This window comes from Sorex fumeus, unplaced genomic scaffold (genome assembly GCF_029834395.1).
Source record: "Sorex fumeus unplaced genomic scaffold, SorFum_2.1 ptg000064l, whole genome shotgun sequence".
Taxonomy (NCBI): Eukaryota; Metazoa; Chordata; class Mammalia; order Eulipotyphla; family Soricidae; genus Sorex; species Sorex fumeus.
Genome location: NW_026606121.1, coordinates 2,427,062 through 2,548,888, shown reverse-complemented (window position 1 = coordinate 2,548,888; position 121,827 = coordinate 2,427,062). Strand labels below are relative to the sequence as shown.

General features: G+C 52.0%; 6 protein-coding genes across 6 annotated transcripts; 3 read left to right on the top strand and 3 right to left on the bottom strand.

Moving 5' to 3' along the window:
• Positions 1-11,071: 11,071 nt before the first annotated feature.
• On the top strand, positions 11,072-39,880 carry EIF2AK1 (eukaryotic translation initiation factor 2 alpha kinase 1). Its single transcript, XM_056128504.1, has 15 exons — positions 11,072-11,267; positions 15,539-15,697; positions 17,951-18,084; positions 20,524-20,558; positions 22,461-22,560; positions 23,342-23,422; positions 25,318-25,417; positions 26,596-26,662; positions 27,681-27,990; positions 29,276-29,387; positions 30,989-31,089; positions 36,519-36,633; positions 36,793-36,875; positions 37,372-37,605; positions 39,521-39,880. Exons 1-15 carry the CDS (start codon positions 11,138-11,140, stop codon positions 39,656-39,658), a joined length of 1,899 nt encoding a protein of 632 aa, XP_055984479.1. The 5' UTR covers positions 11,072-11,137; the 3' UTR covers positions 39,659-39,880.
• Positions 39,881-40,553: 673 nt separating this feature from the next.
• AIMP2 (aminoacyl tRNA synthetase complex interacting multifunctional protein 2) lies at positions 40,554-47,330 on the bottom strand. The gene is made up of 4 exons (XM_056128529.1): positions 46,938-47,330; positions 43,947-44,153; positions 41,634-41,865; positions 40,554-41,058 (listed from the first exon to the last, which is right to left on the bottom strand). The coding sequence occupies exons 1-4, from the start codon at positions 47,235-47,237 to the stop codon at positions 40,670-40,672; spliced, it is 1,128 nt and encodes a 375-aa protein (XP_055984504.1). The 5' UTR covers positions 47,238-47,330; the 3' UTR covers positions 40,554-40,669.
• Positions 47,331-47,385: 55 nt separating this feature from the next.
• PMS2 (PMS1 homolog 2, mismatch repair system component) lies at positions 47,386-70,459 on the top strand. The gene is made up of 15 exons (XM_056128497.1): positions 47,386-47,441; positions 49,376-49,515; positions 50,180-50,266; positions 50,429-50,531; positions 51,449-51,632; positions 53,340-53,507; positions 54,697-54,794; positions 55,605-55,704; positions 56,911-56,995; positions 61,664-61,819; positions 63,369-64,209; positions 66,367-66,534; positions 66,963-67,063; positions 67,244-67,413; positions 69,885-70,459. Exons 1-15 carry the CDS (start codon positions 47,419-47,421, stop codon positions 70,026-70,028), a joined length of 2,568 nt encoding a protein of 855 aa, XP_055984472.1. The 5' UTR covers positions 47,386-47,418; the 3' UTR covers positions 70,029-70,459.
• A 3,484-nt stretch (positions 70,460-73,943) lies between these two features.
• Positions 73,944-101,403, top strand: LOC130036613 (radial spoke head 10 homolog B-like). The gene is made up of 19 exons (XM_056128500.1): positions 73,944-74,185; positions 75,055-75,130; positions 77,913-77,981; positions 79,669-79,842; positions 81,115-81,200; positions 82,000-82,120; positions 84,942-85,118; positions 86,097-86,256; positions 87,049-87,170; positions 89,114-89,303; positions 90,518-90,638; positions 92,821-92,900; positions 92,973-93,121; positions 93,553-93,660; positions 95,368-95,508; positions 97,278-97,376; positions 98,048-98,138; positions 99,671-99,890; positions 101,232-101,403. The coding sequence occupies exons 1-19, from the start codon at positions 73,944-73,946 to the stop codon at positions 101,401-101,403; spliced, it is 2,598 nt and encodes an 865-aa protein (XP_055984475.1).
• A 1,495-nt stretch (positions 101,404-102,898) lies between these two features.
• On the bottom strand, positions 102,899-112,392 carry CCZ1 (CCZ1 homolog, vacuolar protein trafficking and biogenesis associated). Its single transcript, XM_056128513.1, has 15 exons — positions 112,200-112,392; positions 111,506-111,603; positions 111,321-111,414; positions 110,817-110,894; positions 110,191-110,238; positions 109,592-109,675; positions 108,566-108,741; positions 108,185-108,266; positions 106,756-106,817; positions 106,463-106,574; positions 106,117-106,150; positions 105,574-105,691; positions 104,456-104,614; positions 104,115-104,242; positions 102,899-103,180 (listed from the first exon to the last, which is right to left on the bottom strand). Exons 1-15 carry the CDS (start codon positions 112,311-112,313, stop codon positions 103,125-103,127), a joined length of 1,443 nt encoding a protein of 480 aa, XP_055984488.1. The 5' UTR covers positions 112,314-112,392; the 3' UTR covers positions 102,899-103,124.
• A 3,448-nt stretch (positions 112,393-115,840) lies between these two features.
• Positions 115,841-119,592, bottom strand: OCM2 (oncomodulin 2). The gene is made up of 4 exons (XM_056128552.1): positions 119,532-119,592; positions 118,245-118,377; positions 117,633-117,742; positions 115,841-115,972 (listed from the first exon to the last, which is right to left on the bottom strand). Exons 1-4 carry the CDS (start codon positions 119,590-119,592, stop codon positions 115,947-115,949), a joined length of 330 nt encoding a protein of 109 aa, XP_055984527.1. The 3' UTR covers positions 115,841-115,946.
• Positions 119,593-121,827: the final 2,235 nt, after the last annotated feature.

Genomic DNA, 121,827 nt, shown 5'->3' with positions numbered 1-121,827 from the left:
GAGTGCAGAGCCAGGAGTAACCCCTGTGCATTGCCGAGTGTGACCCAAAAAGCAAAAAAAAAAATTTAATTATTAGACATTGCCCCAGCTCCCCCCAGAATAGTGGGGCTGGAGAAAGTGATGCCCTGCACACAGCCAACCTGGTTGGATCCCTGATCACTGCTGCATGTGGCCCCAAAATTTAAAAAAAGTAACATCATTATTATTATTATTATTTATTTTTTAGTGAAACACCATGAGGTACAGTTGTAGACTTACAATTTTTTGTGCTTGGGTTTCAGCTGTACAATGATCAAGTACCCATCCCTCCACCAGTGCCCATTCTCCACCTCCAGTGCTCCCAGTATCCCTCCCACCCCCTATTATTATTATTTGGGTTGGGCTGGAGCGATAGCACAGTGGGTAGGGTGTTTGTCTTGCACGTGGCCAACCTGAGTTCAATTCCTCCATCCCTCTTGGAGAGCCCAGCAAGCTACCGAGAGTATCCCGCCCACACGGGAGAGCCTGACAAGGTCCTTGTGGCATATTTGATATGCCAAAAACAGTAACAACGAGTCTCAGAATGGAGACGTTACTGGTGCCCGCTTGAGCAAATCGATGAACAATGGGAGAACAGTGCTACAGTGCTATTATTTGGGTTTGGGGTCATACCAGTGATGCTCAGGGGTTATTCCTGGCTCTGCACTCAGGAATCACTCCTGGTCATGTTCGGAGGACCACGTGGGATGCTGGGGATCTAACCTGAGTTGGCCACGTGCAAGGCAAATGTCCTCCCCACTGTACTATTGCTGTGGTATGTGACATTATTAGGGATTTCAAAAGAGAAGTAATTTAAAGAACAGAACACTAAATGTCAAGGAGTTTTAAAAATGAATTAACCTTTAAAAATATTACCTTGGGCAGAATCTGAGGAGTGTATTTGATACTTCAAATATGTGTCCTGCTATCTTTGGAATATTTTATAGCATAGTCTTATAAAATGTCTTATATAAATTATGTTAGTATCTCGCCCGCAGGGCAGAGCTTGGCAAGCTCCCTGTGACGTATTCGATATGCCAGACACAGTAACAACAAAGTCTCCAATGGAGACATTACTGGGCCCGCTCGAGCAAATCGACGAACAACGGGAGGGCCTTTACCTTTACCTTTACTTTACATACTCCAACTTTTACTACAAGGTTGATTTTTGATGGAGGGAAGTGAATGCTGGTGATGGAATTGGTGTTTGTACATTGTATGCCTGAAACTCAGCTGTGAATAGCTTTGTAAATCACAATGCGTTAATTTAAAATTTATTTATTGTTTGTTTGTTTGGGGCCACACCCAGTGATGCTCAGGAGGTTACTCCTGGCTCTGCACTCAGGAATTACAACTGACTCTGAGGACCATATGGGATGCTGGGAATCAAACTTGTGGCTGCAGTAGGAAACTGGGTGTGCACACAGTCTGCCTGGGTTTAATCCCTGGCATCCCATATGGTCCCCGGAACCCCTCCAGGAGTAAGTCCTGAGCACCACTGGGTGTCACCTCACAGAAAGCTCCATGGGCTGAGGACTTGCTTTATGTGCAGGAGCTCCCTGTTCAATCCCAGCACGACATGATGCCCCACAAACACTGAAACAGGAGTAACCCTTGAGCACTGGCAGTGACCACAAAACAAATTAAGTTTACAAAACATAAGATAACAGCATTGAGGCCCCAACAGAAAGAAGTCCAGGGACTGGAAGGAAGCAATGCACTCTGATTGGCACCTGAAATGACCATTAAAGCCTGTCTGCGGGCCTAAGGAGTCCCAGAAACTGCCTGGGGCAAGGCTTCCTTCTGTACTGCACCTCACCAGGGAAAGTAAAGGGGTGCAGAGGCACTTATGCTTACCCGTATGGCCTTTGTTGCTCTGGGCTTCCCCAGCCTGGAGTCAGCAACGTCCATTAAGTCCAGGTCCTAATCCTGCTGACCCTGCTGACCCTGAAGCATTGCCTGGAACCCAGCCAGAGAGCAGAGTTTCGGCAAGAAGCTGCTGAGGCCTTCCCTACCCTGCGGAGAGTCGTGGAATAGTATTTGCTGACTGCTGGGTAAAATATTTCCCCCAAGACAGGGGTATGGTGCTGCCAGCAGATCAACCTGTACCTGCGGGGCGAGTGTATCAGCAGCCAGATGGTGCCTTCAGACTTCCAGATACCCCCAAATTGCTGCTGTGCCTTTGGCCAGACCCCAACAACTTGGGGCCAAGTTTACCAAGAAATCAAACGGCCAAAAGTTAGGTATGTGGGAGACACACCCACAAACCACCTCCGGCTCAGCTATATAAGCTCATTCATTGGCCTTGTTTCAGAGACCAATAAATCTCGAAAGAGATCAAAAGACACAGTTAGGGCCTGTAGCACAGAGGTAGGCGGGGAACCTGTGACTGAGAGCTCTAGGTTTGCTTGGATCGGGACTGGGCCTCCTCCCCCCAGGTCCTCAGTTTTTCAGTAGCTTGGCAGTCACACCCACAAACTGTCCCCTCACCCCCCATGCCATGTAATCTCATCAACAGCCAAGACCCAGAGACTATAAATTAAAAAGTGCCGCAGAATGTCCTGGACATTATATTCTATCCATAACAAGCAATACAAAACAAATCGTTTAACATTGCCTTTTTGGCAGATTTGAGTGGTGGTGAGACTGGTGTTGAAATATCGAATGTAATCAAAGTAGAGAGAGAATATGGGGGAAATTGTCTGCCACACAGGCAGGGGAAGGGTTGGAATGGGGGTAAGGGTGGGGGAAATACTGGTGATTTTGGTGGTGGAAAATATGCACTGGTGAAGGGATGGGTGTTTGATGACTATACGGCTGAAGCTCAAACATGAAAGCTTTGTAACTGTATCTCACGGTGAATCAAAAGAAAGGGGGAAAATAATAATAAAATAAAATTAACATTCTTAATAAAAAAAATAATGTGAAGTTCATGCCCAATTCAATCAGCTTAATAAATGACTGAATAAATAGCAGTACTCCAACATTCTGTATCACTGTATCACTGTCATCCCATTGTTCATCGATTTACTGGAGTGGGCGCCAGTGACGTCTCTATTCGTCCCAGCCCTGAGGTTTTTTTTTTTTTTTTTTTTTTGAAGTAAAACAGATTTTATTTGGAGGTGTTTTGAAGGTGTGGAGGGGAAGAGAGAGAAGGAGAGAGAGAGAGAGTAATGCACTCAAGAGAACATGGGCTTCTCCAAGGGCGGAGAGAGTCCCTGCACACATCCCAGCATTAGACACGAAAGCATGAAAGTGCACATCTCAAGAGGGGAGATGTGGGCGACACATGTGCTCGGGTACCACATGTGCTTGGCCACGTGGGCTCAAGCAGCACATGGGCTCAGGCAGTATATGCGCCCAGCCCTGAGTTTTTGCAGCCTCTCCTTACTCGTCTTTCCCAACAATTGGAGACTCTTTCAGGGTCAGGGGAATGAGACCTGTTATTGTTACTGTTTTTGTCATATTGAATATGCCACGGGTAGCTTGCCAGGTTCTGCCGTGCAGGCGGGATACTCCTACATTATATATATATATATATATATATATATATATATATATAAAGATTTCCCCCAAGATTAGTATACAGTTTATTAATTTTTTCCTTAAGTCCTCCAGTGACTTTGGGGGGCAACTTTCCTTTCACACAGAGCCCCTAACTCTCTTCTGTGCTGTCGGCAGGCCTGAATTCTTTACAAGCAGGCTCGACGTGGATCCCCTAGAAAGAGGAGCAAAGGATGGCGAGCACGTAGGAAGTCAGTGCCCTGTCATTTCTCCTGGAAGGCTCAGAGTCTCACAGTCACCTACTGATGGTCCTACTCAACACCCAAGTACAGGGTGAGGGGAATAGAGAGCCTGAAGGCCATGACATGGGGAGGACGTTGGAGTCAGCTCAGTGACCAGCTGCTGCCTGAGTGGCCATTTCCCAAATAGAGACTAGAGGGCCAGAGTACAGGAGGGAGGTGGAGCACTCACCTGGCATGAGTCCACCCCCGATTCTGTCCCAAGCACCACTGCCCTAAGCATTGCCAAGACTGATTCCTGATCCATCTCTCTGGCACTGTGACCCATATTCCATCTCCTCCCTTCTTTCCAAGTGGTAATCCCTCGGGCCTCCACACATGGCAGTGCTCAGGGGACCAGGTGGTGCTAGGGATGGAATCCAGGCCTCCCACATTGCAAAGCGTGCACTCAATCCTTTGGATTTTATCTCCAGCCCCTATTTTATTTGTCATTGTTTCCCTTCCCTTCTTGCCTTTTTTGTGTGATAATTGAACATTGCACACACCCTCACAGCACAGCGGGTAGGGCGTTCGCCTTACAAGCGGCCAACATGGCTGACCCGAGTTCGATTCCTCCGTCCCTCTCGGAGAGCCCGGCAAGCTACCGAGAGTATTCGATATGCCAGATACAGTAACAACAAAGTCTCCAATGGAGACGTTACTGGGCCCGCTCGAGCAAATCGACGATCAACGGGAGGGCCTTTACCTTTACCTTTACACACCCTCACTAATTCTGGCTGTGTGTGCAATCATTGGTTGTAGTGCCACCAGTACTGGCCATATGAGCCAGTATTGGGGACCAAATGTGTGGCCTCATGCTTCTAAAGCAGGTTCTGGACTGCCAAGCTATGCCTGGGCCTCCAAGATATCTTTTTGAAGTGATGGAAATATTCTAAAATCAGAGAATACAGGGGTCAGAGGGATAGTCCAGCAGGCAAGGTGCTTGCCTGGCACACGGGTGATCAAGGTTCTATTTCCTGCACCCCAGATGGTCCTCTAAGCTCCACTAGGAGTGCTCCCCTGAGTACAGAGCCAGGAGTAAGTCCTGAGCACCGCTGGGTGTGACCCCCCAAACAAAAGCAAAGCAAAACATCCAAGGATGATGATGTGGTCATGTTGCACAATTATTTGCGTTTGCCTTGCATGCGGCCAACCCGGGTTCGATTCCCAGCATCCTATATGGTCCCCCAGCACTTCCAGGAGTGATTCCTGAGTGCAGAGCCAGGAATAACTCCTGTGCATCATCGGGTGCGACCCAAAAAGCAAAAAATTAAAAATTAAAAAAAATAAAAACTATGCAATTGTGTACTTTATAAGTGTTGGGTTTTCGTCATATATTGAGATCAATGTTGATAAAGTTGTTATAAAAATATGGACAACAATGAAAGGTGTATAAGAAATCCTGGCAGGGGTCAGATAGGACAGTGATTTGAGCACTTGCCTTGCACGTGGCCCACCCTGATTCAATCCCTGCTACTATATGGAGTCCCCAAAACACCACCAGGGATCATGCTTGAGCAGAGAACCAAGAATAGCACATGAAGACTGCTAGATGAAAAAAAGAAAAAAAGACTGCTAGGTTTGTCCCCAAACACACACATACATACACACACATACCCTAGCTGCTCAGAGACTGGACAGATAGTACAGTGGGTTGCACATAGTTGAACCCGGGATCCCCTATGGTTTCTCACTCTGCCAGTAATGAGGAATTCCTGATCAGCATCAGAAATGATCCTGTGGGGACTGGAGAGATAGCACAGCGGGTAGGGCATTTGCCTTGTACGCGGCTGACCCGGGTTCGATTCCCAGCATCCCATATGGTCCCCTGAGCACCACCAGGAGTAATTCCTGAGTGCAGAGCCAGGAGTAACCCCTGTGCATCGTGGGGTGTGACCCAAAAAGCAAAAAAAAAAAAAAGATCCTTGAGTGTATTAGCCAGGAATAAAACCTGAGCACTACTGGATGTGGCCCCCAAACAAAACAAAACAAAGCGAAACAGTCCAAGCTGTATCTGATACAGGTTGTGGGGATTTGAGTGGACTCTTTCCTCCTCTTCTCTCTGTCTGTCTCTGTCTGTCTGTCTGTCTGTCTGTCTCCCCATGTCTGTGCTCAGAGACTACTTCTGACTTGGGTGCTTAGGGGCCAATCCTGGTGGTGCTCAATTGCTTCTGGTGGTATTCAGGGGACCATATTCAGTCCCAGGAATCAAACCACACTGAGTTGCCCGAACCTCTTTATTATCTCTCTGGCCCTGCCTTCTTATTCTTAGCTATAAAAAGGGATAACTGCAGCATGTAGCTTGTAGGTTTGTTATGAGGATTGAAGGAGAGCACTCAGCAGTCTAAGAGAGTGGGCATTATGTTATGTCATAAACACTGGCCGTGCTTGTACTGCCTTCTGGAAGGCAAGATTTTTATTGTGTTGTTTTCAATGTCCATGATAAAATGTGGCTGCTTCTAATTGGTCTCTTCTATTATTTCACAAATACAATACAGTAGAGGCTAGAGTGACAGTACTGCATCTAGGATGCCTTGTTTTACATGTAGTTGACCCGAATTTGATCCCCAACATCCCATATGGTCCCCTGCACCCACCCTGAGTGATTCCTGAGTTCAAAGCCAGGAGTAATCCCTGAGCATCGCCGGGTATGGCCCCCAAACAAAACAAAAATATAACACATTACTCTTTGCATATTAATTGATAGTAGGTCATTTCCAATTTTGCTACTGCAGTATTGCAATAAATATCCATATATGAATGTCCTGGGGCAAGGGGTAAGAGAATCTGAGTGGGGGTTTAGCTGAATCTTGGGTATGTGCCATTCAACTTTATTCATGATGGACAAATCGTTGTCCAACAATGTAGGATAGTTTCTGTTTCTCATTCTCTGGCATGAAAACCCTGAATTTTGGGGCTGGAGCGATAGTACAGTGGGTAAGGCATTTACCTTGCACGTCACCAGTGCAGGTTCGATACCTAGCACCATCTCTGGTACCCCAAACCCGCCAGGAGGGATCCCTGAGCATACAGTCAGGAGTAAAGCCCTGAGCACTGCTGGGTGCTTCTCAAAAACCAAGAAAAAAGAGGCGGGGGGGGGGGGGGGGAAATCCCTGAAATTAGCAAATGTGGTAAGTTTGATATTGCCTTTTATTTCCTAATTTGCATTAAACTAGAAGAATTTCTGCACCTTTCCCTATGTTTACTGGCCATTTGGGTCTTCCTCTTGTTTATGTCACTGTATGCTATATCATGTTTTACTTATTATTTATTTTTTGGTGGGAGGGCACACCAGTGGTTCTCAGGGGTTACTCCTGGCTCTGTACTCAGGAAGTACTCACTGTACTAACTCCTGGCAGGCTGGGGAGACCATATGGGATGCTTAGATCAAACTGGGGTGAACACTGTGTAAGGCAAGTAAGTAAGTGCCTGCCCCACTGTACTATTGCTCCGGCCCCGGTTTTTATTTATTTTATGAACTTGTGTCCCAGCCTGTAGATTGTGGCCACGCAAAGAAAGGTTGATGGACTTGGATTTGGTAATAGAGGCACATTGTGCCACAAACCTGGGTAAAGATGGGAGGAAAAATGAGTTTCAGGAGGAATCGCAAGCATTCACTTTTTGACAAACTTGAGCGTCATTTGAGTCACCCAAGTCTGTGCTGAGAGATACGTCTGGGAGTTGTCAGCTTAGAGAGGGCATGTGAAGAGATAGTAAGGCATATGGTTATCTCCTGGGAGAATATAGAGTCACGTGGACTTACACGTTTAGAGAAAGAGGTTCCATCAAGACCACAGATGGGGGAACCTGTAGAGATAAACTAGATGTTAAACAGAAACGTAGACCGGTGGGAGAGCATAAGCCTTGTTTGTGTGAGGATCCGGGTTTGATCCCCAGCACCCAAAAAGCCCACATATTTTTTTCTTGGATTTAAATAATAGTTATATTTTGGATATTAAATAAATAATATTATGGAAGTTAAGAGAGGAAAGTGATTCTTTGTTCTTTCTCTCCCAATTTCCATATTGATGACTTAGGGTTTCATTGCCCAGATGTATCCTAACTGCTTGGCTAGTTGGAATTTGAATTTATTTCAGAGTGTCTCTATTGTAAACTGCACTCTGATGAATATTCTCGGGGGTTTATCTTATTATCAACATTCTGGTTATTTCCTTTGACTACATAGGGTTAAGAATATGCCTATTGAAGTGTATTTCCTCTGAGTTGTTCTTTGTCTAGAAAGGTTATATTTCCATCAGCATGGGTTCCGCATTTTCTCCCTTCTGGGGGAAAAGGTCTCAGAACCAGATACTGAACACAAACAGTTTTGGGTTTCTTGTTTTCATCTGGTTTTTTTTTTTGTTTGTTTTTTAGGCCACACCTGGCGGTGCTCAGGGCTTATTCCTGGCTTTGCACTCAGGGATCACTCCTGGTGGGGCTCCAGGGACCATATGGGGTGCTGGGAACTGAACCTGGGTAGGCTGCATACAAGGCAAATGCCCTCTCTGCTGTATTTTCACTCTGACTCCTGATCACAAACAGTTTTTTTTTTCTTTTTGGGTTACACCCGGCAATGCACAGGGGTTACTCCTGGCTCTGCACTCAAAAATTACTCCTGGCGGTGCTCAGGGGACCATATGGGATTCTGGGAGTCGAACCCAGGTCAGCCACGTGCAAGGCAAATGCCCTATCCGCTGTCCTATCACTCCAGCCCCCTCACAAACATTTTTTAATGGTTTCAAAGTGAATCAAGATACAGCTATCAATGTTATTTAGCAAATTGTTGTTTTCTTAAAATTTTTGGTTCCATAATGTGTTATCATATGTAGTTCCCTACAACAAAAATTTTTTATTACGAAAATTTGGGGCTTGTGTTTTGCGGTCACACCTGGAGGTGCCCAGGGATCCAGAGCTCAAGTCTTCTGCATTCTCCTGAGACCTTTGAGCAATCTCCTCAACCCTTTAGCATCAAGGTTTTTGCTATTCTTAGTCTGTGTCTTGGAATAAATTCCTGAAGGGCCAAAGAAATAATACAGTTTGCAAGGCACTTACCTTGCCTATGGCCAACTCGGCTTCATTCCTTGACACCGTTTATACTCTAAGCACCACCAGTGCCAGGAATAAGCACTGAATAACTCTGGGAGTGCACCAAAAACAAAATAAAAGGGTTTTATTTTCCCCTTTGGAAAAGTCTGTTTTCTCTCTTGAACATGAATCTCTCTTTCTCTCTCCTCACATTTCTCTCAGTAAATTTCTTTTGGGGAGGGACCGTGGGGGTGGGCACACTCAAAGATGCCCAGACTTACTTCTGGCTCTATACTTAGGAATTACTCACAGGGACCATATGAGATGCTGGGGATCAAATCCTCGTTGGTCGCATGCAAGGCAAGTCCCTCAGTAAATTTTTTTATATAAAACTATTTTGCTTCATGGGGCTAGAGAGATAGTATGGTGGATCAGGTGTTTGCTTGTAAGCATCTGACCCAAGTTCAATCCCTGACACCCCATATGGTTCCTCAGTCCCCTCCAGAAGTGATCCCTGAGTGCAGAGCCAAGAGTGAGCCCTGAACACAGGTAGGTGTGGCCCAAAAGCAAAAACAAAAAGGGGAAAAAAAAAACACCCTAAAACAACCATTTTGCTTTTAAAAAAGAAAAGATTCCTGAAAATACATTTGATGAGACTAACTGTTGGCCGTTTCCAAGCTGAGGACACACAGTGATAAATCACAGTTACATCTGTGCTTTTCATATCAGCAGGCATGGGAGAGCATGACTAATATTTGGATTAGAAGAACTCTGACCTCTTTAATGACTTCTAACAGGCCGAAAGTATTCAGCATGACTCTATAGGCAATAAGTTCAGAGCAATACTTAGCTGAGGATGTGGTTCAGTGGCAAGAACCCTTGTTCCTGAGCATCACAGGGTGTGCCCCCAAATCAAAACGAACAAAACAATATAGCTTCTCATAATTCACTGGGCAGAGGTCCACGATGGTGTGTGTATGTGTGTATGGGGGACCATAATGCTCAGGAGGCAAAGGGACCAGGCCCACCAGGGATCTGTTGGTGGCCACCAGCACCACTCCTGGCGGTGCCCTGGGATCCATACAGTGCAGGGGCTGGAGCGCACATCTCATCAGCAAGGCATTAGCACTAACCCTTTGAGCTCTCCTCCTTTCTTTAAGGCCTAAGATCTGAAAGGGTTCTATTTCAGCCCTAGTATAGCACTGTAGCACTGTTGTCCCACTGTTCATCGATTTGCTCGAGCAGGTACCATTAATGTCTCCATTGTGAGACTTGTTACTGTTTTTGGCATATGGAATACTTCACGGGGAGCCTGCCAGGCTCTGCCGAGCGGGCGGGATACTTTAGGTAGATTGCTGGGCTCTCCCAGAGGGGACAGAGGAATTGAACCCGGGTCAGCTGCGTGCAAGGCAAACGTCCTACCCACTGTGCTATCGCTCCAGCCCATATATCCAGCTGTAGTATCTGATCTGTAATTTCAGAGAATTGGGGTTCAATAGCATTGTGTTGGCCAACTGATATCAGGGACTCCTCCAGAGAACACAGAGGTAGCATTTTGGTTTGATGCATTTGGAGGGAGGACCAGGTGGTCGGGGAGGCATTATATCTGACTAAAAATAGATTCGCTTCTGAAAATCGGTTATATACAGGCTTTAAAATTAATTAATTTTTGCTTATTGGTCACTCCCATCCAGAGACACTTAGGGGCTATTGCTACCTCGGTGCTCAGGGGTCACTCCTGGCGGTGCTGGGGGAGGATCATGTGCTGTGCCCAGGATCAGCCCGGGGTCAGCTGCACGCAAGGCTATCAATCACCTTACCTCCTTGTACTATCTCTCCGGTCCCTAGGAAAGCCAAAAGGAGTGGAAAGGCAGTCACTTTTATCCACAGAAAGTAAACAACACCTGGATTAGAATCTCTGGATTGGAGACCTAATTCTTGGCACCCAAGTCTATCTAGGCGTGAAGTCTGAGGGACAGCCAGAAACGAATTTAGAGGGTGAGGGGTTCTTCCGGCTTGGCAGGTTCCCAGCCCCGCCCCGTCGCCTAGGCCCGCCCCCATAGAAAAACCACGCCCCAAATCCAAAACCCCGCCTACACCTCCCACCACGCGGGCCACCGCCCCCAAGCCCACCAATCCCCTCCTTCCAAAAGGGAGAAGAGGCGGGGCGTGAGGCAGTTCCCGCCCCCTGACTGCGCCGCGCCAGCGGCCCTGAGGGCTTTTCTTCCGCCTCTTAGGAACGACTTCCGGATCCGGTGGCTGTCGGTGCTGGGTCCGGTTCGCGGCGCTGAGGGGCCCGAGGGCGGCCGCGGATGCCGCCCGCGATGCTCGGGGGCGACTCTGGGCGCTCGGAGCGCGAGGCGGAGGGCGGCGGGGCGGCGGGGCTGCCGGCGCCTCCTGCCATCGACTTCCCGGCCGAGGGCTCGGACCCGCAGTACGACGGTGAGAGACCCCTCGCGCCCCCCTGGGTGCGGGGTGGGGAGGGGCGGGCGGGCGCTGGCCTCGGGTCGGGGGTGCGGCTCCTCTTCTGCTCCTGCCGGGCATCGCGCCCTGCAGACTAGCCTCGCGGGTGACACGCAGACGCCCGAGGTTGGCGGCTGCTGCTGCTGCTGCTGCTGCTGCTGCTGCTGTTGCTGCGGCTGCGGCTGCTGCTGCGGCGACGGTGCGTCCGCCGAGCTCTTCAGCCTAGGACTGGAGCCGCGTCCAGCTGGGGGGGTGTCGGTCCGGTCGGCCGGACCGCCCGGCTTTGACCCTCTGTAGCCCATCTGGTCTCCCGAGCACCTCCAGGCGCGATGCCTGAGGGCCGAACCCCGAAACCCCTGAGAATCGCCAGGTGTGGCCCCCAGACCAACCGAACAGACCACAAACCACATGTGCAAGAAATGGCCTTGAGCACCAAGTAAGGGGCGCTGGAAACCTGGGCTCCAAACAGAAGTCGTTAGCATCTAAATGGGACTGCCATAGGTTTTTGTGTTTTGTTTTGCTTTGTTGTTTGATTTTGCTTTTCTGTTTTTTTTTTTTTGGGGGGGGGGCGTCAAACCGGGCAGTGCACAGGGTTTACTCCTGGCTCTGCACTCAGGAATTACTCCTGGCTGGGAATCGAACTCGGGTTGACTGTGGAAGGCAAACGCCCTACCTGCTATTGCTCCAGCCCCTTGCTTTGTTGTTTGTTTTGGGGCCACACTCAGCTCTGCTCAGGGATAACTCCTGGTGGGCTGCAGGTTTTTAGTAGTTGAAATAGGATAATTGCACAGAGAACACATTAAGGTGCAACAGGAAACAGATTTTAACATGCAGCTGTGGGTTTAAAGGTGCAGACAGAACAGAAAAGACTTGAACTTTGTGTTTCTGGATTTGCATCCCTAACACTACCTCTCACCTGGGCCCGTTGCATAGGAGGCCTACACTCAGCGTTGTTCTTTCTCTCGGCCCCCTAGAGTTCTTCAACTGTGGAAAGAGATGAGGGGCAAGGAAGATGGTATAGTTGCTAAGGTACTTGCCTTGCTTGCAGCTGACTCAGGTCCAATCCCTAGCACCCCATGTGGTCCCCCCAACCCTCTCCATGAGTGATCCCTGAACACAGAGTCAGGAGTAAACCTTGGGCCCAGCCAGGTGTGGGCCAAAAAACAGGAAAGAAGCGAGAAGCAGATGGGGTGTCAGGTGGGCCAGTTGTAATGATTTCTCAGTGGACAGATGGGTCCTTCCCTTTAGGTGTGTATTACAGACCCAGTGTCATGTGTTATGCTGTCAGGGAAGCCGCGGTTGTAAACACAAGCCAGTCTTTCCTGTGGCTGCGTGATAAGGTTCTCTGCAAGCTGGAGATTATTTTCTAAGGAAGTGATTATAGATAAGTTTTTATTATGATTTTTTTTTCTCCTCTGGGAAGGGCATCAACCCAGGGCTGTGCACACGCACCTGCTCTACAGTTGGGCTCTGCCCCAGCCTGTTTCAAAACTTTTCCTGTAGCTGCAGAGAGCACTGTTGTGTGTCCACTCTTCCTCCTGAGTTCGGAGTGTCCACTCTTTTCCTCCAGATCCCTGAGGTTCCAGACTCGATTTATCTTTTTACGGGGATTGTAAGGGCTGTGAAGAAGCTTCTTTTTTCAGTAGATGTGAAGATTTTTTTTTGGCGGGGGAGGGGGTTCACACCTGGCAGTGTTCAAGGGTTACTCTTGGTCTGAACTCAGGAATTACTCCTGGAGGTGCTCAGGGGACCATACAGGATGCTGGTGACCAAACCCTGGTTGGCCGCATGCAAGGCAAGTACCCTCCCCACAGTACTATCACTCTCGCCTCTGTAAAGACAGTTTTGTTTATTTCTGCTACATTAAATATTTTTTTATTTGTAAAGACAATTCTGTTTCCCATTCTTTTTCTGATTGTAGCAGTATTAGATTGTGATCATAATAGAATAAACAGTGTAAAAGCAGATTTCTTTCTTTTTTTTTTTGAGAGGGGTGTATGATTCAGTGCTCATTTGCCTGGCATGCTGGTGGCCCTTCTGTCCCCTGGTACTGTGTGGCCGTCTCGATATTGCCAGGTACAGCCTGGGGAGCCCTGAGCATTAATGACACCGACCTCTCCCCTCACACAAATAAACGGTTCAGTGATTTCCTTTTTCTGGGGGGGGGGGTTGGGCTACACCTGGCTGTGCTCTGGGGCTACCCCTTACCCACCCACTGTACTCTCTCTGCAGCTCAGTAATCTAGGTTTTATCTGTACCATTGCTTCGGCCCCCTACAGCACTGCAATTTCAAAGAAATTGTGCACTTGCCGTGCACACAGCCACCCTGTGTTCAGTCCGCGGAATCCCATCTGGTTCTCCGAGCACTGTCAGTCAGGAGTGCAGAACCTCTGAACATTGCTGGGTGTGGTCCATAAAACTAAAAAAAAAAAAAAATCTAGTATTGTAGTTATTTAAAATACCTCTCATTAGTTATGTGATGTTAACCCTATTTGAATTATAATTGGGCTTAATTTTCTTATTAGCTTATTAAATGCTGTATATAACTTTTATTACCTTTACCTTTTCTTGTTGTGTGGGGTGCACACACGTGTATTTGAGTCTAGTTCAGTCTTGTCACTTCAGGGCATCTTATTCTCTAAGCAGTGTCTACATGGCCACGTTTCCTAGTCTCTCTTTCCTGCACTCAGAATTTGCTTTGACTTCCAGCCACCTGTAGGCCAGTGAGCAAATTGCAGTGGCCTGGGTTTGAAACCTCCGCTCTCCTGGACCTGCTGCACTGCATAGAGGACGTGGAATGCTGGGGGTGACTTGATCTGTTGCCGCTGTTCCCGTGAGAGCATTTCTGGAGGAGTGGACAGACAGCCAAGAAGAGCTGGAAACAGCTTGTCATGCTCCATTTTTTTTGGGGGGGGGTGTGGTGGGCACATTTGGCAGTGTGCAGGGCTTGCTCCTAGCTCTGCACTCAGGGATCATCCTGGCAGGCTTGGGGGGCCATGTGGGTTGTCTGGGTTGAACCTGGTTGGCGACATGTAGTGCCAACACCCTCCCCACTGGAGTCACAGCACAGAATGTGGGCATCTCCCTCCGCCCACCCTTCTACCTCAGCCGCCCTTTGCTCATGGGCTTGACCCCTGGTATTTTGTCCTTTCTCGATCCCTTTGCCTCCATCCTTCCAGTCTCAGTGTTCTACACCCCGGCATCTCTGCTAGTTCACCCGCATCCAGGTTGCTCCTCGATTCACTCTACAAAGGCTCTCGTGATGGACCCCATTCTGTGGCTGTTCTGTTTCATTTTATTGCGCCTTCCCAGTGGTGTGTAGGTGCCCTGGGCGCCCCGGGATTCTCAGCAGTTTCATGAAAGGGCCCAAGGAGGTGATGCTGCTTAGACCCTGTGGGACCGGGGGCGGGGCAGGGGGAAGGTGCCCCAGGTCTCCAGGGCCACATTTGGCCATGCTGGGACCTGCTCGGGAACCATGTCCTGCGGGAATTGAACCTGGTCAGGTGCTTGCTGGACTTGTATGCTTACTGCCGTGGTTTCTCCTGCCTTCTGTTTTGCTTTTCCCCTAAATGTAAATGGTGTTTTGTTGTTGTTGTTGTTGATGTTATTGTTTTTGCTTTTTAGGCCACACCCAGGGATGCTCAGGGGTTACTCCTGGCGCTGCACTCAAGAATTACTCCTGGTGGTGCTTGGGGGACCATATGGGATGCTGGGAATCGATCCCAGATTGGCTGTGTACAAGGCAAATGCCCTCCCTGCTGTACTATCGCTCCGGCCCCTGTAAATGGTGATTTATAAATTAAATTCCCACTGTTTCCCAACTGTGGATGGCACTGCCCACCCACATGGGAGCCTGCTGGATGGTGGGGAGGGCAGCAGGAGCCCCGGGTACAGTGGGGAGCACGTTCTTTTTCTTCGTTTAAGGGAGGTCGATTTCTGGGCTGGAGCGATAGCACAGTGGGTAGGGCATTTGCCTTGCACGAGGCCAACCCCGGGTTTGATTCCCAGCATCCCATATGGTCCCCTGAGCACTGCTAGGAATAATTCCTGAGTGCAGAGCCAGGAGTAACCCCTGTGTGTTGCTGGGTATGACCCAAAAAGCCAAAAAAAACAAAAGGAAGGTCAATTTCCAGGGCAATCCCGAGTGGTTTCTCCCAGAAAGAGGCAGCAGGCCCAGAAGCCTGTGTCCCTCAGGCCTGGAAGATGCCTTTCCTTCACTGTCATTAACTTGTCCTTTTTGTCCCTTGCAGAGTCTGATGTTCCTGCGGAACTGCAGGTCCTGAAGGGGCCCCTCCAGCAGCCGACGTTCCCCTTTGCTGTCGCAAACCAGCTCTTGCTGGTGTCTTTGCTGGAGCACCTGAGCCATGTGCATGAGCCCAGCCCACTGCGCTCCAAACAGGTGTTTAAATGTTAGTATGACAGCACAGAACTGCCAGGCTGGGCGGACCTGGGGGGCGGGGCTGGTTCGATGGACGGTGGGTAAGGCATTTGCCTTGCGTGCAGCTGACCCGGGTTTAATCCCTGGCATCCCAAATGGTCCCCTGAGCTCAACAGGAGGGATCCCTGAGCACAGAGCCAGGAGTCAGCTCTGAGCACTGCCAGGTGTGGCTCCAAAACAAACAAACAAAAAAAAAATGAACTGGGGTTGTGCCCTTTCACTCACTCACCTGAGGGTGGGAGAAGCAGTGTTAGGTAGACAGAGAAGCATATATCCGTAGTTTATGCCTTATAGTAATGTCAGTAATATAGAAAGTGTATCTTAAAATTTCCCCTGGGTCATGATTCAGGAAAATGTTCCACCCTGGGACCTCAAAGACTCATGACCGTGAAGTTCTGTGTTGTGGTGGTTCTGTCCAGGCTCTCAGTCAGACATGCTGTGGTGCATGTGGGTCCGGGTTCCGGAAATGTCGCAACTGCTTGTCCTGGGCCTGAGCTGGTCTTTGGTGGGGTGGAGTCGGAAGCGTGTGGTAAGACTTGCTCCCGAGTCTTATCATGTGGCTCATTTTTGACACGTCTCCTGGCCGAGGGCTCCGTCCCCTGCGACTCCCTTGTTTCAGAGCTGGCTGCCAGGCCCCCTAGGGTCCCCCCACTTCTGCCTGATGTGGCTGTGAATCGTTTCTGCCCAGGCTGGAAAGTTTGCTCAGCCAGGCCACGGGCCTAGGGCCAGACTCGCGCTGGTTGGCGTGTGGGAGAGGCAAGGCTGGAGACGTAAATAGCCAAATGAGGGGACCCTGGGGATATCTAGAAGGGGAGTGCAGGGGCTTCGGGCCCAAGCCGTGGGGGCACCCACCCTGAGTCCTGTGTGGTAGGGATTTGGGGGGCCACAGCGGTGCTCGGGGGCTGCTCCTGGTGGTGCTTATAGGTACCATGCAGTGCTGGGGATTGGACTGGGGTCCCCACATGCGAAGCCTGGGCCTCTGACCCCGTGCTAGCTCCTCAGTCCCTAAATAAAAGTTTCTGATGTGATTCTGTTGGTTGATAATCAAATCAGGAAGTTTCCAGCAGAGAGACTCTACTCTTCTGTGTCCTTTGAATGAGTGAAAGCAAGTACCTTCTTGAAACTTCTTTTTTCCCAGGGTCCTGGGTGGTGGTGGCAGGTGGCCTTACCTGGGGGTGTCTGTGCTGGCGTCTCCCACCAGCTCCTGTTGTACTGAAATGCCACGTACAACACACGGATTCCCTCAGGGTTCAGTTCTGGGACTGCTTTATTCTCATTGCCGTCAGCCAAGCGTGATGGACGTTTGGACATAGGGAATCAGGAGACAACTGTGGGCACAATTAATTAATTAATTATTGCCACACCCAGCGGTGCCCAGGGCTTACACGTGGCTCTGCATTCAAGAATCGCTCCTGGCGTGCTTGGGGCCCATATGGCACCGTATGGGACGTCGGGGATTGAACCCGGTCGGCCGCATGCAAGGCAAGCAAGCGCCCTATCCGCTGTACCATCACTCTGGAATTTTTCTTTCTTTTTTATTTTTAATTCATTAATTTTATGAATTAAATTATCACTGGAGCGATAGCATAGCAGTAGGGCGTTTGCCTTGCGCACGGCCAACTTGGCCGACCTGAGTTCGATTCCTCCGCCCCCTCGGAGAACCCAACAAGCTACCAAGAGTGTCTCGCCCGCACGGCAAAGCCTGGCAAGCTCCTCATGACGTATTCAGTATGCCAAACACAGTAACAACAAGTCTCACAACAGAGACGTTACTGGGTCCGCTCGAGCAAATCGATGAACAATGGAAGGACAGTGCAGTGCAGTGCAATTTTATTTATTTGTGTTTAGGACACCCCAACAATGCTCAGGGATTATTCCTGGCTTTTTGCTCAGGGATCACTCTTGGCAGTGCTTGGGACCCCTGTGGGATGCCAGCGATCGAACATGCAAGGCAAGTTCTCTCCCCACTGCACTCTCTGGCCCTCGCCTTTTTCAAAACAGAGCTTAGTGTTTTTCTCAGCATGCTGGGAGACTCGGACCTGCCGTGCCTGCTCTGGGTCAAGAGCTGAGCTCAAAGAGCACTGGGCACTTGTCCTCTGTGTTGACTCTGTCCTGCCCCGGAACGTGTGCTTGGGCGTGGCTTTTGCTGGAGACACCCTGCCCAGAGCTAGCATTCCCCTCTGAGCTCAGGCTGGGCTAACGGATGTGTTTCCCTTCTCCCTAGTGCTGTGTCAGACCTTCATCAAGATGGGGCTGCTGTCACCTTTCACCTGCAGTGACGAGTTCAGTTCCCTGAGGCTGCACCATAACCAGGCCATCACACACTTGATGCACTCGGCGAGGGAGCGTGTGCGCCAGGTCAGCGCGGGGAAACTGACGGGGACGGCACCTGTTTCACCCTGGTACCACTGAGGGTCCCCTGATCATTGTCGGGAGTGATCCCTGAGTACCACTGGGGTGTGGTCCCTCACCCCAAACGTGATTTTGTGTGTGACCGAAACAATTTTTTTTTTATTTTTGGGTCACACCCGGCAATGCACAGGGGTTACTCCTGGCCCTGCACTCAGGAATTACCCCTGGAGGTTCTCAGGGGACCATATGGGACACTGGGAATCAAACCTGGGTTGGCCGCGTTCAAGGCAGGTGCCCTACCTGCTGTGCTATTGCTCCAGCCCCCGAAGTAATTTTAATCTCAAGAGGATTGTACTTTAAGGCATGGAATTCTCTGTTTTGTGAGCTCTTATTTATTCATCAAATATTGTGGACTCACGAGTTAGGGATCTCATGGAGGTTCTGGGGCTCAGCTTCTGGTGACAGCCAGGAGTTCTACAGAGAGCCCAGGGGACCCAGAGAGGGTGTGAGTTTTTGGGGCGATGGAGGGTGTTGCTGAAGAGTGCCCCCAGCAGGGGCTGCAGCGGTGGAGGCATTGTGGGGGTGCCCAGGGAATGGTCCATCTGTGGACATGGCGGCAGCCCCTGGTGTGGGAGAGTAGAGATGTGCAGTGTAGGCACAAAGTAGGATCTCGAGACCCTCTTTTTTTTTCTTTCATTTAGGAGTACTGTTATTTATTTAGCCACTGATTAGGCTGATTGAATTGGGCATGAACTCCATCTTACTTTTTTTTTTTCATTTTTTAATAATTTTATTTATTGAATCACCGTGAGAGCAGTTACAAAGCTTTCGGGTTTAAGTCTCGGTCATACAATGAAACACCCGTACCTTCACCAGTGAAGGTCCAGTGGCCTCCGGAGGATGGTGGCCACTGGGCCGCCAGGGGGAACAGGCCAAGGCATGAACTCTATTTCCACCTGGGATTGCCCAGAGCTGGTAACCCAGAGCCGCGGGGTACGGACGCATTTCTGCCAAAAGCCGCTGGGTTCCGAGATTTGTTTCTGAGTCTCTGGGATCATGGCTATTAAGTGGCTTGATCAGGAGCCAGAGAGGCCATTCATGGGCAGTGACTCGAGGTCTTGTTGGGATGGGGAGGAAAGTGCCGATTCCACCCCCTGTGTGTCTCGTCACTGGGGGCCCAAACCTGACTGTCCAATGGCCTCTGGAGGAAGAGACCCTCTTTTTTTTTCGTTCTGTTTTGTTTTGCTTTTTGGGCCACACTGACGATGCTGGGGTTACTCCTGTCTCTGTGCTCGGGAATTACTCCTGCTGGTGCTAGGGGTACCACACGGGATGCCAAGGCTCCAGCTTGGGTCAGCTGCGTGCAGGGCAAGTGCCGTCCCTGCTATACTGTGGCTCTGGCCCCAAGTTTTAAGGTTCTTTTCCTAGGAGTAATGTGGGCAGCATCACAGGCTTTTGAGCAGAGGAACCCCAGAATCTGAGTGACGTTTTCACCCTAGATGCTTCACTGATAGTAGGCTGAGGGGGCCACGGACAGGGACGGGGGGTCAGCTATAGGCACAAGAGCTCAGAGCGGGGAGCAGAAGCAACAAGAAAAGGTGAATTTCTATAGATATTTGATGGTGAAGGCAAAGTATATTCTTGGCTTATTAAGTTTTGTCAGTGAATAGCAAGAAGGCAGCTTTGTTTATTTTGGAGGACCACATTCAGGTTATTCCTGGCTCTGTGCTCAGAAACTTCTGGTGGGACTCCAGGCACCATATGGTACGCTGGGATTCGAATCTGGTCAGCTGAGTGCAAGGCAAGAGCCCTCCCTACCTGCTGTACCATTGCTCTGACCCCTGAGGCAGCCGTTTTCGCTAGTGAGCTCTTGATTAAGGGAGAAATACTGTCACTGTCACTGTCACTGTCCTCCTGTTGTTCATCGATTTGCTCGAGTGGGCCCAGTGACGTCTCCATTGTGAGACTTGTTGTTACTGTGTTTGGCATATTGAATACGTCACGGGGAGCTTGCCAGGCTTTGCCGTGCGGGTGAGATATTCTTGGTAGCTTGCCAGGCTCTCCGAGAGGGGCGAAGGAATCGAACTTGGGTTTGCCATGTTGGCCACTTGCAAGACAGACGCCCTACCCACTGGGCTATCGCTCCAGCCCAAGGGAGAAATAATTTATTTGAATTCTTTATAATTTCTTTTTTTTATTTTTGGCTTTTGGGGTGCAACCAGTGATGCTCAGGGGTTATTCCTAGTAGGACTTGGGGGAACCATATAGAGTGCCGGGGGTCAAACCTGGGGTTTGATCACAAGCAGGGCAAATTCCCTACTATCTTCCAGCTCATTTTCTTATTTTTTTTTTAAATTTAGGACTATTAATGTGATACTAAATTTTTATAAGATTGCTAATTGCATAGAAATTTTTAAATGCTTTTTAAAATGTTTCTCATTCTAGGATCCTTGTGAGGATAATTATATCCAGAAAACCAGGTATGTATGTATTTAATACATACTCTTGTTTGGTTTTGTTTTGGGGCTACCCCTGGTGGTGTTCAGGGCTTAACTCTGGCTCTGTGCTCAGGGCTCACTCCTGGTGGGCGTGGGTGGGGGGATCAGCTGGGGTACCAGGGATTGAACCTGGGTCAGTTGTGTGCAAGGCAAACACCCTCCCTGCTGTAGCTGTACTATTGCTCTGGCCTCTTAAATACTTTTCTGATTTTATAAAGAGTAAAATTCTCCAAAAGATTAAAGGTTGGGCTGTGACTCAAAGGTCTGGGCTCTTGCTTTGCGAGTAGAAGGTTTGATCTCTGGCGTTGCATGGTCCTCTGAGCACTGCTGGGAGCACCTCTGGAGCACGGAGGCAGGAGAGGCCCCTGAGCACCTTCAGGTGTTGTCCAGTTACCCCACCCTCCCTTCCAAAAACAATAGCAGGATTAAAAAGTTAGTTATTAATCAGTTAAAAACAAACAACAATAACTAAGTAAATGTAGCCTGGGCCTGGGGAGGAAGTTCCAAGTGCGGGATGCTGCTCCATGTGCCGGAAGCCGGGGTTTGCTTTTCTGTACTACATGGGCTGCTGAACATTGCCAGGGATGGCTCAAAACCTAGACAAACAAAAACACCAAAAAACCATGTAGTGTGAATTTTTTCTTCTTGGTTTTGGGGCATGCCCAGTGGTGCTTAGAGTACAATGTGGATCCTGGGCTTGAACCAGGGCTCCCGTATTTATTTTTTTATTTATTTTTTTGCTTTTTGGGTCACACCTGGCGATGCACAGGGGTTACTCCTGGCTCTTCACTCAGGAATTACTCCTAGCGGTGCTCGGGGGGACCATATGGGATGCTGGGAATCGAACCCGGGTCGGCCACGTGCAAGGCAAATGCCTTACCTGCTGTGCTATCACTCCAGCCCGTGGGGCTCCCGCATTTAAAGCCTGTGCTCCAGCCCTCTCCAGGCTAAGTTTTCAACGTTGAAAGCGTCGGGTTGGGATGTGCTCAGTGGCAGAGAGTGAAGGGTTGTGTGTTAAGCCCCCCCCCCAAACAAAGGTAACTGAAAATGAAAAATTAGGTTCTCAGACGTTAATCATTACCTAAAGGCTTGCTTTACTTTCATTTCCGTTCTCCTTAATCCCTCGCCCTCCTCCTTCATTCTTGGTGGCTTCTGTAAACTGTGCCCTTAATTCTGAGTACTGATGCTCAGTCACTCAGGAGCATGCGGCTGAAGTTTGACTGTGTTTAGAACTTGCTAGTTTAAAATCTCATCTGCATCATGATGGAGTCTTAGTAAAGTTAACGCTGGGCTCAGCTTCTGTTAGTTCCCTTGAAGATTTTGAGGCTTGCTGCTTTAAAACTCTGGTCATTGCTTCTAAGTGAAACACCAAGTGCTGGTAAATTAGTTAAGATTAGCTCTTGACCCCTGCCTTCATCTTCATTCCATCCCGAGTGTACTCACAGTGAAGATTTCCACTAGCAAACTAGGGAGTTCATTTCCGGTCATTCTTCTTTTAATTAACACAGTCAGCGTGCAAGGCCAGGCTGCTAGTGACGCGGTCATCCCCGCCCCGTGTAATTTGTGTGTGTGTCCCAAGTCCCTCCCTAGGGTGCTTGAGGTGTGGATACTGTGCACTCAGGTCCGGTTGGAGTCGAGTGTGTTAGTGGCACGTGGGAAGGGATTGACAGTATCAGCAGTGGAGGAGAGGAACATTAACCCTGGACGGATATTCAGATGATTGTGGTTTCCAGCTCCAGACTGTTGCACTGGGGAAACTCTTTTTCCCACCTTGAGTAGCATGTGACCTGAGGAAGCTGACACGAGGGAGAGGGTTGTCCCCTCCTCGTGGCAGCGAGCTTGAACCATCTTAGGGCATTTTGATCGCTTGTGTCTCGTTTTCAGATCCAGGGAAGTTGCGCTGGAAGCCCAGACCTCACGGTACTTGAATGAGTTTGAAGAAGTTGCCATCCTAGGGAAAGGCGGCTATGGACGTGTGTACAAGGTGGGTGCCCTTGTGCACCTTTTGGTGTGCTGCTGCTCTTCAGACAGACCTTTGGAGGAGTTTTGTTGCTAGGCTCATGGGAAATTTGTTGGAAGTCCTGTCGCCTGACTTTTATCCCAGTTTGTCGCTTCCAGGAAGGTGGCAGATCAAGAGGGTTTGGTTTGGGGACCTCAGCCGAGAGTGTCTCAGTGCCCTTCTGCGTGCATATCGAGATTGCTCTCCCTGGCTCCTTAAGTTTTTCTTACCCACTTTAGGCTTAGGTGGTACTGGCAGCTTTACAGTCTTGTTCTATAGTTCACTTGTATTTAAAAACGTGTTGTTAGGAGCCAGAGCAACAGTACAAAGGGTAAGGAATTTGCCCTAGGTTTCATCCTCAGCACCTCATAGGGTCCCCCAGCCCCGCCAGGAATAAACCCTGAGCACAGAGCCAAGAGTTAAGTCCTGAACACCGTGTGGGACCCCCAACCCCCTAAAAAATATGTGTTGCTGCTCAAGTTGAAGTATTGTCTTCATTTATTTTTTTGGTAGTATTTTCTTTGGACAAACTCTTAGCCCTTTTAGAATGTTCCCGATTTTCAGCCCTCTTAACAGCTTCTCGATGTCGAACTCCTCCTAGATTTTGCCCCAGGCTGGTCCTCATGGCCGACTTCCCTCGACAGGGCAGGCAGGATTCGTGTCTTCATCTTGGTTTAACCTCTTTGGCTGGTTTCACTAGCTCAGAGGAAAACATTATCTTCATTCTGTTGAAATTTAATAACACAGGTTTTCTTGTACATTTTAGGTCCGGAATAAATTAGATGGTCAGTACTATGCAATCAAGAAAATCCTGATTAAGGGTGCAACGAAAACAGATTGTATGAAGGTACGATGTTTAAATTATAGTCTCTGTTGTGAATAATTGAGTTTTTGATACCTTTATCAAAGAGTAATATGTGTATGTGAGAATATTGGTAAATTGGTGATGTGGATTGCCAGCTTGCTAGGACTGGGTCACAGTATCATAAGTGTGGATGGTCACATTGTATTTGACTTAGTTTTTTTGGTCTGTTTTTGGGTCACACACAGTGGTGCTCAGGACTTACTACTGGCAGTGCTCAGGGGACGATACGGAGTGCTAGGAATCAAACCTTACTGTTGTACCTGTTTTTTTATTTTTCCCTCTTTGTTGTTACACCTAGTAGTGCTCAGGGCTTACTTCTGGCTGGATGCTTAGGGATCACTTCTGCCAGGTCTCTAGAGACCATATGTGGGATAGAATCCAGATTGGCCGCATGCAAGGCTGGCACCTTACACTGTATTATTGCTCCAGCCCTGACTTTTTTTTTTTTGTTTTATTTTGTTGTTTTTGGGCCATCCCCAGTGGTGCTTAGGGCTTACTTGTAGGCTCTGTGCTCATGGAGCTTCTTGCATTCAGGGGCTCAGAAGGGATGCAAGGCAAGTGCCCTACTTGCTCCAGGCCTGACACTTATTTTTTACTTTAAAGAATATGTATATTTTTTATTTTGGGGGCCACACCCAGTGATGCTCAGGGCTTACTTCTGACTCTGTACTAAGGAATAACTCCTGACAGTGCTTGGGTGTCCTCCCTCCCATACTGTTGCTCCGGCCACCATGGAAATGGAATTTTTTTTGGGGGGGGTCACACCCAGCGATGCACAGGGGTTACTCCTGGTTCTGCACTTAGGAATTACTCCTGGTGGTGCTCAGGGGACCATATGGGATGCTGGGAATTGAACCCAGGTCGGCCATGTGCAAGGCAAACGCCCTACCCGCTATGCTCCAGCCCCGGAAATGGAATTTTTAAGCACATGATAAATGCCTACCAGAGCGTGTTCTAAAGGACAGAATTCCTGCTTTGGGTCATAGCTGCCTCTTCCTGTCCTGCTGTGTGATCCTAGGCAAATGACTTCATCCTCAAAGCCATTTCTGGCTTCTGTTTTTAAAATGTGGTGACAGCAGTGCTTTATAATGATCCAGGAGGATAGGGCTTACCTGGGAATATTGGACCCAAACAATTAAAATTACATGTTCTGGGGCTGGAGTGATAGTACAGTGGGGAGGCCGCATGCCTTGAAAGCAGCCAACCTGGGCTCTGTCCCGGCATCCCATAGGGTCCCCAAAGCACTTCCAAGAGAGCACAAAGCCAGGAGTAAGCTTAGAACACCACGAGGCTTGTGGGTACCCCTCCCCCCCAAAATATGTATATATAAAAGTATTATATGTCATTTTTTATATAAATTAAGAATTTTTTTTTTACTGACTCACTATGAAAAACACAGTTACAAAGTTGTTCGTGGTTGGGTTTCAGTCATACAATGTCCCAATACCCATCCCTTCACCAATGTGCGTTTCCCACCGCCAGTCTCCCATTTCCCTCCCACCAGCCCCTCCCCAGCTATTTATTTAATTTAATTTAATTTTATTTTATTACTTTTTGGGTCACACCCGGCGATGTACAGGGGCTCCTCCTGGCTCTCCAATTAGGAATTACTCCTGGTGGTGCTTGGGGGAGCCTGTGGGATGCTGGGAATCAAACCCAGGTCGGCCGTGTGCAAAGCAAACGCCCCACCCGCTGTGCTATCGCTCCAGCCCCTCCCCAGCTATTTCTGAAGTTGCTGTAATATTGGCATTTTCTCACAAAAATATTCACATCGATTAGATTCCTACGCTTTCTCAGTGGCCCCTTTGCTCTGGCAGCTGTCTGGTCCGAGGGTGAGTGGGTATCTGGGAAGGCAGAATTGGGTCGTTTCCTCGTAGGTGCTGCGGGAAGTGAAGGTGCTGGCGGGGCTGCAGCACTCCAATGTCGTGGGCTACCACACGGCCTGGATTGAGCACGTGCACGTGGCCCAGAGGCATGGTAAGTGTCGTCTGCAGGAGGGGACCACCGGGGACATGGGGTGTTCAGTGCTGGGATCGGAACCTAGAGCCTAGCTCAGGCGAGACAAATGCTCTAGCCTCGAGCCACATCTCAGCTCCAATTTTATATTTTTGCTTTTTTTAATTTTTAATTTTTTTTTTCCACTCAGCAGTGCTCAGGTTTTACTCATGAGTCTGAGCTCAGGGATCTCTTGGCAGTGCCCTGATTACACGTTTTATTTTATTTTATTTTTGCTTTTTGGCTCACACCCGGCAATGCTCAGAGGTTACTCCTGGCTCTGCACTCAGGAATCACTCCTGGCAGTGCTTGGGGGACCATATGGGTTGCTGCGAATCGAACCCGGGTTGGCTGTGTGCAAGGCAAACACCCTACCCGCTTTGCTATCGCTCCAGCCCTCCTGATTACACATTTTTAAATGTTTCAAAGAAAGATAGTTTGCTTTGGGGTGGAGGGCCCCCAACCTGGCGGTACTCAGGGCTTACTCCTGGCTCTGCGCTCAGGGATCACTCCTGGTGATAAGAGGACCTTATCAGGTGCCAGGGACTGAACCCAGGTGGTCCTTGTGCAAGGAAGGTGCCCTCTTTGTACTATTGCTCTGGCCCAGGAAGACAATTCTACGAAAATTGTGTTTGAGTTTGATCCCTGGCATTGTAAAAACCAAAAGGTCAAGAGAAATGACAGGAAATCCTATTTCCGTGTTAGTGAGTGAAGCCAAGAGCCAGAGGCCCCGTCCCTCCTGTCTCCGGAGCGACCTCAGCACAGCCAGTGGTGGCAACTGAGTTTAGGGTCACTTGCCCAGCCTCGGACAGTGACTCCGGGCTTCTCCCCAGAAAGTGGGGGATGCCCCCCTGATAGAGATGTGCTCTCCATGGTTCTCAGCAGGTCTTGATTTAGTAACAGTATTTTGGGTACGGTCTGTGAATTTTTGGTGGTGGAGGGGCCACACCTGGCTGTTGCTCAGGGCTGACTCCTGGCTCAGTGCTCCGGAAACCATGTGGTATACTGGGGACTGATTAAACCCCAGCCGGCTTCATGCAAGGCAAGCGCCCTCCTTGCTGTACCTGCCCCAGCCTCTGGTGTGCGTGTTTCTGCGGCCTGTGATGAGCAGAGGGAAGGTGCTGCTTGCACCAGACTTTTGATGCTCCTTTGTCCTGCAGACAAAACCTCCTTTCAGTTGCCATCCCTGGAAGTGATCTCGGAGCCGGACAACGGGCCTGTGCCACGGTGCGTACTTCCTCCTGCTTCCTTCTTTTCTTCCCGCTTCCTCCTATCTCCTCCCACCTCCTCCTGCTTCTTCCCACCTCTTCCTGCTTCCTCTTACTTCCTCCTGCTTCCTTGTGCTTCCTCAACGCCACTTTCTTTCCTGCGCCATCTGCCGGGGAACCCAGCCTGCTCTTGGCGCTCCTGATGACTGTGGATTTCCTCCTGCTTCTCACTGCGATTTCAAGAGTGTTCCATTCTTGTCTTCTTCCACTCTTCTCCTCAGCACTTTTTTTTCCCCATAGGGGCCACTGCCAGCGGTGCCAGGGGGGTCCAAGGCCACCCCTGGTGATAAATGGCCTGGCTGGGTGCTTCTGACTTGGTGCTCAGCCCCTACAGTGAGTTTCCCAGACCTGGCAGTGCTCAGGGAGCACCACGCCGCCCATGTGGTTTTTGGAGTGCTCAAGGGCCCGTGAGGTACTAGGATTGAAGCCAGGGGTCCTGTGCCCTCCCACTCGACTTATCTCCCTAGCCCTGACATGAGCCCTGACATGAGACCAGCTGAGCCATCACTTTGTGATGCTTATGGGTGTGTGAGGGACTGACTAGTCACGCTCATGGTTCTGAAGTCTTTTCTGTGATGAGAACATGGTCAAGATTCACCCCCAGTGGCTGCTCTTAGGGTTCTTGCCTCCCGGCAGGGGCTTCATTTTTAGGGGGCTTATGGTGCGTGTGTGTGTATGTGTGTGTGTGTGTGTGTGTGTGCGCGCACGCGCGCGTATGTGTGTGCGTGTGTGTCTTTGGGGACTTTACCAGCGATACTCAGGAACTGTTCCTGGCTCCATCAGGACTGAGCCTCGATGTTGTTTGGGGGGTTGGGGGCACACACCCGGGTTGCTCCTGGCTCTGCACTCAGGAACCACTCCTGGCGGTGTTGGGGGACCATATGGGGGTGCTGGGAATCGAACCTGGGTCGGCTATGTGTGAGGCAAGTGCCCTCCCCGCTGTGCTAAGGCTCCGCCCTGTTTAATTTTTCCTTTAGGGAGGACGGAAGTAGCAGCGGCTCTTCCATTATCTTTGCGGAAGCCCCTTCGGAGCAGGAGCAGCCCGTCGCTGACTCGTCGCTGGCGAGTGTGAGTCACAGGCTAGTGAACTACGTCCCCCGTGTGGTCCCGCGAGAGCACCGTGGGCTCGAGTCCTCTCCGGAGCTTCCCGACAGTGACCTGTCCTCCGGCTCCATGGTGGAGCAGCGACTGCCAGTCCCACTTGGTTCCGACCTGGAGGACAATCTCACGTCCACCTCCACAGAGGAGTCCTCGGAGGAGAACTTGGGTCTGCTGGGGCAGACAGAGGTGAGTCTGAGCTGCGTTAGAGGGAGTGAGCCGGGGGAGGGAGGGAGGGAGTCGGGGTGGCCCCAGAACCCCCTCCTCCAGTCCCGTATTGTGTTTGCTCTTCAGCTGGGAGCTCTATTTTTACTGTATGATAACCCTGAGCTGTAATAATATATTTCCGCATTAAGATGTTCCTTCTGTATTTGGGAGGTGACATTGGGTCGCTGGGTCAGTTCTCAGGATAGACTTGTTGCTGGCGCTGATTTGCGAGGAACCTCCATGGACGGGTATCACTGGCATTTATAAAAGCACTTGAGCAGGACCGGCGCTATAGAACAGCGGGTAGGGCTTTTGCCTTGCACGTGGCCGACCCGGGTTCAATCCCCAGTATCCCGTATGGTCCCCCAAGCACCATCAGGAGTAATTTCTGAGTAATTGCAGAGCCAGGAGTCACCCCTGAGTATTGCTGGGTGTGACCCAAAAAGAAAAAAGAAAAAGCACTTGAGCGGGTCAGGCACTTACCTTGTGTGTGTCCAACCCGGGTTCGATTCCCAGCATCCCTTATGGTCCCCCCAAGCTTGTCAGGAGAGATTCCTGAGTGCACAGCCAGGAGTCAGCCCTGAGCACCCGCTGGGTGTTGGACAAAACCCAAACCCAAACCCAAACCCAGACCAAACAAAAACCAAAAAAGCAGCACTTGATCTTTAAGGGCTGGGGAGATGGTTCAGAGGGGGTGGGCCCTGGGTTGCTCCCTGGCTCCATAGGCGCCCGAGTAACCCTAAGCTTTGCAGGTATGGTCCTTCCCAGAGCAGAGCAGGGACGTTTCCCGGCTCCCCACAGTCTCGTGTTCTCTGTTTATACATACATGTCAGATTCTCCTCTGAAATGTGGGTAGCAGCACCTCCTATATGAAGCATGAGGTGAATGCGTCCTGAGTGCAAAGAAAAATCACTCGAAGGCCTTGCACTTGGAGCCCTTTTATTGCTTCCTGTTCGGAGCGTTTTTCTAGGCTGCTTGGTACGTGAATGGCGACTGAGCATAGTCTTTGCTTAGCTTTCCCTGAACAAGTCATTAGTCCCGTGCGGTGCTAAACCATGTGCATATCTGGGGTATACACGCAGGAGTGGAAAACCCCGGGCCGCTCCAATTACTCAGATGCTGTTGGTATAGTGCGTGGACTCGTTCCTCCTGGGCAGCTGCCCTAGACCCCGGCCCACATGGGTCACATGCGCCTTCCCTGTCTGTCTCCTCTCCTCTTGGGGGTCTTGGGGCGGTTGTCTGAGTGATGGCCCCGGCATGTCCCCAGGTGCAGTACCGCCTGATGCTCCACATCCAGATGCAGCTGTGCGAGCGCTCACTGTGGGACTGGATCGTGGAGAGAAACGTGCGGAGCGGCGACTGCGTTGATGAAGCATCATGTAAGTACCCACCGCGCCTCTGCTTTCCGGCTGGGAAAAGCTTGTTTGTTAAACCTGAGACGTGCACACACCAGGAGTATCCCTGAACCAGGATCATTCCGAGCTAGAGTACAGAGCCAGGAGTGAACCCTGAGCACAGAGCCAGGAGTGAGTCCTGAGTACAGAGCCAGGAGTGAGCCCTGAGCACAGAGCCGGGAGTGAGCCCTGAGCACAGAGCTGTGAGTGAGTCCTGAGCACAGAGCCAGGAGTCAGCCTGAGCACAGAGCCAAAAGTGAGCCCTGAGCACAGAGCCGGGAGTGAGTCCTGAGCACAGAGCCGGGAGTCAGCCCTGAGCACAGAGCCAGGAATGAGCCCTGAGTACTGCTGGGTTTGACCCAAAGCCAAAACAATAAAATCATCAGGAAGGATTATGGTGGAGAACTGACAAATGTGAACTCCGTGGTGGTGAAGGCTGTGGCTGCAGTGATGGTTCATGTGGACGGCATGTGTCCTGGAGGAGAGAGGAGAGTGGGCACTGTCTCCCATGGCTTCTTGTTCCCCAGCCTGTCACCTCAGCCCACGGGTGGGAAAAATGGGCCTAATGTAGCGGGTTGGGCGCTAGTTCCTGGCATCTTGTGTGATCCCCGAGTACTGCCAGGAGGAACCCTTGAACATTGTTGTGTGTGGTCCAAAAGCCAAATAAAGAGAAGAAAAACAGGCGTGGCTGGGGAGACATTCTGAAAAATACCTGACCCGCGCTTCTCGACACTGTCAAGGTGGCCATCCTAAGCAGGATGAATCTGAGAGACTTTCACACACCAGAATCACCTCCGGAGCCACGACAGCTCGATGTAGTCTGGTAGCCTGGATGGAATCGTGGAACGGAAGCGGGACTGTAGGTAATGGCTGTAGGGACATTGGCCAGTGTCAAGTGCTGAGGCTCCTCCTTGACACACAGCGTCACTCACAGGATAATCTGGACCACCCTACCAGTAGTTTTCTTTTCTCATCTTTGGTTTTTGGGCCACAGCCAGCAGTGCTCAGGGATCACTCCTGGTGGTACTTGAGAGACCATATGAGGTGCTGGAGATTTTTTTTTTTCTTTTTGGGTCACACTCAGCGATACACAGGGTTTACTCCTGGTTCTGCACTCGGGAATTAATCCTGGAGGTGCTTAGGGGACCATATGGGATCCTGGGAATCGAACCCGGGTCGGCCACATAAAAGGCAACGCCCTACCTGCTGTGCTGTCACTCCAATCTCACCGTCTCTCATTTTTTTGGTAAATCTAACACTTTTTTTTTTTTTTTTTTTTTGCTTTTTGGGTCATACCTAGTGATGCACAGGGGTTACTCCTGGCTCTTTACTCAGGAATTACTCCTGGCAGTGCTCAGGGGACCATATGGGATGCTGGGAATTGAACCCGGGTTGGCACGTGCAAGGCAAATGCCCTACGCTGTGCTATTGCTCCGGCCCCAAATCTAACACTTCTAAGAAACTCCACCTTGGGCCGGAAAGTGCAGGGTTGCCAGAGTACTGTAGGTATTTTCAAAGAGACTTCGCTATCTAGATGTTAATATTGGGAATGAAATTGTGAAATAAAATTGCGTTTTTGCTTCCAGGTCCCTATGTGATGGCCAGCGTTGCAACAAAAATTTTTCAGGAGTTGGTGGAAGGTGTATTTTACATCCACAGCATGGGGATCGTGCACAGAGACCTGAAGGTAAGCCGGCGGGCGCCTGTCAGGAGCCTGGGCCTCTGGGCCTAATGGGGGTCACTGAGAAACGAAGTCTGCGCATGTTTGCTGCCTGTTCATTTCCTTGTGAGGAGCCCATTATTGTTACTTTTATGTAAGTTGTCTTCCTGCATGTCCTAAACATGAATGGATTCTTATAGGTTGAGTATGAAAGTAGCGGTTTAGGCGCTGGAATGATAGTACAGTGGGTAGGGTACTTGCCTTGCAGGCAGCTGACCTGGGTTCAGTCCCTGATACCATATATGGTCCCCTGAACTCCAGGAGTGATTTCTGAGTGCAGCACCAGGACCAAGTCCTGAACACCACTGGGGGTGGCCTCCAAACAAAAACAAAAAAGAAGCAGTCTTTGGGCACTGGGAAATTCTCTGTAGAGCACTAGTGTCAGATAGGAAGATGCTTATCACACATCATTCATGATACTCCGTATACTGAGTGCTGACAAAATGCCCATTTACTTCCTTGGTTTGGGGCCCACACCCTGCTCAGAGCTTACTCCTGATCTGCTCTGGTTATTACTCCTGGCGGGGCTCAGGGGACCATACAGGGTGCTGGGGACTGAATTGGGTCAGCTACATGCAAGGCAAGAGCCATAATCGCCTCCTCCCACCCACACTGTACTAGCTCTCTTGTCCTTTTTGGCTGTTTTAATTTGGTTTGGGGGGCCACACCCAGCTGTGCTCAGGCCTTACTCCTGGCTCTGTGCTCAGGAGTCACTCTTGGGAGTACTGGGGTGGGTAAGTGTGTTCCTGGGGATCAGACTTGGCTGCGTGCAGGGTTTGCACATTGCTTGCTTCACTACCCACTATCTCTCTGGCCCCTGTTGCTATTGTTAAACTCATCAAGGACAGGGCAGAGCTCAGTGGTAGAGGGTTTGACTTGGTCTCAGTTGGCCCTGGCTTTAATCCCTGGCCCTGCAAAAAAAAAAAAAAAAAAACTTAACAAAACACCTAACCAAAAGAAGCTCTTTAATAGCTTTCAATCTTTATCTACCAAAAATAATCAAGGAGAGAAAATACTTCTTTGATATGTTTTATTCTGCATGCTTTTGGGGCAAAAGTTATGTCACAGAAAATGTGGGGCTGGAGAGATAGCACAGTGGGTAGGGTTTTTGGCACCCCACCCCATTTGATCCCCGAGTGCAAAGCCAGGCGTCAGCCCTGAGCACCACTGGGTGTGGCCCAAGATATAGACAGATAAAAAAAAAATCACATAAAATGCATTTCAGAGAAACAAAGGCTAATTACACAAATCAGGATGGGGGCGTTGAAATGGTTTTTAAAACTACTGAGTTTAGATATTTGGGATGTGCAAGGTGACGGGCTGAGTCTGTTCTGGGTTTGTGGAGCGAGAACACGTGTGAGCCCCTGAAAGCCCGTGGCGCTCTGATCCGAGAGGCCCCCTTTCAGGGGGGAGCCGTGTCCTGGCGGCCAGCCACGGCCAGCCACATCGTCCCCGGGAGGAGTTCCTTTAGCCGTTGTTTCTGCTTCTCCCCACCCGTGCTCCGGAGGCTCCTCTGACAGATGTCCTCCAGGGACAAGGGCTCCCGAGATTCCCTCATCAGCGTCTCCCGAAGGAGCCGGAACTCGGGCAGCAGGAGCCCCGCGGGCAGCGTGCCCTGGGCATTGGTCAGCTGCAGAGGGTAGGCGCGCTGGAGCAGCCGGGCCAGGAGTGGCCTGTCTCTGATGTTGGAGCCACGCTCCAGGTACTTGTAGACGGGCGACTCCCCACGCCGCGTCAAGGTATTAACAGAAGCCCCCGATTCCAGCAGGAGGTCTATCATCGCCTTCCTGCCTCCCAAGCATGCCGCATGCATGGCCGCCTGGCCCTCATGGTCCTGGGCGTTGACCTGGGCCCCGTGCGCCAGCAGCAGCCTGATGCAGCCGAGCCCTGCTGCCAGCAGTCGACCCGCCTTGCCGGAGGCCACGCACACGGCCAGTTGTAGGGCCGCACTCCCTGTGGCAGACATGGCCTGGTTCACGTCGGCCCCGCACGCGATGAGCGTCTCCATCATCCCCTGGTTGAGGGTGTTTGCGGCCACGTGCAGGGGGGTCATGCTGGACGCGTTGGTGGCGTTGACCTGGGCTCCCCTTTGGGCCAACATGGTGAGGACTGGACAGGTCCCGTAGGTGACGGCCAGGTGCAGCGGCGAGTGGCGGCTGCCACTGTCCACGCAAGCATTTACTCGGGCCCCATGTTCGCACAGGATGCGGAGACAGGCCAGAGCACTCTGTTGGGTCTGCGTCTCGACTCTTTGGCTGTGCCTTCCCGGCTTTACCCACAGTGGGGAAGCGAGTGGCCAGTGCAGGAGCACACGGTGAAGCGCGGTCAGTCCTTGCGTGTCCCTGGAACAGGAATTGTGCCGATCACCGCTCAGCTCAGGGTGGGGAAGGCCCAAAGGCAGCAGCGTTTTGTGCCCCTGTGCTGCCAGGGAGCTGTACCCCAGAACCCGAGGACAGGCTTCCAGACACATCTCCCTGCGGTTGTGACCCCAGAGTCCCAGCACCCAGGATACTGGGGTTGCCTGGCATAGAATCCGGTCTGCAGCACAGCCCCCACTGGGGAGTGGCACCAAGCGATCTAATGGATCGTGAGGAGGGCTGGCAAGGTCAGGCACCCCAAATCAGTTCCCAGTGGCTCTTCAGGGGTTCCTGGACTTTTCACCTGTCTGTGTGACGTCAGGGAAACCACGTGTCCATCCCGGCCCAGCCCCCAGCTCTGCGCCGTGAAAGTCTCTGGGACTCCCCTTTCCTGTTCCTTTGTCTTGGCTAGGCCAAAGGAATGTGAGAGCTCCGCCTGCCGTCCTGGCCTAGGGACCAGTGGGTGATCCCCGCCTGCGTGTGTGAAGGCCCCCTAGGGACCTGCGACCCTACCTGTGCCTCCCGACCCCCGTCGGTTGTACAGCCTGCAGCCAGATTCCGGGGAGCGTTCTAGAGTTTCCAGCCCCAAGGATGGTATGTGGTGGAGAGCAAGGACAGAGGAACCTGAGGAGGATGGGCTGACTGAGGGAGGGCCCGGCTGAGGAAAGACTGAGGGGGCACCTGGAAAGCGAGGGGGGGTTGTCCTGGGGATGGTGGGGGGCGAGGTTGGCCAGGTGTCCTCTGAGGAGCGCGAGTTTGGAGGCCAGGGCATTGGCCGGGTTCTCAGCAGGATGTGGGAGCAGAGGAGCCCCGGGATGGTGTCTGTGGGGGGCCTCACCTGGTCTCCGGGTCAGCCCCGTGCTCCAGCAGGCAGAGCAAGCTCTGCGCCCGGTGGTGCTCTGCAGCCAGGTGGATTGGCGCGACGGACTGCATCTGCCTCACGGGAAAGGCAGTGCATTAGTGGCTGGGCGTCCCCCCCAGGCTGCCCATGTCCTGCCCCTGCCCCCGCCCGCCTCCCAACCCTGAATCCGTGAATTCAAGTAAAGTCTGTCGCTCCCACATGCAAGTGTCACAGAGCCACAGAAGTAACTGAAAGCTTTGGAAGTTGCTGAATCCTGGAGAGAGAAAAATGGGTCCAGCAGATCTAGCACTTGCCTTATGCGGGTCCCCCCCATGGGCCCCCAATTCAGGCTGGGCATCACGTGCCAGGAGTGTGGCCCAAGCTGCCCCCCAAGCCCTTCAAATTGCTGGTTCCTTAGCCGTAAGGTGGGAGGTGATTGCTGTGAAGCCCCTCCTCCTTACATGGACCCACTGTGTGGGAGTTTCATGGGGTTTTCTCCTTTGTGGGGGCGCTGGGAAAGGGAAGCGTGAGTGGGTAATTCGTGTGTTTGGGGGTTGTGATGCGAGGGAGCAAACCCAGGGCCTCTGCACAAAAGACACCTTTCGCATGGAGCCCATTTCCTGGCCCGGTTTTGCGTTTCTTTTTCGGGCTTTGGGCCTGCTCCTGGCTCTGTGTTCAGGGGCCCGCCCGGATGCAGATGGGAAATGTCACCTCCTGTCCTATTTCTCTGGCCCCAGCTTTGTGCTTCTTCACTTGCCCGGTCCTAGAAGGGCCAGAAAAACCCACGTGTCCCTCTTCCCCCGCCCGCCACGGGATTTTAGGCTGTGCCATGTGTCGTCTGTTTAGCAGAGTGTTTATGTGAAGCCCGTGGGCCAGAGCCCCCATGCTGGCTGGGCCTCTGGATGCGTGGAGGGCAGCGGGAGGTGGACACATTCTGGGAGTGAGGGGCTGAGGGAGCGCTTGGGGGTACCTGGTTGAGCAGTAGCCCGTCGCGGGAGAAGCTGGCTGGCACGGTGAGGAGCTGGTCCAGGGGGTGACTCTGCAGCAGTGCGTAGATGGCCACGCAGTCCTCGCGCAGGATGGCCTCGGAGAGCCCCAGCTCCCCGGGCACCCCTCCCGCCACCCCGGCTGCCCCTCCGGGGTGCGTTGCCCATTGGTGTGGTCTCACTGGAGGTAGCTTGGCATCAAGGCCCGCCTTAGGAGTCTCTGGGGTACTTGGCTCACTTCTCAGAAGATTCTAGAATTGTGGGGGCTGGTATTCTGGAGTAGAGTTCTTTGGGGTAGGGGGGCCGAGTGCAGGGGAGTGACCCACACCTGGCAGTGCTCAGGGGTTTTTCCTGGGTCTGCACTCAGGAATCACTCCTGGTGGTGCTCAGGGGAGCATATGGGATGCTAGGGATGAACCCAGGTTGGCCACAAGCAAGAACAATGCCCCTCCCACACTATATACTACAGCTCAGGCCCCCCCAAAAGATGATACATTTTAGGACTTGCTACTCAAGTTTTTAAAAAAGAACATGGGGGGCTGGAGCGATAGCACAGCAGGTAGGGAGTTTGCTTTGCATGCAGCCTACCCGGGTTCAATTCCCAGCATCCCAGATGGTCCCCTGAGCACTGCCAGGAGTAATTCTTGAGTGCAGGAGTAACCCCTGTGCCTGTGCGTCACCGGGTGTGACCCAAAAAGCTTAAAAAAAAAGTTTAAATGAAAATAAAAAGTATAAAAAATAAATTAAAAAAATAAAATAAAAAAAGAACATGGGGATCTGGATAGCCGGTTTAAGTGGGTAAGGCACTTGCCTTGAATGTAGCAAACTTGGGTTACATCTCTGGCACCAAGGTCCAGAGTAAGGCCAGGACTGGGTGTGGTACAAAACCCAAAACAAAATACCCACTAGGAGTAAGCCAAGAGCCCGGCTGGGTATGAGCCCCAAACCAAAATAAATACATAAATCAACTTCTTGTGTGTGTGGTTTTTGGGTCACACCCAGCGGTGGTCAGGGATCACTCTTGGCTTGGGGACCCTGTGGGATCCAGTTGGTTGTATGCAAGGCAAGCTCCCTCCCTGCTGTACTAGCCTTCTGGCTTTTACTTTTAGCTTCTGAGGAAGTGACTTGCTCCTGGGTTGAGAAGAGCTGCCTCTGACAGGTTTTTACGGTTCATTTTACAAACAATGAGGAGTTGACTTCTTCTGTTTACAGCCCAGGAACATTTTCCTTCACGGCCCCGATCAACAAGTGAAAATCGGAGACTTTGGCCTGGCATGCAGGGACCTCATCCAGAGGCCCTCAGACTGGCCCAGCACACACAGGAAGGGTGAGTGGGTGCCCCAGGGGCCACAGCTGAGCCCCACCATGTTGGGGAGGAGGGCCAAGCCATCTGGTGCTGGTCGCTGCAGAGCTGCTCAGAGTCAGTGTCCCCAGCGATGTCACCAGGGTAAGTTCTGCCCCATGACATGCTGACTCTTGGTTGCAGGAACAGCAGCTCATACGTCCAGAGTGGGGACTTGTCTCTATGCCTCACCCGAACAGTTGGAAGGGTCCGAGTATGATGCTAAGGTAGGACTTGTTGCCTTTTTGTTTGGGTCCATAAGGGACTCTCTCTGACTCTGTGTTCAGGGGTCACTTCCAGTGGTGCTCTGGACCCTGTCTGCTGCGAGGAACCACATGCAGTGCCAGGATGGAGCCAGGCTAGGCTGCTCACAGGCAGACCCCCAAACTCCCAAATGTGCTCTCCGGCCCATGGGACCGTTACTGTGGGAGCCATGTCCTGGATGCACCTTTTGACATCTGAGATGGGGATGGTGACACTTTGGCCGCTTCACTCGGGCCATTGTGCCTCCGCATGGGGACCTGCCACTGTGACCCCCTGTTCTGTGGGAACTCTGCAGTGCCTTAGAAGCCTGCTGGGGTTGGGGAGGCAGCACCCTGAGACAGGGCCTTTGTGCTTGCCTATCTCTCCCCACCAAATGACCGTCCTCTCGGCCCTCTGGGCAGGGGTGAGGGGACCTCCCGCCGCTGGTATGCTCCTCACTGGCCGCTGCCCTTCCTGCAGTCAGACATGTACAGCCTGGGCGTCATCCTGCTGGAGCTCTTCCAGCCCTTCGGGACAGAGATGGAGCGGGCGCAGGTCCTGACAGGTGTGAGAGCCGGGCAGCTCCCCGAGTCCCTCAGCAGACGGTGCCCCGTGCAAGCCAAGTGCATCCAGCAGCTGACTCGGAAGGTCTCCTCCCAGCGACCGTCAGCTGCCCAGCTGCTGCAGAGCGAGCTCTTCCAGACTCCCGCCAATGTGTGTAACTCGTCACTGGGCCTGGCTGGGGCGCGGGTGGGCGCTGGGGTCCCAGTGTAGGAAGAACAATTGAGCTGAGACAGAAGTATCTGGAAACAGATGGTGGCAGCACTCTGGGTTTTGTTGGCCCCGGGAGCAAGATGGCCTTGCCACGATGCTTTGAGAGCACTGGTACATCTCCCAGGCTGGCTTGTCCCACCCATCCGAAGGTTTCTCCTTTCCTTCCTCCTCTGCCCTGTTGCCTCTGTCGCTTCCTGACCATAGCCTACTTGCGAGAGACAGATGTCCTGGGTAAAGCCTGCAGTCACCTCGCGAGCTGACCCTGGGCAGCTGGGCTGTTGAGGGACTTGAGGCCTGGGGAGCCCACCCTGCTCTTTCCCTGTCCCCCACTGTGTGCCTGCTGTTCTCGGGAACGCAGCACACAGCTCTTCTGTCTTGCTGAGATGCTCCACGGTTGACCAGTGTTACAACCTGAAATCGCTGCCCGCTCCCGCCCTTTCCTCTGAAGTTCCGGGATGCGCAGGGTTCGCAAAGTTGTTCCACCGGGGGCATGCCACAAAGCATTCAGTCCCCCAAGGGATCCCTGAGCACACGGCAGGTGTGGCCAACTTCCCCCACTCCTCAGCACTGTCTCCCCCCTGCCCCCTCCCCCACCAAAAAAATAAAAAGTTCTCAAGGGCCAGGGAAGAGTTCTGTGCCAGGTTCAGTCTCCGGCACCACAGGGTCGCCTGCACACTGCTTGGTGGGGCCTCAGAAACAAGGAAAACAGAAATAAAAACTTGTCAGAACTTGAGAAGCCATTGCCAGCTGTGAGGCATGACAGCCGTAACCTGACGCGGACACGGACACGTGAGGGAGTCTGGGAGTCGGAGGCACAGCCCCTGCTTCAGATGCTGCCAAATGCCCGAGTGGTTTTAGCCTAAAGCTGCTCGTTGGGGTCCCTTTGATTTTTGTTTTTAATGCTCGGAAGTTACTCCTGGCTGTGCACTCAGGAATCACTCCTGGTAGTGCTCAGGGGATCATATGCGGTGCCAGGGACTGAACTTGGGTCAGCCGCGTGCATGTTCTGTGGCTCCCCCCAGGGCTCCTCCTGGCCATCTCCTTCCTTCCAGGGAGGAGCTGGGTCATCCCCAGCCACCTGACAGTGCAGTCAGCACCCCTGGCTGTTGTTTCTCAGACCTTGTAACCTTTGATTTCTGCTACAGCACTGCTTCATTGTCTTCTGGGCTCCATCTTTGCTAGTGACAGCCCTCAAATGTCTTTTTCGGTGGTGGGGGGGGGGGGGTTCTTATTTGGGGGCCACTACTGGCGGTGCTCGAATGCAGGGGATTGAACCTGGGTCAGTTGCATGCAAAGCAAGCATCCTCCTGCTGTCCTCTGTCTCTGGCCGTTTTTTTTTTTTTTTTGCTTTTTGGGTCACACCTGGTGATGCTCAGGGGACCATATGGGATGCTGGGAATCGAACCTGTGTCGGCCATGTTGGCTGCATGCAAGGCAAACGCCCTACCCGCTGTGCTATCGCTCCAGCCCCCTGAATGTCCTTTTTCAAGTACTGTTTGGGGGCCGGAGAGACGGTACAGCAGGTAGGGCATTTGCACGCGGCTGACCCATATTTGATCCCCACATCCCACATACTGCCAGGAGTAACCTCTGAGCATCCCTGGATGTGACCCCCGCCCAAAAAAAAAAGCACTGGATGGGCATGCACCCGGGACACAGGACACAGCCACACATCGGTGCCACAGGTGTTGATGGGAGCAGTGTGGCTGCCAGAGCCACAGATGTGTGGGCTGCAGACACCAAGTTGTGTGGTCCCCCTCAGGGTCCCTGGCACCTGCATCCAGGTCTGGGGGTCTGCCCCAAACCCTGAGAACTAGAAGCCATCTTAACGCAGCCTCCGACCTGCTCTTCACAGGTTAATCTGGCCCTCCAGATGAAGATCATAGAGCAGGAAAAAGAAATCGAAGAATTAAAGAAGCAGCTGAGCGTTCTTTCCCGGGACAAAGCAGGCCAGGACGGCCTGACCGCTGGGGAGGTGCCTGTCTCGCCGTAACGGGCCTCGCCACCTCGGAATATTGGACTCCTGATAAAAAATGGCAAGGGTCCGAGCCATAGGACAGCGGGGAGGACATTTGCCTTGTACGAGACCAACCTGGGTTTAATCCCTGGCGCCCTATATGGTCTCCCAAGCCTGGCAGTATCCCTGAGCAGAGCCAGGAGGAAGCCCTGAGCATTGCTGGGTGTAGCCTGAAATAAAAGGAAGGAAGTTTTCCGAGTAATTGTGTCTGTTAGCGTCGGCTTTGGCTGCTGTGGAAGGTGTAAGTCTGCCTCTATTAAAAAACTACATGAGTGACCTTTTGTGCCGAGCGCTCTGGACCGAGGCTGCTGGGTCTCCCTCTCCACTCCCTACAGCACTGTCAGACACCCCTTCCATGCCCCCCCCCTCCAGCCTCTGAAACACAGCCTTTAGTCTCAGATTCACTTCCTTCTCTTAACACTTCATGCTGACTGCTAGGTCCACCTCTACAAGGTTCTGCAGAGAGCTGCCACTGTCACTGCCCCACACCCAGCTCTGCACGCTGGCCACTGAGTTTTGACAGCTGCCAGCATCCCCACCCTTCCCTCAGCTGCTGGGGGGCGTGGCCAGAAATCTGCCGGCTCACTCTGGAGCTGGCTTCAGGCGGGTTCAGAACCCAGGCTGCTGCTTCTCTTGCCTCCAGCTAAGGAGCGGCTCCAGAGCTGGTCCCCACCATACCCTCCAGTTAGCGCTGGAGCAGCTTTTGCCCATGTGCTCCCCTATCCCTGCTGCTTTCCCCCCTCATCCTTCCCCAGAGGCGCCGGTGCTGGCATCCACCCAAGTGCCAGAGGGCTCCTTGCAGTTATCCAGGGGGCGGTGCTTCCCCACACCCAGCGTGTGATCCACTTCAAAGACATGCCACTGCTGAGGCTTTTATTGACAACTGGCCAGAATCACGACAGGGGTGGTGGCCCCAGTCTTCTGCCCACAGGAGGCAGGAGTGAGCACCCTGGTTAGCCCTGAGCCTCGGGGGGCCGTCACAGCAGTTCAGCTCAGGAGGCGGAGGGCGGAGCTGAAGGGGGGCAGGTTCTCACAGGCCTGTGCCCACTTCTGCACGTTGGCCGGCAAGGCCGCGCTGCGACCGCCCATCTGCCGGAGCACAGACCACAGCACGACATCAGCCACTGTGAGCTCACTGCCCACCAGCCAGGGGCTCTTCCCAAGCGCGGAGTTCATGGCGCGGAGCACGGCAGCCTGCTCCTTGCTGCTGCCCTGCTGGAGCTGGAAGATGGCCATGTCCACCCAGCTGTCGATGAGGGTCAGCGTCACGGCATTATGCTGTTGGCCAAACAGCGAGAAAAGGAAGCGTGCGATGTTCCCCTCGCCCTCGATGGGACACATAGTTTGGACACTGAACTTCATCTGCGTCTTGGGCACTGAAAGGAAAGATCCGTGGGAAGCCAGTGAGCACAGTACCCAGGAAGCCCGTTTCAGGGTTGAGGGACAGGGTTGCTGTCCCTCCCTGCCTGTGATACAGGACCCCTAATCGTTTCCTGGGCCAGAGAGGAGGGTGCCCCGGGTTAAGATCCAGCTTCCACGGTCACTCTTCAGCCTCTCCAGCAGAGCGTCCTAAAATAGCTGCCCTGCTGGGTGCCCAGGGCTATTCCTGGTTGTTCTCAGGAGTGATCCTGGGGGACCCATGGTGCCAGGACTCTTTCAGCTGCCTCACCTGTGCTGTCTGCAGCCCATGGTCAGCTGCCCTTTCAGATGGGGAAAAAAAATCAATCCCCTGGCTCCCCCACTGGAAACTACCTTTCTCAAGAGAACCATGGAACTGCCCTCCCTCCCGCCCCCCACTGGATCTGAGGCTTCCCCGGACTGTTCAGCGGCCCACAGGGGCAGCACCATCCACCCTAGGAACCTGGTTTAGCCTCTCAGAGGTCTGAAGGGCTGTAGCAGGCAGGGGCCCTGCTGGTCACCTCATGTAGCGGTGCAGGCTGTGCCCACTCACCATCCTTCCAGATGAGCGTGAAGGCCAGCTGGTACTCCTGGCGCGGCCCCCGCTGGGCCTGCTCCCCGAAGCAGCAGAGCAGATTCCGGGGCACGCTGCGGACAGCTGAGTGCGTGTGGACTGTGGACAGGACCCGGTAACGGCTGCACAGCAGCTGGTGCAGCACCAGCAGGGACAGTGGCGGCGAGGCGGGGTTGGCGTTGATCACGATGTCTTTCAGCACCCCGTTATTCTGGGGGGAGGCCAGACACGGGGAGTACATTCGTGAGGGCCTGTGGGGGCCCTGGGCCTGGCGCTGCCCTCAGGAGACCAGAGCTACCTAACCGAATCCTCGCCTCCCGTAACTGGTCTGAGCCTGCAGCAGGGTTGCAGGACTCGCCCTGCTAGGGTCTGCCCCCAACCCGCCCTGCTGGCCCCCACAAAACAGCTTAACTATTCCTTAAGAAACTGCATCCCTGTCTGCCTCAACACTAGAAAGACAAGTGTAATGACTCCACCTACGAGATTGTTCTAGGGCTGCACCTGGGCAGGTAGAGTTTCCATATCCTTTTGTGGTGGAGTTAAGTACCAGGACGAGTCCCAGAATAAGGGCCTGGGCTCCAGTGGTCACTGCTGGAGGGGCCCAGGAGGGCATTACCCAGAGCCCAGAGGCGGTGCCTGCCCAGTGCAGCTTTTTTTTTTTTTTTGTAGGAGTACTGCTATTTATTCAGCCACTGATTAGCTGATTGAATTGTGCATGAACTCCACCTTACTTTTTTTTTTCTTTTTCCATTTTTTTTATAATTTTATTTATTGAATCACCGTGAGAGCAGTTACAAAGCTTTTGGGTCTAAGTCTCAATCATACAATGAAACATCCGTACCTTCACCAGTGCCCATTCTCCACCACCAAAAATCCCAGTATACCCCCATCCCACACCCTCCCCCTGCCTGTGGGGCAGATGATTTCCACATTACTCTCTCTCTACTTTGATCACATTCACTATTTCGACACCAGACCCACCATTATTTAAGATTTTACCCCAACACTCAGATCTGCTGAAAAGGCAACAATAGACAATTTGTGTTCTATTGCTGGTTATGAATAACATGATGTTGTGTGGCTGCCAGTGCAGCTTTCTTAACCTCACCCCGGGGAGCCACAAGCTTCCAGGGACAGGACGGTGATGCCTGTCTGTGCCCACTCCCTGGCCTCTGCCTCATGTCCTGGCAGAATCCCACTAACAGTGAGTTTCAGCTATACTTGCCTTGCACTCGGCTGACCCAGGTTCGATCCCCGGCACCCTCTATGGTCCCCAAGTACTGCCAGGAGGGATCCCGGAGTGCAGGCCCAGGAGTAAGCCCTGAGCACTGCTGGGACAGTCCAACCCACCCCCTCCCATGCACTCTGGCACCACAGGGCTGGGAACTGGAACAGCTGGAGTGCCCACATACACAACAGGAGAGGAGGGCATGGGGGCACAGGGGCACCAAGGGGCCACAAACATGTGCCAGGCAAGGCACCACAATCCTGCCTGTGGCTGGGAAGTCTCCGGTAGAGCCTTCTAGCAGCGACCCTGGAAGAGGGGCCAAGCAGGAGAGATCTGTACCCTCAAATTCTGGACTTTCCTATAGGTGGGCCTGTAAACCCTCCAAAACCTTCCCACGTAGTAGCCCCAAGACCGTGTTGTGGGGTGAGGGGGTTCTAACCGGGCTCGGTTTCTCTTAGCCTCCAGGTGATCGGGGAAACGTCTCTCTTCACCACCTGCAGACGTGAAAAGGCTGAGTGCTGCTCTAGACCTCATGGAGGCTGCTCGTTAAGGCTGGGGGGCCCAGCTTCTAGATGGCAAACTGGGTCTCCTAAGAGCAGTCCGTTAGATGGAGGCCTGCCCCTGGCTTTGTGCAGTGGGCTTCAAAGGGGCTGGCAAGGGCTAGAGTGATAGCACAGCAGGTAGGGCATTTGCCTTGCACGCAGCCAACCTAGGTTTGATTCCCAGCATCCCATATGGTCCCCTGAGCACCGCCAGGAGTAATTCCTGAGTGCATGAGCCAGGAGTAACTCCTGTGCATCGCCAGGTGTGACCCAAAAAGAAAAAAACCAAAAAACAAAAAAACACAAAGCGGCTGGCAGTTTGGTAGCTGGACCCCTGGACTCAGGCTATGTGCTGGCCACCAAGCTCCCAAGCTGCTGCCTAGCAGGACAGCCCCAGCTTTCTCCTCACGAGATCAAGCAGCGGCTCTGGAGCCTGGCGACTTCACTGTCAGCTTGTGCGCCTGCCCGGATAAGGGGTCTCCCAAGCACGGCCCCCCGCCCACCACCCTGCTGCAGGCATACCTGTCCCAGCACTGAATTTAGGTCCACCGTGCTGGCGGACAAAGCGGCGGGCTCCTCGGCTTGGATTATGTTGCTCATATCCAAGTCGGCGTCCGGCGTGTGAATCATCTTGGAGAGTCCATCCACCGCAGCTTTCAGCTCGTACAGACGCTTCAAGATGTCATCCTGGCGGGACTCGAGAGCTTGGAGCGAAGCAGGCGGTGGTGCCTAAACAAAGCGACACTAGGATGTTCCTTTCCGCTCACTTCAAGTGTCGGTCTGGACGGGCTCGCTGGTCTATGCTGCTCAGCCCCCAACAGATCTTTAAAGACATTGTAAATGCAATAGCAGGGCCATCTCATTTCCCTTCGGCTCATGCATCCTGCAGTGGGACCTGCCCTGCCACTGCGATAAAGCAACAGCTGTGACTGGACCACTCTGATAGCCAGAAGACTCTCATTCCAGCAACAATCCAAGGACAGACAAGGACGAAAAACAATACAGATTATTCTTCAAATCAAACTTGTTCAAAATACTTTGTGAGAATAGAACAAAGGTGTGTGTATGGGCTTGTATGTGTGTGTGGAAGGGTAAGAGTGTAATCCAATAATTTAACAGATGGGGAGGGAATCCACAGGTGTTTTTTTTTAAAAAGCGTCAGGGAGAGAACTCAATGGACTGGAGCACAGGTGGGAGCTCCTGGTTTAACCCCTGGCACTGCAACCCCTGACCCACACCCCCCAAAATACAGTAAGTGCCCTGAGGCTTGGAAGCATCCATGGGGGCCAATGATTTTCTGTGCCCACGTTCCATCTGGAACTTTCTTCTCCCCTGTCATGTCCAACTTCATAACACGGAAATGCTCACATCCTTTGTCCCCTGGATCTTTGCATTTTTTTCAGCCTGGTATAATGATAGACTGCAGGCAGCTATGTAATATGGCTGAGGAAGAACTCGATTTGTAGGCTCAGATGAAAAAGCAGTAATAAGGAAAACTCCCCAGTCACGCTACAGGCTCAGCTCCCACAGAGACAATCCACCAAGTGGAGATGGGAGATGACATGAAGCTTGAAGGCTCAGAACTCAAGAGAGGGGCTGGAGTGATAGCACAGCGGGTAGGGCGTTTGCCTTGCACACAGCCGACCCAGGTTTGATTCCCAGCATACCATATGGTCCCATGAGCACTGCCATGGGTAATCCCTGAGTGCAGAGCCAGGTGTGACCAAAAAAAAAAAACCCCAAAAAAACCCTTACTCAGAACTCAAGAGAGCAGTCAGCACACTGGCAACCATTTCTCTCCATGCTCACGCAGCACCTGCCCATGTGTGATCTCTTTACCCACAGGACCGTCTGCTCCCCTGGGTCATTCCCTGCCCCCCTCCCAGGTGTACTCTTCGCTGGCTGCTATCAAGTCCACGGAACACTGCATTTGGGTCCCGTTGGCCTGCTGTGGTTCCAGAGGAACCACCCCTCCAGCCCTCCCTGAGGTGGGGGCGAGAGAAATGCCCCCTCCTCTCACATCATGCCCCTGTCCTTCTGGTTCCTGACCCCAGTCAGTGACCATTCTCTCGTCCCTGCCCTTGTTTAAATGCCAGATGTCTTCTGGGTGGACAAAGCAGCAGCAAGGCTCGGTAGTCAAGGACACTCTGTGGCATCCCCTGAGTCCAAGAGCGAGGGGTGTCAACCTGTGCTCTGGGCAAAACTGTCCATTTCCACAAAATGCATCAGGGACCCTGTCCAGTCAGGGGGGAAGAGGCATCTGCTGAACACATGAGCACTCAAGAATGCTTCAGTTCCTCTCCACCCCGCTGTAGCCTCTGCAGAGCTGGGAGCAGTCCCCAAAGTTCCTCTAGATAGCTCGGTAGCACTGTAGCACTGTCCTCCCATTGTTCATAGATTGGGCACCAGTAACATCTTGCAACAAACTGTGAGACTTATTGTTTCTGTTTTTGGCATACTGAATACTTCACGGTTGCTTGCCAGGCTTTGCCGTGCAGGAGAGATACTCTGGGTAGCTTGCTGGGCTCTCGAGAGGGGTGGAGGAATCGAACCCGGGTTGGCTGCATGCAAGGTAAACGCCTTACCGGCTGTGCTATTGCTCCAGATAACTCGGTACTAAGAAAAAATCCCAGCACAGCTTGATGAAACTCTTGACATCAAAGGTAAATGAGTACAAGGAGCCTGCATGTCCCAGCAACTCTGGATAACCCACAGCTCGGGGCAGGCCCAGCTCCTGACCTTCCACTCCCCGGAGGCAAAAAAGCAACTTCCCGGCAATGGCAATGGGGGGAGGCACACCCGCCCCCATGCCCCTCCGGTGCCCGGGGCATCGGCCTCAACAGCCCAGGAAGGCCTGTGTGTGCTGGACAGCGGACGCCGGGAGCCCGGCGATCCCAACACGACACGAGGCGGGGGGGGGGGGGGGGGGGGGGGGGGGGACACGGGACGGGGTCAGAGCGCGAGGTGGGAACGAGTGCGCCGGCTGCTCTGGAGGGGGGCGTGACAGGCCGGGCCGGGTGGCACTGGGTGGGCACACGCCACAGGCAGCCCGGGACTTTTCCAAGGGCGCATAAACCCGTCACTCGGCGGTGGGCAAAAATCTCCTAACAAGCTTAAGTTGCCGTAAGAGGGTATAAAAAGGAACACAGGTGCAAGACAGGCAAATATTTAAAGTTTTAACTTTTAATTTGTGGGGCACCACACCCGGTGCCCGGGGTTTCCCCCTGACTCTGCGTTCAGTTCAGGGGCCCGACGGCAGCCGGGCCGCGCCCCATCCCCGCGCTGTAACTACTGCTCGGCCCCTGGCACAGATTTCAAGACAGAAAAAAAAAAAAAGGTTGGGGATGACCCGACGGCCGGCAGCCAGGGAAGGGCCGCAGAGAGCAACGCGTCTCCCAGCTCCGCTTCGGGCGGCGGCGCCTGCGCACAGCGAGGAGGCGGCGGGGACCAGGAGGACCCGCGCGCCTGCGCACTGGCGGGCTGGGGGGCGGGGCGGGGCGGCGAGCTCCTTACCTGCACGTGGTCCGCGTCGGGCGCCGAACCGCCGCTCTTGCTGTGCAGATTGGGGAGCCGGTACATGCAGGTGGGGAGTTCGACGTGAAGAGAGGCACCGCCCTCGTGATAGGGCTTTACCTGGTACATCGGCATCGTGGGAACCCAAGGAGGGGAGATGGTGGGCGAGGGTACGCGAACGCGCAGGAAGCGCCGAGGCCGGCCACGACAGACTGCGGCCACCTCCTTTCCGAGCGGCTGCGGGCGTTCGGGAAAGCGCCGTCGCTGCGATCTCATTGGTCTGCCCTCGTCTGACGTCATGGCCTCGGCTTTTGACCCCACCAATCAGCGGGAAGGAGGGAAGGGAAGTGTTGGCGGGCCCACTCGGAAGGGGCGGGGCACTGGTGCCGAGGCAGCCAATGGGCGCTCGGAGGGGCAGAGCCCTACTGAGGGCTGCGGCGCGCTCGGCTCGGATCCCTGAGGCACGTCAGAGTCTGGATTCATGGATCTGACGGCGGGACCCAGGTGAGCGGCGGGCCGGCTTGCAGCGCGCTCGCCCGCCCTCCGCCTGGCGGCCTTCTGGATTCCTGCAGGCCCGCGGCGCCCAGGGCGTGGACGCTGGGGGCCGCTGGGCTGGGTCGGTACCTCGCGAGCTCCGCCTCAGGACCTGCAGAGCGGGAGCGTGGAGCGCGCGTCAGCCGAGCTCGGGTCCGCTCCCGGGTGCCCGCCGCCCCGCTCCTCTGTCCAGCGTGGGGGCTGCCTGAGGAGGCGGGCGGCTCGGGCGTGGCCGCGGCTCGGCGAGCCTCTCAGCACCGGGTTCGGCTCGAGTCGCCGAAGGCCCCCGTTCCCCCTCCCCCCCCCCGTGCAGTGTCGCGGAGCCCCGAACCCCGCCCCTCCGTCAGACTCCACACTGCGTTATCTCCGCCGCCCCCAAAGCCAAATGCACGTGTCTTCTGGGGGATGGGGGGAAGGGGGCCGCGTGAGAGACGTTTTCTCGACGCTTCTGTTCCGCGGGGAGTCGGGGCAGGCTCTGCTGGGGAACCGTGCGGTGCTAGGGGGGTGGAACCGGGCTCTGCAGCCTGCGAGGCCAGTGACGTCCGCGCGTGCGGCCTCTCCTCAGCCTCTGGCACTTGAAAGACAGGAGAAAGCTTCACCAGGTAGAACGAGATCCATGTTGGCCCCTCGGGTTTCCAGCCGCTTCTGGAAGGTCTGACGTCCGAGCTAGACGCCCGGGGACTAAGCAAGGATGCCCCTGCGGGGACGCTCCTGTCACCTGTTATTCGCAGGGTGCCCCCCTGGTGACTGGAAGGTTCTTGAATAGCCTGTAGGATTGCATTGATGACGTGAGTCAGGACCCGGATACACCAGAGACAGTGTCCGATTCACTACCTGCAGCATGAGGGGACATGGGGAGAAGGATTGAGGAAGAGAAGAACGGATCTGGGCTCCACTTAGAGGCAGTTTCCAGAGCGCTTACCGGATGGTAGTAAACATTAATTAGGAAAATTATGTGACCACGCGGCTGGAGCAAATAGCACAGCGCCGTTTGCCTTGCACGCGGCCGACCCAGGTTCAATTCCCAGCATCCCATATGGTCCCCTGAGCGCCGCCAAGAGTAATCCTGAGTGCATGAGCAAGGAGTGACCCCTGTGCATTGCCAGGTATGACCCAAAAACCAAAAGGAAAAAGAAAATTATGTGACCAGATTTGTGATTTCTAAAACGAACTCTGAATTGGAATGGGAGGAAGGAAGTGCATTCCATATAAAACTCAGAGATCGTTCAAAGGACTAGATCCTTCTCTGTGCCTCCGGAAGTCCAGGTTCCACCTGTCAGTGCTGACTGAGCAGGACCCGCCCCTAGCACCTCCAGTTGTGGCCCAAAGAGCAAAAAAAAAAAAAGAAGAAGAAGAAGCCAAGGTGACTCTTTTTTTTTTTTTTGCTTGTATTTTTGGCCACCCCCAGTGTTGCTCAGGAGTTATTCTTGGCTCTGCACTCAGTAACTACTGGTGGGGCTCAGGGGCCTCCATACCTACTACATCCTGTATTTTCTACCATTGTCTTTTTTTTTTTTTTCACATTGTGTGTGAAAGAGCCCACTGTTGAGAAAGGTCATTCACCATTAGTTTTAGAGGGGAGTTTATGTATCTCTTCCATATAGGTTCTAGTAAAATTAGATTCTTTCCATCTCTATTAAATTCAAAGCTTCAATCCACAAGATTTGGAGTTGATGGTTTGGGATCGTTGGCTGTGTGCTTAATGTTTGTAGAACAGTCATATGTGTGAACATAATAAATGGGTATACGAACACAATAAATGGAAACCAGGAGCACACAGGAAACCAGAAAACCACAATAAATTAGACCCAGGAGCTGTTAACAGAGAAGAATGATTTCCAACAGTGGAGGCCACTGTGGAACTCATGGTCTCGTTCTTGCTTTCTTGTTATTGGTGTCTTTAGTACGGAACCTGCTAAGGCCATCAAACCCATTGACCGGAAGTCAGTCCATCAGATTTGTTCTGGGCAGGTGGTACTGAGTCTCAGCACTGCTGTGAAGGAGTTGGTGGAAAATAGTGTGGATGCTGGTGCCACCAATATTGGTAAGTTTGGGAAGTGGTTTGTTTTTAGAATTTTGTTTGGTGGTAACTGGGGATTGGTCCCAGGGACATGCAGGACAAGGTCACTACCACTAAAATACATACCTGGCAGTCTGGGAGAGTTTTAAACCACATAAATGACCAGTTTGTGCTATTTTATTCAGGGAAAAAATGTGTTAAGTGTAATGAGACATGTAGTTGTTGGAAAACTGGAAATTTATTTTTTTAAGATAATTTCAGATTTGTAGTTACTGGGCTACACTAGCACGCGACAGGGACAAATGGAGACGTTACTGGCGCCCGCTCGAGCAAATCGACGACTAATGGGAAGTTAAGTGATTAAGTGAATTTCAGATTTATTAGGAATCTAGCACTAGTGGTAATAGTAGCAGTTAGCTTGTACTGTGTTCTTGCTATTCTTCATCAGATGTTGTGTTATAGGTGAATCAACTCAAAATGCAAGATAACCTTAGGAGAGGGTTGGTACTGGTAAAGTATCTGCCATGACAAAAATGACGTTAAAAAAATACTTAACATGACAGTAGTTCATTTTGAATAAATGTCGCTATGTCTCACATTTGCATTCTGTAAACTATATAAATAGTGTTATATAATGAAAGCTTCTGCTGTCGATCAATTTCTGAGAAACACATTCTAAATTTTTTAGATATCAGGCTTAAAGACTATGGAGTGGATCTCATTGAAGTATCAGACAATGGATGTGGGGTAGAAGAAGAAAACTTTGAAGGCTTAAGTAAGTTGAATTTTACTAATCAATATTTAGGCACAATATCTCAGAATTTTGAATAACACTGTCTTAGGCGACACGAAACCAGCTTTCTAATATGTTACTTCTGTTGTTTTTTTGTTTTGTCACTTGAGATGTCTTGGACCTTATTTTATGCCTCTCTTTTAGCCCTGAAACACCACACTTCTAAGATTCAAGAGTTTGCTGACCTAACTCAGGTTGAAACTTTTGGCTTTCGGGGGGAAGCTCTGAGCTCACTCTGTGCACTGAGGTGATGGAATGTTTTTGTCCGCTGACTTAATCCCTTATAAAAAATCTCTCAGCAAATTAGAAAGTATTGTTAAAGTCATTCTTGTTTACATTTTCCCAATAGACTATTCAACTGCATTTTTGTTCTCTTCCCACTGCTAAAGGTGGTCCTTCTGAAATGTAAGCAGAGAACGAGAGCAGGAGAAGAATATTGTAAAGAATCTTGTTACCTTTATCAGAGCAGTAACTTCTCAGTTTTAAAATCACGGGGCTGGAGTTATAGTACATCAGGCAGGGAGTTAGCCTTACATGTGGCCGATCTGTGTTTGATTTCTAGCATCCCATGTGTTCCCCCAAGCACTGCCAGGAGTAATTCCTGAGTGCAGAGTCAGGATTAGCCCCATAGCATCTCTGGGTATAACCCAAAAAACAAATAATAAAAATAAGAATCACTTACATATAAGAAATACCATTCAGTGCTCGCTTCAGCAGCACATATTCTAAAAAAGAAGAAATATCATTCATCTTAATTTATTTCAGTGTTCAGAAAATTAATCAGAATTTTAATTTAATTACACAAGTTTCTAAGTTTTTATATAGTTTTCCACTTATCGTTAAACTGTGATATCTTTTGGGTCCTTTCAAAAGTTTTGTTAGAGCAGTAATCCTTGTGAATAATCACAACAATCAGTCTTTGTGTATATTTGGGGTGGGGGAGGAATCTTTCATTGTTTTGTAGTTTAGCCAGAATAAATCCCAGGTATCAAAACTTTCGTCCCACTCACTAGATTAGGTACCAGTTCTTAGGGTTCATGGTGGCTCCATTACCCATCCTGATGTCGGGGGATTATCATCTCTTGGAGACTTTTAAGAGATGAGGGCATGCTCAGGCACAGATCCACACACTGACTTTCCCTGTGTGTCCTTTTTCTCCCACAGTGACTTGACAATTTCTACCTGCCATGAGTCTGCGAAGGTTGGGGCACGGCTGGTGTTTGATCACAATGGGAAAATCGTCCAGAAAAGCCCCTACCCTCGACCCAAAGGGACAACAGCCAGTGTGCAACAGTTATTTTATACGCTACCTGTGCGGCATAAGGAGTTTCAAAGGAATATTAAAAAAGTGCGATATTTAAGTGTCAGAGTCGGGCTGTGATTGTCTCTCATTTGCTTATGTGGAGGAGAAGTCACTCAAGAGGCTCCTCCTTTTCCTGTTTTTTTTTTCTTCCCACACCATCCCCCTTCCTTTATTGCTGATGATGTTCTGATGGCTGGGTTTGCACACGTCTGGCTGTGATGCTTCCAGTTTTTGTTTGATTTTAGGCCATACTTTGCGGTGCTCAGGACTTACTCCTAAATCTGTGCTCAGGCATCACTCCTGATAGGAATTTGGGGGACCATGTGTGTTGCCAGAGATCAAACCTGGTTCAGCTGTGTGCAAAGCAAGTGCTCTACCTGCTGTACTATTGCTCTGGCCCCTGGTGCTCGCACATTTTTAGCTGAGCGTGGTACACATCAAGTTGTGTGCTTGCATCCTTTTGGCCTGGTACTGACTAAGTTTTGTCCTATCTTTCTTTGTAAAGTGATTTATACTCATTCTCCCTTGATTAGGTACTACAAAATTACATATTACAGGGCCAGAGAGATGGCATAACCTGTAAAGCACTTGCCCTGTACACGGCCAGTCTGGGTTCCATCCCCAATACCACATATGGTCCCCTGTGCCCTTCCAGGAGTGATCCCTGAGCTCAGAGCCAGGAGTAAGCCCCAAGCATGGCTAGGTATACTCCCCTCCCCCAACAAAACCTTAAAAACTTTTTTTTATTTGTTTGTGTGTTTGTTTTTTTCTTTTGGCTTTTTGGGCCACACCTGGTGATGCTCAGGGATTACTCCTGGCAATGCTCAGGGGTTACTCTTGGCTCTGCACTCAGACATTACTCCTGGCAGTGCTCAGGGATGCTGGGGATCGAACCTGGGTTAACTGCATGGAAGACAACACCTTCCCCACTGTCCTATTACTCCAGTCCCCCCTCTTTTTTTTTTTTGCTTATAATTCATAAGGATTATACCTGGTGGTGCTCGGGGGTACTCCTGACTCTACACTCAGGAATCACTCCTGACTATGCCCAAGATACCATATGGGATACCAGGAATTGATCCTGTGTCGGCCATGTGCAAGGCAAACGCCTTACCCACTATACTGTTACTCTTGCCCCTAAATTGTTTTCTTGAAGTTTATTAAAAATATATATTACTATATATATGAAAAAACTTTACTTAATAATTAAAGAATTTTGCACAGAAAAATATCTATTTTTTAATATTTCTCACTGTTTTGATGTCTTGAGGGGGTTGTACATTTGTGGTATCAGGAGTTACATGTTTGGTTGCGTTGCTTATTGGGGTAGCACTTGGGGTGCTGGGGTTTGCAGTGATAGTTCCAGAGTCAGTAAATTAATATGATGAAATAATGTAACAGAAATTATGATCCTTTTAAGTAACATAGTATTAGGTGCTATAGAAAGTTGATGTTTCTGCCCAGCAACCAGAGTTTGTATCCTGTCAGGTTAGACTTTCAGCCTAGATTTTCACTTATGAAAGAAGTGTGACTAAGAACTAAAACCTCTGAGTTCCCTTTTACAGTATAAGGAGATAAAGTTCGTGGGCCTTTCTAGAGGGAATGCCTTATACCATGCATAGGATAGAAGAATCATGAACTAGGTCTTAGAATTTTTATTTACTTATTTATTTTTAGGCCTTAGAATTTGGACAGTGTAGTTCTTATGAGATTAGAGTAATGCTGAATCTTGTGTTTGTGTTTCTGAAACAGGAGTATGCCAGAATGGTCCAGGTCTTACAGGCATACTGTATCATTTCAACAGGCATCCGTGTAAGTTGCACCAATCAGGTTGGACAAGGAAAAAGACAGCCTGTGGTATGCACATCAGGCAGCTCCAGCATAAAAGAGAACATCGGATCTGTGTTTGGGCAGAAACAGGTAGTGGTTGTCTGTGATTTAAAAATGGTACTTTGTGGGGCTGGAGCGATAGCACAGTGGGTAGGGCATTTGCCTTGCATGCTTCCAACCTGAGTTCGATCCCCAGCATCCCATATGGTCCCCTGAGCACCGGCAGGAGTAATTCTTGAATGCAGAGCCCTGTGCATCAGTGAGTGTGACCCAAAAAACAAAACCAAACAAAACAAAAAATGATACTTGTGGGGCTAGAGAGATAATCTAGTGGGTAGGGTGCTTGTCTTGAATTTGACCAACCAGGTTTGGTCCCTGGCACCCCTTATGGTTCCCTGAGCCCCGCCAAGAGTAAAACTTGAGAACAGCCAAGAGTAAGCCTTTAGCACTGCTAAGTATCACCCAAATTTTTAAAAAAAAAATTAAAATAGTGCTTGTTGCTAGTGTTTGGAGATGATAACTCTTTCCAATGGAAAGAGACTGCATCCAAGAATTTTTATTGTGTAACTAGTGCAAGATAGCTGAAAGTTTTTTAGTTTTTTTCTAATTGTTGAACCGAATGAAAGAATACTTTTTTATGGGGACTGGAATTATAATACAGCAGTTAGGACATTTGCCTTGTGTTGCACTCAGCTGGGCACCCCATATGGTTTCCCAAGCTCACCAGGAGTGAACCCTGAGCTCAGCCAGGAGTAAGCCCTGAATAGTGTTGTGGATGGTCCAAAACCCATCCAAAAAATGAAAGAAGAGGGCCTGAGTGATAGTACAGTGGGTAGGGCAATTGCCTTGCACGTGGCCGACCTGGGTTCGATCCCCAGGATCCCATATGGTCCTCTAAGCACCACCAGGAGTAATTCCTGAGTGCAGAGCCAGGAGTAACCCCTGAGCATTGCTGGGTGTGACCCAAAAAGCAAAAAAAAAAAAAAAAAAAAAAAAAAAAAAAGAAGAAGAAGAAGAAAAAAAAAAGAAAACAATCCTTTTACTTTCCAAAAAAAGTAAGTATTCTAAGTACTGTGGGCAATGTATTGACTATGGATATATGGTGCTCAGGTGTTTCATCTTTCTAACAGAAAATCCAAGGGACTGACATTCTGTTTTTTTATGCCCTAAATGTGGATAGCTCATTAGGAAGGAAATACAGAACCCCTTATTCCATTTTCTTTTCAGCAGTTTGTTCTGTTCTGTCCAGAAATAACCATGAGTCTTGGTTTCTTGATAGCTGCAGAGCCTCATTCCTTTTGTCCAGCTGCCCCCTAGTGATCCTGTCTGTGAAGAGTATGGGCTGAGCTGCTCTGACACTCTAACCAACCTATTTTGGTAAGTAGATTTGCCAGGAATATTCCAGTCAAGCATTTTTTCCTGAGTTCCTTAGTTGATGTTTTTACATGTGGCCTTGTGTTATTTTTAAAGATAGTTATGGGGCCAGAGATAATAGTATGGTATGCATGTGCTGATCCCTGTTTGATCCCTGGTACCAAAAATGGTTCCCTGAGCAATATCAGGGGTCACTCCCTTAGCTCAAAGACTGGAATAGCCCCTGAGAACTGTTGTATGTTGCTCAAAAAGCAAACAAAAAATAGAGTGATTTCGTGCCCTATAGTTTCATAGGTGGGTGGGAATACTGCTGGGAAGGAAGATTTATAGAGCTCAGGTACTCATAAACTGAATCCCTAATACTCAGGAGCATGTTGAGGGATGTTGTAGGTTTTGTTCATTACATTAACGTACTATCTGGGGCTAGAGCAATAGTACAGTGGGTAGGGCATTTTCCTTGCACGTGGCTGACCTGGGTTCAGTTCCCAGCATCCCATATGGTTCCCCAAGCACTGCCAGGAGTAATTCCTGAGTGCATTTGCCAGGAGTAACCTCTGTGCATCACTGTGTGTAACCCAAAATGCAAAAACATACCATCTGGAGCTGGGTAACGCCTGTGCCTGACCTGAGTTTGATTCCTGGCACTCCATATGGTACCTGGGCACCGTCGAGAGTGATCCCTGAATACAGAGCTAGAAATAATCCCTGAACTGCCAGGTGTGACCCCCAAAAAAAACAAAAAGATTGTTCCATCTGATCTGGTTTCTGTCCTTTTCACCTGTCTGCCCTGTGCGTGTTCGTTTATCCTGATAGCATCTCAGGCTTCGTTTCTCTGTGTGCTCATGGGGTTGGAAGGAGTTCAACGGACAGACAGTTTTTCTTTATCAACCGGAGACCATGTGACCCAGCCAAGGTATTGACTTTGTAAAAAGTTTTTGTATTAGGTGTTTAGGACTGGCTTTAACATTTTATTTTTGAATTTAGTGACTTTCTCTGGTGGAAACAATTTACATTGCTTCTGCCTCAGGCTTAAACTGGTTCTCTTTTCATGCTTCAGGGGCCGTGAGGGTTCAGGCCTGACTGCATCTTCAGCAGTGGTGGACCTTAGGAATGCTTCCTGTTCCACAGAGATGCTGTGGAATCACTCCTGTGCCATTGATGTGGCTCAGAAGTTTGCACACCTGCATTTTATATGTGAGGCTCTGAGTGTGAACCTCAGTATCACTTGCCCTCCTCCCCACACTGCCAGATGTGGCTGTTACGGTAGCCATAGTAACAAGATAAAACTTCTACTGTCAGCCAGGAATGGTCTGACTTTAAATTTATTGTGTGTATTGTAATTAGTGTGAGTTTATGGTTTCTCTCTAATGGATTTCACAATCTCATTATAAAGTCATCTGCCTATATTTCTCAGCGCATGACATTGTGTTTTTATGAGCATTTTGACTGCACCTGCATTTAATTGATATTTCCTTAAGAGCATCTGTAGGCTGAAGAAATATTCTGTTGTTTAGGAATTTCTGATTTAAGATATCCTTTTTAGGGCTCAGTGATAGACCACGTGACTTGTATGAGGCCTTGGATTTAGTGTGTGCGTACACAACACACACATACACAGACACACACAATTCTTTTGAAGAGTGTGAGGAAAAGTTTTTGGCTAATATTCTGGTTATCTTGATCCTGAGATGGTTTTGGTTGAGGGGTTTTATTTATGCTATATATATATATTTTTTTTTATATATATGGCTGGAGTGATAGCACAGCGGTAGGGCATTTGCCTTACAAGTGGCCAACATGGCCGACCCGAGTTCGATTCTTCCGCCCCCTCGGAGAGCCCGGCAAGCTACCGAGAGTATCTTGCCTGCACGGCAGAGCCTGGCAATCTACCCATGACGTATTGGATATGCCAAACACAGTAACAACAAGTCTCATGATGGAGACGTTACTGGGCCCGCTAGAGCAAATCGATAAACAACAGGAGGACCGTGACCGTGATATATATATGTTTATATGTATGTATGTATTAATGTATGGAATTACCATATGGTGTTCTTTGCAAATTATTGGTAGACAATTATACTTCAATAAAGCTATAATAATCTTTGGTTTTATATAGATTTCCCGGCTTGTGAATGAGGTCTATCACATGTATAATCGACATCAGTATCCATTTGTTGTTCTGAACATTTCTGTTGATTCCGGTGAGTTCCACCAGGATTTCATTTATATTGGCTATCTTTGCTTACGAGAATAAAATGAAAGTATAGGGTCAAGGAGATCGCTCAGTGGATAGGAAGGAGTGCATGCATCAGTGATCATTGGATAGGAAAGCATGCATCAATGGCTGAATAAATAGCAGTACTCCTACACTAAAAAAAAAAAAAAAAAAAAAGGAAGAAGTGCATGCTTTGAGAGCTGGAGCTGTGGGCTTCATCTCCAGTACTACATGATTCCTCAGCACTTTCGGGAGTTACCCTGAGCGCCAAGCGGAGCCAAATCCTCTGCACCCCTGGATTTGGCCCTAAAATAAATAAGCAAAAATGAAGCATAAGTCTCTGATAATACTAAAGAGAGACTTTTGGTGATATGTTGTTGTTTCCTCCCTCCACCTCATCTGGTGATAGATTTTAAAGAATTTTAATTTTACTTTGTAGAACTTAGTTTTTATAAGTTATTTAAGCTTTCTACTTGAAACTACAATTATATTACTAGGAAAATCAACTTCTCTGTTAATCAAGGGAGAAAGACTGAAATTTTCTTCTTAATTTTGAAAATGTTTTTTTCTCTCTGTTAAAATTCTGGATTGTGCTACCTGATTTTTTTAAATTTATGTTTTTTGGGAGGGTTGAGGGCATGCCCAGCAGTACACAGAGCTTATTTTTGGTTTAAGAATCACTCCTAGGCTGGAGCAATAGTACAGTGGGTAGGGCATTTGCCTTGCACATGGCCGACCCGGGTTCGATTCCCAGCATCCCATATGGTCCCCTGAGCACCGCCAGGAGTGATTCCTGAGTGCAGAGCCAGGAGTAACCCTTGAGCATTGCCGGGTGTAACCCAAAAAGCAAAAAAGGAAAAAGAATCACTCCTAAGGGGCTGGAGCGATAGTACAGCAGGTAGGGCATTTGCCTTGCACATGACAGACCTGGGTTCGATTCCTAGCATTCCATATGGCCCCCTGAGCACCGCCAGGAGTAATTTCTTAGTGCAAAGCCAGGAGTAACCCCTGTGCATTGCTGGGTGTGACCCAAAAAGAAAAAGAAAAAAAAATCACTCCTAGGTGGGGTCCTGAAGATTAAACCTGGGTCGGGCATGTGAAAGGCCAGTGCCCTACCCACTGTATTAGTTGCTCTAGCCCTAAGTTGTTTTTTTTTTTTTAATAAAAAATATTACTTATTGAGACTAGAGAGATAGTACAGCAGGTAGGGTGCTTGCCTTACACACGGCCAACCCAGCTTCAATTCCTGTATGGTCCCCCTGAGCACCACCAGAACTCATTCCTGAGTGCAGAATCAGAACCTGTATGGTCCCCTGAGCATCACTAAGTGTGACCCAAAAACAAAAACAATTTTTTTCTCTTCTTCCCTTTTGCTGCTGCTGCTCTTGTAAAGGTTGGAGTTTGAGCAAGCCTTGACTTTCTGAGGCACCTTGTTCCTCGTGGCAGTGTCCCTGGAGGTGACACATGTCCTTGTGCTTGCATGCACCAGGCTGTGGGCTGGAAAGTCACACTGATTCTGCCAGGGCTCCCGGACTGCAGAAATGCAGGGATGTGCTCAGTGCATATCCCACGAACCAAGATGACCTCTCACTGCGCGCAGCACAGCAGATGCCTTCTGCCACCTGATCACTTGATCACTTGACTTCCCGTTAATCATCAATTTGCTTGAGCGGGCGCCAGTAACGTCTCCATTTGTCCCTGTTGCGTGCTAGTGTGGCCCAATGGCATCTGTTCGTTCTAGGAACACAAAGAGCCTCAAACCGATCATTCATGATCTTGATGAAGAAGTCTGACCATCTGGTAGGTGGGTGGCCACACTGTCTTTTGACATCCTGTGGAATCCAGTCGGTAATGGCTCAAGTCCAGCGGTCATCTCTAAATCTCATTACGTGACCAGCCCATCTGATTTTTGACGCCTTGGCAAATGAGACAGCGTCCCTGATTCTTGATCGTCGATGAAGGTCGGAACTCCGGATTCCTTCTCTCATTTGAGTGAATCGTGATATTCCAAGAATAGCTCTTTCAATTCCTCTTTGGGAGATCCGAATAGCGTTCTCATCCTGTTTGCATAGGGCCCAGGTCTCTGAGGCGTATTTTAATGCAGGAAGAACAGTGGAATCAAAGAGATGTGCCCGGAGCTGGAGGTTCTTCATCCTCTTAGCTATTTCTTCGATGCTCTTGAAGGCGTTCCAAGCCGCTCTCTTCCTCCTGCGCAGCTCGGGTGTCAGGTCATTTGTCATTTGACTTCTCGACCTAGGTACACATAACTGTTGCATTCAGAGATGGTCGTTCCATTGAGAGCAAATGGAGCATCAGGAACAAGGCTGTTTCTCATAAACATTGTCTTCGTAAGATTCAGCTGTATTCTGACCTTTCCACACTCACGGTTGAAGTTGGCCAGCATTTGTGCCGCTTGGCTAATGTTTGGTGTTATTAAAACAATGTCATCAGCAAAGCGGAGGTGGTGTAGTTGCCGACCATCTATCTTCACTCCCATTCCTTCCCATTCCAGTCGTCACATGATGTTCTCAAGGGTGGCACTGAAGAGTTTCGGTGAAATGGTATCACCCTGCCGAACCCCTCTCTTGACATCAATGATTACTTCTTTGTAGAATGGTGAGATCCTGGTACTGAATCCATAATACAGCTCACGGAGGATCTTGATGTATTGAGTTTGAATGCCCTGATTGGCTAGTGCTTCAATGACCGCTTCCATCTCAACAGAATTAACGGCCTTTAAATCAATGAACGTTAGACAGAGTGGCATCTTGAACTCCCGAGAAACCGCAGTGAGCTTGGTTATCGTGTGGATATGGTCGATGGTGCTAAATTCTTTGCAGAACCCGGCTTGCTCTCATGGTTGTCCTTCATCTAGTGTTCTGCCAATCCTATTCAGGATGACTTGAGTGAACAACTTGTAGATGACAGACAATAGGCAGATCAGGCGATAGTTGCCAATGTCATGGATGTCTCCCTTCTTGAACAGTAGTACAGTCCTGCTGGTTTTCCACTGGGACGGAACCTTGCATTCAGACAGGTAACGTGTGAAGAGCCAAGCCAGCGTATTGATGAGTACTGATGGCAGGTTCTTCAGGTGTTCAGGTCTGACCTTGTCTGGGCCGGGTGCTGTTCATTTCTTTACTGACGAAATGGCATGTCGGATTTTGGAAGGGAGAACATTGGGAACGACATATCCATCTTGTGGAATTTGGTATGTTGGCAGGTGGACATGGCTATTGAAGAGATTTGAGTAGAAGTCATGGATAATCTTCTCCATTGCCCTTCTGGAAGATGTGATAGATCCATCAGGACTTCGGAGGGCAGTCATCTTGGTCTTGTAGTTGGCGAAGGACAGGCGGGCATTACGAATACTTTTCCCAGCTTCTGCCGCATCTACCATCACTTCTGCTCTTCTCTCTTTGAGGTCTTCCTTGATCGCATCTCTGCACTGCTTTGCGAGTTTGGACATTCGCTTGCAGTTGCCTGAGGCATGCACCAAGCCACATTGGCGAATAAGCTCAAGAGTTTTCGAAGACAGATGTTTTTTTGTGGCTATCTCTCTCTTGGCATTCCTCGCACAATCATGGAGGTGCTGAACCAGTCGATCATATTCCTCGTCAATGTTGTCAACAATGGCATTTTCCCATGTTGCCGCAATAGTGCCAAAGAGCTCCCAGTTGATGGTCATTCTGGGAGTTCTCTTCTTAAACTTTGCAGCCCTTTTTCCCCGCTCTGTGAAGTAGAATTTTGCACAAAGGAGACGGTGGTCCAATCCCGTTTGGAATTTTGGACGACATCGGTTAGGCAAAATCATCAATTGAATATGATGTGGTCTATTTCGTTGTGGAATCATCCACCTGGAGACTCCCATGTCCAATGTTTAGATTCAGCCTTCTGGAATCTTGAGTTACCATGGATGGTCTTGGTCGACATGATGAACTCAGACGGTCTCTCACCCTGTTCGTTCCATTCTAGGCCACCTGAATAAAGCGTTTCATAGCGATCACCCCAGCAGTGCTGAGGATAGGGGCCTGGGACCATTTTTGGTGATTCTCAGGCCCCAGCTGTCAGCTCTTGGAGGCTGCCAGTGTCACACCCTGGCAGCATGGTAGGGCTGGGGATTGAACTTGGTCATTTGTTTTGGGGTCACATATTCGCTGATGCTCAGGGATTACTCTTGATGGTGTTTAGGGGACCATACAGGAGACAAAGGATTGAACCCTGGCTGGTCATGTGCAAGGCAAGCGCCCTCCCTGTCTCTCCAGCCCCTGAATTCAGGGTCTTGCATATGCTAAGCATGTACTCCACTTCAGAAACATTTTAGTATAAGCTTATTAATATACCAAAGTGTAGCAGTAGCTTGAGTTTTGGGGGTGGAGACCCATTTCTGGTGACTCTTGGCCAGCCAGGCTGGAAAGTTCACTGCAAGGTCCCTGTGATGTTATGGGGGTCAGAGGCCCACTACTGCTGTGCTGGGAGGGGGGGGGTGGCAATGTAGTTCAAGGAATTGAACCCAGGTTCTTGTCTCTGCAGGGCATTGCCCAGCCCCCGAGCCCTCCTTTCCAGGGGTGCCTTTGGTAAGTGCACTTGAATAAAACAGAAGTTGCTGTTGTCGGATGTGAATTTACACCTCAGGCTCTCTTTCTTGCTTTAGAATGTGTTGATATCAACGTGACTCCGGATAAAAGGCAGATTTTGCTGCAGGAAGAGAAGTTATTGCTAGCAGTTTTAAAGACGTCTTTGATAGGAATGTTTGAGAGTGATGCCAATAAGCTTCATGTGAATCAGCAGCCACTGTTGGATATTGAAGGTAAGACTAATACAAGCCCATGATCAGCTTCTACAGTAGAGAGCTAGGATGCTTAGTTTCTTTTTTCTTTTCTTTTCTTTTTTTCAATTTTTTGGGATGATATTCTCAAGCAGTGCTCAAGGGTCCTGGTGACCCTTGGTCAGCCTGCCTGGTAGTTTAAGGTTAGGGCCCCATGTAACCCAGGCTACTGGGGCAGAGCACCTGGAGTGCTGAGGCCTTTCTGGGTGCCTGCATGTTTGAGCACTGGACCCTGACCTGGTGCTGTTTCCCACTCCTGAGGGAACAATGTTTTTAACAGGACCAAAATCTTTTTGAGACAAATGTGTCATCCGTGCAGTAGGTAGTTTGGTTGAAATGAAAGGGTGACCTTGTGAGCACACACAGGCATAGATTCTTCCTGAACCCCAGGTGGTTTTTGAGATGAACTCTCCCCACCTGCTGTGAGGCTTCTGGGAATTTCCGAGTTCTCAGGTAGTTTCATGTTTGTCACTTTCATCTTTTCTCTTCAGGAGGGATGTTTAGGAGCCTCTCTGCTGCTTCCCCCCTGGCACTGTTGGTTCTTCTCTGATTTTGCATAGAAATCAGGCTGGCACACAGCAGATGGGCAGCTGGAATCAGTCATTCTCCGACCTGGTGATAAGGGATCAGCCACTTGTTTAATCATCTACAGCATGTGCACGCGGGCATCTGGAGGGTCTGATGCAGGCCCACTGTGCTCTGGGAGATGGAGTTGGTTGCAGCCTGCTGGCACCTCTGAGAGCCAGATGCGTTCCTTAGGGTTCACCCTCGCTGAGCCAGCCTGCCCTGAGTGTTGGACTGGTCAGGGATGGGGGTGCTAGGTAGTTGTCTGTGCCCCTTAAACTAAAGGTTTGAGAGCAGCCAGGAAACTAGGTCTGGGGACAAGGAAGGTGATCCTATCAATACTCCTCGTGTTGTTCCCAGTAGAGCAAGTAGCTCTGGGATTACGCTTTGTAGCATTCCCACAGGTGTTGGGAGCCACTGGCCAGTGGAAAGACATAGGGGCCCTGGGGGCATGTGGGAGGTGATATGATTCTGTTCTGACATTGCCTGACTCCTAAGTGGGGGTAAGAACCATTTGGTATCAGTAGGTTAGGCTTTGTGAAGCCCACTAACCTGAGGATATGGTGAGACTATATAGTGAGGCGGTGGGACTGGGTACCTTCGCACTCATACCCACAATTGCAACTATGAGTATGGCCTGTGGTAGATCAACCCTGAGAGCTGGGAATGGCACCTGCAGAGCCACCTCTATACTTTGTGGTATTGCCAGTAGTAACCATATTCCTCACAGCTGACCCTGTAGCTTTGTTTGTTTGGGGGCCATAACTGGCGATTTTCAGGGGAGCTCAGGGGCCCATGCAGTGCTGTGCTGTAACCCAGGTCTTCATTGTGCCAAACCTGAACTCTCTTCCTCTAGGTCATTCCCTAGGCCTAAAGAGCTTGTTTTTTGAGAACATCCTGTTCAGGCAGAAATGGCATTTTGGTTCCTTAAGTGTTATCCCAGTCATTCTTCTCTATTTCCACTTAGGTCACTCGATCAAAATTTCTTCAACAGCAGTGGAAATGCCACTTCCAGGGATGCAATCCCATCCCGCCTCGCCAGGGGCTCGTGGAGAGGAGAGAAGGGCCGTGAGCATCTCCAGACTGAGGGAGGCCTTTGCTCTCCATCACACAACCGGGACCGTGACTCCGCACCCGAAGACCGCTGAGCCTAAGCAAGTTTCACCCAGACAGAAAAGAAGCATCCCATTGTGTGGCAGTGGGGATCTCCTCAGCTCCCAGAAGCTTGTCGTGGGCACAGGTTCCCCTGTCCCTCCGGAGGGGCTGAGGGGTTTAGATCAGAGTCCCCAAAACCAAATGGAGAAGGACTCGGGGTATGGCAGCACATCAACCAGTTCAGAGGGAGGCCTCAGCACCCCCGAAATGGGTACTTTATCCAGCAGTGAGGGGGCAGCCAGCTCCCTTGAAGACAGGTTTTCACAAGATAGTGTGACAGCTCATGAGAGGCCCCCTGAGGCCAGCTGTCCTATTTCCACCTCCAAGAGTCCCCTGGACCAAGAGGACAATGGAGACGAAGGGGGGGATCTGCCTCCACCCACTAAGCGCTTCAAGACAGAGGAAGGGGCTGGCAGCCCTGGCCAGCTGCTTGAGCCGCAGCACCCACCAGACTCTCAGGTGGACGTGGCCGTTGACATCAGTAAGAAAATAGTGCCCCTCCACTTCTCCATGCGTTCTTTGTCCCAGCGAGTAAAGCATCTACGGCACCAACAACAGCAAGGAGAAGGTGAACAGAGTTACAGAAAGTTCAGGGCCAGGATTTGCCCCGGTGAAAACCAGGCTGCGGAAGAGGAACTTAGGAAGGAGATCAGGTAAAATCCTTCTCAGCAACATGGGTTCCCTGACTTGAGCGAGCGGTACAGGGGACCCAAGATGAATGGCCATGCTCAGCTCTGTCCCCAGGTGTCTTCTCTTGGGCTCAGGACCCTCGGTGGCCCTGCTCCGACCCAGGGTCTGCCCTGCACCTGCTCCTCCTCCCTCCCTGCCCCATGTCCTCAAGCTGATTAGCCTTGCTAGGGCATACCTGGCTCTGATTTCTTCCCTGGGTTGCACCACAAATGACACCCTGGTGCCAGCTTCCCACTAGCCACAGCGTGACAGTGATGAAAACCCATTTCCCAAAGTGTAATTGTGTCGGTTGCAAAATTACTATGTTGCTTTTTCAAGGTGAAGTTTAGTGGTTGAGTCCAGGAAATTAACTTCCACAGTAGAGCACATCCCATACTAATGTTTGCTGCAACTTTGTGCTACTTCAAGTGGAAATAGTGGAAGTTGTGTGCTACCATGGCTGTAAGACAGAAACAGCATATCCAGGGGCTTGAGTGATAGTATGGGAGTGGGGGCGGGGGACAGGGTGCATGCAGCTGGCATAGGTTCAGTCTGGTCTGGGTTCAATCCCTGGCACCTCTTATGGTCCCCCAAACCCTGCTAGGAGTGATACCAGAGCACAGAGCCAGGAGTAAGCCCTAAGCACAACTGGCTATGAAGCCCAAAAAAGAAACAGCATATCTCATACCACAAGAGGAATCCACCATGGCCTAACTTTCTCTCCTCACCAAAAGCAAAGGAAGAAAGAAACAGCAGTAGATCTTTCCTTATGGGGCAGGAAAATACCTTGATGCAATTAGTGGTAAGGGTCCACTTTCATTTTGTATTTTTAAAACATTATTTGTATAGGGGCTGGAGCGATAGCACAGCGGGTAGGGCGTTTGCCTTGCACGCGGCCGACCTGGTCGGCCCAGGTTCGATTCCTCCGCCCCTCTCAGAGAGCCCGGCAAGCTACCGAGAGTATCTTGCCCACACAGCAAAGCCTGGCAAGCTACCCGTGCCATATTCAATATGCCAAACACAGTAACAAAAAGTCTCACAATGGAGACGTTACTGGGCCCGCTCGAGCAAATCGATGAACAACGGGAGGACAGTGCTACAGTGCTATTTGTATAAGGGGCACAGTGGGTAAGGTACTTCTCTTGCACACGGTGACCTGGATTTGATCCCTGGCACCTCATCCCCCCAAGCACAGAGCCAGTAGTAAGCCCTGAGTATCGCTGGGTGTGACCCAAAAATAAAGCATAAAACAAAAATCAAAGCATGACATTAATAGGCCAAAGTCTGGAAGGATGTAGGCCAAAATGTTCTGCATAGAAACTAATGCAATTCCTGGGAAGGTGAAGTGCATGAGTGAATAACAAATGTTTTCTTTAAAAAGTTGAATTACTGAGATTGGGGAGATGGCACAGGACTTGGGGAGCAGGCCTTGGTTGTGGCCAGTCCTGGTTTGCTCCCCCTGCGCTGCATGGTCCTTCAAGGCATCATGAGTTAGAGGCCACTGAGCATTCTGGGGTGGCCCGGATAATCCCCAGCACTGCAGGGTCTGAGAAGCACTGCATCCTCTGGTCCTTGCACTGAACTGTGCTCTATTGTCTTAGAATTGTCGGAAGGGGTCCCTAGGATCCCGGACACTACTTGGGAGCCTCCCCGCCAAAGATAAAAATGAAAAGTGGGAAGGGCTGGAGCAGTAGTACAGTAGGTAGGGTTTGATCCCCAGCACCACAGATAATCCCTGAGAGTAGAGCCAGGAGTAAACCTGAGCATCACTGGATGAGTCTCAGAAACCAAAAGAAAAATGGGATTATTATTGATTGTGGTTTGCATTTTTTTTCTGTTTCTTAAACATATATTGTTGTTTTTTAATTATTGTGAATTACAAAGTTACAATATTTATGATTGAGCTTCAGGAATATATTGTTCCAACACCAGTCCCTTCACCAGTGTCCCCTACCTTCCACCAATGTTCCCAGTTTCCCTCTCGCCCCCCAGCCTGCCTCTGTGGCAGGCACTTGTCTCTTCCCCTGTGTTCCCTTCTATAGCTTATTTCCTTCACTCCCTGTATTTCTTTTTCTTGTTACTGTTTTTATCATCAGGAGCTGTTTTTTAAATATCTTGTAATGTACATTTGTTGTGTGCAGTAAAGCAATGTTTGCAGAGATGGAAGTCATAGGCCAGTTTAACCTGGGATTTATCATCACCAAACTCAACGCAGACCTCTTCATAGTGGACCAGCATGCGACGGATGAGAAGTACAACTTTGAGATGCTCCAGCAGCACACTGTTCTTCAGGGCCAGAGGCTCATAGCGTGAGTTCCCATCTGGGCCGAGGCTTCACAGGTTCTGAGAGCTAGCCACTTATGTGCATGGGTGTGTGCCTACGTATTTTCGCCGTAAGCGTTCATCCCTACAGTAGATTCGCTTAGAGCCATAGCTGGAATGCCAAGACTGGAGCCAGGCCTGCTATGGACCCAGCCTTTTGCGCTATCTCCCAGGCCTTAGAGTAGATTTGGGGGGTGGAGGGTTTGATTTTTGGCCACCACTGGGTGTGCCCCAAAAGAAAACCTTGAAAAGGAAGTTCTCCGAGTTCTGTGGCGGGAAAGCACGTAGTGGAGTATGCTGTTTTACAGTGCCCTTTGGAATGCTGCAAGCGAGAGAATCCTGCTACCACGTTAATTCCATTCTCTTCAGAGCTGTTTAACTTCAGGTCTGGTGTCATCTCTTGTCTTTTTTTTAGACCTCAGACTCTCAGCCTCACTGCTGTCAATGAAGCAATTCTGATAGAGAATCTGGACATCTTTAGGAAGAATGGCTTTGATTTTGTTATCGATGAAGCTGGTGAGTGGTTAGTGTGCTAGGCAAGCTCTGAGGGCTGAATGTGGTGGTTGTTGTTGGGTGAAAATGGCTCCTTCCAAAGCACCACATGTCTGTCTGCTCTCTCCATGGGTCGTTTGCAAGTGGCACACAAATGAAATGCATTTTTCAAAACACGAACTTCTCCAAATTTTATTCTTTCAGCGCCAGTCACCGAAAGGGCCAAGCTGATTTCCTTGCCCACCAGTAAGAACTGGACATTTGGACCCCAGGACATAGATGAGCTGATCTTCATGCTAAGTGACAGCCCTGGGGTCATGTGCCGGCCTTCCCGAGTTAGGCAGATGTTCGCCTCCAGAGCCTGCCGGAAGTCTGTGAGTTGAGAGGGAAGTCCTCCGTGAGGTGTGGGCCGCTGGCCTGTCATTGCAGCGCTTCTCACTTTTGCCCCCAGTTGGCATGACAGGAAACTTCCTGAGTACCTGTTCTGTCTGCCACTATAACCCCGCCGTTGGCATGGCTGCCTTTACCCCTAATGACAGCTGCCTCACTTGGGGGCAGTCTTCTTTGGGTACTTTTAACAACCTATGCCATGAAGGCTTGATGCTCCTTCTGCAAAGGGGGGCATCTGCCAGGCCTGCCTACTGGTTGGGGGTGAGGGTCTCTTCTGCAGGTACCAGGTACACACCAGGAGCCGTTCGCTTGGGCTAAGTTGTGCTTGGGCTAAGGCCTGGGTGCTGTAGCACCATTCCCACAGGGGCATTTCTGAGCCTCTGCTGCAGCCCCCTGATCCAGGTGCCAGGGACACCCGGTGACAGAGGTAATAGCAAAGAAAGGCCTCAGGGAGCTGATTATTCTAGTGGGAAGAAAAAGACAGAAGGCATGATTGCCAGCAAGTTGGGTCAGGAAGTGGACATTGGTTAGGAGGAGTGCTCGGGGCCCAGGTCAGTGTCCAGCACCACCTGCCTTAGCACTGCCATATCACAGGCTGGCACTGCACCGGCTGGGCTGGTGGGCCAAGTATCAGGAGTGGCCCTGGGCCTTCCAAGCCCTGCTGAGGGCTCCCACAGGAAGAGCTAACATAATTCACACAGTGTCTGTGGAGAGGAAGGGCACTCAGGCCTGAACAGTGAGGTGGACACCCAGGGCCACTAGGTGGACGTGTGGGAGGTGGCTTGGGTCCCAGGAAGAGCAGACAGAACAGAGGCCCAGGGTTTCTCAAAGCCAGAGGCCAGCCCAGGTAACTTAGAGGAGACCCTGGTGCAGCACCTGGGGGTTTGAGCCAAATGTAGAGACAGCTGGGGGTGCGGGAATAGCAGAGGGGGGTGTGTGTGAGGGAGGAGGCTGGAGACAGGAGGTAAGAGTGGTCTCAGCCACTGGTTCCAATCTGTTGGTCTGAGAGGAGGGTCTGACATGAGTGACTCCAGAGCCAAGGAAGCACAGGTGCAGAGGGGAAAGAGGACAGATGGGCTCAGGCTTGTCACCCCTCCTTGCTGCCCAGGGCTCAATCTCTGCTTGCTATGAGTCAGTGGTGGCTGCTTGTCTCCACCTGGTTGGCAGGTAGTGATTGTGCCAGAGCTGGGCAAGGCTGCAGCACACAGGCTGAGAGGAGGCCAGGATGGGAGCAGGACCCAGGACCGTGAAGCAGGGGGTGAGCGCAGGCCTGGGCCTGGGGAGCAGTATGGCGGCCCTGAGCAGTGGCTTGCCCTGTGTCCTAGTGCTCAGAGTAGGTGGGGTCGCCAGATGTGGGCAGGTGTGGCCGGTGACGCCGCATCAGGAAACTCAGGCCGTGGTGCCAGTGCTGGACACTGACAGACCCGAGGAAGGTGTCCCTGTCCTGAGATGCTGGGTGGCAGGTTCTTGTGATGGAGCTGCTTGTGACCCCTTTTAACTCAAGAAGTGTTTTTGTTTGGACCACACCCAGCAGTGCCCCAAATGGGGTGTTAGGATAGAAGCAAGGCTGGCTGCAAGGCAAGCGTCCTACTCCCCTGTATGATCTTTCCTGCCCTGGTACCTGAGAAGCTTTTACATGGCTTCATGTGTGTAAAGTAGGTATGAAAATCAAACACCTGGTGATAATAAGCCAAATTTATTTTGAAACAAACACAGGGGCCCAAAGAGGTAGGACAGTGGGTAGGGTGCTTGCCTTGCTTATGGCAGGACCTGGGAGAATGGCCAAATGTAGGGAGCTATTGGCGGTACAGAGATGGCAGAGGAGTGGGTGCAGGAGGGAGGAGGCTATCCTTGGCACCCCATATGGTTCCCTAAGTCCCTCCAGGAGTGAGCCCTGAGCACTTCCAGGTGTGATCAACTCCCCCATCCTCCCACCCCCCCACCCCACCCCAAAGAAAGAAAAAGAAAATGAAGATAATTAAAGAATCCAGCTGCTAGAACACTATGGTTGTTGAGGTGAGCAGTGTGGGCGGCTGGGCGGGTGTGGCCCTCTCGGTCCAGGAGACCAGAGTCCCCTGCCATGGGCCCTGCCAAAAGCTGGTCTGGTCTCAGGAAGGTGCAACAAGGGATCCAAACAGCAGCGTTCTTGGGTGAACCCGTTTTCAGGACCTGTGTTTAAATTTTTTTTCCCCCACCTGGTGGTGCTCAGGGCTTCCTCCTGGCTTTGCACTCAGAGATCACTCCTGGTGACCTCGGGACCATATGGAGTGTTGGGGTTTGAACTCGAGTTGGCCGCATGCAAGACATGCACCCTCCCCATTGTCCTATCGCTCAGGACCCCTGGGCCTGTTTTTTTGAGGTCTTGTCCAGCCTTGTCAGAGCATTGTCCAACCAGAGCTGCCCTTCACCCCGGAAGCCAGTCCAACATGAATTGAAGCTGTTGTCTCTCATTCAGGTGATGATCGGAACTGCTCTCAACACAAGTGAGATGAAGAAACTTATCACCCACATGGGTGAGATGGAACATCCCTGGAACTGTCCCCATGGAAGGCCGACTATGAGGCACATTGCCAATCTGGACGTCATTTCTCAGAACTGACAATGTAGCTCAGCTGCCGGAAGTCCAGACTCTAAGTGTGGAGCTTCGGATTTGAAAGGCAGGGTTGTAACGAACCAAGCTTGGTTTCCAAAATTAACCTCTGCTACTTAAAAAGTACTGGGTTAGTTTGAAAGTGATCTTGAAAACCTTTCAAGACACCTTTCATTGCTTGCCACAGGGGATCTTCTGCACTTTGTGTAGGCAAGAGCACAGCTTACAAAGAACATGATGTGGCTCACTAAAGGCACGTGGCTAATGCAGAAAGAGGGAAAAAACAATCCGGAAGCACTTGAGGTGTTACCTGGGCCTCTGGCTGCATGTGGCGGTTAATAGTAGTTTGATTAGTAACAATTTACTTTCTTAAATTTAAAATCATGATCATCTGGTGCTGGTGGTCTTCAACCCTGATGCACCTTGAATTTTTAAAAAAGGAATAAGAGAATTTGCTTTGCTGAAAGGTCACACAGGCTGGAGCCTGGGGCTGCTGGCCTACACAGTGTTCTCGTCGGCAAGGGGAAATAAAAGATTCTGGTCTTCCCTACTTTGAATGCTGCTATGGGAGTTTGGCAGGGGAGGAAGGAGGGGTCGAAAACTGCAGGGAATTGGAGTTCTCCGCCCTCACCTGGTGCCTCATGCATCAGTTTCCCACAGAACCTTGGCCTGTTTGGGCTCTGTCAGAAAGGGGAGTGGGATGCCGCCGGGAGTCCTGAGCGGTGCTGTGTGGGCTGGCAAGCGTGGGCCCTTCTGTTCTCTCCCTTCCCCGTGGAGGTCATGCCACGTCACGTATCATATGCCATGTTGAGTACCCTTTATTCTCACCAGGACGCTCGGAGTTGGGGTGGAGAGTGGGCACAGATGTCTGATACCCAGAGCCCTGAGTCTGTAACGCATTTGGCCAGAGGGGCTTGGAGCAAGTGAGGCTGGTGCTAGCTCAGGGGCCTCTCTCCCGCTCTTGAGACCCCCCCCTCACCCCCAGCCAGGTCTGAGAAGCCGCAGGTTTCTAAAGGTGGGAGCAGGGGACCCAACTGGACGCGTGCATTGGTGGGTCTGCGCTGCTTGATGCCTCCAAGTGTGGAGGAAGTTGTGGAGCCAAGAATACTACGGGCTCCTGGTGTAGGTGAAGAGAAGTTAAGGCTCAGAGCCCAGGGTCAAGTGCTCAGGCTGGGGAGGGTCCCGCCTCTGCGATCCCTTTAAGCGGTGTGGCCGCGCCCCCGGTTGCCTGGAGACCGTCAGGCCGCGCTGCGAGGCCTCGGCTTCTGGACGTCCCAGGTGGGCGGAGCAGCGAGCCCAGCTCCTGGGACCCGACGGTTCGTGGGGGGCGACGCGGAGGGGTCCAGGAGGGCGGAGTGGTATGGCGGAAGTGGTGCGGGAGTGGGAAGAACCAAACTGGGGAGAGCCCCTCGCCCCGTCCAAAAGGGCTTCACTGTTAGAGGAGCAAGAGGCTGAGCAGGCGCCCCCCCCCCCCCCCCAGGAGACAGGAGTTGTGGGCAGGATTGGACTCAGCAGGGTGCACTCGTCTGGCATCCGGGAGATCCTAAACGCCAGCCTCAGATTCCACTCTGCCGGTGACAGCACCACCACCCACCCCAGTGCTGCTGGGGCTTGCTCCTATTTTAAGATGAAAAGTTGGGGTGTGGCATGAGAAAACTCCCTGGGCTGTAGCACGTGATGATGTGGAAGCCCCGGACCAGATCCCTGAGCTCCGTGTCAATCGAGCACTGCCAGGAGTGCTCAACCTGTGCCCAGACTTTCCCCCTAGCCAAGAAACTAAATAAGAAAGGAAACAGAAAAGCTCCTTCAGACACAGGACTGGCAGGTTGATATTCTGTCCACAGAAGTTAGACCTCAGTGGTAAAGGAAACAGTTCTTTCTTCTGACTGCATCCTGTTTGGGAAGGTGTAGGGGAATCATTAAAAAATAGAGGGGCTGGAGAGAGGGCGAGGAGGGCACTTGCCTTGCACACAGTCGACCCAGTTCGATTCCTGGCATCCCTGAGCACTGCCGGCGTATCCCCAAACAAAAACAACACAGGGCTAGAGTGATTGTACAGCAGGTAGGTTAATTTGCTTTGCACATGGCCAACCTGGGTTTAATACCCAGTACCCTATATTATACCCGGAGCCTGCTAAGGTGTGCTCTCCTGAGCACAGAACCAGGAGTAAGCCCTGAGCACCACCAGGTGTCGCCCCTAAACCAAAAAAAGGCATAGGAGCAGCCAATGCCAATAGCAAGACCATAGTATTCTGTATAAATGAGACAGCAGTCTTGGTTTCAGGCTCTAAGGATAATAGTATAATTTTTGGTATGCCCCATGCACACACAAAACTAAGAATGAGTGGCCGGAGCAATATTACAGTGGGTAGGGTGTTTGCCTTGCACGTGGCCGACCCAGGTTCGATCCCCGGCATCACATATGGTCCCCCAGCACCGCCAGGAGCCAGGAGTAATTCCTGAGTGAAGAGCCAGGAGTAACCCCTGAGCATTGCTGGGTGTGACCCAAAAAGAAAAAAAAACTAAGAACGAGGGGTGAAAGTACAGCAGATAGGGCGCTTGCCTTGGAAATAGCCCATTTGGGTTCGATCTCCAGCATCCCATATGGTCCACCTATCACACCTCAGCACTGTCAGGAGTGATCCCTGAGTGCAGAACCAGGAGTAACCCCTAAGCATAACTAAGTGTGGCCCCAAAACAAAAAAACAATATTTTAGACCTAGAATTTTAATTACCATGGAACATTAGTATTTGGAAGCTTTTACCAAAAATTGTGGTTTGGAGGCTGGAGAGAGAGTAAGGTGCTTGTCTTGGACACAGCCAACTCAGGTCCAAATGACAACCACATAAAGCCCGCCCAACTCCCGCCAGCAGTGACCTGAGCACAGGGTAGGAAAGCCTAAGCCAGCTGTGTCCCAAAACAAAACAAATTGTAGTTTTGTTTTGTTTTGGGTAATTTGGTTACAACAGAGTTGATGTTTTTCTACTGTTGCTTTGGGAACAAACCCAGTGATGTTCAGGGCTTACTGGTAGTGCTTTAGGGAACCCTATGGCATGCCAGGGATTGAAGCCAGGTCAGCTGTGTAAGGAAAATGCCTTACCTGCTATACTTCAGCCCGGTCCCTTATTTATGGTTTTGATGCATGAATTTACTACACCCCACCACTGACAAAGCACCCAGGCCACTCCACCATAGCTCCTATGTTCTTTTCTGTCCATTTCCTTGTTTGTTTGTTTGTTTGTTTTTCTTTTTGGGTCATACCCGGTGATGCACAGGGGATACTCCTGTCTCTGCACTTAGGAATTCCTCCTGGTGGTGCTTGGGGGACCATATGGGATGCTGGGAATCGAACCCGGGTCAGCCGTGTGCAAGGCAAACGCCCTACCCGCTGTGCTATTGTTCCAACCCCTCTTTGGTTTTAGTTGTTGTTGTTTGTTTGGGGGTCACAGCAGTGCTCAGGATTTAGTCCTGGCTCTGAATTCAGAAGTCACTCCTACTGTGGCTCAGGGGACCATATGGGATGCCAGAGATCGAACCTGGATTGGATGTGTGCAAGGCAAGCTGGGTTATGGTTCCGGTTCCTCTAGCTTATTTCTTTGTCCCCTCATTCACTCTTCGCAATGCTTGGTAATTTCAGTTTTGTAACCAAAGGCTGGGACTTGTCATCATCGGATTCTGGCCATTCCCTTTGTTGTTTCTCTGTGTGCCAGAGTTGAATGAGATCGTGCAGTGCTTGCTTGCCTCCCTCGGCCTTGCTTCTCCAGAGCGATCCGTGTTGCAGCGTGCCGGGCCACAGACATTCTCTAAACAAACAGCCTTTTAAAAAATTTTTCAGATAAAACTCATCAGTGCTTCAAGATAAGTAGCTTTCAGCCAAAGGAACTGTTTGGTCCTTCTGACCCTAAACTGGCTTTCTGGGAAAGATGGTGAAAGAAAAGAAAAAAACCGACAAGAGAAGCGACAAGTCTGCGCGCTCACCTTCCTCTCCCACGGACTTTCCCGAGCCAGTCAGACTGGACGGCAGTGCTGCCACGCAACCTCTGGCCTCTGCCCAACCTTCGGAAGTGCTTCGGGAGCAGCTGAGGGATGTTGAGAAGGAGAGTCAGCTGAGCGAGGACACTCTGCATTACGAAGAGCCCATCCTGACCAAGCTCATTGTGGAAAGGTACCACATCTGTTCCCTCCAGGCTCTGCAGGAAATCACCTCCCCCGCCACCACTTTAAAAATGGAAATTATCCTTCCTTCCTTCCCTGCTCTCTAGAATTTCAGGGAGAGGGCTTATCACTACTTTATCCCTGTCCCCATCACCACGAGACCCTCAGCCTGTCCCTCGGCCTAGCGAGCATCACCGGTTGGTTTGGCTGCTTTGCCAGTCTGTTTGCTTTCAGACTGTCCCACGTGTGAGGAAAATAGTCACTTCCTGCCTGACTTCACTTAGTATCACCAGCTCAAGATCATCACTTTCTGCCAAAGAGCACAATTTCCTCTTCCTCACAGCAGTGTAGTACTCCGCTGCACACAGCCCACAGCGGCTTTATCCAAGTCTTTGGAGACTTGTAGGCAGAGCCTGTGTTTATGAAGAGGGGTGCCCATAACCTCTCAGATGAGTGTCTGTGTCTCCTTGGGACAGATGCCTGCAGCAGTGTTGTTGGATCATCTCATATTTTCATGTTTTTATTGGGGCCACTCCTGGCAGTGCTGGGGGAAAGGGGGCTTGCAGTGCCAGGGCACATCTTGGGGCCTCAAAATACAAGGCGCATCCCTGGTGCCTCATTTTTGGTTTAGTCTGTTTTCCCATCCTACTCTCTGGCCCCCTGATGCCGCTGCTGTTTCCATGCGGTGCTTACAGCTTGCAGGTTGCCTCTGCGGTGGGGCTTCCAGGGGTCACATGCTCTGAGTTAGGGTGTGCTAAAGGTGTGTGTGTGGGGGGACTGTTCTCTGAGCAGGTGTCTGGGAAACGTCCCTCTGCTGGGCTCATTGTTCCCCAGCCTCCCATCACGGTGCTCACTGTCATATACTGCATTTCTCTGCAGCTACGAAGGGGAGAAAGTCCGCGGCCTATACGAGGGAGAAGGCTTTGCGGTCTTCCAAGGAGGCTGCACCTACCGCGTGAGTCACCCGGCCTGGCCCTGCTCAGGGACTAGCGGGTAGTGGTTTGGCTTTTCCCTCTTCCAAGAAATTTTACCTTGACCCCAGCCCATATTTGAGGTAAAAACGCCGTCACATCTGGGAGTCATGTGAGCTCCCTTTTTTTTTGTCTAGGATTTTTATTCGCCCTACAGATAGCTTAAGGTCAGGACAGAAAGCGATAAACAGAATTCCGGCTCCTTCCTCTTCCCAAATAGGATTTCTTGAAGGGACAAGCCTCACTGTGACACAAGACATTCAGTTTGCAGGCCGCGCTGTGGAGTCTCACCTGCTGTGATGCTTTCTGGTGACAGGCCTGTGCTCTACCGTGGTAGAGCACAGCCGAAAGTAGCCCCTGTAAGGAAATTGGCATGGCCTGGGTCAAGCGTTGGTCCTGGCCATGCTTGGCAGAACCAGCTGTGCCTTCTCACAAGAGCATTTCCCTGGGCACACCAGGCTGCCTGTGCTCCTCATGTGGGATGAGTGTCCTTGTAACAGCACCCAAGATAGCCCCTCATGTGGGATGAGTGTCCTTGTAACAGCACCCAAGATAACCCCTCCAAGGCCTTAGCACAGTGAGGGGGACAGGCCGGGTGACCAAAGGTGCCAGGATGCCCCTGGCTCCCCGGCAGTGCTTAGGGTGTCTGGACAGTGGTGCTCTGATCTGGTGGTGCTGGATTGAACTGGCCTGGTGCCCCTTCCCCTCAGCTCTCTCCCCAGAACCTCCATATTTTCTTCAGACTCACAGCCTTTGGGTTAAAATCAGTCATCAGTGAATCTTCCTGCAGTGGTGGGGAGACCAACCAAGCAGCCTTGAGGTACCTCCACCCTCGTCAGTCTGCCCAGGGTTGTCACTGATCTCTAAAGACTGTCAGGAGGGGTTGGGGATGTGACTCAAAGCAACAGGGCCTGGGTCCAGTCCCAAGCACTGCACAGCCCCCTGAGCACTGCTAAGAGCGACCACCATAGAATTGGAAATAGACCCCAACCACTACCAGGTGGTGTCCAAAGGCAAACAAGAAAAACCAGTGCTGTATCAAATCCTCATCTCCCAGCGAGGCTGCGTGATGTGACCCCCACATGCTGTGTGCTGGCCTGTAACTGGTCCTGTGTGGAGAGGAATCACTGTCCCAGAGACAGTACAGAAAATGAAGCACTTGCTTTTCATATGGCTGAGGTGGCTGCAACCCTAATTCAAATCCCTGGCCCCACATATGGGTCCTTGAGCAGCACCAGGACAGCCACCTGTTTTCCCTTGCCTCCCCGTGCCCAAGTGCCAGCTCCAGAGTAATGCTGATTTGGGGCGATGTGGTTCCTCCTTCCAGACCTCACCCCAATGAGGCAGCCCAGCTGCGGAAAGGGCTTGCTCTTGCTTTCTCAGATCGAATTTAGACATTCAGCAGTGTCTGTTAGGTTGGCGGGGGGCGGGGGCGGGGGAGGTGGCGGCACACTCAGAGGTGCTCAAGCGTTACTCCTGGCTCTGCACTCGCAAATTACTCCTGGCGGTGCTCAGGGGACCCGATGGGATGCCGGGGATCAAACCTGGTTTGCCCCCATGCAAACATGCCCTCCCCTACCAGTGAACTATCTTTCCAGTGCCTCGGCAATGTTTTTTAGGTAAGGTAAAGGTAAAGGTAAAGGCCCTCCCGTTGATCATCGATTTGCTCGAGCGGGCCTAGTAACGTCTCCATTGCAGACTTTGTTGTTACTGTGTCTGGCATATCGAATACTCTCGGTAGCTTGCCGGGCTCTCCGAGAGGGGCGGAGGAATCGAACTCGGGTCGGCCATGTTGGCCGCTTGTAAGGCAAACGCCCTACCCGCTGTGCTATCACTCCAGCCAGTAAATTATGGTTTTGTTTTGTTTTTCTTTTTGGGGTCACACCCGGAGATGCACAGGGGTTACTCCTGGTTTTGCACTCAGGAATTACTCCTGGCAGTGCTGGGGGACCATATGTGATGCTGGGAATCGAACCCGGGTCAGCTGCTTACAAGGCAAATGCTCTATTTGCTGTACTATCACTCCAGCCCCTAGTTAAATTATGTTTGACACAACATTGTGTCAATTTAAAGTTGCAAGACTTTTTGCTTTGACCCATTTATGTCTTTCAATGGGATTGCCTTTGAACACCTTCAGCCTGCCCTATTATGATCTTTTTTGGTAAGAAATAGTAGTGGGAAGAAGAGCCAAATTTATTAAGATAGATTATAATTCCATATTGTGTGGTGAGTTTTTAGTGACTTGCTCCTGTGAATTGGGTCACCCCCAGCTGTGTTCAGGGCTACTCATGGCTCTGTACTCAGAATCACACCTGACAGAGCTTGGGGAACTGTATGTGGTGCCAAGGATCAAACCTTTGTTGGTTTGTGCAGGGCAAGTGTCCTACCTACCATACTATCTCTCTAGCCCCCTAATAGGCATTCTAAACATAAATAACTATAGTAACAACTATAAATTATGTACATATATATGCATTTGTTACTCCATACTCACTATACTAACATGCAATTCCTAGTGAGGAAAAAAAAGTGCAAATATAATAATTTTGATATCTAGATATTTTAATCAAGTCGTCTACTTTAAATTATTATTGTTATTACTACTACATAGTAATGTTTGGGGCCATACCTGGAAATGGTCAGGGCCTACTCCTGGCTGTGTACTCAGGGTTCTCCTGGTACTGATGGAGTGCCTGGGGTTGGCCACATACCAGGCCAGCGCCTCACCCCCTCTGCTGTCTCTCGGCCCCCTGTTCTCTTTTTCAGGGCATGTTCTCAGAAGGGCTCATGCATGGATCTGGGACATATGTTTGGGCTGATGGACTGAAGTATGAGGTAAACTATAGAATGTGATTATTATGAGCAATAGTAGTGATTGTGAAATTAGTGATTGGATTCTCGCAGTTGAACTTCCACTTCCACATAAGGGATTCACAAGGGTTAAGAAAGTTCCCAAGGGGACCAGAGTGATAGCACACAGGTAGGGTGCTGGCCTTGCATGTGCCTTGCACGCAACCGACCCAGGTTCAATCCCTGGCACCCCATATGGTCCCCCAAGCACCGCCAGGAGTAAGTCCTGAGGGCAGAGTCAGGAGTAACCCCTGAGCATTGCCAGGTGTGACCCAAAAAGCAAAAAAAAAAAAAAAAAGTTCCCAGGGTGCCAGAGCAATAGCACTGCAGGGAAGGTGCTCGCCTTGCATGTGCCCAACCCAGGTTCAATCCCTGGCACCCCATATGGTCCCCCGAGCACTGCCAGGAATAATTTCTGAGTGCAGAGTCAGGAGTAACCCCTGAGCATCACTGGATGTGGCCCAAAGGCCACAGAAAAAATGAAAGAAAGAAAGAAAGAAAGAAAGAAAGAAAGAAAGAAAGAAAGAAAGCTCCTAGGCTGGAGTCATGCTCAGAAGACTGAAGTAGAGGTTTTGCATGCGGGAGAGCTGCAGGGTCCTCAAGCATCACCTAGAGTGAGCCTATGGAGCAAGTTGGGAGTAGCCCTGTGCACCACAGGGGGGTGGCCCCAACCTCAGACAAAAAGGGAAAGAATTGAGTGCCTGCACCCAGAGGCAGGTGATAGGGTTCGTTCCTGCAGGGCCTCAAGCTCCAAGACCCAAAGGTGTGAGGAGAAGCTGGTTCCTGCAGGGCCTCTGCTGCTTGTCACTGCCTCTTCCTTCTGTAGGTCAGCTCAGGAGTCAGGTTCTGGGGTGCAATTCACAAATACAGGTTGCTCATTCTCCGCTCTCTCATATGCCTTTAGTTTTCAGAAGTTACACTCTCCCTTCATCTGGATTCCCCCTTTTTACTGACTTCTTGTTGAACAGAAAGTGTATTTTTATTTAATTATTTATTTGTTTATTTGATTTTTTTTTTGTTTGGGGGGCCACCCTCAGTAGTGGTCAGAGCTTACTCCTGGCTTTGCATTCAGGGATCACTCTTGGTGGAATTTGGGAACTATCTGGGGTATTGGGGATTGAACCCAGGTCCACCACACAGAAGGCAAACACCTTACCTGCTGCACTATCACTCTGCCCCAGAAAGTGTATTTTTAAAGCCACCCCTAGCACTGCCCGGTCCTCTATTGTTTGTTTTTGTTTTTGCTTTTTGGGTCACACCTAGCGATACTCAGGGATTACTCCGGCTCTGCATTTAGGAATTACTCCTGGCAGTGTTTAGGGGACCATATGGGATGCTGGGGATCAAACCTGGGTCAGCCGCATGCCCTTTCCACTGTACTATCGCTCCAGCCCTGCCCAGCCCTCTGAGAGAGCGCCCCATTCTTAGCCCACCCACTGTCTGTTTGGTATGAGTAGCCTGACACTTTTCTACAGCTCAGCTGCCCGGACACATGCACCCAGAGCCAGGACTCAATCACGTGACCACTGGGCAGATGTGTAGTCGGAGCAAGGGAGGGGTCAGACACGTGACCACAGGCAGACACGTGTAGCCAGTCGAGGGATGTAGCCCAGATTGTTCAGTTTCGCACAGGTCTGAGACCTCCATCACTCCTATGGCCGTTTTGTCTTAGGGGGAGTTTGTGAAGAACATGCCCATGAACCACGGCATATACACATGGCCAGACGGCAGCACGTATGAAGGGGAGGTGACCAATGCCCTGAGGAATGGGTTTGGTGTGTTCACGTGCAGTACACACCCCGTGTCCTACATTGGTCACTGGTGCTACAGCAAGAGGCATGGAAAGGTGGGTGAGGTGGCCACGGGACCCCCACTATGAACAGGGCTGAGGGTGGGGAGGCGCAATCCTCATCTTGGAGATTCACCCCAGATGGGTCCTGAAATTTCCTTCACTCCAGATCAGCCTGTGCAAGATAAGGGATCAGGTGGTATCTGCGGGAGTAGGGACCCAGCAGGAACAGCGTGGAGGGACCAGTGGTCCAGCTCCTTGCTTCTTAATCTGGGAGGTTTAAACTGGTGAAAAAATCTAAAAGAAGTTGATTCAAACTAATGCCCTTCTGACTGCAACTCAGTGAACGTTTGCTTAGCCTCCGACCCAGGGCGGTGGACATGTCTCGGGAGAAGAGGTGTGCGCGGTGAGGCCCCATCTAATCCCACCTTCCTCTTTGGCATACTCACAACTCAGACCCACCAAACCCCATGACCTCCCTGCTCCTTCCGCCCCACACTGTGCTCTCTCCCTTCTGGCGGGGGAGGGCAGCTCGGCATGCAGTGCTCCCCTCCCCTCCCTTATGACATGGTCCAGACTCTGCAGCCATCCTTCAGACAGCCGGGGCAGGGCTGACTCATGACAGAGGTGCCTGGAAGCTGCCCTGGGAGATCCAAGGAGAGGAGAAGCACACACGTGTACCACAAGCACATGTGGACATGCACACACATGCACACGCCCCGCCCAGAGGAACAGCACACACATGCATGCGCCCACATAGACATGCACACACATGCACACATTCTGCCCAGAAGAACACCCCACACATGCATGTACACACATGAACATGCACACACATACACACTCCCCACCCAGAGAAACAGTACACACACGCACACATGTGGACACGCACATACATGCACACGCCCTGCCTAGGCAGGAAAGGAGCCTGGGTCAGGTTCTGTCCCCTTGGCCCATGTCGTGGAGGAGTCATCCAGGTCAGGCTGTGTTGTGCCCACTAGGGTTGGCAGGGAGTGTGCCTCTGGTTGCAGCAGAAAGGGCTCCATGCAGAAAATGGTGCCCGGGCGCATGGACACCACTTGCCTCATTCTGAGTGCCCCGTGTGGGATCTGATGTCTGGCGGTCACTAGCCAGGAGAGAAGAGAGTGGGACGCTCCCTCCCTCTCAGCCCTACGTGGCACCTGGCTGCCACTCGGGGTCAGTACTAATACTGTGCCCTTTCCTTGACTGTGAGACTGAGGCCAAAGTCGGTCCCTTGCCTGCTTGTCTGGCGCCTTCCGAGAGGACTGCACTGGTTCACTGAGGCTGCTTTCCCCATGTTCATTTCAGGGCTCCATCCACTTCAATCAGGAGGGCACCTCCTGGTACGAGGGAGACTGGGAATACAACGTCAAAACGGGCTGGGGCATAAGATGGTAGGTGTGACGGTGGCCCCTGAGCCCCGCATGGTCTCTGCACCTCCCTCCCTCTGCTGGCGTGGCAAGGGCCTTATCCACCCTGGCTTCGTCTCTCCCGCCCAGAAATGGTGCAGGTGAAGCCAGCACACCCTCCCGCTTTCGTGGATTGCTCTGTGTCCTCTCCGTTCTTGCATCTCTATCTCGACTCGTATATTCTTTCTTTCTTTCTTTCTTTCTTTCTTTCTTTCTTTCTTTCTTTCTTTCTTTTTCTTTTATTTTCTTCTTTTTTTTGCTTTTTGGGTCACACCTGGCAATGCGCAGGGGTTACTCCTGGCTCATGCACTCGGGAATTACTCCTGGCAGTGTGCAGGGGACCATATGGGATGCTGGGAATCAAACCCAGGTCAGCCGCATGCAAGGCAAACGCCCTACCTGCTGTACTATCACTCCAGCCTCATTCATTTTCTTTTTGGTGTGGGGGACACTCTGGGGCCTCTCCTCCAGAGTCTGTGCTTGACAGCTACCAGGGCCTTGCCAGGCAGTGCTGGGGGGGGGGGGGCATGATTGACAAGTTTTCTTCTTTCTTCTCTTGAGGGAGTGGGTGGGCAAGGGTGGGTCACACCTGGCAGTGCTCAGGGCTTCCCCCTGGCCCTGTGCGCAGGGGACCATGTGTGGCGCCTGAATCTGAGCTGGACGAGTTGCATGCTCTCTCTGGCCCTGAGCTGTCTCTCTGAGAGGACATATGGAAGAACATCAGTGAATGTACAGTTTCTGTGTAGTCCCACGCTGATTTTAACTGCTTTGCTTTTGGTCCTAGCTACAATTCTGGAAATATCTACGAGGGTCAGTGGGAAAACAACATGCGCCACGGGGAAGGCAGGATGCGGTGGCTGACGAACAATGAAGAGTACACCGGCCAGTGGGAAAGGGGGGTCCAGGTACTGCCCGGGCTGTCTCACCAGGCGGGGCTCTGTCTCCATCCCCCCTCACACACAGTAGGTTTGCTGGCAAGCTGAGATTCAAGCTCCGTGAAGTGTAGAAACCCAAATGACAAACTCCTGTTCTTTTGTTATTATTATTTTCCCTAAAGGTTTCACACTGATGGGGGCTGGAGCGATAGCACAGCGGGTAGGGAGTTTGCCTTGCATGCGGCCAACCCGGGTTCGATTCCCAGCATCCCATATGGTCCCCCAAGCACTGCCAGGAGTGCTTGAGCCAGGAGTAACCCAGCATCACCGGGTCTGACGCAAAAAGCAAAAAAAAAAAAAAAAAAAAAGGTTTCATACTGCCTAGTTTCTAACTATTGGCAAGTCCATGGTTTACAAGCGTCCTGTAGGGACCAGAATGCTTTTAATGTCAAAAATGACAGATTTCTGGGCCAGAGTGATAGTACAGTGGGGAGGGCAATTACCTTGCATGCGACCAACCCAGGCTTGGTCCCACATTTCACATGGTCCCCCAAGCATCTCCAGGAGTGATTCCTGTGCACTGAGCCAGGAGTAACCCCTGAGTATCTCTGGGTGCACCCCCACCCCACCCCAAAATAACGTTTCTGAGAAGAAAAACTTAATATAATTTATATCATTTAGACAGCTAGGATTTTCTGCTGGACCATGCTACTCATATTCCGGGACCTTGCTAAACTCACAGAATAGTTCTAGGCACTTTTTATAGAATCTTTGTGCTTTTTTGTTTGTTTGGAGGCCACACCCAGTGGTGCTAAGGGCTTACTCCTGGTTCTGCGCTCAGAAATTATTTCTGGCAGTGCTCATTGGATCGTATTGGCTGCTGGTGATGGACCTCAGGTTGGCCATGTCTAGGCAAATGCCCTCCCCACTGTACTATCACCTCAGTCCCTCTTTGGGTTTTTCTTAAAAACGTGGACCATCACTCCATCTGAAGCACAGTCGGATTTCTCTCTTTTTTTTTCTTTTTGGGTCACACCCAGCGATGCCCAGGGGTTATTCCTGGCTCTGCACTCAGGAATTATTCCTGGCGGTGCTTGGGGGACCATATGGGATGCCGGGGATTGAACCCAGGTCGGCCGCGTGCAAGGCAAATGCACTACCCGCTGTGCTGTCACTCCGGCCCCGGATTTCTCTTTCTATAAACAGAGATATTTCCTTTCCCTCCTCCTGTGCGCCCTCCTTGGCTGTACTGTACAGAGGAAATGAGGGTCTCAGTACTGGCGAGTTTGCAGGGAAAGGACTTAACCTTTCAAGTGGGATGACCGTTGCACATTAATTATTAAAGTTTCATTCGGGGGCACAGCCAGTGGAGCTCAAACTCCCACTTCAGTGCTGGTTGCTCCAGGTGGTACTTGGGGGCTCAGACTGATCTTCCCTCATGTGAGGGATGCACTCAGCCCATTGTCCCGCCTTCCACCAGAATTTCCTTAGAGTGGAGTTATGTTCCACGCAGAGCGAACCTGTGCCACGTCGTGTTTATTTATCATGATGCAGAGGTTGGATTTTTACCCTTTACTTGCTGTTGTGAATGTGGACGGACAGACAGCTCTTTATTTTGTTTATTTTATTTATTTTTATGATTCCAAAGGTGATAAATTTCCTTAAAGCAGGAAATTACTTAGAATTTGTCAGCATGTTAAGAAAAACAAAAAGAGCAAAAATTATAGTGACAAAAAGAAATTCACTTCATTTTCTAGGTACTAGAAATTTTTAAATTTTGTTTTGTGTCAGAAGGATATTCCTTAAAATTCCTGTTTCCAGTTCCTTGGGTCTTTACCTAGAGGTTTCACCCCATTGTTGAAAAAATGGTACATATCATGATATGTACACATAATATATTAATTTAGTGTATATATGATTATAGGTGCCTGGGAAAAATACAAAATTAATTTTAAAACCCACGGAATAGTTCTGCCTGGAAAGAAGAATTGAGGAGGGTCAGAGCTATAGTACAGTGGGTAGGGCATTTGCCTTGTACACACAGGCTCCGGGTTCGATCCCCAGCATCCCATGTGTTCTCCTGAGAATCACTAGGAGTGATTCCTGAGTGCAGACCCAGGAGTAACCCCTGCGTATTGCCAGATGTGATGTCAAAATCCAAAAAAAAGTAAAAAAAAAAGATTGAGGACAAGTTTGGTTTTTTTTTTTTTTTGCTTTTTGGGTCACACCCAACGATGCACAGATGTTACTCCGGCTCTGCACTCAGGAATTACTCCTGGCGGTGCTCAGGGGACCATATGGGATGCTGGGAATCGAACCCAGGTCAGTCGCATGCTAGGCAAACGCCTTACTCACTGTGCTATTGCTCCAGCCCAGGAAGGGATATTTTTAATCAATGTTTGTAATAGTATGTGAAATAATCCACATTACATATAATTTTTGCATCCAATCTGCAGGCTAGGAATTGTTTCTATTTTATAGTTTAAACACAGAGGGCGTAAGTCATTTCCCTAAAACAGAAGATGGGCCTGGAAGTAGTGGACACTGAACCCCCAGGCATAATCACTGCCCCTTCAAAGAAGTCATTATATCTGATCCAAGCCTCCATTTTTGGTTTGTTTTTGGGTTGATTCCTGACTCTGCACTCAGGAATCTCTCCTGGCGGTGCTTGTGGGGCCCTATTGGGTGCCAGGGGTTGGCTGTGTGCAAGGCAAACACTCTCCTTGATATACAACCACCTTGGTGCCTGATCTGTACCTAATTGAAGTGTTCAATTTTCAAGTTGAAGGAGGAAGTTCTCATCCTCCATCACTGCATAAAGCAATCTGTCCTGTGTTTGCTTTCTTTTTAGAATGGCTTTGGAACACACACGTGGTTTCTCAAAAGAATCCCCAACTCCCAGTATCCTCTGAGGAATGAGTATGTGGGAGAGTTTGTGAATGGGTGCCGTCACGGCCATGGGAAGTTTTACTATGCCAGCGGTGCCATCTACGAGGGGGCATGGGTCTCCAATAAAAAGCATGGTTTGGTGAGTGTTGGCCTGCAAGGGCACCATGTTGACCCAGAAGAGGTGGGAGGTACAGCCACCCCCGTCTCCTCCAAGGTGTGACTTACCATTTGGTTAAGATGGTTGTATGAATTTCAGAATTCATATATTTTTCTGTATCTGATTCCACAAGTTTTTTGTATCTTTAGACTTTAGAGGTTCTTAGGTTGTGGGTGAATGTGTGTGGTCGCAAGTTATAGAAAAATCTAGCTTCATCTTCCATAAATGATAAGTAATAATGTGAGCGTCGGGATTTGATTCAGCATCTCAGTGCACCCAGAGTCTCCCCTGTGGTGACTGCCCCATAGGAGACCACCGCGTCAGCTGTGCCCTCGCATGACCCTCCCTCATGATCGCAAGAGGGCTTCTGTGGCCTTAGGCATCTCACCCATGGGCCATGAGGAGGCGAAACAGAGTGGAGAAACTAGCTTCTTGTCTTTAATCTCACTGACTGAGAGTTGGCCTAGGTTTCACAGATAGCAAGAGAGTTGGGGTTTGGTCACAGGCCTTCTGCTGGCCCTTAGCCTCGGTTAGTGGCATGGGGTCCTCAGAGCTGGAGAGAGGGGGTGGATCAGAGAGGAAGGGAGAAAAGAGGCTTTACAGAGTGATGTGGGACTCCCTGTCACCCCATCAGATGTGGGCTCAGCGTGTGTCTCAATAGACAAGCACAACCCCACCTGAGACAGTGATGGAGGCATTTTCACTAGAGCTGTTGAAGAAAACTTTCATACTCGAGGCTGGAGCTCTAGCACAGTGGGGAGGGTGCTGGCCTTACACATGGCCTGGGTTTAATCCCCAGCATCCCAAATGCCCTCCCCCATCCCGAGTCCTCCTGAAGTGATCCCAGAGTGCAGAGCCAGGAAGGAGTAAGCCCTGAACACTGCTGGGTGTGGCCCCCAAACAACCAAACAAACAAAAAATAACTTTTACAATCTGCATGAAGACATCTTCCACCTTCAGGGCCGACTGACTTTCAAGAATGGACGCGTGTACAATGGCCTGTTCTGTAATGACATGATAGCAGACTTTCCGGAGCTTCAGGTGGAATTAATTCATTCCCTGGACCCAAGCACAGAATTGCTATGCTGGTGCCCAACAGGTGGCTCAACCATCACGGCAGGTAGGGAGCTGGGCCCGCCGGGGAGGCGCCTTATCTCTGCGTCCCAGGGACTCCACACCTCTGCATCGTCTTAGCACTTCCACCAGTCCACATGTCTGTGCGCTTTTGTGGTGGGGATAGGGGAATGGACTGCTGGTGCTCGGGGGAGTGTGTGATGCCCAGGAAGGAACCCAGAGCTTCCCCTGTTAATCATGCACTCCGGTCCCTGAGCCATCTCTCCGACCCACTCCAGTAAACACTTTCCTTATTTGGGGGTTGAAGGTGGTTTTTTACCACACTTGGTGGTGTTCAGAGCTTACTCCTGGCTCTTTGCTCAGGAGTGACCCCTGGTGGTGCTGGGATAACCATTTGCAGTGCTGGGGATTCGAACCAGGGTTGGTGGATGCAAGACAAGTGCCTTAACCCCCATATGATCTCTCTGGCCCAGCAAATGCTTTCTTTTCTTTATTTCTTTTTTTTTTACAGACTTCTTAAATTGGCTTTTCTTGGGCTTGGGCAGTCACACCCCGCAATGCTCAGGGGTTACTCCTGGTTCTACACTCAGGAATTACTCCTGGCCGTGCTCAGGGGACCATATGGGATGCCGGGGATCGAATGTGTGTTGGCTGTGTGCAAGGCAAATGCCCTACCCGCTCAACTATTGCTCCAGCCCCAGCAAATACTTTCTTAATAGGATTTGTGAATAGTCCCATATTCCATGGGTGGGAAATCATCCTGGCATAATGCTGGAGCGTGTACACGCTGTTCCCTCCCGGGTAACCTGGTCCTCTTCTATCTGTCTTCATATTCTAGAAATTATCAGAAAGCTTGATGGTAGCAGCAGTGAATCGGTGTTATGGTCAAACATTGAGCTGGACCTCACTGCACTGCTGAGTAGGTATCCTGAGAAAGACCAGCCACAGGAAAAGAAGCAGGTGAGATCTGGGGTAGCCTCAGAGGAGAAGCAAGTCTCTGACCTTCTGGGAGGCTAGAGCTGCGGATCTCTCCCTCCTGGGGTGTTTGTGATGTTTCTGCATTAACCATCCTCTGAGGTGCAGGAGAGAGCAGGGATAGAGGGATGGACGGATGACCAGAGCCCAGGGCCGATGCCCCCTGTGGGAGCCTGGGCTGTGGCCACCTACTCTGACCATTGCTCTGCTCTGACTGTCATTCTGCCAGGGATGCTCATGGGCTGCCGGCGTCCAGACTGATTAGGGGTCAGGAGAGACAGGACAGAGGGCAGGACACTTTCTCTGCATGTACCTGCCAGATGGGTTCAATCCCCAGCACCCCACAGGGTCCCCTGAGCTTCCAGGAGTGTCCCTGAGCACAGAGTCAAGAGTAAGTCCTAAAGGGCTGGAAAAAGCACAGCAAGTAGGGCATTTGCCTTGTACACAGCTGACCTGGGTTTGGTCCTGGCATCCCATATGGTTCCCTGAGCACTCTAGGAGTGATCCCTGAGCACAGAGCCAGGAGTAACCCCTGAGCATCGTGAAGTGTCCTCCCTGGCCCCCTAAGGAGAGAATAAGTCTGGAACATTACTAGGTGTGACCCTCCAAAATAAACATAAAAGGTTGGGTGACCATTAGAGATGGGGACCATTAGGGTTCCCACAGTTGGCAGATCTCAAGTGCTTAATGACACTTGTGTCCTGGTGGGCATCTCTGGTGAAACAGTGGCAGAGGTGTTACTGGAGCTGGAGAGCACCAAGATCTCAGTACCACGGGCCTCCTGGCCCTCGCTGTGCTGGGCCTCCACAGCAAGGAGCCCCCAAGCCCAGGTGGTCCCTCCCACTGCAGCTCAGCACCCAGTATCCCCACCTCAGAGTCCGAATTGGAGTTTTTTGGTGTCCAGACAGATGCTCAGCCGTGGAGCCACACACCTGGTCCATGCTAGGGTCCTGTGGACACTCCAGAAGCTCCCTCACTTCGTCTAGTTTTGTAGCCATATGATGGGTCGGGAACACAGAACACATAAGCAGATGAGAATCCCCAGAATGCGGCCAGCATCTTCCCACTTCTGCATCTATGCCAGCACGGCTAGGCCCGGGCCAGCTCATCCTCCCTCTTCTCACGGAGCCTTGCCCGTGGGCTCTTCAGGGCCTTCCAAGTACTGCCCAAGAGTGTGGTTTCATCCCAGGATGGGAGAAGCATGCTGAAAGTAGACTATAGACCAAACATGATTGCCACCCATTGCCTCTTTTGCAAACCACAACACCCAATAGGAGAGAGAGAACAAAAGGGTGGGATGGGGGTGGGTGGGGGGTGGGAGGGATACTGGGACCCGTGGTGGTGGGAAATGGGCACTGGTGGAGAGATGGGTATTTGATCATTGTATAATTGAAACCCAAGCACAAAAATTTGTAAGTCTACAACTGTACCTCATGGTGTCTCACTAATCCACAGTCCACGGTCCACAGTCCTCCCATTGTTCATCGATTTGCCCGAGCGGGCCCAGTAACGTCTCCATCGTGAGACTTGTTGTTACTGTGTTTGGCATATCGAATACATCACGGGTGGCTTGCCAGGCTCTGCCGTGCGGGCTAGATACTCTCAGTAGCTTGCTGGGCTCTCCGAGAGGGGCGGAGGAATCGAACTCAGATTGGCCATATTGGCTGCGTGCAAGGCGAACGCCCTACCGCTGTGCTATCGCTCCAGCCCGTCTCACTAATAAAAATTTAAAAAAAAAAGTGTGGTTTCAGACCAATACACCATATGCTCAATGAGCAATGAAGCAAGCCCCTGGTCGGTTTTCCTTTATGTATACATCTTCTCGTTTGGGGGAGCTCAGAAGCGCCTCCTGACTGTGCTCAGGTCCAGCCTTCATCAGGTGCCTGCCCCGTCAGGGGGGACGAGGTGAGCGTGGCATCTCTCTCCAGGTGGAATTCGCCATCCTGAGGAACATCACGGAGCTGCGGAGGATCTACAGCTTCTACAGCAGCCTGGGCTGCGACCACTCCCTGGATAACACCTTTCTGATGACAAAGCTCCATTTCTGGAGGTTTCTGAAAGATTGCAGGTTCCACCACCACCAAATCACTCTGGCTGACATGGACCGGGTCCTCTGGGGTGAGCTTCTGGGCCCTCCTGCATGTCCCCTAGCAGAGACCGTGGGAGCTCCTGCAGACTGTGAGGAGGCAGTGCTGGAGGCAGTGGTCCAGAAACCCAGCCCGATCACAGAACCCAGCATGCAGATGCTCCCAGGGGGTTCCCTGGCAGGGACTGTGCCCCCACCCCCTTCCACCCTCAGGCTGACAGCCCTGAGACAGAGGCGAAACCACCCTAAACAGGCAGGTGAGGAGCCGAGCAGAAGAGCCGAGTGGCCTTCAGGGAGGCGCAGCCTAGTCTTGGCTTGAGTTTGGTAAATTCATACCGTGCAGTGACCAGCTGTGAGGAAGACAGAGCACCCTCAATGACCTTCTTGGACTCATAGACAGCAGCACAAACAGCATCTTAAGTCACGTGCCAGTGGCTGGGTGCCCTCTGTGCCACAGCATTGGCAGGGGGAACCTGGGTACCCGAAAAATCAGCAGTGGGGTCTTTTATTTCCATGTGTGGCTGTATGAGGGCTGTGGGCTGCTGCGTCTCAGGGCAGGTGGTTACTTCTCCCTCCCAGGAGAGCGTTCTTCTGGGTTTGTCCTCAGGAATCACTCCTGGTGGTGCTCGGGGGGACCATACCAAGTGCCAGGGATAGAACTTGGATCAGCCGAGTGCCAGGCAAGCTCCTTCCCTGCTGGACTATTGCTTGAGCCCTGCATGAGAGCATTTTTTTTTTTTTGCTTTTTGGGTCACACCCGGCGATGCACAGGGGTTATTCCTGGCTCTGCACTCAGGAGTTACTCCTGGCAGTGCTCAGGGGACTATATGGGATGCTGGGAATCGAACCTGGGTCGGCCGCATGCAAGGCAAACGCCCTACCCTCTGTGCTATCTCTCCAGCCCCAAGAGCATTCTTGAGGGAAAGAAATAACCCACAGCGGTAGGGCGTTTGCCTTACAAGCGGCCAACATGGCCGACCCGCGTTCGATTCCTCTGCCCCTCTCGGAGAGCCCGGCAAGCTACCGAGAGTATCTCGCACGGCAGAGCCTGGCAAGGTACCCATGACATCTTCGATATGCCAAACACGGTAACAACAAGTCTCATGATGGAGATGTTACTGGGCCCGCTCGAGCAAATCGATGAACAACGGGAGGACCGTGACCATGACTTCTCTGACTGCACCAGGAGCAGATTAAACAGACTCTGGGCACCAGTAAGTAAGCCTCTCTCCGGTCCTGATTCCAGCCAATAACTACGATGACATACCCGTGGAGGCCATTCACTCTCCATTCACCACCATCATGCTGCGGACATTCCTGAATTACCTCCTGCAGCTGGCTTATCACATCCACCACCGGGAGTACCAGTGAGTACCCGCTGCTCGTGCCTCGGCTCTCTCCGCCATGAGCTAGAAACAAAGATTGGCCACAGACAGAATTGCAAACCCTTGACGCCAAATTCAAATGGGAACCAGGCTAGAGAGACAGCAGTGGGGGCACTGGCCTGGCACGCGGCTGACCTGGGCTCAATCCCCAGCATCCTCTGTGGTCCTCTGAGCACCACCAGGAGTAATTTATAGTGCACAGCCAAGAGTAACCCCTGAGCATTGCAGGGTTCGTTCCCAAACAAACTGTCACTGTCACTATCCTCCCGTTGTTCATCGATTTGCTTGATCAGGCCCAGTAACATCTCCATTGTGAGACTTGTTGTTACTGTGTTTGGCATATCGAATACATCACGGGGAGCTTGCCAGGCTTTGCCGTGCGGGTGCGATACTCTCGGTAGCTTGCCGGGCTCTCCGAGAGGGGCAGAGGAATTGAACCCGGCTCGGCCAGGCCGGCTGCGCACAAGGCAAATGCCCTACCGCTGTGCTATCGCTCCAGCCCCCTGAACAAACAGAACACCAAATTTTTTTTTTTACTTTGTGACTTTACTTCCCAGGAGTCCCATAGCACCTGCCCAGGGTCCCTCTGGGTCTCTGGCTGAGAGTCAGGGGGCAGCACCCGTCACCCCATGGGAGATGTGGTCAGGGTTTCCCTGGCTGCTCTGCTGATGTTCCTTCTCTGGTCCAGCAACTGCCGAGCTCCGTCCGCCGGCGGGGCCAGCAGTTGAGAGCGAGGGCCATGTGGTGCCTGGGCCAGCCCAGCGGTGCTAGGGAGACCGTGTGATATGGGATGGACCCGAGGCGGGCTGCACAGAAGGCTCCAACACTGCCTCTCCCACCCCACGACCTTGACCTGGAGAAGCACCTTGACCCATGATTTTGCGCAACTTTGCTCCTTTTTACTGTTGTCCCATCCCCTGGAGGCTGTGGGAAAGGAGCCTGGGAAACAGAGGCTGCGGCTTTAGTACTGCAGCCAGGGGGAGTCGGCCAGGGTGCTGCCGTCAACTTGCTCTGTCCCTCTCATTAGACGCGGGTTACTAAGTGCACCCCAACTCGGGGAGGGGTGCTCACGTGTAAAATCTTATCACACCGAAGGTTGTGTGTTCACGGGCTCACTGGATGGCACTGTCTCACCGCCTGCGTTCGGTGCTCTAGAGCCGCTGTGTGTGGCCTGGATCGGAACGGCTGTTGGCCAAGGGCAGACGGAAGAAGAAACGAGGGCCAGGCCGATCTATATCAATAGTAGTTTATTCCAATCCTCTTCACTCCTGTCTTTCTCTGCCTCCTTCTCTCCTGGGCCCCAGTCTTGGAAGCTCTCTCCTTCTGGCTCTGACTCTGGATCTCTGGAGCCCGAGCTCTCTCGCTTCTGACTCCCTTTCCGAGCTTACGTCTTAGTTTATATAGCAGTCACATAAGGCGGTGACATAAAGGTGGGTTGAATACTGACGAATCAACAAAGAGAGGTAAGACCACTCCTCCAGGAGATTAACTCAAGGATAAAATCTCATCTACAGAGATTACTTCAGATTACTAGGAAATCCACCCAAGGGTGGGATCCCAACAAGGGTGTGTTCTTCCCTCAGTTAGCAATCTACTTAAATAGTTGTAATAAATCTACTTCTAATATTTCTAGCAATGTCATTCTGTATGAGCACAGTAAGAGATATAAATTTAGTTTGGTTCTTCCTGAGAACATCTCACTATACATTTCGCAGTCCTCAGGCCAGGTTAATCTTTCTAGCTCCAGCAGGGTCCTAGTCTCGTCGTTACTTACTTTTGGATCATGACAGCATTTGTCCATGATCATGCCCTCAACTTATAGTTGAGTAGCGTGGCTCTTTGGCCTGGCCCATTTCGATGCCAGGGTAGCTCACAGCTTGCCCTGGGTCCATTCAGTCCCTCATCGGGACCCTGCTTTTGGGGTGCTAGGAACTAAGGGCAACTGAGTCAAGAAATCAGATGCCCAGGAGTAAATATTATTCAGAGTCAACCAACTCCCAAGTTACAAAGCATAATATTAACTGTCTTCCTGTGTCCACACAGAAAGGACATTGCTTACAATACAAGTTCAGTGTCCTTAGATGGGTGTGACCTGACAAACCTAAGCTACCTGAGGAAGGACAAAAGAGTGTTATCCTACACTCACGCCTCTCTCTGATCCCAGGAACAGAAGCCCCTCGCTCTTTCTGTGTTTCACCAAGCTGATGGCTGAGAACATTCACCCCAATGCCTGTCGCGTGAGAGGTGAGCTGCAGCCCAGGACCCACGTGACGGGCGCCCTCGACCTCAGTACTGACCACTGCCTTCTGGGTTTAGGCAACTTATTCGTTGGGCAGCAGCGCACACTCTACTCAATGAACTACATCGACAGGAGCTGGGAGATCTACACAGCCCACTGCATGCCCAGTGCAGCCCCTCCCCATGAGCTGACGATGAGCATGCGACACTTCCTCTGGATGCTGAAGGTGGCCGCGATGCTCGGGATGGCCTGTGTCCAGTACCTGAGTCCTTCTCCCAGCCGCGCTGCAGCTCAGGCTGTCACCTGCACCTCTGCAGAACTTGGTTCCCAAGGCCCGCGCCCCACCGGCTCTGTCCCTGGTTGTGTCCCCCACTTCTGTCTGTTCTTCCATCACTCCCTGGGCCCTATTTCCCACAGTGGCCAGTACTGCACCCCCCAAAGCACAAAGCTGCCCTGGAGCCCCAGGCATGAGGATCTGTTCTCTCTGAGAAGGCCAGTTCTGGGGGGCGGGGGGAGGTGGCACTTAAGTGTTTTCTGACAGGGGGCGGGGCATGGGAGCCTCTAGAGAGATGGGGGTCATCTGCTGCCCCGGCAGTACCCTCAGAAGGAGCCTCTCCCTGTAGCCAGGCCTAAGGAGCAGCCGTTTCTCTCCTCCAGGACTTCAGGATGATAAATAAGGAGCTGACGGCATCCAAGTTTGTGGAGGTGATAGCCGAGGACAACCCCTCCATGCACGATGGAACTGACAGCAACTTTGAACTGGAGGTTTGCAACGCACGGCTGTGTGGACTCAGCCTGGTGGTCGGGCCAGACGTGTAGCCCAGAACCGGCGGGGGGGTGGGGGGTGGGGGACTGAGGATGTTGTGTCTGTTCTTTCTTGTTTCGGGCCACAGCTGGCTATGGTCAGGGCTTACTCCTTGTGGGGCCCTCAGGGCACCATTGGGGATGCCAGGAATGGACCTGGTTAGCCATATGCAAGGCAGGTAGGTGCCCTCCCTGCAGATCTGCTGTTCTGGCCCTGAGAAGAATCCTGAGCCAGACAGGACAGCTTCACCCTCTGCCCTGCCCCTCTGCCCCGCACCCGCTAGCAGTGCCATCACCTGGACCAGAAATAGCCAGTTGGAAAAAGGGGCTGGAGCGATAGTACAGTGGGGAGGGCATTTGCCTTGCATGTGGCTGACCGGGGTTCAATCCCCGGCATCCCAGAGGATCCCCCGAGCACCACCAGGAGTGATTCCTGAGTGCAAAGCCAGGGAAACCCTGAGCATCTCTGAGTGTGACCCAAAAAGAAAAAATCCCTGGCATCCCATATGGTCTCCCCACACCCCTGGCCCCATGTACCACCAGGAGTAAACTCTGAGTACAGAGCCGGGGTGACTCCCGAGCATCTCCCAGTGTGACCCAAAAACTTAAAACAAACCAAAAAAAATGAAAAATGTTCTCTCAGTCCTCAACCCCAAACAAGTTCTGTCCCTCGTATCCCTTGTTGCCTCATTCACTGGCCCAGCTCCTGGGATGCACTTTCTGTTTAGACCTATCACGCCAGTGGGGGACATCACAGCCTTCCTGGAGCCCCCCAACTCCCCCTCACATACACACTGCCTCAATAAGACTATTGAGGTCCTGGTGCCTTCATGCTGACATGCTCAGGACTGAAATGATGGGTGTGGAGGGTGGGTGACATGAAGCCCTGGGCAGAGGCCACCCTTGGTGACCAAGGGGGCAGTTCAGCCAGATGCAGGTCCGTGTCACTCAGGCGAACAGGAACACCCTCTCGTGTTCGCTTAGATGGAGATCTTGGCCTGATAGTGGCCACAGCCATAGTCCAGCAGGCAGGGTGCTGGCCTTGCACAAGGCTGACCCAGGTTTGATGCCCAGCACCACATACGGTCTCCTAAGACCCCCTCCCCCAGGAGTGCTCCCTGAGCACAGAGCCTGGGTAAGTCCTGAGCACACTAGGTATGGCTCAAAGCCGATCATAAAGGAAATTGTTGAAAACACCTTTTGGGTTTGCTGACGTCTCTGCAGGGTGAGCCAAACCTGGCAGGGCTCAGCGGCTCCTCCTGTTCAGTGCTCAGGGGCCTGACCACGTGTGTGCTATTGCTCTGACCCCCCAGATCAGTTTTTCAAAAGTGTCCCCCCACCCCGATTCCTCGCTGTGATGTCGGGGTCACACACCACCCACTTGGGCATGGTGCTTACTAAGCCATTCCTCAGGTGGGGCTCTGCACCGTGCACGGAGGTTTGGGGTCACTACCAGTGGCATTCACGCGTGGGCTGGTGGTGGGGACCAAACCCGAAGCCCTCATACCTGGGGCCGCTGCTCAGCCTCTTAAGGAGGAAACGCTCTGAGGTGACTCCTCAGGGAGCTGACCGTCAGGTGCTGCGTTTGCTGCTCGTGAGCCGCGGGCCACTGTCCAGCACCCGCCTGGGGACCGCGCCTCAGGCCGCACCTGTGTCCTTGTCTTGCAGCTGGTTTTCCTCGAGTTTTTCGAAGCCCTCTTAAGCTTCGCCTGCTCTGTCACCAACCAGATGACCAAGACTTGGACCAGTATCCTCAACGAGGAACTGTCTGGGAGCAGGTACGGGAGCATCCACACCCTTCTGACCCAGGTGAGCCCTGGGTGTGATGCCCTCCCCTCCCCCTCTTACTCACCCCTTCCTCTCCCTCCCCAATTCTCCCCTCCCTCTCCCCTCCCCTCCCTCTCCACTCCTCTTCCCACCCCTTCCTCTCCCCTCCCCCCTGTCCACTCCTCTCCCCTTCCCCATTTCCCCTCCCTCTCCCTCCCCTCCTTTCTCCCTCACTCCTTCCCCTTTCTTCCCCTCCCTTTTCCTTTATTCTTCTCACCCCCCTCCCCCTTGCCTCACCCCCCCCTTACCCTCCCTGTTCCCTCTCCTACCCTTGTTGGAGCAGGGGCTTGGCTGACCTTCCAGATTAGAGGAATCTGAAGAATAGGCAGGAAGACCCTGAGCAGGGGGTGCTACAGGGCCTAAAGATTCTAACCTGGGGTCAGCCATGTGGGGCCACAGAGGGCTGGTGCGGCCCTGGAACCCCCATCTGGGAATTCTTTAGAGCCGCTGCCAAGGGTCTTTGTGCCAGAGCAGGACTCCCCCGCCCTCCCCAACATGCCACGGACTGGAGCTCCGCATTAACATCCAGGATTTCACTGTCCACATCACTGACCACAGCGCCGCCTACAGGAGGGGCACAAGCTGCCCTGAGTTCACTCAGGGTGTGTGGACGTGGCTCTCAGGAACGCCCTGACCCAGACGCCCTGGGGACAGGGTCGACCCAGCAGGGACAAGAGCTGCTCCAGGGTGTGATGAGTGGGGGTGACGGGTGGGCTCAGGACACCTCTGGGGCCTGACTGCAGGTGCTGTGTGATGTTACAGACTGCGGCCCTTGCACTGTGTGGGGGGTCTCCACGGCAACCTGGAGTGTGTGGGTTCTTGCCCCCAGACCCCCAGCCTGTGAGCCCGTGGATTCTTACCCTGCCAGACCTCCAGCCCTGTGAGCCTTGTGTGTTCTTTTGATTTTTTTAGTTTTTCTAAAAAATTTTATTTTCATAAAGTTGTTTACAATAATTGATTACATTCAATATTCCAACACCAATCCCACCACTATTACTCCTTCCTAACATCATTATTTTGAAATTTACCACCACCACCCAAGCCTGCCCCAAAGACAGATGCTAAATAATTTATTTTGTATTGCTTGTTATGAATAATCGACTAAAAATGATCCAGAAAACTATCTTTAGAAGAAAATGTGTAAAATCACTAACGTGTTGTTATAGGTTGAGCCTTGTGTGTACATATATATTATTATTATTATTATTATTTTAATCAAGATTGGTTGCCTTCTACCTTACATTCCATCAAATGTGCTGTGCTACTCTTGGCATATCAGTTGCATAAAGTATGAGATGTCCAAGAATTCTAAAATTTTAAATAGGATGCTAGAGCCGGAGTCAATTTTTTTCACTGGATGGTGACTTGGGGGTCCGGACCATCTCTGCAGTGTGTTGCTCTCTTCCGAGATTCACTTGTGATTCTCTGGATCATGACCATTAATATGCTTATTCGGTGCCCAGAGGCAGTTCATGGGCTTGACTGCCAGGGACCTGCAGCACAGGGAGGTGGGGGAGGGGCCCATTCTTGACTTCATGTGAGCCTGGTGCCCAGGCTGGAGATTTCAGTCACAAGTATGGCATACGTGGGTTTTTAAATGGATTCATTCTTGTGTGAGGGCTGGGGAATGGGCCTGTGAAGGTTGGCCATGGGCAGGGTGGCGATTGGGAGCCCGTGTGTTCTTGCCCCCCCAGACCCCTAGCCTGGTGAGCCTGCATGTGTTTGAGCCCGTGTGTGTTCTTGGCCCCCAGAACACCAGCGCTGTGCCCAGCCAGGACTCTGACGTCCAGCACGGCTGCAACTTGTCCTCCTCAAGCAAGGTTGATGTCAGCAAAGTCAAGAAATCTGAGGTACTAAGCCAGGTGCTCGAGAGGGTACTGAGGTGCGGCTGTGGTGACTCACTGAGGAGGCACAGTCATGGTGGTCATCCCTGTTAGCAGAGGGTTTGCCAAGGGCTGCCTGGCTGGCAGGAGGAAACTGAGGCACAGGAAGCAGTTGGTCCAGTCCCTATGGGAGGGGGGGAGGGCATGTCCTCTGAGGTGTTGCGGCCATGCTGCGGTCACTGTGGGGAGGCAAGAGGCAGTGGGAGCACCTGGGTCAACAGGAGGCCCCCCGAGGCACGTGGGGATGCAAGGCTGTGCCCCAACCCCTAGGTCTCACAGGCCCTGCTGGTGCCCAGGCTGAAAGGCACTTGAAGGATACCCTGGCCTTCTGCAGGAATGAGCTGGGGGCGAGGGGCGAAGGGGACAGGAAGTGGGTCTGGGCAGAAGAATGAGGGACACAGGCACAGGACGATGAGCCCCAGGGGCCAGCAGCCCGGATATGCTCTCACCCTCACTTCCTCCCAGGGAGCCAGCGCTGCTCATTTCCCTAGTAGCGCAGACATCAGCCTCTCACCAGGCTAACCGCAGCAAAACAGGCTTCACAAGAAGCCAGGTGATTCTCAGGAGATGAAGTGGACAATCAGTCTCGTTCCATGAAGACACAGAAGTAACCTGTGATATTTTTTCCCCTCCGAAAGCCCGTGCGGCAGTCTCTCAGTGAAGAAAGAATACCCAAGATCAGTTACAAGCCTTCAGGGAAAGGAATGACCTTTTTTTTCCCTTCAAAAGGTATTTTTATTATTTATTTATCCTTTGTTACTGTGTTTGGCATATTGAATACGTCACGGGTAGCTTCCCTGGCTCTGCTGTGTGGGCGAGATTCTCTCAGTAGCTTGCCGGGCTTTCCGAGAAGGGTGGAGGAATCGAACCCGGTTCGGCAAGTCTCAAAATGGAGATGTTACTGGGCCTGTTTGAGCAAATTGATGAACAATGGGAGGACAGGACAGGACAATTTATCCTTTATTTGGGGGCCCATGCCTAATGGTGCTCAGGGCTTACTCGTGGCTCTGTGCTCCGGGATCACTTCTGGCACAGGATTCAGGGGTTTGAACCAGGGTTGGCTGTTGACCAAGGCAAGTCAGTACCCGAACCCTTGTTCCAGATCCCCAGCCCCCAAAAGGGGAGCCCTGTTTTTTATTGTTTTTTTTTTGAGGGGGGGGTCACACTCAGCAATTCTCAGGGGTTACTCCTGGCTCTGCACTCAGGAATATTCCTGGCAGTGTTCACGGGACCATATGGGATGCTGGGGATCAAACCCAGGTCAACGGCTTGCAAGGCAAATGCCCTCCCCGCTGTATTACCACTCTGGCCCCTAAAGAGTCTTTTAATGTATAGACCCTTAGTATCTGCAAACTGCCACATGTCACAGATGCTTCAAATGTGCTGCACCTCTACTGGCAGATGGCCAGGCTAGTCAGTGCTCACATTGTGACTCCAGGCACTGTGGCCTCACAAGGGTCCTTCCCCAGGGCTCCTACACCTGCTCCCACTGCCCCCCCCCCCCAGCTCTGCCTCGGGAGCCCCTAGATGCCTGCAGAGGCCTCACCTGAGCTGCTCCCACTTGGCACTGCACTGGCTTTGCATGTTTGGGCCCTGCACAGTGCAATTCCCCAAGCACCTTCTTTCACTGTCTTCTTCATGAAAACTCCCTTTGTTTTTATTTTGTGGGGCTTGGGGGCCATACCTGGCAATGCTCAAGGGTTATTCCTGGCTGTGCTGGGGGCTCTACGTAGTCCAGGGAATAGAACCAAGCATAGCTGCTTGCATGGTGAGCACCTTCACCCTGCGTGATCTCTGACCTTAAAAAGGTTACCTTTCGGGGTTGGAGCGATAGCACAGTGGGTAGGGCGTTTGCCTTGCACGCAGCCAACATGGCCAACCCAGGTTCGATTCCCAGCATCCTATATGGTCCCCTGAGCACCGCCAGGAGTAATTCCTGAGTGCATGAGCCAGAAATAACCCCTGAGCATCGCTGGGTGTGACCCAAAAGGCAAAAAAAAAAAAAAAAAAAAAAAAAAGGTTACCTTTCAGGACAAGCAAAACCAGGGGGTGTCTTTCTAGAAATATGGGAATTATGAATTTTCTGAAATTCCAGAAAACCAAAATATGGCAGACCTTTACTTTAGGAGAACAAAGCTCTGCCGAAGGGCTGGGCACAGCTAAGACCCAACACCTTAGTTTCGGGGTCCCCCAGGCACCGGAGCGAGCAGACGCCCCAGCCCCACAGGGCAGCAGTGATGCCCCTCTTAACGTCTTTGCAGAGAAAACTGAGAAGCTCAAGGATGAAGCCCCGGAGGAGAAGGACGAGCAGAAGGAGCAGCTGAATGCGTGGCTCAGCAACATGCACACGTTCTTCGTGGATATGCTCTTCCCTGCGCACAGACACGACGAGATCGTCAAGGAGAAGATGAAAGAGAACAGGCTGCGTCTCGAGGCCCTGGCCGGGCAGGAGCGGCAGGAGGACGAGGAACTGGAAGCCAGGTCAGGGCGGCCAGTGCCACCCCCACCTTCCTGGGGCTCCGGGCAAAGCCTGCGGCGGGGCTGCATCAGAAGCGAAGAGTGCAGGGCACATGCCAACTCGGCCCCTTCCCTGGGCCAGTGCCTGGCCTGGAGCAGACTCTGCAAGCTGCCTGTGTGTGCGGGGTCAGCCTACTCCTGCTGGTCTGTGTGTGTGGGAGGGGACACACGCCTGCTGGTCTATGTGTGCAGGGACAAGCACATACCTGCTGGTCTGTGTGTGTGCAAGGCAGACACACACCTGCTGGTCTATGTATGCGGGGATTAGCACACACCTGCTGGTCTGTGTGTATGCAGGGCAGGCACATACCTGATGGTCTGTGTGTGCGGGGCTGGGCCATGCCTTCTGGTCTGTATGTGCAGGGTTGGGCACACGCCTGCTGGTCTGTGTGTGTGCAGGGCAGGCACATGCCTGCTGGTCCATGTGTTTGCTGGGCCGGGCCTTGCTTGCTGGTCTGTGTGTGTGGGGCCAGGCACACGCCTGCTGGACTGTGTGTGTGCACGGCTGGCACATGCCTACTAGTTTGTGTGTGAGGATGTGGGGACAGGGTGGGTATGTGCCAAACCTCACGTTTAATCTCCAGCAACAGCAGGTTTGCCCCCCTGAAAAGAAACCAACAAAAAATTGGAAATGTATTTTAGCAAACCTTTGAGAGTCTAGGGAGTAAGCTGGACCCCAGTTCCATTCTGGTACTTCATATGGTTCGAGCACCACCAAGGGTCAATCCTGAGTACAGAGCCAGGAGTAAGTTCTTGAGCACCATCAGGTGTGGCCCCAAAGCCAAAACTTCTGTGATCTGTTGCCTTAGTTTTCCTGGTGTTAGGGCGGAATAGTGCTGCTCAGGTCCTGTGGTGCAAAGGGCCATGCAGTGCCGGGAAATGAACCTGGGTCCCTCTGAGGTATTTCCTGGACCCTGAAGAGGTGTTTGTTTGCTGATTGGGGTCACACCCAGTGAACGCCCTACCTGCTATACTATCGCTCCAGATGCTCAGCTACAGTGAAGGGCTTGATGAATAGTTTTTTTTTTTTTTTTTTTGCCTTTTGGGTCATATCTGGAGATGCGCAGGGGTTACTCCTGGCCCATGCACTCAGGAATTACTCCTGGTGGTGCTCGGAGGACCATATGGGATGCTGGGGATTGAACCCGGGTTGGCCGCATGCAAGGCAAACGCCCTACCCACTGTGCTATCGCTCCAGCCCCCACTGATGAGTAGTTTTAGACCATGGATTTGTCCCACTGGTCGGCTTCTGGCTGACTACGTCAGGCTGGGTACTGGAGACATCACCCTCTCTGTCTGCTACAGGCTGCAGAGCCTCAAGGAGGAGGAGTCCAGAAGACAGGACTACGAGCTGGACATGAGTGCCATCAAGGACATGATTGCCACGTCCGTGAGCTTCACGCAGAGCCCCCCCAAGGAGGAGCCGTTGGTGACCCAGCCCAGCAAGGCCGGCCCCAGCAGGAGGAGGAAAAAGTGAGGCTGGCCAGTGGGGCCATGTTCCCGACCAATAAAGTATGTCCCGGAGCGCCAGGTCTTCGGGGCTTCCTGTGTGCTGCACCACCCACCCGCCTCCCCTTCCCTCCGAGTGCACAGAAAGTTGATGTTTGAAGTATCAAAGCGTGGGCTGGTGATTCTGTGAGAATCTCAGGAAGCTGACCAGAGGGTGGGGAGTGGATGAAGCCATTTCTGCTGTCCCCCTTCCTCGGCCAGGGAACCAACCCCGTGTGTGTCCCCACCCCCTGTGATTCCCAAGGGGGCCCAAGGTCGGCTGCAGTGTTGGCTGCAGAAACAGACTGAATCTCTGTGAAAAAGCTGAGCCGTCTTGTTAGTCAGAAACACAAAATACCGTTGCTAACTGCTGAACTAGCAGAAGGAGGCAAATTCCAATCCACCATTAGTGGGAAGAAGAAAGAGAAAAGCCAGGCAAACACAAAAGGTAGGGGTGGGGGGCAGAGCAAATGAATCAGGGATCAGGGAGCGGGTCTAACCTCAGCTCAACCCGCCCCAGAACCAGTCAGCTTGAACACAGACTCAACGTCCAGTTCCTCTGTGCGAGAGACGTGTCTTACAACCAGGGCAAAGGATGGAAACAGATGGCACAGGACACAAAGGAGGTGACACCAAGCCGTGGGAACAAGTAACACTAAGAAAGTAGAACTTAAAGCAAACGACTGCTTGGGGCTGGAGTGATAGCACAGTGGGTAGGGTGTTTGCCTTGCACGCAGCCGACCCGGGTTCGATTCCCAGCATCCCATATGGTCCCCTGAGCACTGCTAGGGGTAATTCCTGAGTGCATGAGCCAGGAGTAACCCCTGTGCATTGACAGGTGTGACTCAAAAAGCAAAAAAAAAAAAGGCAAACAACTGCTTGCGGGCTGCAAGTGCAGAGAAAGGCTTGACTGCAGCTCGGGAGCCGTCCAGGGAGGAAACAGCGGAGGAGGGGACAGACAGGGTCAGGCCACAGACGGCTCCGGCCACCAGTGAGACAGTGGACACAGCCGGAAACCAGAACACCCAGCCACGCACAAGACCCATTTTAGGGAAGTATGATTCTGGACACTCCCTCCAAGCACAAGACCTAGTGGTGTGGGCCCTGAATCGCCAAGGCGAGTGCCACCGAGCTGAACCATAGGCCAGACGCAGAGTGAATGGTGACACGGGAAGGGCCACACTGACCTGAGGCACCCACTGGTGGGCATCGGGTCTGTGGAGACCTCCCACTCCTGGCTAGTTTCCACCCAAAGGCTGGGATGTCCGAGCCCCACAGCTGGGAAGGGACAGGCACGTGTCCGCAGGGATGCTGAGAGCAGGCAGACAGGGCACTGCCCTGAGTGCCATCACATCTGGGCAGGCAGAGGCCGGAGTCCCCCCACAGCAGCTGTCCTGCCTGGGGAAGGACCCGCTGCCAGCCCAGAGGTGAGGGTTCCCCAAGAAATGCGAAGACCAGCAACAGGAGACTCGATGCTCAACGAGCATTTTAAAAACTTTAACAATTTATTACTCTTATTTTCCAGTAAAATATTCACATAATGTCAAAAGAATGGAATGGAAAGAGATGTAGCCAACTACCTTTACCCACATAAATATTCAAAATCTAAAAACCTTGGGTTCATCGGACTGAGTAGAAATTTGATTCTTCAAAGCAACTATTGCTGTACTCTTGTCAAGGCCGCCCACGCGCTCGCCGGGCGGCGCGTGATCAGTCCAGGAAGAAGATGTTATTGAACTGCGTGGCACACAGCTTCTTGACCTCCTCTGCGGAAAGAATAGGGAAGAGTGAGCCAGGCCCTGCACAGCGCCCCACACCAGGCTCCGGGGTCTGTGCTCGGCCCACCTGCGGGAAGCCCGGGGAAGCAACGTTCAAAATGCAGGCACAGGAGAACCAGGCCCAGACGGCTCCATCTGCTGGGCCGTGGGCGCCCCACGGCAAGACCAGCAAGGGTCAGGGGTTCCCAGTGAGTGGGCAGCTGCACCTCGCCAGGAGATGAGGGCAGTGAAGCCTCCCTCTGGCTTTTCTCATTGTTACACCAGCACGTGTTTTACACGTGTGTTCGCAGGGAGTCCGCCAGGCCTCGGACACAGTCAGCAGCAAATTGGCTCTCCCGGGAACCTTCGTGTGTGGACCCGGGAGCCTTCCCTGGCCCTTGCTGCAGTCACACACAGAGCCTGAGGGAGCCGAGGGAGTGGCACCCCCCCCCCTTTTCCTGGGGTGGGGCCCAGCAGGGCACCAGAGCACCTCGATTACTTGTGCCCTGACTGCACTGGGGTGGGCTGCAACAGCCCCTGGAGGCGGGCACCTTGTTTAGTGTTACAGAGACTCACTCCCACTACAGGCGGCCCTGCACGACAAGACACTCACACACTTTCTGGGGGCCACTCCCAGAGGTGCTCAGAATTTACTCCTGGCTCTGCTCAGGGATCACTCCTGGAGGGTTCAGGGGACCATATGGGATGCTGGGGATCGAAAAAGCCCTCCCCATTGTTACTATCACTTTGGCCCCTGTCATATACTTTTTTTAAGGAACCTGAGACTGTTCAAGTTGAGAGAACATAAATCAGATCAACTGAGGCCTCAGCTTAAACTCTCTCCAGCCACGACTGTTCCCACTCAGCCTGTTTTTCGGGACAGAGGGTAGGAAATTCTCAGTGTCAACAGTGGTATTCTGCTCCCAGATCAAACCCCATTTACCATTTACTTCAATCAGGTTTGCATTTTTCTGATTCAAAATAACATAGAGCTCCCGCTGATCGGACTTTTTCCCAACAACCCAATAATCACTCATTGCTTTCACGATGATTTCTTCATCTTCATCCACCCTGTAAGACAAGAGTTGCAAAACGCCATCACTTCTCACTCAGAGTGAGGGGCACACGACATGCAGTCTGCAACGAGGAACCGGACCTGTGCAGAGCGTGGGAGTCAGGGGCTGGGGGGCCAGACATGTGGCTCTGGAGGAGGCAGGCGTAGGCCCCCAGCTTTGAAGGTGAGGGTCTATTAAGAAGGGGTGCCTGATGGGGAGGGGGTGCTACCTCGTGAAGTCGCTGTTGATGTCGCCCAGGATCTTCATGAGGTCGGGGTGAACAGAGGTGAGGCACACGCTGGGCGTCTTCCTCATGTGGATCGTGCTCTTCTCAGCCAGGTTCATGTGGTTGAAGTAGATGAACTTGAACTGTGGCTCCTTCTCAGACCTGCACACAGCGGGCGTCAAGATCGGTGACACGTGGAAAAGGGAAAGCTCCAAACTATCACCCCGACACCCCACGGCTGGTCCTTCCAATCACAGCTCAGCCAGAGGATCTCACTCACCAGCTGCGTGTCTGCTGTGAGATTATCTAAGGCGGTGACGTTTTTCAAAAGGTCAAGTGCACTTTTAAAAATCAAATGGATTTTCACCCTGGTGCTATTTTCTCAGCATAAGGATACCAGGGTTTTTCATCTGTATCTTAACACACACCATGCGTATGTACCAGCAAAGGCAGCTGAGGAACCACGTCTCACCCATATGGCCCTTGGTCCCTGGGCATCTGTGGGACAGGACACCCCCATGTCTGGGGCTGGGAAGTGAGCTGGTGTCTAGCCTGCTGGACTGAAGCTCTCTTCACAGAGCCTGCATCATCCTGCATGGGAATCCCTGAAACGCATCCAATGCTCAGCGCACTCACTGGCTGCTTATGGTCAGACAGGGCAGCAAGTGGTGGGCAGGCACCAGTGCTGGGCCGGCTCTGGCTCTTCCCAAGGTGCCACCTATCCTGCTCATGCAGGCGGCCCAGTCCCCTCTGGAGCACGCAGGGAGCCACCCGGGGATGCACTGTAGTAGAGCGGCCCTGTGGCTTTTCAGCGTTGGGAGTGCCGTGAGGACTAGGCACGACACCGTCCACCCGGTGACACGGGACACAGCCCAGATGCTCCCCGTGCCAGTGGGAACTCAGGACCAAGGCAGGGATTGGCTGTCCCATGCATACGCAAGGCACTGCTGCTGCCACACCCGGCACAGAGACAGTGTGGAGACCAGCCCGGCGCTGTCAGCACCAGAACACACCACCTGGTGCGTCCACACAGCATCAGTTCCCAGAAAACATGTCCATAGGAACCCAGCCAGGTGAGGTGGAAACCCCCTCAATCCTTCTCCACGAAGGGAAGTACGAACCCCGATATTCTTTTGTTGATGTTGAACTGCTCACAGATGTCTGATGCCAACACGGTCAGCTGTGGTCCCACAATGCTGTCCAATCTCCGGCAGAAATCCAGTGTGGGCTGGACAGAGGCTGCGGCAGGGAGAGAGGTCACTCAGGGCAGAGGCTGCTGAGCTGGGGGCTGTTCCAGGCTCAGTGCTCAGGGGCCGTGCGGGGCCAGGGATGGGATGCAGTCCAGGAACCCTGGGCTCCACCCGACCGTCTGAACAACAGTGGACAGGTTGAACCCTGACTGGCCAATGGCGGAGGCCTTCTTCCCGCCCAGATGAAAGGGAAAGGGATGCGGCAGGGTCAGATCCGACTCAGGGGAGAGAGTAACAGGCCAGTCCAGATGATACAACAAGGACGGTCTTGAGTGTGTGGGTGCAGGTTCCTGAGCACTGCACCAGGTGTGAGGCGTTACTAATTCCCCAATTCCCCAAACCCTCGTGACTGGGGGAGGAGGCAACAAATGAGGCATGGGGGCCGGGAATGGGGGCCGGGAGTGGGGTGCCTACCGTCGATCATGAAGCACACGGCTGCACTCATGGCCTGCATGGGCAAAGAAAGTCAAGATTACAGAGTGGCACGAGGAAGTCAGTCACGCTCACCACACGTAGTGATGGCAGCTGCAGCCAGATGGGAGCACCGTAATTGGAGTGCAGCGGGCTGCCCGGAGGAAGTGGGGCCTGAGTGAGAGTCGCCACTTGACGTGCAGAGTCATAGGGTTTAAAAGGAGCTGAAAGCAAACCCGTATTGGGACCAGCACACTGGGGGCCTGCTCGCAATCCCCGCCTCCACTCCAACAGGTCAGGGCCACGCAACGAGAACAGACTCGAGGGCTACGGGCTAGAAACCAGTTACCTTGTAAACGATTAAATGCAGCGCTTCATAAGTGTCGTCTGTATTTACAAAAATTTTAGGGAATCTGCATTTTGCTTCTGCATCATTCAGGTTCAAGGGTCCAGTAAGGAATCTTAAATGCAAGCAGAGATGACTCATTCAGTTAGGGACAGAGCACAGACGACGAGACGACATTTCCGAGCTCGATATTGCTTAGAAACAAGGAATAGCTTCACTGAGACGACGGAACTTCCTTGGCTGAGTACCGTCGGCCAAAGAGCAGCGCGCTGGCGAACAGGGAAGAGACATCCTACCTCCCGTAGTGCTGGAGGTTCCCGGGCATCTCTGCCCTGATGGGAGAGTCGCGGCCCGCCAACTGCAAACAGAACCGGAGTGGAGAGATGGCTTGTGAGCGTTGGTGTCTCCGCCAGGGCACTCCACCGGTCGCCCTCACACCAGCAGCGGGGAAGCCCAGCAGAGCGCCTACAGCCAGTCCCGCCGCCAGCTCGGCCCTTTTAGGACAGACTCGTCCATGCTGCCCCATGAGAGGGGAATCATGTCCTCTCCCCTCCTGGTTTCTCGACACAGAAGCTGATGCTCTTAAAAGTTCGCAGGCACCCAGGCCTGGGGGATGCCCAGTTCTTGGCTGTGACCCCGGGCTGCCTCGCAGATCTGAATTTGAGGTACGGCCCCCGTTTCTTTCCCTAAAGGTGCTTCCTTGCAACATCCAAAGGAAATGGAGGGGGGAAATTCAGGCAGTCAGCTCGAACCTGCTGAGTGAGTGGTTTCCCAGTCCCCATCAAACTGGAGAACGGAGGGCTGGAGCCATAGCACAGCAGGGAGGGCGCCTGCTGTGCACATGGCTGACCAGGTTCATCCCCAACATCCCATATGGTTCCCTGAGCCTAGCAGGAGTTATGCCTGAGCACAGAGCGAGGAGTAAGCCCTGAGCATTGATAGGTGTGGCTCAGAAATGGAGCGGACACAGCAGCTGTGGGCCTGGAAACAGAGGCGCCCCGACTGCCACTGTGGAGACAGGATGTCCCGGTCACTAAGGCCCACCTTAGAGTTTCTGCTGTGGCCACACAGGAAACGCCTTCCTCAGGGGCTGCCCAGTGGCGGTAGGTGGGTCCCACCCACCCACGCATCAGAAAGACCCCAAGAAATCAGTCCTGACCCCAACCAGTCCCCTCAGTGGGTTCCAGCAGCCATCAGCCCCCCGAACAGAACTTAGCACAGAGCCACGCCTCTCCAGAGTGTACTTCCTGCTCATCTGAGCATCAGAACACAGGGAAGGACGGGGGGAGAGCAGGAGGGCGGCCAGGCCCAGGAGGGCCTCTACGGACATGGCCGCTTCCACCTCCCACCATCCAAGTCTACAGAAGCATCTGGGGGTGATTTCCAGGAACCAGCTGCGGCCAACCTGGCCGGTGAGCCACACAGGCCCCGTCTCCCCAGAACGAGGTCTCCGACGGTCACAGAGATGCCGTCAAAGATCCCGTAACCTACCCCAGGCCCAGCTTTCCTCTGACTCAGGAATTCCTCCTTCAGAAGTGTGCCTCATGACCGCACTTTACTGTAACCAAGTGAAGACTGGGGGACATAAGTCTCCCTGTGTTAAGGGAAACGCAACCGATAAAGGAAGGACACAGCGTCCTCTTCACTCCAGATCAGAGCCGCACAGGTGCATATGGTTGGTGTCCGTCCCCCGCCCGCACGGTGCACCCCCGCAGCCCCTCATACCTCAGGCTCCATATGCCGCGGAAACAGGGAGGTGGTGAGGTATTTGTACAAAATTCTCATGTCGTCTTGCTCTAGGCCGCTCCTGGAACAGCAGAGAAGCATTCTTTACCGGGCCAAAGCGTTCTGTCTCGATACTCTGATGAGACTGGCCCGTCCCCCAGCAAAAGAGCTGGAGGGGGCGGGAGCTCCCGACCCATGGCGGCACACACTTCAGATGCCACTGTCCACAGAAGTCACAACAGGAAGGATGCAATCCTTCATTGGCAGCCCGAGCTGTGTTAGTTTGGCGGCACTGGGTCCCAACTTCACTACTGCCACCAGCACTGTCCTCAAACTCCCCAACAGAGTTTCTCCTGCACACTGAGTGTCTCGGGCACTTACCAGATGAGCTGATCGTTGTAGAGAAAGGCAGTGTATTTGACTATGCGCAGGCTTTCCTCCGCCCTATTCACAAACGACTGGACTTTCAGGTAAGTCATTTTATCCAGTGGGAAGAAGCTGATTCCACCAAAAATGTCAAGCAGGTCGCACGACTGCAGATGCAGAGTCTGCAGGTACTGCAGGAAAGGCGCCACAATTACATGGGCATTAACATGTAACGACACGTCACAGGTACATTAACAGCCCATGGGTGGGGGGATCTGACCACAGCAAATAGCACCTCAGGTGCCCCGACATGCAGACGAGCACTGCTTCTGGCGTGAAATCATACTCCATGCTCTGCAGCACAGCAGAGACCCGAACCCCTCGTGGTAAGTTAAATGCTGCTCAGGCTAGAGGCTGAGAGGACAGGGCTGGGGTAGGAGCAGAGTGATATTCGTGGCCATCCAAGTGAAGAAACAAAAATGGAAACGGAAGTAATGAAAAAAAAAAAGGAATTCTAAAAGCGGCTGCAGTTTGGGGCAAAAAGAAGTGGAAAATCATTCTTAAGAGAAACAAAACGTGGATAGTCACGACTTGGAGATGCTAATCACTGGGGGAAACCACAGACTAGTCGGTTCTGAGCCACAGACTCTGCCCGGGACCCCATACGATCCGGCCCGCTCTGCCAGCAGAGTCTCTCCAGAAGTTGAAATTTGCCGAATGAACCAACCCACGGAGTGGTAAGATGGCCACGAGACTCATGGGATGGGAAGAAGCTGGTTCCGGAGGCTGCCCAGAGTCACTGTCCTCGGCAAGCAACCCAACCACAGCGCAGGCCCCTCCGGCCCCAGATGGGAAGGGGCAGATGGGGGCTCGGGGGCCAGAATTCGGACATTCCCTCAAGGGCCGTGTCAGCTACAGTATAACTTAAGACTCTGCCACTCTCGAATTCTGGAATTTTGGGATATGTGAAACAACTAGTCTGCCTAGTTCCCAAAAGCTGTTAGAACTCTGCTAACGATCGGTAAAATTCAAGCCACTCACCCGATGGAAGAATTTCTCTAATCTTTCTTTCAGGAGCTTGACGCCGCCATCTTCCATAGCTTTCAGAAACGTACCATTAAAAAGCTGTGAGTGTGAAGGACCATTGGACAGTCAGTTTCCATGCTGGAAGACAGTATAACAAGCTCTTTTCCTTTTAAGGCTTCGAAGTCAGACAAACATCAGGCGGGTGTGCGCCTGTCGGCACGTGGGCTCTGGTTCAGAGTCTCAGACACATTCTTTTTTTTTTTTTTTTTAGCTTTTGGGGTCATATCCAGTGGTGTTCAGGGGGTTACTCCTGGCTGTGCACTCAGAAATAACCCCTGGCAGTGCTCGGAAGACCATATGGGATGCTGGGGATTGAACCTGGGTCAGCTGCATGCAAGGCAAACGCCCTACCCACTGTACTATTGCTCCAGCCCCTCAGACACACTCTTAATCCAAGGCTGGGAACCGAACAGGCTCCGGACTCAGCAAGCGAGTAATACAGCAGGAATCTTAACATGCCTTCAAAGGTTCAAAAGCTTCCTCCTCTAAAACTAAAGAACCAGGGGAGGGATCGTACCTCTAAATATCCCAGTGGAAGCCCGCACGCTGCTTACCTTGTACATGCTGTAGCACTGCTGCAGCACCGAGCTGTAAACCTTGTCCTACAAACAACACACAGAACAGGCATCTCAGCGAGGGAAGAAAAGCCTCCGCCGAGCAAGGCGCCACAACGCAAAAGGTCACAAACACTGTGCTTGTACGTGAGTCCCATCAGGAACCCCAGTAAGGTCTGTTCATTTTATGGCTTTACACCTGGAGGGCTGGAGCGATAGCACAGCGGGTAGGGAGTTTGCCTTGCATGCGGCCGACCGGACGGACCCGGGTTTAATTCCTCTGCCCCTCTCAGAGAGCCCGGCAAGCTACCGAGAATATCTCGCCCGCACGGCAAAGCCTGGCAAGCTCCCCGTGACGTATTCGATATGCCAAAAACAGTAACAAGTCTCACAAAGGAGATGTTACTGGGCCCGCTCGAGCAAATCGATGAACAACAGGAGGACAGTGAGACCTGGAGGAGACGGCAGAGGGGCAGTACATACACTTTGTAAGATTTTGCCAATGTAAACGAAAGACAGAAACTCTACTGCAGTTTCTGCAAAGGTGACCTACTTTAAATCTCAGCAAGTACTCTGCTCAACACAATAATTTTTCCCCCAGAGGTATGAAGAAAATGATACATTACCAATAATTCCTCCTCTTGGTATTCAACAATCGGTTTCCCATCTTTGCTTTGTTTTTCAATTATAGGATTCCGAACAACCTGCGAAGTTTAGAAAACTAAAATTATACAATGAATTATGATTTTTAAATGTCAAAAGGTTTGAGCAGACCCACAACTTAAAAAAATAATCCCAATGGGCCAGAAAGATAGCATAGCTAGGGCACTTGCCCTGCATGTGACCAACCTGGGTTAGATCCCCAGTGCCTTTTATGGTTCCCCGAGTACCTTCAGGAGTAATTCCCGACTGCAGAGTTAGGAGTAATCCCTGAGCACTGCTGGGTGTGGCCCCCAAACTAAAGCAAACGGTCCCAAGAACAAATTTACTGAACAGGAGTTCGATTCTACAGTCGCAACCAATTTCATTGTGATTTTACTTTGCTGCCATTGCCTGGACATCCCTAAATCCCCAACAGTAAAGATCACGCAAAGCTACAAAGTCCAAGAGCTGCACCAGGGAACAAGTACCATGACCATCCAGAAGTTTTCCTCCGGCTCGTTGAAGAACTGTCTATTCTTCTGTGTGTGTAGAGACTTTGCAGGCTTCGACGGACTGAAAGTTCTGGAAAGGTTGGGAGGACACGTTTGTGGTGATCGATTCTCCGGCACAGAGAGGCCAAATTCTCTGAGCTCATTTAACAAACGGGCTTTACCTGGTGAACTGCACAATTGCCTCGCACAATCCAACGTTCCTAATCTTTTCGTTCTTTTCGACTTCATTTGGATGATAAAACAGAATCTTATTTTCCTCCTAAAGCAGGGGAGGAACGGAGGGAGGGAGAGAAAGAGGGAGGGAAAGGGAGAGGGAGAGAGAGAGAGAGAGAGAAGACAGAGACACAGAGACAGAGAGAGACAGGAGGGAGAAGGGGGGAGGGGAGACGAGCATAGCGGGTTAGGAGTTTTTCTCCCTTAGCACCGCTGCAATGGGCACGCTTGACCCTGACCTCTCACCACCAGGCAAGTGGGGAAAAAAACGAGAACCGTTTCCTCTGCTGCTGAGAATGTGCCCGGCCTCGTGACAGCCACCAAAAGTGTCACCAGTCCCCGGCTCTCCAGGGGCGCTGCCAGCGTCGGGAACCCAATGAGGCCCCGCTGCGGAGCGACCCGCCTCCCGCGGTGGGCGCGCCCGGGCCGGGTCACCCCCGGCTCCCTCCCGGGGCCGCGCGCCCCCTCGGCCGACACCGGGCGCCAGGGCTTGACGGAGCTTTTCCGGGGCAAGCCCCTTTCCGGGTCGCCTCCGGAGGTCCCTTCCCGGGTCCAGTCCCGGGTCTCCCCCGCCCCCCCCGCCCCGCGCCCGCGTTCCCGGCCGAGCAGCAGGAGGCCCCGCAGGTGCGTCCCGCCGCTCACCTCCCCCTCGCGCGGCCCGAAGCGCGGGTTGTAGATGAAGAAGCTCAGCAGCGCCGGCGGGAACTGCTTCTCCTGGGCCGCCCAGCCCGCGGCTCCGGGCCCCGCCGCCGCCATCCCAGTCCGGCCCCGGCCCCCGCCCCCGGAGCCTCCCTCCGCCCGCCCCGAGCAGTCGCGCGCCGCTCCGCGCCGCACTTCCGCCTCGCTCGCCCGCGCCCCGGAAGTGCTCGCCGGGCCCCGGAAGGAAAACCCGCGACCGCGCCGATCTTCCCGAGGGCTCGCGTTGCGGGGTGTTGGTCGGTCCCGGGAATCTTCCAGGCGCGTCCGTCTTTCCGGGGTGGGGGGTCCGTCCGCACCCGGATTCCTGCCCGCCCGCTCGCCCAGTCCCGCCCAGCCTTTGCCGGCTGTTCTGGACCCCCGTTAGAGGGGCCTCGGGGCCCGCAGCAGCACAGTGACCGCAGGTGGCACCTTCCTCCTTGGCGCCGGCAGGACAGAACAAACCGCCCTGCCCGCTGGCTGCTCCATGACCAGTCACGACGAAACTGGGACATGGTTTGGGGAAGGGGAGCAAGAGTTTGAGGAGTCTGCAAAGTTTTGTTTTTTTGTGTTTTTTTTTTTTTTTTTTTTTGCTTTTGAGGTCACACCCAGCGATGCTCAGGAATTACTCCTGGCGGTGCTCGGGGACCCTATAGGACGCCGGGGATCATACCCCGGTCGGCCTCGTGCAAGGCAAACGCCGTCCCCGCTGTGCTATGGCTCCAGCCCCGGAGTCTGCAGAGTTCTGTCCAGGAATGGCCCCGGCGCGACATCAGAGGGAAGAACCTCCTGGTGCGGGCTGGGGTACCCCACTGCTGCAGTGCCCCCCCCCCCCCAACAGTGCCTTAGGCCTCTGAACCCGCAGGCATGCCCGGAAGGACAGTGTTGCAGGCCGGGAAACAAATCAGAAGCACGGGGTGGAAGGTTGTAAGGATAATGTCCCTGGAGGAACCGGGACAAGTGCCCTCTGCTTGGCTGCCGCCCACCGGGAGACTCGTCGTAGGAGGGACAGCGCTGGCCCCTGAGACTCTGCAGCACCACAGCTGCTGTTGCCCGCCCCCCACCCCAGTCCCTGGTCGTGGCCTTCCAGCTCTGGGTCTCCACCTGCTCTTGAACTCTATGGCCCGTGACCCAGCTGGAATGACTCACTCCTGCTGTTTGCAGATCCCAGCAGACCTCTTGGCCAAACTCAAGAGAGTGTTGCTTTGGGTCTCTTTGATTATGGGTTTCAGTTTTAAAAACACGCCCCCTTCACTGGTGGAGGGATGGGTATTTGATCATTGTATAATTGAAATCCAAGCACAAAAATTTGTAAATCTACAACTGTACTTCATGGTGTTTCACTAATAAAAATTTTTAAAAAAATAAAATAATGGATTAAAAAAAACACGCCTCCTTGGGGCCAGAGCGATAGCACAGCGGGTAGGGCATTTGCCTTGCACTTAGCCAACCTGGGTTTGATCCCTGGCATCCCATATGGTCCCCTGAGCACTGCCAGGAGTAATTCCTAAATGCAAAGCCAGGAGTAACCCCTGAGCATTGCTGGGTGTGACCCAAAAAGGAATAATAATAATAAAAAAAAATTTAAAAACACGCCCCTGGTCTAACCTGCTTGAGGAGGGAGGAGTTGGCATCTGGACACCAAATGGATCAGTGTCCTCAGCTCTGCTGGATCGCTTCAGACTTCGAACCAGTCATTTCTTCATGTGGTCGAAGCGAGGCCTCACACTTTACTCATGTCACTGTTCTGTGATCACAGTGTGGAGACTCCAGTCCTTCCACCAGTGTGTCAAGGTCCCTCCCCCATGCCACCTCCTCTTGTCCATTTCTGGGGATTTACCTCCCTCAGGGCCTCTCTCACCCCTGACTCTGCCTCTCTCTACGCCACAGCTGAGCAAGCACCTCTGGTATTTGTCTTCTCTTTGACTCACTCCATTAGTGTGAAACTCATAATTCCATCCAAGTCGCAGCTAGCTGCAAGATTTAAAAAACTGCAAGGTGGAGTTGGAGAGTGGGTCAGGCGCTTACCTGGTGTCCAGCTGACCTGGGTTCAATCCCTGACATCCCAGATGATCCTCTGAGCCCTGCCAGGCAGGGAGCCAGGAAAAAATCCTGAGCACTGCCAGTGGTGGTTACAAGACAAAACAAAAAATGAGGCATTTCTAAAGCAAATTCTGGGACAGATTTCTAGCAGAAAACCAGAATTTCTAGAAAAGGAATAGATATTTGGCAGTTATAATGACCTTTTGTTTTGTTTTGTTTTGGGGCCACTCCTGTCAGTGCTCAGGGCTTACACCTGGTTCTGTTCAGGGATCCGTCATTTCTGGTGACTTAGGGAACCATATAGGGTGCCTGAGATCAAACCCAGCTTAGCTGCATGCAAGGCAAGCACCTTGTCTGAGGTCTCGGGTCCCTAGGTCATGCACTTTTTTAAACTATCTTGTACACACATTATACCGTAAAAACTGGTAATAGCACTTCTATAACAGACGCCCGCCTGTGTATCTACTGTGGGAGCTTTGCACTTTAGTCAACTGGTCTGCCTGTGTTTGCAGCTGGAGCCTGGAATCAGCCAAGCAGACGGTGAGGATAAGGGGGTACGGGGGGTGTCTAAGGATGAGCTGAGGCCCACGAGAACAGATCGGTACTTTCTCCCTGTCCCAGCTGGAGTGCTTTGTCACGGGTGCAGCCTGCACTTGTAATTGGGGTCCCCAGGATGCTGGCAGCGTCACTCCTGAGCATAAACCAGACAGCTGAGCCTGGGGTCAGCCTGCGAGAACAGTCTGAGTTTGGAGGTCTGCCCGATGTGAGTTTCCTGGCTTCTGGTTTCCCCACCTCACAAAAACCCAGTAACAGGATCCCCAGGTGAACCTCAAATGTTGAGGCAATTCTCGGGGTAACTGACTCAGGCGGAATCAAGTAAGAGCCAGGAAAACAGAAGCAGCTGAGTGGGCGTGGGGCCAGCTTGGTTTTCTAAGACAGCAGGTTCGGAATGGGGCCGTTTGAGGGGAAACAGAGGAGCTGACAGAGCCCGGGGGCTCTCGCCTTCCTGCCTGGGCCCCTGGCTGCTCTGGTGCTATTCGCTTTTCCCTGGAGTGGCAGAATCCAAAGCTTCTGTCCCCCAGGGTCCACCTGTCTGTTTCAGACTCAGACACTTGGTGGAGAAGTTCCCAGCGTGACAGAGCCACTAACATGTTGCTGTTCTTGGTTCCGGATCCTGCTGGTACCGTTTATTCATGCACAGCCTGAGCGCTGCCACTTCCTAGCATTAGACAACTTCCCAGAAGGCCCATTCTTGTACTGGGGAGACAGCCCGAGGGGCTCTTGCACACTTTGCATGCCGGAGGCCTGGGTCTGATTCCCAGCACTGCCAGGCGTGGCCCCCCCCCAAACAGAAGCACAAACCACAACAACAAAAGCTCCGCCCCTGATTTGCTTTCCTAGCTCTAACTGCACTGGAAGCAAACCCAGACCACACCCACGCTCGGCGCAAGATGAGAAACATCTTTATTGGATGCTTTCTTCAGGGGGTATGAGCCGCGGAGGGCCTCAGAGAGTCTTCAGGACATGCACCTCCCAAAGTCAGGGCCCACTACCACACAAAAACAGGGAGCAGATTGCAGAAGCATTTCAGGGGGAACGGATAAACAAATTAGGGGGACGAGGTGAAATTTCCCTTCCTGGCTGGTTTCTCTTGCTCCAGAGCGGAGTCCTTCAAGCATGCACCATTTCCTGGAATTCTAGAATGGAAGAGGGGAGACTGAGTCTGTGAGCTGAGTCAGTCCCTGGCGTCTTACGCCCACTGGCAGGTCCCAAGAGGAAGGGGAAGGAAGGCATAGGTCAAGATGGGGCCCGAGGTACAAGAGGCAGAGGCCCGTCAGGACGGCCAACCCTGGTGCCCGCGATATCCTGCGAGTAGACTGGCACCAGCCTGGACCTCTCTCTGCCAACCAATGGGCTCAGTGACAGTGCTTTATGGTCCGTTGGCACCTTTGTGTCTCATCTTAGGACGGATGGAAGTGGCAGGTATTTTTCTGAGAACTGCATGGGCTGGAGAGATTCCTGGGACATGTGTAACTTTTTTTCTGTGAAATTATAGCCCGACCCCCAACGGTACTAGAAGGGAAAGAATGATGATGTGGAGGATGCTACAGACTCACATGGAAAGCAGGGCACTGGATTTGTTGATTGGGCAGTTCCTCTTCTTTAATTCTGGACCACACCCAGTGGTGCTCAGGGCTTATCTTGGGCCTGTGCTCAGGGATCACGCCTGGTGGCAGATGCCTTACTTGCTGTCCTATCGCTCCAGCACCAATGTTTTGTTTTATTGTTGTGCTACTCCCCATAATACTTAAGGGCTACTCCCAGCTCAGTGCTCACTTACTCCTGTCAGTGCTCAAGGGACCATGTGGTGCCCAGGACTGGACCCAGGTCCCCTGCTTGTGAAGCCCGTCGAGCTGTTTTCCTGGCCTTGGGGTTGTTTTCCGTCTATTGATAAGCTGTACCTGCTTGGAAGGTTTTTTAGGCTTATGTTGTTGAAGTAATCCTGCCTGAGCTCAATATTGTTCTGAGCTGTCTGCAAGAACTGCACAGACAGGGCTAGTAGGATGGAGAAATGAAGACGTGAAATAGCAGGTTTCAATTTGGGGACCTGCACAGTTTCTGCGGAGTCAGCAAGTAAGCCACCTGCTGCACACAGGTAACCGGGCCTGGGGAGCCCTGCCATGCACGTCACTGACCCAGGTTTGATCCCGGGCACCCCGTGCTCCCTGAGCACTGAATCTAGTGCTACGCTGGCGGCCCCAGCCCCACTGTCCTTGGTCCCTCGCACTGATTCGCAGATGTGATTGGCTGAGACGCATCAGAGGACCCCCCCCACGCCTCGTGAGCACAACCTGGGGACACCACCCCCCCAAGGAAAAAATTTCAGATGACAGGTGACTCCCACAGTCAGGTGAGAATGTGATTCCAGTGCCTTGGGCTCGGCTGATGCCACAGGCGGGCAACTCTCCCACTGGCTGTCACATACGGACCTTGGAGGGCTACATCCAGGACAGGGGCTTGTTGGAAGCTGTGGGAGTTCAGGGTCCAAGCCGCACGGTCCTTCCCGAAGTAAAGGGACCACATGCCTGCACGGACTGAGGCCAAGCTCTGCAACCCAGACCTGATCTCTGATCTCTGCGGGGGCTCCAAGGGTCTTGCAAACAATCCAGAGATAAGTGGCTGGTGCCTGAGGGGCCTCTTCAGCTCAAATGAGTTTACATGCCCTCATTTGCATACACTTACATACGCACACTCATTTGCATGTTGAGGCTGGGGGCTGGGGGAGGGGGTTTAAGCCTGGCTCCCAGGGCCTGAGCCTCCATGCCCCTCTTTCCTTTGAGGGCCAAGTGGATGTACCTTCAGCCCCGATTTTGCCATCTCCGTCACTGTCTGCAGCTGCCAGCAGGGACTTGGTCTCCGTCTCAGTCAGTTCCCTCGCGCTGCTCTCAAACTTCTGGAGGAAAAACCTGCCGGAAAACCAAGGGGCGTGTGGTTCCTGGAGGCTCAGGGGTCACCGCTGCTTTCTTTTTCCATAAAATAAACCATCTGGAGTGAGAGCACAGCGGGTAGGACGTTTGCCTTGCTCGAGGCTGACTTGGGTTCGATTCCCAGCATCCCATATGGTCCCCTGAGCACCACCAGGAATAATTCCTGAGTGCAGAGCCAGGAGTAACCCCTGTGCATCGCCAGGTGTGACCCGAAAAGAAAAAAAAAATCTGTGCCCCACAATCAAGGTCCTCCTAGCAAGCAGGGTGCCCCCATTGTGGAAGCTACCTCAGGCTGTTTTGCCAAGGGACGCCCTAAAATGCTTGGACCTGCTGCCTTCTTTGAGCTTCCCTTGGTGCACCTGTGGCCGACTGATCGCCTGTCCCCTCTGGGAGGCGCTGGATGCCCAGTGTCCAGGCAGGCCCCTGCCGTCCCCCCAACCCGGCAGTGTCGGGGCTCAGACCAGCTCAGGACACATCTTACTTCAGCTCCTCCTCATCCAGGTACCCGCTCTGGTCGTTGTCTATGAACCGGAAGACGTCCTTCACCTCGCTGGCGGACATCTTGGAGAGACCTGAGGTCTGGAAGAATTTCTGGGGTTCAAAAGTATCGGGGTCTAAAGAAGAGGAAAGGGATTATTTGGATGCTGTCAGACAGCACCCTGCAGGCGGGCTGTGTGAACCCACATCCACCACACTCTGTGGCTACAAAGTCAGCACAGTTTTTGTTGTTTGGTTGATTGTTTGTTGATTGTTTTTTAAGAGGGCTGGAGTGATAGCACAGCGGTAGGGCATTTGCCTTGCATGCAGTCAATATAGCCGACCTGAGTTCGATTCCTCCGCCCCTCTCAGAGAGCCTGGCAAGCTACCTGTGATGTATTCAATATGCTAAACACAGTAACAAGTCTCACAATGGAGATGTTACTGGGCCCGCTCGAGCAAATCGATGAACAACGGGAGGACCGTGACCGTGACCGTGACTTGGCAGTGTTCGTGTTGCCTTAACACCGCCATACTGTACCTCTAGCCCTGGGAAATTGTTTCTGTCCTTCCTATCATCCTACCTCTCTTCTTTTCTTCTTTTCTTCCTTCCTTCCTTGCTTGCTTCCTTCCTTCCTGCTTTTCTTTCTCATACCTGACAGTGCTCAGGGCTTACTCCTGGTTTGGTGCTCAGGGATTACTCCTGCCAGACGCCAGGAAACCCTTTGCAGGTACCTAAGATCAGACCTCAGTCATCTGTCCTCTACAGGCAAGGAAAATGCATTCCCTCCTGGCTCCATTTTTTTTTTCTTTTCGGGCCACACCTGGCGATGCTCAGGTGTTATTCCTGGCTCTGTACTCAGGAATCACTCCTGGTCGTGCTCAGGGGACCATATGGGATGCTGAGGATGGAACCCAGGTTGGCTGCATGCGAGGCAAAGACCTTCCCTGCTGTGCTGTCGACCTAGCCTGGCTCCACTTTTTTGTTTGTCTGTTGAGCCTCCTCCAGAGGTTTCCCAGTCGCTCCCAGCACTTCTGGGCGACCTTGTGGTGCTAGACTGAGATCTAGCTGGAGCTCCTCTCTCTGCCCCAGCTCTGACCAGCTCCCTGGCCTCAAAACATTTCCTTTCAAACACAAACAGGGCCACAGTTTGGAGGTGGCCATAACTAGACCTCCCGAATTTTGCTGGGTGCCCCTCTCCTGCCCAGCACCCCGCACCCTTCGTTTGGCCCCTGACATGTGCTCTCCCCAGGCTCGACCCGCGCGACCCGGGGGCCCCTCGGCCCTCACCTTGGCACTCCTGCAGGGCCGCAGCGATGTCATCAGCGCTCAGGAGGTCCGTGATGCTCATCTCTGCCTACCCGCACAGGGCAGATGGTGAACGGTGAGCCGCACATGCCCGTGGTGGGGTTACGGGTACCCTCCCTGGCCCCTTGAAACTGTCTTTTGCCCCCAAGAGCTTTTTAGTGTGACACCCAGGGCCATGCGTTCTTGTGAGGGGGACAGAGTGTCCCACAGAAACCACAGCCCGAGAGGTCCCAGCCTGCCATGTCCCCGAAATACTCTCCACAGAAGAAGAGAACTGTCCCTGGGTCTCCCTCCTGCTTTTGAAGCATGTTGATGCTATCAGATGCTTGGAGGGGCCTCTGCAGAGCAGCTACTGATGCGGCAACAGGCATTGCCCCCCAAATGTGGTGTGTGGGGGGAGAGGAGGGGAACGAGTGGGTGTCTGTGGCCATTGTGTGGGGGAGAGTCTGTGTGGCCCACAGGTTGGGATCAGAGACAAGAGGGACCCGCAGGGGGGCCCAGGTACCTGTCGCGCCAAGAGAGGGTGCCCCCGCTTACTCACCACTGTCTCCCCCCCAGCAGTCAGGAGCAGAACACAGGTGCCCCCGCGACTTTCTGGGGCTCTTTTATAGCACCCAGGAGGCGATAGGGAGCGCCTCTTAGATTTCCTCGCTGGGGATCAGGTAGAAATAGCTCGGATGTCCAAACTTACTGATTACTCCGCTTTCTTTTTTTTCCTATTTATATCTCAAGAGAATGTGGGTGGGAACAGCTGATGTTCTAAGAAACAAACCTCAGCCAACTTGCACTGGGGGGTCAGTGTGCAAATGAGGGGCCACTGGACACTCCTCAGCAAGGGAGACAGTGGCTGGAGTGTGGGAGTGCTGGGGATGCCCCCCTGATGGCACATTCCTGGATGTTGGGGGCCCCTCTGAGGCAAGGTGATTAAGCTGTGAAGCTGGGCACGTGGAGGTGTTGGCCTCCTCGGAGATGGATAGGCAGAGTCCCGGCCTTGGCGAGACGTGGCAACTTCCTCCACGAGCCTCAGTCTGATCCTTCTCAGTCTTGGCTTGAACTGTGCTCCCCAAAGACTAAAATCCCTGGACTGTTTCTCCTGCCCCCAAAGTGCTGCTTCCGAGGGGCCCACAGGCCCAACTCGGGATGGGGTGATCCTGACTCTTGGCCTCCTGGAAGAATCCACGACAACAGCCTCACACAGCTCTGTCCGCTGCGACAGCCAGTCATTCGCCACGGCCAGTGTGGGAACGACCTACATGCTGGTTGATTTGAAAAAGAAAATGTGCTCCGGGCCCAAAGGCAGAGGCCGAGAGATTGGCCCGGGAACAAGAGTGTGCCACATTCCCCATCAGCCCCTTGGTGCGCCTGAGCCCCAGTGACAGTGACCCCAGAGAGGGGGAGAACAGTGCATAAGTGAAAGGAAACGTGCGGAGGTGTCCAGGGCCGAGCGCCATGCTGCTTTGGAAAGGAAAAATCACCACTTAGGGCAAAAGGGCCGGTCAAGGACACCATGTGGGTTAAGGCAGAGAGAGGACAATGACCAGGAAGAAGATGTCACTGAATGGACAAAATAAAAGGTGTCACTGAGGAACAAACAGTAAAATAAAGATAACTGCTGTGTGCTGATGATAGAGCTGGAGTTCCTGGGCTGGAATGATAGCACAGCGGGTAGGGCATTTGCCTTGCACGCGGTCAACCCGGGTTCGATTCTCAGCATCCCATATGGTCCCCCAAGCACCACCAGAAGTAATTCCTGAGTGCATGAGCCAGGAGTAACCCCTGTACATTGCCGGGTGTGACCCCAAAAAACAAACAAACAAAAAAAATTAAGAACTAGAGTTTCATGAGGGAAAGCGAGTGGAAGAAGGTGGGCGGGGGGGGACGTTCAGGAACTGGGGACACCTTAGGGACTGTGTGAGGCCCTGGGTCCATCCCTGGGACCACCAACGAGAAAAAAACGGCAGCTGTGTTTGTTTTTCTATTTGGGGGCCATATCGGGTGATGCTTAGGGGCTGTTCCTGGTTCTGAGTCCAGGAGGGGCCCTTGGCCATGCTTGTGGGGAGCCAGGCGATGCCAGGGTTCGAACCAGCCTGTTGCCAAGCCCAGTCTGCGGTCTGTGAACTGCCTTCCCAACGTGATTTTGTTTGTTTTCCCATCAAAAACTAAGAATTCGGGGTCAGGAGCTAGGAGGGCAATTAGGGTGCATGCTTAGAGGGTGCCTGACCCGGGTTTTATTCCTGCCCCCACCTGACCCCCCCCAAGCACCTCAGGGTGTGGCCCT

Coding starts and splice junctions, on each gene's coding strand:
- EIF2AK1 (XM_056128504.1), top strand. CDS start 11,138: ATGCCGCCCGCGATGCTCGGGGGCGACTCTGGGCGCTCGGAGCGCGAG. Junction 20,559..22,460: donor AATTATATCCAGAAAACCAG/GTATGTATGTAT, acceptor TCTCGTTTTCAG/ATCCAGGGAAGTTGCGCTGG. Junction 36,876..37,371: donor GGTCCGAGTATGATGCTAAG/GTAGGACTTGTT, acceptor CCCTTCCTGCAG/TCAGACATGTACAGCCTGGG.
- AIMP2 (XM_056128529.1), bottom strand. CDS start 47,237: ATGACGTCAGACGAGGGCAGACCAATGAGATCGCAGCGACGGCGCTTT. Junction 44,154..46,937: donor CCGACGCGGACCACGTGCAG/GTAAGGAGCTCG, acceptor CGCTTTGTTTAG/GCACCACCGCCTGCTTCGCT. Junction 41,059..41,633: donor CACGCTCATCTGGAAGGATG/GTGAGTGGGCAC, acceptor CTTTCCTTTCAG/TGCCCAAGACGCAGATGAAG.
- PMS2 (XM_056128497.1), top strand. CDS start 47,419: ATGGATCTGACGGCGGGACCCAG. Junction 49,516..50,179: donor TGCTGGTGCCACCAATATTG/GTAAGTTTGGGA, acceptor TAAATTTTTTAG/ATATCAGGCTTAAAGACTAT. Junction 64,210..66,366: donor GAACTTAGGAAGGAGATCAG/GTAAAATCCTTC, acceptor TGTTGTGTGCAG/TAAAGCAATGTTTGCAGAGA.
- LOC130036613 (XM_056128500.1), top strand. CDS start 73,944: ATGGTGAAAGAAAAGAAAAAAACCGACAAGAGAAGCGACAAGTCTGCG. Junction 98,139..99,670: donor CTTTTTTTTCCCTTCAAAAG/GTATTTTTATTA, acceptor ACGTCTTTGCAG/AGAAAACTGAGAAGCTCAAG. Junction 99,891..101,231: donor GACGAGGAACTGGAAGCCAG/GTCAGGGCGGCC, acceptor TGTCTGCTACAG/GCTGCAGAGCCTCAAGGAGG.
- CCZ1 (XM_056128513.1), bottom strand. CDS start 112,313: ATGGCGGCGGCGGGGCCCGGAGCCGCGGGCTGGGCGGCCCAGGAGAAG. Junction 111,604..112,199: donor TCGGGCCGCGCGAGGGGGAG/GTGAGCGGCGGG, acceptor CCCCTGCTTTAG/GAGGAAAATAAGATTCTGTT. Junction 108,267..108,565: donor TACAACGATCAGCTCATCTG/GTAAGTGCCCGA, acceptor CTGCTGTTCCAG/GAGCGGCCTAGAGCAAGACG.
- OCM2 (XM_056128552.1), bottom strand. CDS start 119,592: ATGAGCATCACGGACCTCCTGAGCGCTGATGACATCGCTGCGGCCCTG. Junction 118,378..119,531: donor GGCCCTGCAGGAGTGCCAAG/GTGAGGGCCGAG, acceptor CCTCTTCTTTAG/ACCCCGATACTTTTGAACCC. Junction 115,973..117,632: donor TGGCAAAATCGGGGCTGAAG/GTACATCCACTT, acceptor CTTCCATTCTAG/AATTCCAGGAAATGGTGCAT.